At 33.6% G+C, this 144,179-nt stretch overlaps 1 protein-coding gene across 4 annotated transcripts; it reads left to right on the top strand.

The window, feature by feature from the left end:
- Positions 1 to 26,473: 26,473 nt before the first annotated feature.
- Positions 26,474 to 117,521, top strand: LOC129218050 (branched-chain-amino-acid aminotransferase, mitochondrial-like). Of its 4 annotated transcripts, none has more exons than XM_054852229.1 (11): positions 26,474 to 26,693; positions 27,017 to 27,076; positions 39,586 to 39,792; positions 62,459 to 62,569; positions 72,156 to 72,275; positions 78,821 to 78,984; positions 81,618 to 81,760; positions 84,029 to 84,114; positions 102,279 to 102,347; positions 107,319 to 107,465; positions 117,291 to 117,521. In XM_054852229.1, the coding sequence occupies exons 1-11, from the start codon at positions 26,634 to 26,636 to the stop codon at positions 117,330 to 117,332; spliced, it is 1,209 nt and encodes a 402-aa protein (XP_054708204.1). In that variant the 5' UTR covers positions 26,474 to 26,633; the 3' UTR covers positions 117,333 to 117,521. The 4 variants fall into 4 exon arrangements, with proteins under 4 accessions (XP_054708204.1, XP_054708208.1, XP_054708205.1 ...); XM_054852233.1 differs by having other exon boundaries at positions 39,675 to 39,792; XM_054852230.1 differs by lacking the exon at positions 107,319 to 107,465.
- Positions 117,522 to 144,179: the final 26,658 nt, after the last annotated feature.

The following is a 144,179-nucleotide window of genomic DNA, read 5'->3' on the forward strand; positions in this document are numbered from 1 at the left end:
TTGCTAGAAAAGTTCCCCTCCCAAATCCATAGTCTGGATCCGCCCCTGACAAGATGTGCAGAAACAACTTCTGCCGTAGCCTCTGATAGGATGGAAACAGCATTGTATCCTCAATGGCTATGTTTTTGCCCATTTACTTCAAAATTTGCACAGTTGGTGGCTGCAGCTGAGTTTTGCATCTATTTATATTACAACATGCTTCCTTCGCCCTGGATCCGGCACTTGATGTACGAGAGAATAACCTGCAATTGTGCCAGATAGTCCGTTTATCACATCCAAAGACTGCAGTTTGGTTCTTATTAGAACTCATCAGTCTGGAATAGTGTGAACAACCGAGCTGGAGGCAGATATCAACTCATTGGAGCTGAGAACGCCAACAAACTGGTAGACAAAGTAAATTTATCTCACCAGTGAGTGTCCGCAGCATGGTGCGGTTCGACTTGTGGCGTGTTGTACAGCATGTAGCTCTGTAATACTACATGAAGTACATGGCTGGTTTTAAGGCCAATGTATGCCTTTACGTGCGGCAGTGATGGGAAAATTGTATTACAGCAATGCATTTGAATTTTTAAATCTCAGGCTTGTTTACGCAGGGCCAACGAGAGACCATTGCAGCCTAGTCGAAAACTCGGGGTCACAGCTCAGAGTTTTATGAGGAGAGAGGGGGCTGGGGACCAAACTAACAACAGGTTCGCCTTGGCTCTCAGCTGCCCTGCTTTTACCCCAAAAGCAAACGAATTTCCACTATTACTCCGTATCCCTGAAACAGCTATAGTCTAGAGGGAAAAAGATTCCAAATTCCTAGAATTTCAAAGCTTCCAACTTGTATCTCTTAACCTGAAATTGGCCTGACACTGCAACCCCGGTTATAAGTAAACCTTCACCTCCATATAAAAAATTTCTTGTTATGCTACAATGCCCAAAAACACCCCTTTGTGTCCATTTCCAGGGCTAGCAGGCCCCTTGTGAGCCAGCTTCAAAGTTTTTGCCTGGCACATGGCTGTCCAAAGAGAAGGATGAACAGGGCATCCCCCGCCGGGCGGGAGTGAAGATATGACAGCGAGCTCTAAACTGAGCTTTAGCTGCATTAAAATGTATTCTTATTACTTTTATTCAGTACTAGTGGTGCCCACACGGCTTTGCCCATAGTAGAAAATTAAAAGGTCATTTGGTTCGCCTTTATATTTAAATAATGTATGGTGAATTTCTCGCCAATTCGCTTGCCGATGTTACAGTTCTGGGTTATGATGATTTCGTAATTTACTATTCCACATTGTGATAATTTGTTCGGAGAAATTTTCTGAAAAAAGAATAGAAAAAGAACAAAATTGAATTTTTAAGAATCGCTTCGAGGTGCACACCCTCATGCTACAAACTTTGCTAAATTTCATGAAAATTGGCCAAACGGTCTAGGTGCTATGCGAGTCACAGAGATCCAGACAGAGAGACTTTCAGCTTTATTATTAGTACAGATTCAATTTAAAATACTAACACATTCCTGTCTTTTTTAATAAAAGGAAAGATAACATGGTCAGTCTCTTCGGACGGCCCTGCCCCTGCTTTCCTACTCTCTGTGCGGCCTTGGTCAGGCCCGGATCTACATACTCGCAGACCCTGCAGTGTGTGTGGGGAGGGGGGCATGCCACTGAAAGTGCCCCCAGCCCTTAGTTACATAGAAATTTAGTAGGCAGTTAGCCACCGTGCTGATTTTTGACAGGGGGCCTCAAAATTGATAGATTCGGGCCCGGCCCTGGTCATACTGTGTTCTTTCATTATTCGTATTACAGTACATGTAGGTGTAATTAGTTTTATAATTTTGTATTTGAATAAAATTTCTTTTTTGAAGCTACACTTATTTCAGGGCAAAAAGAAATTAGTTTACATTTTACTGATGAAAAAACAACTGACTTCCCTTAATAACAAAGAAGATATACTGCAATCACACCTGTTTAAACGAAATCAAAGAGACCTATTATGATCTAGATGAACTAAAATAAGTAAAATACAGTAAAAATGTGTTTAGTTGAAGTAAAAAGAACTTATCTCTGCACAATGTGTATCAGCATTTCAAAACTGGATGTAACTTATCAATGTGATTATTTGTAACTATTCTAGAAATTGGCTCCAACGTTTGAATTTAAACTTGTACATAACCCAAACTATTAACAAAAACTCTCATTTTGCTTCATAAGTAAACATATTTTTACTTATTACTTGTGCAAATGTATTCAACGTAGGGAAAAAAAATATGTTCAAATCAAACAGATATTACAATAGGCAGTTTAAATTCAAAATTCTCTAAGTATTATTCAATTGTCGTTGTGAGAAAATTATTTGAAAATCTTTGATCCTCATTAGATTCATTCTCATCGGATGATTATCAAATCGTAATTTTCCTTTAAACATCATGCGTGTTATTCAAAACAAATACAATGTGCATGTGGAACATATAGAGCATTTCTTAAACGGCAACATTTTTTATCCAGTTTGCTTTCTTTTCCAACTGTAGAACTGAAAGTTGAAAAAAAAAAAATAGCACGGAATATATCCATTACGCGAGCGAACATGAATTCAACATCAAAACAAATATTGCATCACGATTTTAACCATCTCAAACCCAGGGAGCTCAAACCTAATTCTCTCATTGGTTGACATCAGTTAATCGCTCCAAGTACATGCGATTATCATCGACCAGTAGCTCCTACCCCGACTTCTCACTTGCGATTGTCCAAATTGTTTCACTTGAATTCGACTGCCAACAGCGATTGCAAATCTCGTCGATTGCGATTGTCTTTTTTGCGATTGTGTAGTGTTTCACTTGAATCCGGCCCTTTAATGGACCTGATAAATCAGAATGAATTAACTCGAGAATTCGTTTTGATTTATGATGTGTTTGCTTAGGGTAAGTTGCATCTGTTATTTTTGATTTGATGCAAGTTTCACATGAAAAATTGTGTGCACAATTTTCTAATTCTAATCCCTTTGCAAGTTTCTTCGATGCTAATTCTTTAATTGAATTGTAGTTTTTGTGTCCTAATCTCTTGTGCCAAAGTTCAATGCAATTTTTCTTATTGCACTGATGAGTTAGGTTAGCAAAACATTCATCTTTAGAATTATCTAAGATTACTTCATAAAGATTTTGCTTTAATTTTCCTTCCAGAAAAGTTTCCCCTTCATATGTAAATTTGCAACGATCCTTTTCAAACGTTACAGTGCAACCATTCAATGTTGATTTGCTTACTGACATTAAATTAGTTTTAAGATCTGGAACGTATAAAACATCTTTAAGTATTATGTTACAAGTGTTTCCATCCGAAAACCTCGTTTTAAGTTTGACGCTTCCATTTCCATAGGAGCTTAATGATTCACCATTCGCGACTGTTACCGAGCTGTGATCATTATTCATTTCAGTAAATAAACGCTTGTCATTAAATATATGCGAGCTGCAAGCTGAATCCAACAAAACATTGTACCTCTGGATCTTGTCTGAGGAGAGATAAGCCAGATCCCTACTTGAGGTTTTATGTTTTTCATCTTTCGAAAGTGGGTCATCGGAACTCGCTTCACTATATGCGTTTGATTTCGGAATTCTATTCGTCTCGAAACAGATCGATGAATTATTTTGAAATTTTTCATTGCTTTTGGTATTATTTGTATGATAGTTACTTTGTTTCTTTTTTAAATGCCAGCACTCAATTTCTCGTGATTTTTCTTGTGACAATATGTACAGAATTTTTTATTCTCACGTTTCGGGTAATTTTTCTTTTTATTTGTATTATTTGCTTTGTAAGCGCTTTCATTAATTGAAGCGGAATTTTCAATTCTTTTGTTATATTCGTCTGTTAATTTACCCTGTATAAAATTTGAGTTTAATTCTTCTTCTGGCCGTGCTTCCAATGCTGTAATTAATGTATCATAACTTGGGGGTAAGTAGCATAATAAGAGAGCAGATAAATGGGAATCTTTGATATCTTCACCAATAGCTTTGAGCTTATCAGTGATTTCAAGAATTTTAATAATATGGTTATTCATATTACCACCCTCTTCTAATTTTGTGCTGTATAATTTTCTCAGCAAATATAGTTTGCTTGATAAATTAGATCGTTCGTGGATCTTTTTTAATGCCTCCCAAGTACTTCGAGCAGTGACTTCATTTTTAACGTGAACTATTTGTTTATCATCAATGGATAAATTTATTAACACTCTTGCTTTTTGATCTTTTTTAGTCCAAGCTTCAGTTAGAGGGTTCGGTGGATTACCGAATATATGGTCATACAAATCTTCTTTAATGAGAAGCATTTCAGCTTTGAATTTCCACACGGCATAATTGTTTTGATTTAATTTATCAATTGTAAAGCTTTCTTTTGAAGAAGAAGCCATTTTAATTATACCGTTTTTCTGACCTTTATTAGATATGCTTGGATATTATAATAATTTAATTCAAATGTATTAATCAGCTTTTGCCCTTAAATGAGATCCGAGCGAAAGAGCGCGTCAGTCTCATAATCTGTTATGACTCGGTAGGCCATTCTAATAATAATTATCCATTTATATGAAATCAATTTAAATAAAACAAGATTGATAATAGATAAGCAAAGAGCTTACCTTCATTTGTTCATCTGTTGTTCACGTTGAGCCTTCTGTCTATATTCAATTAATATTTCTTTTAATTGTGTAGTATTGCCATTGTTACATGCTTTATGTAGTCACTGCTCAATAATTTAACTAATAAAGAAATTAAATATATTTATTAGCTAACGTTACATCACATATCTACACACTACGGTGGTTCGAGAGAGACTGACTGTTTTTCGATATGGACGCGAACGCGAAACAAAAATGAAAAAGTTTTGGTTTGGATTTGAAAGTTCGCGTTTCAGTTTACAATTTTGGTTTGCGTTTAGCAAGGTTCCTCTTCAGTTCACTTCAGAGATCACTATTGGAACGTCATTTCTAATACGAAGAACCGTCCCTCTCAAAACAGTACAAGAACTCAAATCCGCATTGAGAGAGGAGTGGGAAAACACCCCCCAAGCACTCCGCAATAATTAGTGGGGGGGGGGGGGGTATGGAAAACAGATGTAAATTGTGCATTAGTGTCCCTGGTAATTATACATCATATGAAGGTACTCATGTCTCCATCATTCTGACCTACATCATTTTTTTGTGGTTGTATGAAAATCATTTAAGTAGGATTATTTTTTCATTTTTAAGTTTTTACTTCATTGATGTAGTAATATCTGCATTATTTTATACTTATAATAAAGGCACGTCCTCCCTACTAACTATATACTTCGTTCTGTTTCTTTAATCATTATCTAATCTTAACTATTCCAAAAAACGTAATTGTTCCTTAGCAATTGTCAAGCAGTGTATGACGGTATATTGGTATATCGCCCAGCCCTAGTTAAGGCACAAAATTTTAACATTTGCTTTTGAAGAAATAACGTTAGAAAAGGAATTTTTACTCGAAACAGCTGAATTGCTACTACGTCAATACTTTATTTTAATTACTATTTAATGAACTTTAGAAAATCTATATTAAGTACGTAGTCGACTACTGTGTACATCAACCAAACAGTATAGAACCAGCGATCAATCTGCCATGGCCGACTATTGGAAATGCATAAGAATTCAGTACACAGTGGTCGGCCACCCCTCTAAAAATAGTTGAGTCTAAGAAGGAGTTTATTTTTTAATTGAAACGTTATGTTATACAATCCATTAAAACATAAGTAAAAGCAAATCTACAGTAGAACGAAAAAAAGAAGGGTACTTAACATTTAAATATGATATGTCTTCTTAAAAAAATAAGCAGAATCGTAAACTAGAATGATGTGCACACCATTTAAAATACAATGACTCATTACTACTTAATGAAAAGTAATTACAACTTCACTGTTATTGGATTATAATTGGGGACAAGTAAAGGAATGTGGGAATGCATCATATCCGATTTTGAGTAATATATATTCTATTTATAAGCAGTTTTATGTTCTTGTGGCCGACTACTGGAGCACTTACCCTATAGCTTCGTTCGATCATCCGAAGTTACACATTAAATAGTTTTTCTCTCAGTTAGAAAACAGTGGCAAGTAATGCCTCTATTTACCATAACGGCCGTTATTCCTTGTACTGTACTAACACAGAAATGCAGGATCTCTTTGAAAACATTTTCCTCTCACACATTTTGCTTTAAATTAATTTTTGGTTTAATTTTCATTTTGAAAGCAACAATTCGCTGTTTTATTATTCCTTTATGTACCTCTTGTTCAACAAGCTCTATTCATTAATAACATTGTTCATTATAATAGCCGCCCTCTCTTACTGAATTACAGTCCACTAAGAGTTCAAATTAAACTTTCAAATACTAAAAAGTTAATGAGAGTGCCCCGAGATACAGAGCTTAAATATTTTTAATGGGTATTAAAATGTTGTGAGCTTTATTCGTGTAAGAAAGGGATGAAAAGAGCTCTCGTTTAAAGATAGAACTTGAAATTTGAGTTCATTCCGTGAAACAGAAATTTTCCTCTGTGCCCACTGTTTCACGAAAACATAAGAATACTGTAACCCCCCCCCCCCCATAACATAAATGAATTACGTACTCAAGATGAATAAATGATAAAAGCTGGGTGTGTGAAGAATAAGTTGCTACCCATTTCAGTCTCATTTCAGCCGTCTGCACGTTACATTAAAATAATTTTGGTGCTTCGGAATATTAATCTCGAGTCTTTTTTTTTTTTTTTTTTGAGTTAATGGAGTGTACCGCAGGCCCGTCATTTAAATGGATCCTGGCTTTGAAAAATTTGTATTTACTAAAAGTGAGCGTGGTTTTTGTTGCTTTTTGATAAATTTTGTATTGAGTACCCTCCCCCTCTCCTCCTTCCATCACTGGAAAAAGGCGAAATGATAGGCCTGGGGTACGTGGTACCCCTGGTGCCCTCCGTGTGCACAAGCCTCTGGACTACAGACGCTAAAAATTCGCACCCAGTATTACACGGGCTAACTTGAATATTCCGTCTGTCTCCGGGGACAAAAAACTCATATCACGTAACACACGTTCAACACTCAATAGGTCAACATTCCCCGATCCCCATCATATTTCTGCGTGAGCTATCTCAAATGTTGTATCACTTTTTGGAGGTGAAAAGAACGGAGGTCAGATGCTGCATGACCCATTGGAATAAGTATGGAGAGATATAGCTAAAATTGTCACTTTAGGGAAAAGAGTACCCCCAAAAACAGCGTCACTGACTTTACACAGCTCCTAAAAAGTCCCGTTCAAGTTGGAAGAACAGTCCCTAAAAATCCCCATCAGAAGGAAGACAACAGCCCCGAAATAATGTCAAAGGTCCCGTTAAAAATACCCATCAAAGTAAAAACATCAGTCTCTAAAAATTCTCTTACATATGAGGATAGTACTCAAATTTCTACATTAGGGGAAAAAACATTTCCTGAAATCCCCATCAAAATAAGGGCATCATTGTCCAAAACCCCCAGAGATACAGTAAAGATAACCGTTTTCCAATAACGTTGGCTGTTTTCTAAAAATCCTCGTTTGTAATATTTCCGAAAATCTTCATCAGAATAGATCTAATAGCATTAAAAGGAAAATTAAAAAGGACATCGCATTAAAATAACAATAGCTATCCGAGCAGAGCCGAATTAACATCTATTTACGCCCCAGGCCAGACTTCAAGATTTCGCCCACCTTACATGTGCGAACTATATCGAAATCGTATCCTCCCCCCCCCCCAGCCAAGTGACAAGTGAAAATTTCGCCCTTCCCCCATGTTTGATAAAATTAGGTATGGGTTTCTTTCTGTTTTCCATCGATGACGTTCAGAAGTGGGGGGTTCGGGGGTGCTCCCCCGGGAATTTTTTTAAATTGAAGTCTTAAAAAAGTAATTTTTTACCAGCTAAGCAGGCACGTAGCTAGAACTTTGTTAAGGGGGGGGGGGTGGTCCAAAAGGTTGCACGAACTTCAAAAGAGGAGGCATGCTAAAGCACAATTAGTAGCTCATATTTACGTTAAAAAATAAATCCAATTAAAACTAATTATGAAAATATGATAATTAACTAAAATTAAGTAAAAAATTGAAATTGATGGAGAAAATAGTTAGAACTAGTTAACAAAAATTTTACATTAAGTGGCAAAGAAATTATTTCAGGTTATAAAATTAACGTTAAACTAAAAGTTATCCCACACTAAGTTTCCAAACATGGATAGAAAAATTCCATCACATAAGCTTCCTCTGTTCTGATGCTTTGAAAATGAGTGATATAATTCCTATTAATAAAAAGTTCACAATAAAAGAAAATCGGAAAACGAAAACTGTTCTAGGGATTACTTGGAAAATGCAGGTGATAGTTTAATAAAATATTAAAGCTTTGTAATATATTTCAACAAAATATGTACACGTCATTTTATTTGAAAAAATAAAGAAATCTATATCTATCGAGTCGAATGTATAACCAAGGAAGTTAGAGGGATGAAGAACGATCACTTCGTGACCGATTTTCTTGTTCGGCGGAGAAAGTTACCGTAGAAACGGAACCTTTAATACGTACAGAAGCCAACTTTTAGGAACAGCTGACATGCTTTCGTCGCCAATGTTGAACTAGAGTTTCTTGGAATTGGTGGAGGTTGCCATTGCCTTCGGCTCCTAATTCCAAGAAACGGAGGAGAATGAATTTGTTAGGGGGTATAAGAGACGATGGGAAAGTCATTTAACTTTGGCCCCCTGCGGTATTGGGAGTTTCAAAAGCCTTTTGTATCCAAAGCTTTGAACAAATCGCAAAATGGTTCCAGATGCAATCTTTCTTTTCCCCATTAGTAGCTACTGTTAAAAAATTCCAATTGATGCGTATCCACTTAGTTTAAATTTGTTGCCTTTTTAAAATCCCTTACTGATCACCCCCTTCTGAGTTTAACTAAACAAATATTAAGGGTGGGATTATAACACTCTTTATGTGTATGTCAGTGATTTTGTTTTTAAACACAATTGATATACGGTACCCTTTATCATACATTACTCCACGATAACGTCAATCTGTGTTTTAATAGCTGTTTATTTTGCTTAGGATTCTGCCAATAAAAAGTCTCTTTTTCATGTATGTTTTTTCATTCCATCTCAGCCAATATACATTTTCAATTACGCATTTATATTTTTTCTGGACTGGAAAACTAAAAGAAAAAAAGAAAAGTGAAAGTCGAGCAGTATCAGCAGGAAGAATTGGTGTCATATTCAAAACCATCAATTTCTCTGCTGGTACTTTTCGAGAAAAATAGAATCATCTTCACCATATCTATTTTCGCACTTCACCATACCCCCTCTTCCCATTGTCACATGTCAAGCTGTTTTTTTCTAAACGTTCCTATTTAAAAAAAGGCTTGTTGACACATATTCCCCATCTTATGTCCTTCCTGTCATTTCTTTCCTCTCCCTTGTCACAAACTGTTACTATTTTGTGAATCCCAAGCGGGACTTCATTCGCGGACAGCCAATGTTTTGTGGTAACCATATGCAAATATATATTTACCTACAGGGCCGTCCGAAGAGCTGACGGCGCCCGGGTCGAAAATTTCCTGCATACGCTAATACCTCCCTGCTATGCATAGTACAAATTAAAACGCAAGCAATAAATTTGTTTACCGGACGTCACAATAATAATGCAATTTCGTTTAAGAAAACCGTCTTTGTGATATGTTTACAGTTTAGGGAATAACTAACTAATGCACTTATCAAAATTTATGACCCCTCTTCCCTCTGTCGCAAAGTTTCACACTTCACCATAACCCCTTCCTTTTGACACAAAGTTTCACACTTCCCCATACCCCCTCTTTCCTTTGCCACATGTTACATCGTTTATCATAAACGTTCTTATTAAAAAAAATTTTTGAAAAAAAAATAGAACCGACTTCAAAATTGCTCTAAAAAGTGAAAAATAATTTTATTCTTTAAACACCATCGATAATGCTTTTAAACATAATTTTTGAAGTTGGCGCAAAAACAAAACGTAAAATCCAGTGTAACCATGCTTCGTTCATATTTTTTTTCAGAAAAGCATCCAAAGTTACGAACGAAACATTTATATCGCTATTCAAATATGCCGTCATCAATGCATAATGTATGTGATAGTGAAGAAGCTGGTCCTGGTTAAATTTATAGTTGTATTTGAGTTATGGCTGTGAATGATTTTATCTATCGTTTTTGCGCCAACTTCAAAAATTATGTTTAAAAGCATTATCGATGGTGTTTAAAGAATAAAATTATTTTTCACTTTTTAGAGCAATTTTGAAGTCGGTTCTATTTTTTTTTCAAAATTTTTTTATTTCATTCTTTTTAGTGTAAATGTAGGTATTTCAGAAATAAAAAGAAGTTACCATCACGAAACTTCACATTTTTTTCTTAAAAATGCTCCATACTAAAAAAAAAAATATTGACACGCGTTAAACTTTAAGCGATTGGCACTAAAAACTTATCTTTGTTCCTCTCTGGAAATCATGCGTAGTTAATTTAATTATAACCATTTAAGTATTACGTTTTTCCTAACTAATTTACATTCCACAGCATCTAAGTTGCTCATGATGCAATCCTGTATTTTCTTAGTCCCGATCATCTGTTATCGGTATAGATGATAATGATAAAAATACTACAGAGTAGTTGAGTCAAACCTAATGGTAGCATTGTGAAGGCTAAGCAGATCCTAATCACTGCATCACCTCGCTTCCAGGTTAGGTTTATCCTGCTATAGAGCAATAGCACTGAAGAAAGGAAGATTTTGATAATTCACATAGGGTTACTATAAATCAGCAGGGTTACTAAAATAAAATTATTTATACCAAAAATTAGACGACAGCGCCAGATTCCCCGATTGTCGAAATATCCCTCTGAAGAAATTTGATGCTTGCTTCAGAGAAGCCTTCATTCAAAATTATCACTACAATTACTATTAATGTTACTGTTATATGGCACCAAACTTTTATAACAATGAGTTTCCTATTGTCGCGTAGATGAAGATAGCGAAGACAATGTGAAAGCCAAATGAAGCGAATACTCGTTAGTCTCAACTCGAAATCTTTATTCAGAACCACGAATGAACGTTACATCTCCTTATATACAATTTGAGAAAGTGCTGGAACTTTCCAGACTTGGAAAGATACAGAAATTAATAGAAAATTCGAGAAAATACGGGAAACAATAGAAACGAAATTTTAGTAAAATTCACTTTTTCCTAGTCGGGATTTGAACTCGGGTCGCTCGTGTGGGAGGCGAGAATTCTACCACTGAGCCACCGTTATCCACGGATGAAAAGTGCGAACTTCGATACAAAATCATTTAATAGGGTAATTGCATAAAATTTACTGTTTTTTGCCCATAACTTTTTTTCTCAAGAACAAATATGGTCAAACAAAGTAATGGGACCTAAGTTGAGCCATCCCCAATCCATTAAAAAAAGAATCATCAAAATCGGTTCACTAGGTGAAACGCTATGAGTGGACAAACAAAAAAAAAAAAAACATACATACGGTATGAATTGATAACCGCCTCCTTTTTGAAGTCGGTTAAAAAAAAGGGCTGATGTCATCACATTCTCCCTATTGTTTGTCCCTCCTGTCATTTATTTCCTCTTCCTTGTCACGAACGGTAACAATTTAATGAACCCCACCTTAAAGAGGGATTTAATTCGTAGTCAGCTCCTTGCAAATTGACATTTCTCTACTCTTTTTTTCGAAAGCAAAATAAAAATATTTATCGCCCTGGCGTTGGTGCCAATAATTTGACACCAATGGCTATAGTTCGCCAATTTCACAATTATGGAAGTCTTCCTGATTGAAACGATACCACACAACTCTTTTAATACGTAAAACTTCTGCACAAACAATATTCTTTATGAAAGTAGGCATGCCCTCTGCAGTTAGAAATATAAAATTTCCAACTGTCAAATGAACGAACTCTACTCGAGGCTACTTATAATTGTCCATGCGAAAGCAAAATGTTTTATTAAAAGATAAAAATCGCTAAAACATAATCAAAATGAAAACATTTTAATTGCCCGTAGTTACCCGAAAAGCCTCAATAATAAAACCAAATGCAAAAATTTCATTTATTTACGATCAAGCGAGAAATGGCAACACCATAATATCAAAGACAATATTTTCCAGCAATTTCTTCACGCTAACTATGTCGCGTGAAAAAGTAAATAAAAATGAATTTTTATTTGCTTTTGATGAATTTTCGCTAACTTTTAATTGCTTCTAGCTCAAATTCTAGCCATCTTTTCGGGATCCCATTTGGTGTTTTAAAGCATTTTTCGCGATCTTTCCAACGATACCAAGCTCGAAGCATTAAAATGCATATTTCGTGTAGAAAAAGCGGTTTAAAAAATCAATTAGAACTTAATGTTTCATGCTTCCAACAATGAATTTCAACAATAAAAGAGATAAAATTAAAATTTTTGAGTTTCGCTTACTAAAAAACGCTTATAACTTTTTTTCTAGTGGATTTAGGTTATTGGACGTTGGGCGCCCTGACAATTTTTTCGTTAGGCGTATTTTTTAAAGACCTTTCCAGCCATATCAAATTCGAAAAAAATGGACCATCCGATCGCGTAGAAAGAGCCATTTAGAACGAAAATTCGTTTTTTATTAATATCTCCGTTAATTAACGTTCGATTTCAAAAAAAAATATTGATAACACTAAAACTCGGCAATAGCTACCGAACAAAAAAAGAATGAAGGAAATCGGTTCACAAACAGAGGAGGAATCGGTACCGAAAAAAAACGGCTTGCCTATTAATATATAAAGATAACATTGGAATCAAAAAATGTGGATTTTCTTTTCATCTTGTCTTGTTTTCGATCCGATTTCTTTTCTGTTAAGCATTTTATCACGCAAGTCACTGCAAAATGCTGTAAATTAACAAATTTAGTGATATTTTGAACCAATTTACAACTACTATGATAAAAAAAAAAAAAAAAAACAATTTCGAATGGTGTTTTTTATTTTTATTTTTAAAAAAATGAGGAAGCGCTGTGATCACTTGGATTGCGCAATCGAGTCTTGAAGCAGGCCCGGTAGAAAGAGAGAAACTAACTGCCTGCCCATAAGATCCCCCGCCCCTTAGAGGAGACAGCAATTTGCACGTGAATGCAGTGCCATCCGCATTGGCGATTTACTGCCTTTGCAATTACTCAAGCATGCTTTTCGCCAAAATTGCCTCGCCAAGCTATACCTATATGTTGGCTTCCCTGTAAAGAATAAGTTCTGACAGGCTTCTTATTAGGCGTTTAGCTTAGGATCCTACGGGAGTGATCGATCTATATGAGTTCTAATATCGCTGGTATAACTGTATGAATGCTATATAACGTAATTCCGTCACCCTGTTCGATTTGAACAACATTTCTGGCAATATTCAACTACCCTCTCGACGAAAATATTAGCAAGGTTTCAATTTTAAAAACTTGAACTAGTTTTTTATTTATTTACGTTTATAACATTCTTTTGGTAATACGAAATAGAATGAAATTTCTAATTTTATCAATTTTCTAATTATTATTTCTAACCATCATTTAAAAGTTTGAACAAACTATTAACTTTTTGAGGGACGGAGACTTCTTTTGCTGAAATCATTTTTTTAAAAAAGGCATATTGCCGTTTTTTTTTTATATCGTTATTATTTTTTTGCAACGAATTGGTAAAATAAGTTATCTTAGGATCCGTTATGGCATTTCTTTTCTTTCTAATGGGACTTCATTAGAGGCTTTATCCTTTTCGGGCCTAGTGCGAACCACCTATATGGCATCTAATCTTTCATATGCTACCATTAAGGCGCGGATGTGACTGGCACAGGAAATTTTGACGCCGAGTTTCCACCAGATGGAGACACTTGAGCTCTCTGCGATGCGAAACTGCACTAGGGTTTTAATTTTATCAAGCCAAACAAATACCTGAGAGATCTTTTACCTGGCGAGTAATGGAATGTATAATGAATGAAATTAAGCATCTATGTATTTTTATTTTAACAACATTTTGGGGAAAATGTAAATGCGAACCATCTATATGGCATCTAATCTTTCATATGCTACCATTAAGGCGCGGATGTGACTGGCACAGGAAATTTTGACGCCGAGTTTCCACCAGATGGAGACACTTGAGCTCTCTGCGATGCGAAACTGCACTAGGGTTTTAATTTTATCAAGCCAAACAAATACCTGAGAGATCTTTTACCTGGCGAGTAATGGAATGTATAATGAATGAAATTAAGCATCTATGCATTTTTATTTTAACAACATTTTGGAAAAAATGTAAATGATTGCTTTTTATAAATGTTTTTTTTTAATAAAGTCATGAATGATTTGAGCATTATTGGCAATTTTCCTCCGATGTTTTCAATTTGATGCTTCATTTAAAAGATCAAGAGGAGGCATTGCACCCACCTCTCACCACCAAACACGAGTTCCGTTTATTCCCTGTTCTACCGGGAAAACGGCAATATGCTCTGTTACGAATTATTGTGACAATATTTAATTATAACCTGGTTACTTTACTGCCTTTATTAGCAGTAAGCAAGTGTTAGACTCGAAAATTTCTTAATTTGGAGTCAAACGTCAAATTTTGATGATTAAAGTAGTCTTCGTCACATTTGCGATAATACGGCAGCACCAAATTAGATACATTTTCAACAATATGTATGCGTAATTTTTGGAATCCAATTTTTGGAAACAAAACTTATTGGTTTCTTATAGCCTCAGTTTGCAAATTTTTTGCTCCTCAGTCATCTGATGTTCCAAAGTCTAAAGACAATCTTTTGTAAAAGCTCTTAGAATTATTGTGGTTACAAATCCAGTAATGATTTAAATCAATCTTCCAAAATTAATACAACAATAATAACACTTTTGGTTCTTTCATTTTTAAATTGGTATAACTTCCATTCTAGGAGCAATTTTGTCATCATCCTGTATTCTCGAAAGCGTATCATATTTTATAACGTAGGTATTGGCTTTTTTTTTTTTTTTTTTTTCGTTTTTTTATGTGATGTTAGTGAAATATATTCTATTGCAAGAAATAGCAAGTAATTTTCACTTGAAGAAATTAAGAGTTAAAAAAAAAAAAAAATTAATATAGAAGTGAAAAACACAAGAAAATTTACCTCGCATTCACCTTTTTAAAAATTATTTGCTTGCAATGCAGTAAATGGCAGAAATTTTCACCTGGTAATTTATAGTTAAATGCACATGTCCGTTTTTGTTACGTTTAATGCTACCTTCGCAATTTACTAATGATGGATGCATAGATGCTTACTAAATAATTCCTCAGTACAAAGGCGGTAAATAACAATCAGAGAATTTATTCCAATGGAGCAAATACAAATATGTTTTACTTGAGAAACGGAACTACATCGAAGAAAGATTTTTTTCTTCACTTAAAAATGACTAACGGCTCTTCTCTTGGGACCATAGACTCACAATTCAGTAAGATTTAAAAGTACGAATTTCAAATAATTACTTTTAAATTACATGTGTTAATATGACTGAACTTGCAATTTCATAAACTGATCACAGTAAAATATTCGAGTAATTTTCAGTTTCATTCTTCCCTTTATAAAATTTTGATACAGCAAAAAGTAATTTCGTTGCATCAACTTCAAATTTTATTTATTCACTAATTTTACCTTCAAACACATTCTTTTTGGGCATTTAATATGTTTCATGGTCATGTTTAAATATTGGGTGGAAAAACATCCGTAAAAAATCTAGTTTGTTTCTCAGAAAGGAGAGAGAAGTTTCTCAATGTTATCTTGAGCTAAAAAAAAAAAAAAAAAAAAAAAAAAAAGAAAACAAAAGAAAAAAAGAAAAAACCGAACTTTTTTCAGGATTACAGTTTAAAAGTTTTAAGCTTCTGGGCACATAAGTAATCTATTATTGTTAAAAATAAACTAAAAGTTTAAACAAGATTGTTAATCAAAATATAAAATGAATCATCCCAAAAATATAAAGAGCAAAAATGAATTAATTAATAATTAATGTTCATTTTTTCTCATCCTCAAACGCACGAAATGTGCAGAATTTCTTTTTCGTTGCTGTCTGAACTTTATTTTTAAATAGGAAAACACATTAACACATAAAATTGCTCGTATTGTTAAGAAAACTTTAAAAAGGAAGTACAACTTACCTAGTTTGTGTAAACTTAATTTTCTTCTGATTACAAATTTGTTCTAGAAATGTTTCCTATAAGTGTGTGGTAGAAAAATACTGTGTGTTAAAACAGAAAATAATAGGAATTTCAATTACTGATTCACCAGAGATGCACTCCACTCTGGCTGTCCTTCGTGCAGCATGTGTCTAGAAAATCAAGTCCAAACGGGAAAGTAGTCAAAACAAATAGAAAGAAAGAAAACCACGCCAATGGCAGTCTGGTGGACCAAGGGAAAGGGGCCGAATTTCAAGTTCACAACCCAGCTGAGTTGAAAGAACAAACGGAAATTCGTCATTTTCAGACGGAGTACGCGACATAGCAAAAGACAGGAGGCAGTTGCACGAGGTTCTCGTGTTCTAAATTGACTCGGACGCGGGAAAATTGCCGATTAATGGGAATATTTAAGGGGAAAATACCAGATTTCATAAAGTTTTTCTCTTTTGAAAAATTTTTGTTGACGTGAGTTGCAACAACTGACAAAAAGCAGACAATGATCTTCCTGGAAGGGGGTGGGGTCCGGACCCCATGGATCCCCCCCCCCTTGACTACGTCCTTGAGCTAAGGCAATTTAGCGGGAAGTATTGTGCATTCAAGAGGAGAAGACACTTCGGAACGCCTTCCCGAAAGCAGAGCTAATTTTAGCGCGGGGGTGATCGCTACCGCTTGCAATTGAGACAACCCTAACTTTGGCGGGCATTTAAATTTGCGAAAATGTCTTTGTGTTCTTTCCTTTCGTTTCTAGCTTCGTATAATTGTCGTCTACGGGGAATCTTTACCTTTTAAACTGAAAATTTCAGAAATATAAACATTGTATTTATTAAAGAAAAAAGTGAGGTATTTTGTTTTCCGAATGAAACTTTCTGTTAAGGATAGACTTTCTGAATTTTGAACGATGTCCTTTTAAACACTCACGTCCTATATTCGAAATTGCAACTGCGCTGATGATAAAAAAGGAGGGAGGGGCAGGAAAATTTCATTGCCATACAGATTGTGGCATTGAAATGCTTAAGGGTTGCGTTCTTTTTGAAGACTTAGTTTCATTCTCTATCTCCCGCTCTCTTTTCTTGAGGGGGGGAGGTGACTCAGCAGCTCTTGGGGCTGGGTCTTTGATGCATCTGTATGGATTGTACAACATTTCAGATCATATAGAGTGGATATACAGTCAGTAGATCTACAGTAGCAGTTATTTTTATAAAATGCTGAAAACATTATTCGAACAAAAGTTCCCCCACCCCCCACACAAAAAAAACCTGGTTGAACCAAAGGTGGGGACTGGCCAATTGTTCCAGAAAGGATTTAAATGTGAGAAATAAAAGTAAATGAGAAAACAATAAAAAATCAATCTGAAATATATTAATGCAATTGACTATGAAAATCAAAATTATTTCTCTAAGTATTGCATGAATGTTAATGTTTAGAAATATGTAAGAATTTTCGGTGCGTTATAAAAAGTGACTTTGGTTGGAATACTGTTTTGAAATTATAGGTTCATCGGTCTTAAGAGATGACGACTACAACCAGGGCGAGTATTTGCCAGAGGGGGGGAGGGACTAACCAACTTCGTTTCTGTGAGGGCAGAAACGAAGTTAGTTGTAACATTTCAGTACACAGTAGCTTAACGTCCACACGGAGTGTCCGTAAAGGATGTTACACTTCATCTTACCCTCTCCCCTCGTCCCATCTCACGCAATGTTCGATGAACATATTGCTAACGAGCGCTTTTATTTGGACCAAAATGTGTGAAGTCACATTTCTTGTAATCCCTTCCTTCCCTCTTGAGACTAACTGTCAGAAGTTCATGAACCCTCCCTCCCTACCCCTTTCAAGCGTGACATCATTTGTGAACGGCTCCGTAGGTTTGCTCTAAGTCACCAAAATCGCACTAACAATTGTTTTAAGGGAAAAGACGGGCTTCCTCCCCTCCCCCTGCATAGCACTAGTCACAATTTTTTTATGATCATGTATGTTTTTGACAAAGAATCATATCGTACCCCGGCAAGGGAAATGACACAATTCAAAATTTGGGAAAACCCTACCGGCTATTGATTCAAAATCTAAATTTAATGCTCTTTCTCGACACAAAAATCGCAAAGTTAGCTCACCTAAATGGTGCGGCGGGGGGGGGAGGTAATGTGCGATATGTTGAACAACTGAATCAGTCGACTATAGCAACGTTTCTTGCTAAAATTTACGCCTTTTACATTCAGAGTCAAGGACGGATCCAGAGACTATTCAAGGAGGGGGCGATTGATTTCACACCCTTACCCTTTTATAAATTCGCAAACCTCCGCCTCCCCCCCCCCTGAAACACCATGAAAGATCGTCTCATTTCAGTTATTTTGGGAGGGGGGGACTTCCTTTTCAACAAAATTGCGGAGGAGTGTACAAAACTCCATCTCTTACCTTAAAGCCATAAGATGTCTCATAATAGTTTCTCTTTTTCAGGGGGGGGGGGACTTCAATTTTCGAAACTTTCCTGAGACCTCCCTTGAACCATAACTCTATTTTTCCAGACAGCAAGAGCTTCTTAAAAGTATTGAAGATAGGCTAAAACAATTTTCAACTTCAGTATCAAAAATCTGCCGTGGAAGAGTTCTGCATCTCGTCTCAAGGAAGGGGCGATCGCCCCCATCGCCCCTCCCCTGTATCCGTCCTTGTTCAGAGCTGTAATAGAATACGGGCAACAAACTTTTGCCTATTTTATGATCCCCACACGTAACGCTGTTCCGGAAAAGTACTGGAAGAACTGAATTACTTTTATAGTAATCGAAAAGACTTGAAAAAAAAAAAAAGCATATACATTTTTTCGTATTTACAAAAATAAATAGGTCAAAACAGTAACATGAAACGTTGTTTCAGGCACTTATTCAATTATTCTGTAGATAACCATATTGGCATGTGAAAAGCTTTCATTTTTGTTTTGTTCCTTTTTTCATTTCTGAAGAATAAGAGCCGTATTGAAAAAAAAAAAAAAAAAATAGTACTGAAGCATTGAAATGTGTCACACAGAGAGCAACTTACCTACTGTGACTTCCAAAATTGTTCGTACGCTTTAAATGTGTGTGGTTAAAAATGAAGTGCCTAGGAATTGAAATAGTAGTTCAATACTTTTTCATACTGTCTCTACATGATTACATCAACCCAACATTTTTTACAAGATATTGACTGTTTGAAATGGGCCAAAAATGAGGCGACAGATAAATATTTTCAGAAAAATTCGAAATTAAAGTTGTCGTCTGTCTTTTTTTTTTTTTTTTAATATTATTTTTTCAACACAGTGATAGTTAAAAAATTGTTTAGTATTAATTTTTGCTTGTTCACTTCACAAATTCTCCGTATTATTTTCAAAATGGCTCTCGAATTCGCAAAGTAACAACAAACGCAATTCGAAAATGTATTAATTCTTCATTATATTCGAAGTAAAACAGTTCGAAATATTGCAAAAGTAGTTCATTTGTCCCATACTATACAGTGTAATACTTAAAAAAACGCTTTAAAGAAGGAAATTGGATCGAAAATGAGGTGAGAAATGGTTGACCTGCAAAGTTAGCAAAATGCGATTAGAGATTTATAATTAGAAAATGCGTGAAAAACCCACGTTTGAGTTCTGTGAAATTTTCAGAATAACAGAATGAAACATTTTCGTTCCAATTTCACCTGAAACTGTTCACCATGTTTGCAGAAAATGTTTTGTTAGTGTGAAAAACAGAAAGTTTAGGATTTCCTTTGCAAAGCCAATGATAAATTAACCCGAAACGTATAGAAATACACTGCAAATCTTAAAATACTTTTAAGTCGAACAATTGTCTTTGTAGCACACCTTTTTTTCGAGAGAGAAGGGCTACTCCCCATCCATTTCCCGGACGTCATAAAAGATGTCCTAAAACTTTTTGTCTTCAATTTCCAAAAGTTTTCTTGCTAGAGTCACCAAATTGTACCCGCATCAAAAAAAGAAAAAAAAGTTGGTTTAAAGTTGCGCTTTAGGACCTCAATTTCAAAAAAAATTCCAGGGGAGTTCTTCCGATTCCCACCATTCATTAGTAAAGATCGTCAAAAATTTTGTTTTTGTAATTTTTACGGAGGGGGGGGAAGAATCCCCGAACTCATCCCTTTCTTTAACATCATCAAAGATAACATAAATACTTCAGTTTCAAAGACTTTCCGAGGCGAGTTCCGAATGCTAGTATTGTCCGTTTTTCAGCAGTTGAGAGAGAAGGTGGGAGGTGATTTCTTAGAAAATTACAGAACACTTATCTTCTTCCAGCGCGATAACGATGGCCAACTGGTAACCTTTCTCAGTGTTGGTCTGAAGCCTCATCCCCAAAAGACGCATATAGAATCTTCCGATACCACGTGTTGGGGGCGTGGCCAAGTCTCAACTGCTGAAAAACGGACAATATACAGGAAACCTGTGTAAGTTGACCACTTGCGGTGCAGTACTTTGGTGGTTAACTTAGACAGGTGGTCAACTTATAAAGGGGGTAATGTTTTTTTTTTGACATTTCTTGCACCATGTATTCATTTTTCGACTAATTGACACTTACTCTTTCTGTTCAACTCACTTTAATTGTTTAACATTACTTTGAAACAAAAATTTAAAATGTTATTCAAATATTTTTAGAAAATTTTCCCAGAATGACGTATAATGAGTCATGCAAATTTAAAATTTCGGTAAATTGATCAAAAAAAAAAAACTTATATCTTATTGTTTATGAAAAGTTACTTATTTGATATTAATAGTTCTTAAAAATTCATAGCTATTCAAAAATAAAAAAATTTTCGCTTTATTTTTTTCTCATATACATTTATAACCATGACGATCTATTTTTCAACAAAATAATTCTTTATTGAAGTTTGACGCACTTATTAGACACTAGTTTTAGAATTTCCATATGTGTCAGCTAATTTTCTCTTGATTTCTCCCATTTCAATTAATTTTAATATTTCATACTTTTTATCAATCTCAAGTTCAACTAACTTTCTTTTTGAAACTATTTTATGTAAAACTATAACACAAAGAACAACAAGATGGACTCTCATAATTCAAAAAGGCAATTGAAAATGAAAATGTCCTATGTCTTAATCCCTTGCACCAGAAATACTGCAATGCAATTAACTTTACTCTTCAGCATAATTCCAGTGTTGCCACAAAATATCACCAACGGGAAAAAAATACTTTGTACTTTTCTACTGACGCATGTTTTCATTGAACAGATAGTACAAAAGGCAATCTCAAACGGAACAACAAAAGAAAAACAAGTTTGGAGAAAATAAGTGTTCTTAGTAGTTTTCCCATGTGGTTAAATTCATAAGTTAGGTTTAGTTATGCTGCTGTTTTATTTAGTTGGTAAAATGCTTGTCTGGCATTGAAAATATTCTTGGAAAGCTAAAAAATAAATAATAATATAAAATAAAATAATTTGCTACATTATGTTTTAAAAAATAAAAAAAGTGGTCAACTTACAAAGGGTTTTTTACAATACTGCAAACCAAATTTGGTGTACATTAGTGGTCAAGATAGACAGGTGATCAAGATAGAGAGGTGGTCAAGTTACAGGGGTTTTCCTTCATTACATAAGATAGGGTAAATTCCGTTCCTGACAAAAGCGGTCAACATAGACAGGTGGTCAACTTACAAAGGTGGTCAACTTTACAGGTTTTTACTGTACTATAGCATTCGGAACTCGCCTCGGAAAGTCTTTGAAACTGAAGTACTTATGTTATCTTTGATGATGTTAAAGAAAGGGATGAGTTCGGGGATTCTTCCCCCCCCCCCTCCGTAAAAATTACAAAAACAAAATTTTTGAACTCCGGAATCGGAAGAACTCCCCTGGAATTTTTTTTGAAATTGAGGTCTAAAGCGCAACTTTAAACAAACTTTTTTTTTCTTTTTTTTTCTTTTTTTGATCCGGGTACAATTTGGTGACTCTAGCAAGAAAACTTTTCGAAATTAAAGACAAAAAGTTTTAGGACATCTTTTATGACGTCCGGGAAATGGATGGGGTGTAGCCCTTCTTCCCAGAAGGGTTACTAAATCGAAGACTTAAATACGCAATTGGAAACCATCTCTGATGACATTAGGCGAGGGGATAGGATTCGGTGACTCTCTTCCGTAGGTGTTCCGAAAATGAAGTCGTAACAACAAAATTTTCGACGATTATATGAATGTTGGAGAAGGACTGAAATCGGGGTGCCCTCTGGAAAAAGTTTCAGGATTTAGGTCCTAAAATCGAAATCTTAGATGATTTTCAATGAGGTGGGAGGAGTGCTGAAATTAGGGTCACTCCCCCCAGGAACGAAATTTTAGACGATCTGTTATGCTGTGAAGGTGGGGTGTGTTAAAGATCTTTTCCCTGAAAAAAAAATGAAAACTCTAAAAATTCATTTGCAGGACTTTTAAATGCATCTGATAGTGCTGGGTGACGGGATGGGGTTTGGGGACCCTCCTCCGGAATTTTTTTGAAGTTTTAGACCATCTTCAAAATTTAGAAAGGGGGAGGGGAGGCGAGGGACGCTCCTGCACAAATGTTTAAAAGATGAGGTCCCATAAACGAAATCATTTGCCACCTTCGATGATGTCAGGGAGAAAAATAGTGTTTTGGGACTCTCTTCATAAATTTTTCGATATTTATGTTCTAAATGCGCAATTAAAGATGATCTTTGATGACGTTATGGAAAGGAATGGCTAGATGGGTTTCGTTGAGTCTCACTCGAAAACTTTTTGAAATTGACGCTCCAAAAACATTTAACTGTTTTAGTTTTTCCATAATGGAATTTTCAAATTTCCATCTCAAATTTAAGTATGTTTGAAAAACCAACATTTTTGCTCCAAGAAAAAACTTTTGACTTTTGGGCTGAGGAGATACTTACCAGTGATTTCTTATGTAATATTGCTCCCTTTTGATTTAAACTTAAATATCATGGCTCTTGAGTTTCTTGATGCACTTTTGTTTTGCATTTTTTTTTTATCTTAGAAAGATTTAGAACTGCTGGTGTCTCTTTCTTACAATGTGCAAAAACTAAATCTTTCTTTCGGTCCCTATTTTAATTTTTCTTCTACTTAAAACATGTTTCGGGGCACCCCATGTATTTTTATCAATTTCGTTGTGATCTTCGTAATGAAATATTGAATAAAAATATTCAAAAAAGATAATACGTTGGAAGCAAACCCCGATAACCGACATAATTAAAAATAAAAATGCATAAAATTGTGTAGAATTAATTATTTATTAGGAACTTGCATGCAATGCATGTGTGTGTAGAGAATTAAAGCAGTCGATGTTGTATATTTTGTGCAAAGGTGATATGATTGGCAGAGGCACCCCGATGGGGGGGGGGATTATGAGAAGTCACTGTGACATCCCCAATCTTTCCTTATTTCCCAAGAAATATCTGATAGTTCGGAAAATTTGGAGACAACATTATAATAGTTTATTTGTAAGGATGTTTAATTTCTCTTTTCGTTAGATGTTGGTACGTGTGCATGCTTGTATTTTGTCATTCGGTAAGATTTGAAGTTTCATTCGGTCCCCTCCTCCCAAATTTTAACTTTGGGCACCCTTGTGGCAGTCATAAATAAGTATGAATTAATAAATCATTAATTGCAAAACAAATACTTACTGACGTAATTTAGAAACATCAGGAGAGAAAAATAGTTTCAATAACAAGTTTTATAACTGAACATTTTCTAGATCACGGTTTTTACTTATTTTCCTGTGTGTGACTTGCCTCTTAAAAGTTTTTTACTTTAGTAAAGCCAGGGGCAAACGGGATCATCGGCCCGCGGGGCGGTGCGCCTTCGAACCTGAGCGTCTTAGTTTTTTTTTTGAACTTGAACCTATGCGCTTCGTGCTCCCCCCCTCCCCCCGCCCTCAAATTTGTGTGACTCTGAGGGTTTTTTTTCTTTAAATGAAATCGAACCTGTGCGACTTCGTGGGATTTTTTTTCTTTTCTATTTCGCCCTCAAACCCGGGCAATTTCGTTTTTTTTTTTTTTTTTGTTCTGCGCCCTCAGAGTGCGCTCTTGAAGGTTATCGCCCTCTTGGAGGACCCAGTCCGCCCCTTGGCAAAGCTATATTTTGAACAAATGATTGTTTAAATCAAAGATATTGAAAAATGTCTGCTTTGTACCGGAAAAGTACCTAGACTGAAGCATTATGCCCCCTTCCCTCTCCTCCAATTGCTTTTCTTCTGCCTAGCGTGCTGGTTGCAATCGATTTCAAATTATTCTATTCTATTTTTATTATCATATTCGATTTTTTTTCAACAAACTGATAATTGTTTTTCCTCCGTGACGTGTACCCTTTTCGGCCTGTGCCCCTAGGCCAGGGCCTAGGTTGGCCTACTGGGTAATTCGGGCTTGTATCCGAGTCCCGAAAAATCTCAATCAACATCATGCGTCCTTAAAAATAACCTCCCAAATTTTCCGACATTTGAAAATTTGCATTTCAAGAAACTTATTTTAATTTTTTCGTAAGAAGTTTCGATTATACCATTTCTCAACAGAAAATTTATCTTCTAATTTTTTATTCACCAAATATCCTAAATAAACAAACAAACCACTGACGTAGACCGGAAGTAGCGAGTCTTATTTCCGGTTAAGCGCCCATCTCCATTGCTAGAGATAGGTGTTCATAGCGAAAGCGATTTTGTTGTGCTTCTTTAAAAAGCAGAATAATGTCTTCTGCGTATTTCAATGCATTAAATAAGAAAGACAAACTTAGTTATTGTTAAAAATTATCTTTCAATGGCTGTGACCTTACCGATCCTTTAGTAGATGGATGGCGAATCTATTGCTAACGATTGATGTTTACAGTGTTCAGGCAATTTTGTTTTCTTTCAGTTCTAGGTAGAATCATGTCTTTTGCGTATTTTAATGCAGGAAATGAGTATAATAGGCTTTGCTATTCTCAAAAAATGTCGATCAACGGATCTGATTTTCCTGATCCTTTAAATACAGAAATAAGAAAAAGAAAAAAAAGAGTTTTCGTTTGTCGATCATTACCGCGATTTCAATGATAAGCATTTATGAATACCTCCTAAACAGAAATAAAGTTGATACAAAGTCTGCTTTCAAGAATCACAAATCTACTGGATTGCAAGTACGTTGTGAATTGTAATTCCTATTCTTAAGTTGAAGCTATTTTTTCAAAGATGGAAGCTTTTCTGCACTGTGTTCACACAGAATGGCTATGACAGGGAGTTTTGGTGTCATATTCAATCAATTCTCCTGTTGTAGCTTTTCAGTTCACACACACTTATTACAGTTGCTACCTAATTTTCAGGTTTGATATTTAATATATTTTATTACATATTTGTTCATTACTTTTTTTTTTTGTTTAATCAACTTGCTTCTGTAGCAAGATTGATAGGCATAAAAAAAAAATTGAAAGATAACAAAATTTAAATTTAATCTCCGAGTGCTTTCTCCTGCGTTAAAATTGCTTTGAATGTAATACCAATAGCTGTACTATGATACTATACTATAACTTTAATTAATGTGTTTGTTTACCGATTGTCGAATATCTTAATTTGTTTACAATTAGAGCGCCTGATAACTCGTCAATAACTCGAAGTCCCAAGAGACGGGCTAAATGGTTCGAGTTATTGATAGTTCGAGCTATGGGAAGTTTTTTTCTCATGATGTAATGAATAGTGGTTCTTTATTTTAATCACACAAATCAAACAGTTTGAAACCCGTCAAAACACTGGAAACTTTCAGCTTTGCAGGAAGCAAATAAAAAATTGTTCAGGTTGAGTTTTTCTAATAATCAATTTAATATAGATCAATATAGATCTTCACACATTACAGTAAAAATACAAAGCTGATGAAATTAAGGTGAATGTTTCCAGCTCATAAATACCTCGCACAAAGTGTTTATACTACATAATATTCATTAAGATTCAATCCTTTCGCTTTAAAGCATTGGCTTTGATTCGACGATCAGGACCTTTAGAAATTTGAACATCTTTATTTCTGACATCTTATTTGCTGCTGTCCTAATGCTGTACCCGAAAGCAGAACAACATCCCCTCTTTTTACGAAAATTTTGCGCCTTTGAAATTCATGATTAATTTAAAAAATTCAATCAAATTACAGATACGTAAACAGAGCAATTCGTCGTAAGAAGCAATACAAATAAGACTTCCGCCGGAAGTTTTGAGTGACCCCGTGCAGCCCTGCCACCTAGTGTTCAAAAGAGTAAGCGTGGCTTGGAATTTGGTGAATAGTGGTGCATTTAAAAATCGCTGTAGTGACAGAGGCATCTGACAGGACGATGTTTTTAGCGTTTGGCGGTGGCAATTTTCCCATTTCATGTTTACATCGTACGATAATGATGATCACATGTGTTCATTGAAAAAACTCGGCGGAGTGCCTGTGGGTTAAGTGTCGAAGAAATTTTTCAATATCTCTACCGTATTTAGTATCAAAATGGTTTTTTCATTGATCTCTCGCTCACTTCGAATACGAATGGGATGTTCTGTTTATGCAGTAAGTAGAATCCCTTAGTGAACAGCAATTCTCTAATATTGCATGGAAAGGGTTTGTTTTTCTGATTCTCACGACATTTCACTGTTTATAGTTATCTGATGCGTGATTAATGTACGGTACCGAAGTGGTGCAATGATTTTATAATGTGGTTTGAATTTTATAAATTTGAATATCTGTAAACTTTCAACTTCAAGTATTATGCTATTTAAAGTTTCATTGTAATTTCTTTTTTTCATGCGATATATGTTGTTTCTGTGCGTGCTTAAATGTATTTAAAAAATGTTTGTTTAGTTTGATTTTTTTAATCTTTTTTCCTTCCTTAGGTGAATGTCACACAAAACTTTTCATCACAAAGTTGCCTGTCGAAAAATGATACTTTTAAGGTAAAACGTTATAAAATTTTGATTTTGAGTTGCCATATATATATTTTTTTCGCTTTTGTTTCATAATTAGTTAAATGTCCTGAATTAACTCTTTTAACTTCAAAGGGATGATTCAAAGATGCCAGGGGTCTGTCCAGGATTTTTTACAGAGTCCGTTTTTTTGAAAAATCAATTATTTTTGTGAAAAATAAATTAATTTTGTAAAAAATCAAATTTTGCAAAAAAAAAAAAAAATTGTAAAAACAAAATTTTTGAATTTTGAGATGGCACAAACTGCATCATTGACACTTAAAGTTGAGTGTTTTCCCTCTTTTCTGTTGAGAATATCATTCTTGAGTGTTTTTCGAGTATTGGGGTACGGGAGGCGGCATCGCTCTCTGGGAGATGGGCACCCCTCAAGTATCAATATTAACTTGAAAAAAGAATAAAATATGATTCTCATACTGAATGTAAAAAGATTGCGCCTTTCAAAATGTAGGCATCCTAAAGAAAAAAACGATAAATAAAAGAGTTTATTTAAAATTAATTATCCTTTTTAGCATCAAAAAATCAAACCCATATAACTTTCTCCCAAAATAACAAACATCACCCACCAAACACGCTAAGTGGCGATAAGTTTAAAGTTGGTAACCCTATCTGAAGCGATCACATTCCCGCCCCCCCTACTATCCTTTGCAGTTCTAAGTTCATTTCGCTGTATATTATTGTTTATTAAATCATGAGCAGGAGAAAAGTGCTTACCACTGACTTGACAACACTGCTGCATAAATCACTGACTTTCAGCTGTTAATTTCCCCCTTTTAAAGAAACCAACAACAAGCACTATATTTATTTCGCCTTAATAGTTATTTATTGCTTGTAGGAGCATCACAAGAGTGCTGATTTTTTTTTTCTTTTTTGCAAAATTAGCTGATTTTGTATAAGTTGATTCCTCTAATTTAACTTTAAAAAAGGATCCAAACATTATTGTTTGTATGCACGGAAATATGCTGCGTTATTTGGATTTGAGATTTGCTCTTCCAATAAACAATTTGAAAGATCCGTTTTTGTTTATCAGAATTTTGTGAAGGGTCCGTTTTGGTTGGTCGAGATTTTGTGAAAGGTCCGTTTTGGTTGATCCGGTTTTTGTGAAGGGTCCATTAACGGACCCAAATTTCCTCTGGCCAGACCCTGGATGCTAAATTATTTCTTGAAATTCAATGGCAGGCATCAGTGGTGTAGCTACGTACCACCGCAAGACCCTGCAATGCACGAGTTCCTCGAAGTCGGAAAGGGCCCAAAAAATTCTGAACTTTGTTTTCATTCAACTTTATTAAAAATTTTCCGTGAATCAAACTTGGTTTAGAAAAGCTTAAACATAAGAGCGTTGAAAAAATCATGGAATTCATTAATTTTATGAAGCATAGGAATGCAGTGGGGGCTCCTCTAGAACCCCAAAACCTATTTACTAGGGCCCCTGATTAAGATATCGGAGGCCCTTGACCAAACACTTTTTCGGGGACCTTATGTAGCCAAAAAGTAAATTTTTGCCAATTTGGGCCCCCAAATATCAGGGGCTCTAGGTCATGGCCTAGTTGGCCTATTCATTAAACAGGCCCTGAGTAGAGAGAAGGGGGCCCACTGTCCACAACTTCCGTATGCAAAAATCAAACCTTGACTCTGTGCAAAAAGGCTCTAGGCCATCACCTGCCATGGAAAGAAGGGAAAACTGACCATACAGGAGCTCGGTAAAAGACAGCCAAGGGTCATTCCATAGAAATGTCAACCTCAACCTCAGAAATTTTTTTTCAACAAAGCCCTAATTGTGACTTATTATTTCATTCAGCATACTTTCTAGCACATTAATCCAGTAACAGTTTGCAAAAATTTCATTCGGTATTTTTCTTCTGGCTCTAAACGTGCGAGGTTGTAGAAAAGGCTTAAAATACGCTAAAAACATGCGTCTAAGTTTTCGTGTGTAACGTAAAAGTTTTTGCAAATTTTTAAAATATCTATTTTTATTCTAAAAGATTAGATGTTGGCCCAATAAAATTGACTGTTCTTTTTGCATACATTATAATTTAAGTATTTTAATTAGTTTGGTTATTTCACTGAAAATATTTAGGTTACGTTAGTCACGAAAATGAACTATTTTCTGCATAAAAACTAAACCAGATGATTGAACCAAACATCACTTTTTATTTTCTTACATCTATGTCATATCTACTTAAAAAGTGCAAAATATTTATTTTTGTATCAGTAGATATAAAATAATTAGTGTGACTAACGTAACATTTGAGATGTGACTAACGTAACAGTTTGCATGTGACTAACGTAACATTTTAAAAATGACTGCTAATATTTAAAACTTATTTAACTTAATGTACATTTTCATGAAAAATTTTGAATAAGTAGGCATTCTATATTGATAAAAAATATAAAGGGTGAAAAATACCAGTAATATTACATTGTAGACCTTCTGTCTATTTAGAAAAATACTTTTTTAAAGGTCTTTAAAAATATGCTTTCAATTTAAAGAATTATTATTAAAAAAAAGGGGTGAGTAAAGCAAAATGAGTACTCTGCTAAATGTGCGTGCATTCAACGCAAGAATCCAAGCTAAATAATTAAGAAAATAGAAAGACAGTTTTAACAAAGAATACGGTCTATTTTTTAGAAAATACATCTCCACCTATTATTAAAATGAAGTAATGGCAGCTCGTTGGAAAACATTTGAAGATGTTACATGATACAGTGAGAATAAGCATGCTGCCATATATTTCAGAAAATGCAAGAATCATCATTTAGAAATTCAAACATTTGCGGTGATATCCGGAATTAAAATTCATTCTGCAAAAATGTTTGAAATTTTTTTTTCAATGTTACCTTTTGATTCAGGATGCACAACACTATTCGTTCGATGAATCAGTAAACCTTAAAAAAGAATATGCCATTGAAAAGGATTAGGAGTTTCTTATGACGATAACTAGTATATCTGCAGAATACTGGAATTCGGCGAAACTATCAACTTGAATAAAGTTATTTTTTTAAAAGAGAGATATATATAAGATTTAATTAGCCCAAAATAATGTTATTCAGTTTGTAAAAGCAGTTTTTATTTATTTATTTTTTTTTTCGCTCATTCAAATTGAGTTAATTGAACTGAATCCGTCTATGCAATTTTTTACACTAATGTAGAAAAAAAGTAAAGAAAGAACCATAATGCAACTCAAAGGAGGTTCCTAAAAAGTGTAAAAGTAATATAAGAGCAAAAGATTAATTACAAAAAGTTTTTTATATGCATTCATTGCTTGTTATCCGATGGTTACGTTAGTCACGTTACGTTAGTCACACACAGTTTTTCGTAAAAGCACCATTAAGGGCCAAAAAAGATTTATGTGTAATAAATCTGTAGTATATTTTAAAAAATAGGCTGTTTACCTCTTACAAATATACCGGCCAATGTTAAATGCCTGCGTAACTTTCAGAAAAATTTGCCTCGTAACATAAGCATTGTTTCTCAGGGTTGCAAAAATGTTACGTTAGTCACGATGCCTTTTTGGGCAAAAAAACACCTGCCAGCGCTTATTTTGCTTCAAATTCTTGGTAGAAATGAAAAATAGTAACGTTGTACATTTTAAATCTGCATATTAAATCAAAAAACATTTATTTTTACTTCCGGTGTAAGTAAAAAGAGTAAGAAAATCAGCTGCGAATGTTACGTTAGTCACTATGGAATGACCCCCAAGAGAAGTTTTTTGATTAGGATCTAGATTGACTGGGGGAGGGGGGATCATCGTTACTGCGATATGTGCATATTTTTAAAAAAATAATTTATTTAGGTTTCTTTTAGAGATTTAAGTTTAACTTTTATTTATTAAATAGCTATGGTAAATTCTTAACTATTTTGCTTATTAAAATAACAAATGATATTGTTAGTAAATATTTTTACAAATTTAAACTATTTATTAATACAAATAAGATATGTATAGAACTAAAGTTCATTTTTAAGCTGAACATATTTTTTGTATAGTGTTAAATTTTTTTTCCTAACCTCTATTTTTCCGGCATGCCGAAAAGGACTGGGTAAGTGTTATTGAAAATCTGGTGACCCCCCAATTTTGTGGCATGCAGGGTAATACAGTTAAGACTTTTAAGTATGGTATCATAATCTAATTCTGAAACTCCCCTCTCTAGCCTAGTAGCCCTGCTTTGAACACATTCCAATCAAGTATTATCTTTCTTGAGATTAGGAAAATAAAACTAAACTGCATAATCCCGAATGAGGTCTTACCAAACTTCTCTATAAAGGCAGAAGGACCTTATTAGATTGTTAACTTTGATACAAAGTTGACAGTTATTGAAAGGATGGTTCTTTTTTTTCAGTTTCAGATAATTCAAATAATTTGTGGCTGTTGGCTCAGAAAATTTTGAATAGCCTGTCATCAATTCAAAAGTACTCATTGAAGAAGGGGGTGACGGGAACCAGATTTATTTATTGTGAAAAAAAAATATCCTTAACAAACAGTTTCATATCTTAACCTTTTGGCCATGTGTGTCACATGCTTTAGTTTTTTTTTTTTTTTGTTGGTCTCATTATGTCCTTCAGAAAACTTATTGTGGAACTTAAGCTCCCCAGATTAGCAGTCGCAAATTGGCGACTATTTCATTATTCTAGTCCCAGTCTCTGAAAATGGCGACCATGTTTTTGTTTACTTGTAAAAAGCAATATAGCACTACAAAAATACGCTTTCTCGATTTTTACAGATTTTGTGAAGCGTTTAGTCATGTAATTTATTCCATTTTAATTCAGGGAGTGCCCAGCCTCCCTCCCCCCTAAGAAAAGAAAAATATATTGCCATAATACCCCAACTAAAAATTTCAATGCTGCAACCTTCCCTAGGTAGGCCCCCTGTATTAGCAGTAGTATTGTCTCTGGTGTGATATCAAAACAATACATACAATATATTATTTTTAATGTTACTTTAGTACTTTATAAAGAGTTTAAAAGCATTATAACAAAGTATCTGTTCTCATATTTAATTTATTCCACTGCCAGGTGTTCTCAGTTTTATTTTAGTCTAAAATCAAGACTTGCCGAGCCGCAAATTCTATAATGAACAAATTTTTGTTAAAAAAACAAACGGCGAGTAAGTTATTCACTTTTTCTCTACGGCCCAAAAGTGGCTACCACATTTTGTAACTCTGATCGCCAGTGGCTACCATTCAGAAATCCTAGTCTGGAGCTTTGATGGAACTCGGAGAATTTAATTTACAGAATCATTCTTGATTTTTGGAGCTCTAACCAGTGTTGACATCAGTGGCGTAGCTACACTTTCTGCCGCCCAGAGTGGTTCCTCAAATTGCCGCCCTTTTGATGGGAAATAGTTAATACATTAAGAAGTCAAAAGTATTTAATAAGATTTTAAAAAAGAAGAAAAGAAACTTATCTTTTTTCTTACGTATTTTTCCTGCAGAAAAAAAAAGGAATTCAGATCCCTAACGAAATATTCCAAAAGTTCAGTCAAAATTCGGAATTTTAAGCAATTTTAAGTAACGCTTATAGAAAAAGGGCTTGAAGCTCAATCCAGATTTTTTTTTTTTTTTTTTTAAATTAAAATCATTTTTATGCTTTCTTTCATGACGTTAGGGAGTCGGGACTTCTCAAGCAAATTTTCCGAAATTGAGATGTTAAAAAAAGCAATTTTAGGCTGTTAATAAATACTTGAAGATACTGGGGAAGGTTCGGGGGTGCTGTACGGAAAGCTTTTCAAGTAAACTGAAAAACACTTAACTGTAGGCTGTATCTAATGGTGTAAGGGCCTCCCCAAACTCCAACAAAGATTGGAGTTTACTCCCGAAATATTTTCGAACTTGAAATCAATTTTAGTCTATCTTTGATGGCGTTAAAGAGAATAGGGAACGTTCGGGAGCTCTCTGGAATTTTCCGTTGCCGAAGCTTTAAAAACGCAAAGGGTATCCTTGACAGCATAAGTTCCCAAATGTTGGGAAGTCCAATGGTTTTCCTGTCTCCCCTTGAAACTTTATTGAAAATGACGTCCTAAAAACACTATTTTAGCCGTTGTTTGGCGAACAACGTTATGAGAGAGAGTTGGGGGGGGGGAGGTTTCTGACCCAAAACCTTTTTCGAAACTTGCTGATTTTAAACTCTTCATAGCTGAGAAAAAAAACTTTGTGGTCTTCCCTCAGAAATTTCTAAAAAACGAAGTTTGGAGTTAACTATGATGATGTTAGGTGATTTCGTGCACATTTGGGGTCCCTACTTTAGAATTTTTCTGAAATTTAACTTTCAAAAACCCTACTTTAAGCTATTTTTGGAGACAATGGATGAGCTGGGGATTTTAAAGTTCGAAGTTGATGTCCTAAATACACATTTTAGACTATCTTTATTCACGTTACAGGAAGTGTCAAAGCTTGACCGCCCTCAGGAATTTGTTGGTATTGAAGTTTTAAAAACTCAATAATAGGCTAAAAGATGAGATGGGAAGGGATAGGGTGGGCATTATCCTTTGGAAATATTTCAGGACTCAAGACCTAAAACTGCACTTTTGGGCTGCTTGGTGACGTTAAGAGATAGGAAGGTTCGGTTGCTCTTCCCGAAAAATTTGAAATTTTTTGAGGGTTCAAGAAAACAATTTTAAACTGTTTTTGGTGGGTCAAAACTCTCTGGCCTTAAAACACATTTTAAAGCCTTTTTTGTCAACATTATACAGCGAAAAAGGGGGAGGATTGAAAATAGAGCCCCACAAAACGCTGTTTTAGGCTATGTTTGGCCAAGTTAAAGGAGAATGGGATGGTTAGTGGCTCTCCTCTGGAAATTTTTCAAAATTCAAGTCCTGAAAATACATTTTAAGTTTCGTGACAGTATAGGAAAGATCTTAAAGGTCGGGGAAATTTTCCTAATTTTAAGTTTTAGAAACGCTAATTTAGGGTCAATTTGGTTTCTCAGGGGGAGTTATAACTCCCTTTTGGGTCCGTGCTTTAGTAAATCACTTACTATTAACAAACTCAGAAGTTCCCATCCAGGGTACGAGCAAGACTCACCCCCTCCTCCTTCCCTAGATCCGGTACAGCTATATTGCCAAATTTGAATGATTCTATTTTTCACTGATTGAGGACGATAAGATAAAGCGACCCTTCTCATTGGATTCACCATACTGTGATTCATTAGAAGAAAAAGTTGAGCATCAAAAATTATTACTTTTGATGTAAATGTGAAAGCCTTTGCCTGGAGAAAATTTTACTAATTGAAAACCTTTCCTTAAAATGAATGACTAAATGAGTTTCTCACTGAAACTCATTTAACTCATTTGTTTAAATGGTTTTGCTGATATGAAACAGTAACACAAGCAATTATTATTCGAGTTGCGAATAAGTGTTTTTTTCTATTTTTTAATGAACATAAAATTCATTCTGTCTTAGTGAAAATTTTGTAATCAATGACCAATCAAAGCAATTGTTGAGACAGATAATGTTATATTCAAAATAAGCAAGAAATCGCCCACCTTTTGAGACCTCTCTTCTTTTACTCTTGTTGTCACTTTTCTTAAAAAAAGTGATTTAAAAAAGAAAATAAGGTGGTTTTTCCAAGAAACTTTCTTAAAATAAAGTGATAGCTTTATCATGTAACGGAACATTATGAAGTGTATTGTTTCTTTCGCAATAGGTGAACCTTAACAGTAAAAAGAAAAAATCATGGTCCCTTGACTTTACACTACCACCTCCCTCGGTCTGTAGCTTCAGATGAAGGAAGAGAAAAAAATAATAGTGCTGAGATGTCCACAAGAAAAACACATGTTTTGTGTAAGAGTAATTTAATTATCATAGTCGTACCAAAACCTTACAATTCAAAGACCTCTTTTTTTTTTCTTTTCTTTTTTTTGCCTCCAGTTATAGATCAAAGGCATGAATTCCTTACTGGGAAAACGCGTTAAATTTTTTCGCATCAAAAGTAAAATTGCCGCCCCTCCCTAGCTACGCCGCTGGTTGTCATAGGTGTATCCGGAGAGAAGGCAACGGAGTGAAGCTGCAAAGTGGCCTACAGGAAAGCTCTTTCGCTTATTAACTTTCTTTCCAAAATAAGCAGCTTCTTTTTCCCGCCTTATCATAGAACTGGAACTCTTTGGCCATTGAATTCAGTTTAAATGTAGTCAAGAATTTTATTTGTATCCAGGATCATGTGTCACTATATGTTTTTGTCATGTACTTATGTTTTCTAATTAAATAAACACGTACGTCGTTCAGGGCAAACCAAACCGAGAAGATCTTGCAATCATTCGCGCCCTGAAGGATGGCGCTCCCCCCCCCCCCTTCAAAAAAGAAAATGTTAAAAATAAAAAATAAGATACAAAAAGTTTGATCCATTGATGATTACTTCAATTTCTAAATTTATCTACGAATTCAGCTCTAGTAACTTTGCGCCTGATTTTAAAAGTGTTTATTTCTTTGGGAGCTCACCAAATAGGGAAAGTTACTGGTGTTTCACTGGGTTACCATTGAAATACAGTTATAAAAGTAAACGTAAGGTAATGCAGCAACAAAAAAACTTCACTTTTCCAAACTCCCCACGAAAAGTGTTCTTTCTTTTAAAAGTTTATTATTACACCTGACCCCCTTCCTATACACCGTGAAAAAGTTAAGCTTTAAAAAAATACCTCCCACAGGCCCGTCATTTCAGAACCTTTAAATATAAAGGAAAGTAGTTACATTATGTATTAAAATTAAAAAATATATAGGGTCTGGTGGGGTAAAGTGGTCATAAAATCGTAGGTTTTCAACTTTGGTGGATAATAAATACAATAAATTCTTTAAACACTTCAACTTTTTTTGTTGTTATTTTACATTGCATTATTAAAGAACACGTTATATTGAATTTCAGGAAAATAAATATTGATTTAAGCAGTTTTATAACACTTTCTTTTCCCTATGTATTTATGACCACTTTACCCCAAGGGGTGGGGGAAAGTGGTCATAGTTAAAAATAGATGTAAAACCGATGCAAATAACCGTAATATTTCTATATTTCGGTTATTTTTATAGTTACAAGTATATGCACGAATATATACGCACCGTGTAAACATATGAGTATACACCTTCATGTATAAGTAGATACATGTATACATCAGATACATGCATGCACGGGCCTATTCAAGTATATACGTGTACACACGTGTATACGTATATACTTGATTATACTACACGTGTACATGTGTGAGCATGTATACGTGATTACCTACAGTATACGTGTCTACACGAGTATATACGTGTCACGTGTATGTACGAGTATATACGCGTATACGAACATCATGCGTATATGCACTTGTATCTCCAGTATGTACATGCATACCTGAGTATATGCGTGTACAGTAGACGTATGTACGCATATAACAGTGTACATACATACATATACGGAAATACACAAGTTATTTCGTGGATATATCCAGTGCGTATTTGTACATGTCTACTCACGTACATACATATGAAAGCAGCGAGTATATAAGTATTTTTACGTGTAAACTCGATCACGTATCAGTATAGGCGCATATACGTACATTTAGTGTATATCTGTACATATATGTGTACGCGGGTATATCACCTAAAATACATGCATTCTTACAGAGTGAATCCAAGCTCTGGGGCAAAAATCAAAGGGGTGTGCGAGGGGAGGATAACAAGCAAAGAATCATAATGAACTTATGGTCACTGTCGCGCTACATGCACACTAAGTCTGAAACTGATGGATGCAAAACAGGTCACAAATTTGTTACAAAAGATGATTTTAACCAACATTTTAGTTTTTAAGAAATACTTAGAGCAGATGTTAAAAGTTACGGCCTTTTGTAGGTCTAATATGCGCATCACAACAAAGGCACAACGACTGATGAAAGTTTTTCAAAAGTCTCATTATTGCAACAGAGAGTGCTTTGTGATTGCGACGCATGTATTACAGCAGCCGGTTACAAGTTTCATCAATCACTTTAAAACATTTTTAAGACCTAAAGTGTTGTGTAAAATTATCTTTGTGTGATATAAATTTGTGACCTGTTTTGCATCCCTCAGTTTCTTTCTTTGCGTGCATGTAGCACGTCAGCGTTGTGTTTGTGACCATATGTTTCTTATGATTCTTGCTTCTTCTCCTCCCCTCTTACACCTTTTAAGAATCTGCCTAAGAGTTTAAACTCACCTGTATACATGTATATCACATGCTTGTGTGTAAGTGTCTACTCGAGTTTCGAGTACGTACGCGTTTGTACGTGTCTACCTGAGTATATAAGTGTTCGTATATATGCGAGTACAAGCGGGTATATACGTGTATAGTCGAATGCATATTTTTATAGATAAAAAATACATGCAGATACCCATATATTACGTGTTTATTGGTGCATTTATGTGAATATGTATATATACATGCCTACATGAGTATATACGTATACCAGGGTTGGGTTTTTTGCCGGCAAGAAGGTATTTTTGCCAGGATAAAAAAAAAACCATGGCAAAAATGGAAAAACCCGGCAAAAATGGAAAAAGCGGCAAAAACCTAATTGCAAATAAAGTAGCATTATATTGTTAATCAATAAATAGTGACAATATAATATAAATAATGCACTTTAATATTTTAATTATGTCGCTCCATGTTACTTCTAATTTATAAGGTGAAAAATAAATAAAAAAGAAATGTTGGGATTGCAAAACTTAAGATTTTAAATGTTTGCTAAAACAATTTTTTCAGAATGAGTCAATTCCTTCAATGTTAAAACAAAGAAAGTTTACATAAGCTTAGTAAATTAATAAAAAGATTGAATTCTAATTATATATATATATATATATATTATTAATCACTTTTTTTTATCCTACTAAGATTTTTGAGTTATTTAATTAATAACAGAATATTTACTTGAATATAGGAAAATATTAACTTTTCCTCACTAAACAAATAATGCATTTACATGCAGTACAGTATACCTAAAGATTTCTGCACACTAGTCGCAACTCTTCAAATATGTCCTGCAAGTTCTGCTGCAATAGAGATATATTTCTCAAATTTTTTTTTACAATCAAAAATACAAAACTAGTTTATTGTTATGCCATGCTTAAACAACAAATAGGTTTTGATGAAGATGGTATAAACTATGATAATTTAAGTGATATTTCAATCTAAAGAAATGTGTATTTTGCTTTTTAATTACTTTTATTTCTTTTATTTTATAGTTGTATCTTGATTAAGTATACTTTATATATATATATTTAGTATTCTGTAAAAAATGCTATAATAAACTGGCTAATTACATTTTCATTGTACGTTAATTATTTGTCTTAGATGTTACAAACTGAAATTTTACGTTAATGTTTAAAAATTTAGAAGTAAAAATGTTCCATAACTTTAAATGTAAGTTAAACCTTAAATTCTTTTTAAACTATAAGAATAATTAAATTAAAATTTTATCAAAATCTTTTCATGCTTTTACTTTTATATTAAAGGAAAAAAACTGTCCATAAGTTGTTAACACAAAATCTATTTTTGCCACTGTGGCAAAAAGTGGCAAAAACCCATTTTTGCCTGGCGGTAAAACCGTAGTTTTTTCCATGGTTTTTTCCGCCCCCGGCCAAAACTTGCCAACCCTGACGTATACATATGCATATACTCGTATATTTAACCCTGTTTAGTGTAAAAACAATACATATTAAGTTAAATTAATATTTCATTTATCTCTGCCTCATGCTTAAAGATTAAGCTTAAGCCTAATAGTATGACCACTTTACCCCATCTTACTTAAATTGTTCTAAAAAATTAGAAAAAATAGATTCAGCTAACTGCTGATGAGTAAGAGTTCTTGAGACATGTAGGAAGCTTCTTGTACAGTCAATCTGTTCATAATTATAACAAACAAAATTTCCCAAGAAAGTTAAAAGGGTTGTTTAGATTTTAAATGTTTTCATATTCGCACAAAATATTTTCTTTTCCTAAATAAAATTTTGCCAATTGTGAAATTTTGTATTCAAAATGTAGTTTGTAACTGCCCTATTTGAAAAAAATTTTTTCACATTCATTCGAACATTTATTTCCAAGTTATCGCCATTTATTTGACTTATGACCACTTTACCCCATTGACCACTTTCCCCCACCAGACCCTATTAACTTAAAAAAGTACAATTATGTTCTTTAAATATTCTAATACTTTCTGGTTTGATTAAGTATAGTTATAAAGCTAAAACACAATTTCCAAGTTAATGTTATTTTTCAGACCAAAGAGGGCTAACTTTCTCCTTGTTACAATAGAACTTTACAGTCAAAGATTTCTTAATGATTCCATATTTATTACTTTTCGGTGTAAAATATAAGTTAAGTTCTTACACCTATTGTAAGTTAACTATTACAACACATTTTTGTTTCATGGTTTACTTATGTAAATTTCAGACATTGCTTTCTAGATTAGAAATGTGTAATTCAGACTCTAATATATTTACAATTTTCAATTGATTTGAAAATGTGTTAAACAAATTCAAATCAGTTTTCAGATTTGGAGGTCAAGTTGAAAGATGCCTCTCAAAAAGAAGCCAAACCGAATATACAAGATGTAAAATTTGGTCATTCTTTCAGTGACCATATGTTGGAAATAGAGTGGTCAGATGAAAAAGGATGGAGCAGACCTCTTATTTCTCCTCTTCATAATTTTAGTCTTCATCCTGCTTCAAAAGTCTTTCATTATGCTCAAGAAGTAAGGATCGTAATATTTTAGTTAGAATCGTTAGTGTAATGCTTTGAAAAAAAAAATTATCTGAATAATAAACTATTTGGATTTAAAAAAATGCTATTTGAACCACTGGGAAATTTGAGCCGCAGTAGACAATTACTACAAAATTTTGTACAGACTTGTGTGGCTTCCAGTCCCCGTGGCAGAAATGTGGCCACACAGTGACATTGACACGGAATGAGAGAGAGTGTTTGAGATTTTTGCATTGAGAGGGGGGAGGCAAAACAAATGTATGTATATATATATACAACTACCAGCAGTAAAACCAATCTGCAGAACAGTACCGAAGGGTTTCTGATTCAGTTACTGATATCATTTTGCCCGCCTTTTGTGGTAACTAAAAAATTCTAGACTAAAAATGAAAGCAATAATAGATAAATGTATTGAATCTTCTCATCAAAGGAACATTTATGCATCACATTATCACACATTCAGTTATAAATACACAATGTTATATGAAATACTGATCAGTTTATTCAAAAGCTTTTTTTATGGTAGCAAGTTTAAAAAAACAGATCTTAACGTGTTTTATTGCATTTAGTAGTAATCATTAAAAATGTTTATAAGTATTAGCTGCCTTCCAAGCAGTTGACCCGGGTTTGCCCCCCGGCCGACGCAGTAACTTTTGTCATAAATCAGGCAGAAAATGTTATGGATCTGGGTGTCTTTATAAATCAGGACTTCAAGTTTAGTCAACAGTGCAGTATTGCTAGTAACAAAGCCAACAAAATGCTTGGGTTCATCAATAGATCTATTTCAAACAAATCTAAGAAAGTTCTTCTGCCTTTATATAGGAGTTTAGTAAGACCTCATTTGGAGTATGCTGTTCAGTTTTGGTCGCCTTATCTGAAGAAAGATATTTTTGTATTGGAAAGGGTTCAAAAAAGGGTAACTAAATTAGTAAGGGGACTCTCAGATTTAGATTATGATACCAGACTTAATAGGCTTAACATGTATAGCCTGGAGCAAAGGAGAGTCAGAGGGGACATGATTCAGTTATTTAAATTTATCAAAATGAAAGATGTAAATGGATTAAATTTTTGCGGGGAAAGGAGGACAAGGGGTCATTGTTTTAAGCTATTTAAATCTCAGGCTAACTTGGAAATCAGGAAAAACTACTACTTTAGCAGGGTCGTGGGCACTTGGAATAGCTTACCGGAAGAGGCGGTAATGAGCAAGGGAGTGGATAGCTTTAAGAGGGCCATTGATCTTCATTGGGGACTAATTAATTGACTAGGACCAGCCTAGCTGGTCCTAGTCAAGCCTGTTGCTGGTCGTCACATTTGTATTGTATAAAATATTGTAAAATATATGTGTCTGAAATAGGAAATTTCTATTAAAAAAGATTAAAATAAAATTCAGCTTGGTATGAGTTCAATATAAATTTAAAGCTGAGCTTATTTGCTTAGGTTCAAATTTTTGTTCACTATGTTTTCACTTTTAGTTTGTAATCTAATTGGACCTAAACCAAAACTTTTTGTGGTAGTGTTATACGTGTTTCTAAATATCTATGATATAATAAATATGTATGTATAATAAATATGTATATATGTTTGATATAAAAATTATAACAATTTTTATATCAAACAGATCATTGAATGCAATAATACAAATGCTTATTTTTTGCAAACTGTATCAAATTGCAGTTTGCTTCATAAAAAAAAAAAAAAAAACTTGCAGTAGCAAGCAGAAAGTGTTGCCCAGAAAAACGTTTGACCTGCAAATCTGAGATTTTAAAGTTGCCAGCTTAAGGCTCTTCTAAAGCGCTCCATAAAATCTGACACGGCGAAATCACGAAATCTGTGGCAACACAGAGGGTGTATCTGGGAGGGTCTAACTCGACTTTTTTTGCACTGCTAATTGGTCAGATTTCATGATGGACAGCGTCAATCACTGAGTATGTGAATGGACAGCCATAAATCTAAGCTGTGCCCGTCGGTACTGTCTTTGCGATCGGAGGAGGGCAGAGAATACTGCGAAGGATCCTGTTCCAAAACATGTTTCCCACCCGGCCCGTTTCCCCTCCATTAGTTAGTAAACATGTGTTTCCGTTTCAAAGTGTTTCTAGAGCTGACTGCTTACGATTTCCGAGAAATCGGTATTCAGCGAAAGGAATAGCAGGGAAAGCTGTCTGAGTTGTCCACTCAAGTTCTCCCGCCAAACGGTGACAGAAGAAAAGAAGAAAGAAGACCATGTGTCAGGAAATTAACTTATTCTGCAAACTAGAAAATTTGCAGAATGCGTAGAAAATCAAATTGAGAAATGAAGGCAGAAAAAAAAGAGAGAAAAGAAAAGTTATAAAATAAATTCAAGTGCTTTATTAATCATCTAAATTTCAATATTGAACATGGTGCGCACAAATGATGAACAAAATTTTTAAAAATCGAATTTTCGAAACTACTTCACATATCACAATAAGTGATACTTGAGAATAAATAGGAACATTCCTAGGTTTTTTTTTCCTTTTTAGTTACAAACAGGGGCAGAGGGCGGGAACAGAAATTAATGTTGCGAGGGGGGAGGGGGATGTATAATAATCATTGAGATAAAAGACGCAATTTCAAGAACTATCACTAACAGAAACAAAAACATTATTATTCCACTATAAATATGGATGTTATTCTGACATTAGTCATTCGCCCTGAATAAAATTTTTATCAATTCCACAATGCTACAAGTTAGAAATAAATTCCCGTTCCTTGAATTTATTTTTCCATATCAACTGAGGTATTTGACTGTACTCAGGTTTTCAACGCAACATTTCAGTCCGAAGAAAGGAGTAAGTAAAAACTACCTAATAACATAACATAAAATCAAGTTACATGATATAAAGTGGAAACAATAGATCGCAATTCGACGGAAAAGGTATTTCTACTTCTTTCATTTGATTTAAAACTGCTCAGGGTTTGAATTTTTTAATGCAGTAATGAAAATAATTGAGACCAATATCATTAAGTACAATGATGACACCTTGAGAACAAAAATTAACATTACCCAAAACCGGTGAACTATGCACTGGAAAATTGTTAAAAGCCATTTTATAACTGCCGAGCACAGACCAGGCATTTAAAAAAAAAGAAAAAAGGTTCGCGTACATTCAAGGGGGATATAATAAAAATTCTAATTTTATCAACCCAGTATGTCGAAGGGAAACATGTTAGGAAATATTTTTTTTAGCATTCCATTGAACAAAAGAACCTTTCAGTAATTCATGCATTAGAGACAAACAGAGTAGCACTTTGGTTGAGTATCGAGTTCCAAGTTCCAATTATGTTTTAAGAAGAATCACCGACACACGTGACGAATTTTGAACTCAGTGGTCAGTGGAAGAGTAGTATATACCTCCATGTCCACACACACACATACACAAATAATAGTTTTAAAAACAAAATTCCAGCCGAAATTTAATTGCACATTATTGAAAAGATTTGTTTCTGTCAGTAATTTGACAAATGCGTTATTTTTTAAATTAAAAATAAACAAATACATAAAAGGTAGGGTTAATCAAATTGGAATTAAAACAAATTATATCAATCCATACTTCTAGTCCGCCAAACGTAAATAATTTTTAAAAGCAAATGGAACAACGTTAAAAGCACAAATGTGCAGGAGCACTGCAGACACGTGTTTCTGCATCACAAGGAACATCTTTTTCAGTGCATAAAATGTGAGCTAATGAATGTTTAAAATATACGACTTTTGTCGGATGTCTACAAATACATAAGCTCACGCTTTGTGCATTGAAGAAAGCATTTCTTGTAATGCCAGAACACGTGTCTGCAGTGTTCCTGCACATTTGCTTTTAACGTTTTATTTTTAAAATCCCCCACCCTACGTTCCTTCTCGGGGGTGCCCAAGTACCTCCCTGCTAAATTTGGTCCAGATCCGACGAAAACTGTGGATTAGTATAGGGAACTATATACACACATACATTATATATATATATATATATATATATATATATATATATATATATATATATATATATATATATATATATATATATATATATGTGTGTGTATATATATATATATACACAAATATTTGTTTTATTTATATACGAGCTGCGTTGCCCTACTTTGCACGGTCTACCTCGAAAATAAAAGTAAGGTCAAGTGACGCATGCTCAACAATCAGGCTTCAATTACAGAAAAAAATACTACAAAATTTCCCGTCAAAATAATTATTTTCAAAGAAAGAAAACGGCAGATCAAAAGTTCCCGACAAAATTAAACGCAACCCTCCATAAATACAACTAAAATCCTGAAAAAAAAAGAAGAAAGATAAATTGCCAAATAATAATCAAAAGGGGAAAATTTTACCTCAAAACGAAAACAAAATTTTATTTAGTCACAATCAAGAAAAAAAAAACTGGCAACCTTCTAAACACTACTTTAAAATGAGATCGCGCAAACGATAATTTTCCGATTTAAAATTTCTGTTCCATTAGGCTTAGCAGTGATTTTTAATTTTTTCCTGGTGATTTTAAAGCCTTTTTACTTACAAAAAAGAAAGTATTGTATTCAAGAAAAAAAAAAAAAAAAAAATTCGGACTTAATTTCCATTTTGCTCACCCCCGAATGGATATTGAGTTTTTTTTCCAACCCGACCACACGCGGATAAGTGCCTAAACATCCGAAATATCCATTTTGACATTCCCCGAGTTAATTACAACGACTTTTCTCATGACGTCCGTATGTGCGTATGTATGTCACATAACTCAAGAACGGTATGTCCTAGAAAGTTTAAATTTGGTATGTAGACTCCTAGTGGGGTCTAGTTGTGCACCTCCCATTTTGGTTTCATTCGGATGTTCCAAAGGGGGTCTTTTACACCTTTTTCTGGGGGGGGGGGAATCAATGTTAATTCAATGCAAACTCAAGTAGTGTTATAATTTATGCAAACATTCGGCAATTTTTCGCCAAGCTTTTGGTCACCAGATTTTGTCGCAAACTTTGGGACAAATTTGGCGTTTTTTGAGCAATCACGATTGCTAATTGTTTTTATTTGACCGTCCTTGATGTCTGGTTCCTTTTTCAACCCCATCGTCTTCTGCAGGCGTGGCTCCGGCACGACTCCTCTGGTCCTGAGCACTGGTCCCCAGTAGCCGATGCTCGTGGTCAGTGGTGTCCATGTCCTAGACAGGCGCACGCCCACACACACACGTGCCTTTACACACATACACACACACCAACGTGCATACACACAGGTCTACACCCACATACAAACCTACACATACACACCTATACACACGTAACCACCCAAGAGAAGGGGCAGGCTTGGATGGACAAGAACAGTTTCTAGAAACAAGTGAGTGGGGGTAGTAACCAATGAGTAGCATCCTGTCGCAACTCGTGATTGCGAAAAACATAATTTAAATTCAAAATTTCAAAATTCAAATTAATTTTGAAAAAAAAATTGTTTTGTTTTTTCAAATCTGGTTTCAATCTGGCCATTGTTGGTGATATTTAGAGAGTTAATTATTGAATCAAATTAAAATTGCCAATAATGGGGAAATAACTTTAAATTGGTGTAAAAGGAAGTCATGTGATGCACACATCAGCTCGTTTCTTTTAGTGAAACTCGAAGGAAATAAATGAGCTCTATCGGTGTTTTTTGCGGGCTTTTGAATGGCACCAAAATCGAACTGATCGACTAATTATTTCGGTTAGAGAGAGCCATTTAATGCCATTTTCGGGTTTTAAAATTAAAATTCGAAAGGTTCGGTGCTTTTTGCATTCGAAAACCCTCCTACGTTCCTTCTCGGGTGCCCAAGTACCTCCCTGCCAAATTTGGTCGAGATCTGACGTAAACTGGATTTGTATAGGTAACATACACACACACATATAAATATATTCTCAGTTTTATTTATATAGACTAGCTGCATTGCCAGGCTTTGCACGGTCTACCTCGAAAGTAAAAGTTTTGTCAAATGACGCATGTTCAACAATCAGGCTTCAATTAGAGAGAAAACAAAAAAAAAATACAAAATTTCCCATCAAAACAATCATTCTCAAAGATAGAAAAATGAAAACATGACATCAACAGTTCCCGAAAAAATTAAACGCAACCCTCCAGAAATACAACTAAAATCCTTAAAAAAGAAAGAAAGAAAGAAGACTAATTGCCTAGTAATAATCAAAAGGGGAAATTTTTACCTCGAAACAAAAACAGAAAACAAAATTTTATTTAGTCACAACAGAGAAAAAAAAAGGGGGTAACATTCTGAACGCTAATTCAAAATGAGATCGCGCAAACGATAATTTTCCGATTTAAAATTTCTGTACCATATAGATTAGCAGTGCTTTTTAATGTTTTCCCGGTGATTTTACAGCCTTTTTTTTTCCTTCGAAATTCGAAGGAAATGAAGGAACTCTTTGGGTGTTTTTCGCGGACTTTCGAATGGGACTTGAATTAAAGAAATCGGTTAATTATTTCGGGTAGAAAGAGCCATTTAATGCCATTCTCAGGTTCTAAAATTGAAATTCGAACGGTTCGGTTATTTTTTTGGTGTTCGAAAAACCCCCTAGGTTCCTACTCAGGTGCCCAAGTACCTCCCTGCCAAATTTGGTCCAGATCCGACGCAAAGCATGGATTTGTATAGGGAACATATTCATTCATGTATGTATGTGTGTATGTGTAATGGAAACAAACTGTTGATTATATATAACTAGCGGCGATTATTCATAATTTTCAATAGACTTGGTAAATATGATACATTATGTAATGTTTATCAAATTTACTAGTTTATTCACATAATTTCCTCTTCTTCGTGGATAATGCAATAAATTAGGATTATTTGTGGAGTAATGAGATCTTAATTAACAAAATTGAACATTTTCAAGCAACACAAGAAAACTCAATCGTCTAAAAAAAGAAAAATGTCTCGGTTGCTGTTAAAATTTCTAATAATATTTCAATTAAAAAATTGAAATGTGCCTTTTATCGTACATTACTTTCATTTCTTACCTTGAATGTATATTAGATAATAGTATTAATTCTATAAAAAAAAAGTTTATATTATTAACTATTTAATTTTTACCTAAACAAAACGGAACTTCAAATTTAATTACATATTTAGAATTCTAGATAATATCAAAGTCTTGAGAAAATTAAAGATCTGAAAGTAAATGCAAACCACACAAAGCCTCCATATCAAAAAGCAAACTAAGCCAGTATTTTAATATAAAGCTAATATGGACTTTTATTATATTCACCACTACGAGGCAAGGAATATATTTGATAAATATTAAATACTAGTATATATATATATATATATATATATATATATATATATATATATATATATATATAAAATAATAATAAAAGTGAAATATATTGAAAAGACCACACCAAGAGCCCATAGATGCGCATCGCAGCAAAACTAAAAAGCCAAGTACATATAAAATTAAGCAAACAGAATTACAAATATAAAACAAATTATAAATACCAAATGATGATAAAAAGGAAAAATGCAAACAGCTATTAAGTAGGAATAGAAAAAGAGTGAATCCAGAGCTCATCAGCCGTGGAGGATTCATTAATTATGGTCAAAAGACCAAAATTTTAACTATAAACTAGAAGAGAATGCTTAAGCTCCAGTACATGCAATATAGAGTAACAATGGGCAAACGCACCATTTGTTAAGCTAAAAACAATAAACTAGAGCTCAAACCTAAAACTAAAAGCAGGGGGTTTCGCCTCGACTAATTAGGAAAACAAGTTCCGATAATTAGCCTTCCACGGGACAGTACCTGCCAATAACAAAATTGTCTTACCTTGAAATCCAAGTAAAAATATCCAGTCCGTTGTTCAGCATGATAAAAAGGCTATCCATTCGTCAACAAAACATTAAAAATATAAAAACCATGTCCAAAAAAACAATCCAAAGACGTACCAGGTCACCTGTTTCGCACGTGTAAAAGTTTTATCCACTACAGTGATTCATAAAAAAATGGTTTGTCACGGTTGTATCATACATTTACACAGTTAAACAGTTTCAAAAGAAGCGAAATGTTCATCGAAGGCTATACTTAAGCAGATGTTTTCAACAAGATTTTTAGGGAAGTTATTATGAAAAAGTAAGTTTTTGAGTACTGAAATTTCTTGCTTAAATGCAGAAATGGTGTTGCAAATTCTTTTAATTCTGATAGCTTGCGAAACAATAATGCCAATAAAAACCTTTTTACTAAGGCAGGAGGAGAAATTTTGTAAACTGTTAACTGCGAAATTGAATTCACGTCTTTTATCATAGATTGTAGTGGAACAATTTGAGTCAATTTGTATGTTGATATCCAAGAAATTAAAGCTATTATGATTAGAATTGGTCTTTTTGAGTGTTAATGAACTATGATAAATAGTTTTGCTGAGTTCAGAAAAATTAGGAAAATTTATACACAAAAGGTCATCAATGTATCTACAACAAAGAGGTGTAGAGGAAGGATTGTCAATTAAGTATTTTCGTTCATAATATAAAAGAAAAAGGTTGGCTAATGTAGAGCTAAAATTAGCTCCCATTGCTATGCCATTAATTTGAACTTTTTTCCTCTGTTTCAGAACTTTTTAATTCAGTCAAGGATTCCCTTGATTTTAATGAATTGTTTTTTATTGGTCTTTTTAAATTTTGTATTTTCAATAATTTTTTCAAAAATGGTAATTCTTGTTTTCTTCAAATTAATGGCATAGCAATGGGAGCTAATTTTAGCTCTACATTAGCCAACCTTTTTCTTTTATATTATGAACGAAAATACTTAATTGACAATCCTTCCTCTACACCTCTTTGTTGTAGATACATTGATGACCTTTTGTGTATAAATTTTCCTAATTTTTCTGAACTCAGCAAAACTATTTATCATAGTTCATTAACACTCAAAAAGACCAATTCTAATCATAATAGCTTTAATTTCTTGGATATCAACATACAAATTGACTCAAATTGTTCCACTACAATCTATGATAAAAGACGTGAATTCAATTTCGCAGTTAACAGTTTACAAAATTTCTCCTCCTGCCTTAGTAAAAAGGTTTTTATTGGCATTATTGTTTCGCAAGCTATCAGAATTAAAAGAATTTGCAACACCATTTCTGCATTTAAGCAAGAAATTTCAGTACTCAAAAACTTACTTTTTCATAATAACTTCCCTAAAAATCTTGTTGAAAACATCTGCTTAAGTATAGCCTTCGATGAACATTTCGCTTCTTTTGAAACTGTTTAACTGTGTAAATGTATGATACAACCGTGACAAACCATTTTTTTATGAATCACTGTAGTGGATAAAACTTTTACACGTGCGAAACAGGTGACCTGGTACGTCTTTGGATTGTTTTTTTGGACATGGTTTTTATATTTTTAATGTTTTGTTGACGAATGGATAGCCTTTTTATCATGCTGAACAACGGACTGGATATTTTTACTTGGATTTCAAGGTAAGACAATTTTGTTATTGGCAGGTACTGTCCCGTGGAAGGCTAATTATCGGAACTTGTTTTCCTAATTAGTCGAGGCGAAACCCCCTGCTTTTAGTTTTAGGTTTGAGCTCTAGTTTATTGTTTTTAGCTTAACAAATGGTGCGTTTGCCCATTGTTACTCTATATTGCATGTACTGGAGCTTAAGCATTCTCTTCTAGTTTATAGTTAAAATTTTGGTCTTTTGACCATAATTAATGAATCCTCAACGGCTGATGAGCTCTGGATTCACTCTTTTTCTATTCCTACTTAATAGCTGTTTGCATTTTTCCTTTTTATCATCATTTGGTATTTATAATTTGTTTTATATTTGTAATTCTGTTTGCTTAATTTTATATATATATATATATATATATATATATAGTACCCACACGACTTTGCCCGTAGTAGAAAATTAAAAGGTCTTATGGTTCGCCTGTATAATTACAAAAAATGTATGGTGAATTCTTCGCCAATTGGTTTACACCATGTTACGGTTCCACGTTATGAGAACTTGGAAATTTACTCGTCCATCGTATGATAATTTTGCTCGGGAAAATGTTCTTGAAATTGGAATAGAAAAAGAACAAAATCAAATTTTCGAAAAATTGCTTCGAGGTGCACACTACAAACTAACTTTGTGCCAAATTTCCTGAAAATCGGCCGAACGGTCTAGGCGCTATGCGCGTCACAGAGATCCAGACAACCAGACATCCAGACAGAGAGACTTTCAGCTTTATTATTAGTAAAGACGATTTCCCAACCTTAGTGGCAATGTATTTGTTTCCAAAATTAAAAGTATTTTTTTTCTGTATTTTTTTTCTGTTTTTAAACATGCACTGAAAGTGCATGCTTAAAAACATTCGCAACTCCAATAAACTATAGGGGGTGCTGCAATCACTGTCTAATGGCGGATAAAAAAGGTAAAACAAACAGATGCCGTAACTTATAACCTGCTTTGACGCTTAGTGAATGACAGTAATTTTTGATCGTGTTTGTGGGAAGCTTTCTTTTCTATTCTTCTAAAATTACATTACACCACAAACTGTCTGAAGCCTGTAATTTACCCCAAAGAAAACACGTGGAATGGAATGTTTTACCTTTTTCTTTAGTATTGTTAATCACCACAAGGTAGCGTATTCGAGCTCTGGAGTTGGCAATACGATCTGACCGTTTTTTAAATAATTTGACTAAGTTAAATAATTTTAAAAATTTATTTTAATCGGTGCGCTTTTATTATTTATGCTTCTGCCGATGACATCACAAATGATGAAATGCCATTCACTGTGGCTATTTGTAGAGCGTAATATTTAATTCGCATTTTTACTCAAGTGTCATGGCAACGATATGGTTGATAACAAGCGTAGAGCGCAATATTTAATTCGCTTCTTGATGACAATAACGTGAAAACGCAGTACACAGATGCGCCTAAGTACATCATTTGTGATGTCATAAAGACCACGTCTTATTTTCAAAATCGGACATGTTAAAAAATTCATTAAAAAATAAGCGTCTGGAAAATGAAAGTTTTTTCTCGCTTCATGTTATTTCTTTTTTTTTTGCTTAATCTATCAATTTCAGTGACTAAAAATAGTACTTTTGACTGAAGGAAACAACCCCATTTTGAATAATCTCTGCGGAATATGTATAATCGCCAGATTATACAAATACAAATACAAATGTGACGACCAGCAACAGGCTCTAGGCCCAGCTAGGCTGGTCCTAGTCAATTACTTAGTCCCCAATGAAGATCAATGGCCCTCTTAAAGCTATCCACTCCCTTGCTCATTACCGTCTCTTCCGGTAAGCTATTCCAAGTGCCCACGACCCTGCTAAAGTAGTAGTTTTTCCTGATTTCCAAGTTAGCCTGAGATTTAAATAGCTTAAAACAATGACCCCTTGTCCTGCTTTCCCCGCAAAAATTTAATCCATTTACATCTTTCATTTTGATAAATTTAAATAACTGAATCATGTCCCCTCTGACTCTCCTTTGCTCCAGGCTATACATGTTAAGCCTATTAAGTCTGGTATCATAATCTAAATCTGAGAGTCCCCTTACTAATTTAGTTACCCTTCTTTGAACCCTTTCCAATACAAAAATATCTTTCTTCAGATAAGGCGACCAAAACTGAACAGCATACTCCAAATGAGGTCTTACTAAACTCCTATATAAAGGCAGAAGAACTTTCTTAGATTTGTTTGAAATAGATCTATTGATGAACCCAAGCATTTTGTTGGCTTTGTTACTAGCAATACTGCACTGTTGACTAAACTTGAAGTCCTGATTTATAAAGACACCCAGATCCATAACATTTTCTGCCTGATTTATGATTGAACCCTGTAAACGATATCTCATACGCTTATTTCCATGACCTAAGTGTAGTACTTGACATTTCCCTACATTAACTGCCATACCCCATTTATCTGCCCACTTAGTAATATGATCTAAATCCTCTTGCAGCTGTTTTACTTGTTCTTCATTTTCGACAATCCCCATAACTTTTACATTGTCAGCAAAACAATTCATGCTTCCAGAAATAGTTTCATTGATGTCATTCATAAATATAATAAACAAAAGAGGCCCTAAAACTGATCCCTGAGGAACCCCACTTAAAACATCACTCCAATTAGAATGATTTCCTCTCACAACTACTCTTTGCTTCCTACCAGTAAGCCAATTTCTAACCCAAAGTAAAGCTTTTCCTCCTATTCCAATGTCAGCTAACTTGCTGAGAAGAGCAACATGCGGTACCTTGTCAAAAGCTTTTTGAAAATCAATATAAACAACATCCACACATTTTTTGTTATCTAAAGCTGAGGTAACCTTGTCGTAGAAATGCAATAAATTAGTAGTACAGGATTTACCTTTCCTGAAACCATACTGCAAACTAGTCAACAGACTATTAGTCTCTAAGAACATCATGATCTTAATTTTGATCAAAGTTTCGAAAATCTTACAAATCACCGAAGTCAAACTTACAGGTCTATAATTCCCAGCAATACCTTTAGATCCCTTCTTGAAGAGTGGCGTTATGTTAGCCAGCTTCCAGTCCTCTGGCACCGTCCCCGAGTTATAAGAAGCATTGAAAATATTCAAAATAACATCCACTAATTCTTCTGCACATTCAACTAAAATTTTTGGATAAATATTATCTGGTCCCGGAGCTTTAGTTGCTTTAATCTTTTTCAAATGAAATAAAACCTCCTCCCTGGAAAATACAAAATCCTCAAGCTGTATAATAGCTTGTGTCTTGTTAGTGTCAACTGTTGAGATACAGTTATCGTTAAACACACTGGAAAAAAAGTTATTTAGAACATTTGCAATATCCCTATCGTTATGGATTAAATTTCCATACTCATTAACCAAAGGCCAAATTTGACTGTTTCGAGCTTTCCCAGAATTAGCGTAAGCAAAAAACCTCTTAGGGTTCCCATCAATGTCATCTGCCAGCCTTTGCTCCAATTCCCTTTTCTGAATCCGTACCAAATACTTAAAATTTCGCCTTGCCTTACCATACTGGAGCCTCTCCGCACTCTGACCAGTTTCTTTAAACTTACGAAAAGTGGCTTGCTTATAATTAAGAGCTTCTTTAGTCTCCCTGGAGAACCACATGGGCCAAATTTTGGTACTAACACCTTTTCTCCTAAATGGAACATAGTCCCCAACGGTTTTAGCAAGTTTATCCTTAAATTCCGTCCACTGCTGATCTACGTCGCTATTTTCCAACCCTGACGAAAAAACCTCTTTCAAGCTCTGCCTAAGTGCAACAAAATCAGTGTTTCTGAAATTGGGCACAAACCTAAAATTATCATCTTTGCACACTTCAAATTTAACCCAGAACCTAATGCTGTTATGATCACTATCTCCAATATGCTCCCCTACACTCAACCCCTGAACAAAACTACCTATGTCACAAAAAACTAGATCCAAAATCGCCTCCTCTCGAGTTCCCTGAGTTACAACTTGATCTAAGAAACAGTCACCAATTACTTTTAAAAATTCCTCTTCTTTGCCATTACCAGGGTAAAAATTATTCCAATCAATACCAGGAAAATTGAAATCCCCCATTATGATAACGGATCCCTTACTGGACATGTTACTAATAATACGGTACATCTGTTCATCTTGTCCCTGGTTTGAATTAGGTGGCCTATAAATGTTTCCAAAGCGTAGCTTTTTGCCCTTACTGCTCATCAACTCCAGCCAAACCATATCAATATCAGTAGGCTTATCATTTATGACCAATTCATTGCAAATAAAATTGTCTGTAACATAAAATAAAACCCCACCACCTCTTTTACCTACTCTATCCTGTCTGAACAAATTAAACCCAGCAATATGTAATAACTCTGCATCAGATTCGGTAGCCCATGTCTCTGTAATTCCAATAACATCCAACTTCTCATCCATAACTATGCTTTTCAATTCATCCATCTTGTTCCTAATACTGCGAGCATTGGTATAGAAAACTTTAAGCATGCCTAAGTTGCTTTTATTTAACACCCTGAATTTTCCTAAATTACAATTGTTAACATTACTACTCTTGTTCGTCACTTTATTTCCATTTCTAGCAATACCCAAAAAAATTTCATTTTCTCGATACCTGATGCTTGAACCATGCCCCCCATCCCAACTTAGTTTTTTGTCTCCGAAGCCCTTAAAATTAATCCACTAACCATTTTGACCCCTGTAGAGCTCAGATGCAGGCCATCCCTAGCAATCCAATCCCGTTTACAATGACTCCATACATCAATGAACCTGATACTGCGCTTTTCGCAAATTGACTTCAGTAGCAAGTTCATACACCTTGCACGTTGATTTAGCCAGCTCCTATGCACTCCATACCTGGGAAGCAAACCAACCACTTGGACATTCGTCGAAAAGCTGGTTGCTTTATCCAACAGGGATTCCCATTCCCTAGAAAACTCCTCATTTTTACTGTGGCCTACATCATTTGTTCCCACCCACAAAATATAATCCTCCTCAAAAACAGACTCATTTTCCCCCTTATACAGGCAGAACATATGACATAAATCACAAGAGATCCACCTGTCACCCTTCCCACTCTTTACCTCTTTCATAATGCATATAACACCCATTTCTACTCAGTGAATATGTTCCAAAAGGCAAAACAGAAAGATAAAAATGCAAAAAAACACAGAATAAATACTAAAAACAGCAGTAAATAAACAGAGTTGCTACACCCAATAAAGCACACAAGATCAAAAACCAGGAGATCACCACATGTTAGGCTTAGCTCCAAAAAATGCAAAAACACTTCAAGAATATAATAACAGCAAAAATAAGCCCCCAAAACACAATAAAACTAAATTACATGATAAAGTGAAGTAAAAAAACCTAAAACTAGACAGTAATAATGAAAAATTATAGTAAGAAAACACTTATCAAATTAGCAGCAATAACACTCCCTGCATCACAGGCGCCCTCTAGATTAATCTCATTCTACTGCACATACACTCAGGAGCGGGAAATTTCATGATTTACTTGCCACTTCCCCTAATGTGACTAGTGTATTTTAAGTGAATTGGTTTATATTTTTGCAAATTTCACATCAAGATATAACTTGCAATCACTGTACTTGGCAATATTTTTTTTTAATTAATAATTTAATAAAGAAATACGTATATAAAAATGGCATTTCGATTTTTTTCCCCCATTATAAAATGCGGTAATTTTCACCGATTTTTCAAACAAAATAACTTCTACATTTAAACGGGGGGTGGTACTTATATTAAAACAGCATTGAAAAATATATCACCTAAATAATTTCAAAAACTTATTGAATAGAACTCGAAAGAAGAAAAAAACTGTTCTTTTTAGAACGAATTTTTTAGATGTCACAGAGATGCAAGACCAACACACAAAACGACAAAGAATGAATGGTCATTAGTAGGGATTCAGTAATTTATTGCCTGTCATTGAGGCAGAGCGGAGGAACGGAGAAGCAGCAGACAAGACCCTGAAGACCCTGGGGGGAGAAGAGAAAGTGGTCCCTCAAAGTGGGAGGAAATGGGTGTGGTCTGGTGAAAGGCGTGTTTTTCGCAGTTTTTCACAATTTTTCGAAAACAAGGCTTTACTACGTGGAGAGTATCAATCGAACAAATTGTCTCAGAAATAAACTTAAAATATGTTTTTAAAGAGAAATGTTCAATCTCTTGCGCTCTTTTTTCAGTTTTTCCATATCATTTTTCAAACGTGTGAAAATAGTCGTTTAAAGTTTTAAAATGTTATTAAAAAAATTTCAAAATAACCACAGAAAAAATAAAGAAGCGCATTTCTAGTTCTGTGTCATAGCCATCGTTTAAAACAAACCGCATGAAAATATTCCAGTAATTTCTCGAGTTATGCTTTGAATAGGTAGCAGATTTTCCCGTAGAGAAAGCATTAGCATCGAAAACCAAGATGGACGGTATAGAAGAGCCTTAACTCAGCAGAACCTTTTTTTTAAATTATGGACTATGAATTTCAACTTTGGTTTTCAAAAAAGGAGAATGTTTAGATTATTTTATCTGTACATTGTTTCGTTTTTTTCAATGCAAGATATTTTTTACAGTATTCATTAAATTTACCTTCCTAACTTGGTGTTATCCTTCATTGCTAATTAATGACCGAGTTTTTAAAAAAATTAATATGTTATTGCATTTATTTAAAAATATTTTTACCTACTCTTTCTTTTTAAATTAAATTATGTTGAACTGCTTTTTCGTTTTGTTCAATTTCATTAATTTTACAGTAAGTTGCCAACAAATTATTGCACAAAAGAGAATAACTTTTTGTGGAAAAAACATGAAGATTAAAATACAATTGCAACAATTCTACTAAATGATTAATTTAAAAGAATTTCTTTAATAAATAATGTGATCAAATTATATAATAATTCATTTACATAAACATAATAATTGTATATGTTAAACTTATAGAAAATATGGATTTTCATTTTGTTTAATTTACTTCATTTTCTCCAATTTGTGATCAAAATATCAACCCTGACAGATGCGTGTATTTTACAATTTTTCATATTTTAAAACAAATGTGAATGTGTTCTTTTCTTTATAGTTGCTACAAAATGCAGAAAATTTAACTCTAATATTAATTTGTTTTATAAACGTGCAATCGTAAACAAAAAGGGTCTATAACTGTAATATCTCACATAATATTGGGTATGTACAACTGTATAAGATGATAATTTGATGTAAAAATGTTCCTTCAAGGAGAAGCATTGGTATATTTATTTGTTATTGCTAAATTGTTAATTTTTAGTCTAGAATTTTTCATTTACTGAAAAAACGTGGATGAAATGGGCAAACGGATAATTTGTCAAGGGTAGTTCTTTTCTAAGGTGGAATAAACCGGACAACACAGTTTCTATTTAACGATCACCATTTAGGGTTCAGGTCCAATTTAGACAACAGCACGATGTATGAAAGCACCATCTATCAACATTTTGATACTTTTGATCCAGGCCAGTAGCTAAACAAACCCTGATCCAAAATAAAATGAAATTTCAATTTTTGTAAATTGAAAATATCTGTATTACTTGTGATTTAATTAAAAATGCTATTGGGTCATTCACAGAAACTCATTTTCTGGTCCCTGTAATAATTTACAAATGTTTTATGACTCATAGATATTTTTAAGGGTTCAAATACTTTTCAAGACATAGTTCAACCAGATCAATGAAATTAAAATTTCTATATTTTATTTTGAATTTCTTTAATGTAAATCAAAAGTACTCAAATGTCATTTCCTCACTTGTCCCCACTGTTAGTAAAAATTAAGCAAAAAATATGGGACTGTCATTTACCCCACCCTTGGTGATTTTTTCCTGTTGGCGCCAAGAAAGAGTCGCCAAGAAAACGATTTATGACCACATGTGTCATACATCGTCCTTAGCAATGCTTTTTTAGTGCCAACAGGAAACATTCAGATAAAAAAACATGATCAAAGCACTTCAGAACACAATATACAGGGTGATTATAATTAAAGTTCCACTTTCAAAACGCTGTAAAAATAAAACCACAGGTCAGAATAACGTCAAACTTCAACGGAAGATTATCGAAGAAGGGGAGGAACTTGATGGCAGAAGAAAAATTAATAGTTGGAATTTTTAGCAATAGATGGCGCTGTAAGCATAATTTAATAGTGGTCGACTACAAATGACAAATAAATCATAAAATATTACCTCAGGTGTAAACTATACGTTAAAACACCGTACTACTCAGCGTGCACTAGGGTACAGGTGTGATACTGTTAGTTAAGTAAGCCCATCCAACACGGCACGGTCATATCACATCGGATGGGAAAAATCGGTTTTTAATTGTCCTGAGGCCGAAAACCGCATAAAAAGCATCAGTAAAAAATCAAATTGGTCTTTAATTTTCTTGAGACTGGCTCAAAAGATGTTCAATGTGATGTACCCCGTTTTCTGTAACAAGTTGAAATCGAGAAACAGCATGTTCCATGTCTGATTGAAGTGTTTCCGGGGTCACGTTTAGAATGTGTTGCGCAATGCTTGCCTTCAGCTCAGCAAAGTTTGCAATTGGAGCACTGAACACAATAGCTCCATATCCAGAAGTCACACGGGTTAAGATCAGGTGATCAGGACGGCCAGGTCTTTCATTGAGACAGTCATAGTGAACTTCTCAGATGAGAAATGAGGAAAAAAACGTGTATTTGGCGTTTTTGTAACAACTTCAATGAGTCGTGCGCATGACAGGTGTTTTGATTTACATATTCTGATACTTGCAGCGCCATCTATTGCTAAAAATTCCAACAATGTATTTTTTTTCTGCCGTACGTTTTCCCCTTTCTTCGATAATATTCCGTTGAAATTTGAGGTCATTCTGACCAGTGGTTTTATTTTTACAGCATTTTGAAAGTGGAACTTTAATTATAATCACCCTGTATATAAAAACTACATAAAACCACAACAAAGAACATCGGGACTATACGTTTCAAAAATATCAGAAACTAGAAAGTTTTTGTACACAAAAGAACAATTACCTGGAAGTATTTAAAATGCTTAAATTAACAAATTACTATAACAGCTCACCAATGAAATATGTACCAATAGAAATAAAAGCTTTTTTCCAACATGCATTTCATCGAACAAAAACTTTTCTGATACTCTGCTAAAAAAGAGCAAAGCGATTCAAATTGAGATGTTTAAAGCAGAAAACATCCTCAAATCAATAACTATTTCAGCCAAAAAAAAAAAAAAAACGCTTAGTTACTCGAATTTCGATGTATGAAAAGTAGTAATGTCTCAACAGAACATCCCAAACATAAACAATACTAAAATACCATACATTAATTTGCTATTCAGACATGCTTTCAAAGTATCTATTATATTTTACATAAAATAACACCTTCATATTTTTATAAAAAGCTAGAGTCAACTTATTTTCAGAAATTCAGTACCTAAAGCAGGCACATTTATAGAATATGTCTAAATAATTCGTGGCATCTATAAGAATTAACTTTTACAATATAATACCGTACTATTTTTGTAAAATTAATTTACATACAGCAAAAATAAAGTTAAAACTACGAAAAACCCTCAAGATTTCGTAAAAACAAACAATTTCGAAAGTGAGAGTTTTTTTTTTTTTTTTGAATTCTAAAAAAAGAACTTACTTTTTTATCGTATAAATCCTCACACTCAGTCTGAAACAAAACAACATATGACAATGGCACCTTACAGATACACACCAAGTTGGAGTTAACTTTCAATTAACGTTCAAGTTTGAAGAAACTGGCATTTTCTAATATTTATTCATCAAAACACAACTACTGAACTTAAACTAACACAAAATAAGCTTTCCTGTAAGGTGTATTGCACGAAAAAACAAGAATCTCTCCTGCGTGAAACCGATACAAGTAAACAAGTTTGAACAGATCTAAGATTGCCTTTGGGTTGCCAAACACAAGTTAATTTCGCGAGGGATGCCATGCTTAAAAAATTATCGCCTCATTGGCGAGAAAAATATTTCAATTTTGTGCAAAAAATCGGATGTCGCAAAATAGGGGGGGTATATCACATCTGTACCAAAAATATTTATCAAATAAACAATGAGTTCATATTTTTGTGGTTATGTTTTCAAAATATTGAAGCATTTCAGTAATCAAATATTAAAATTAAATTTTTATTAAAAATTAATTTACGTAATTATTTTAAAGTTTGTCCCCAGTGGTTGATGTCATTTCCTCCACAACAGTGAATTTCCTTCCCAGAATCACAGCAAAATAAATTCTTTTCAACTAAAAGTGTAGTAATTTTGAGCTGGAAACCCAGAGAAATATTGCTATGTGTTTTGCATGTTTAATTTGTCAGAAATTATTACTCCAGAATCTATGTGAAAGCATAAAATAAGAACAGGATTTTTGCATCTGTCATTCACTCATATCTGTTTTTACAGAAAAATGAATTAAAACTGCCTGAAAACTGCTTGATCATAAGTTGCTTCCATTGAGAATGCCAAATAAGTTGCTTCCCAGTATGCAAATAAACTCAAATATCAGTTAGGCATAACAACTTTAATCTAATTTTAATGAATTTGTTATTCCCTCACTGCTTAAATGAGTTTGTAATGCTTAGGGTATAATGCTATTCAAAGAATATTTTTACTTAACAGGACCAAAACTTTTTCATAAAGCCCTTACATATATCCATCTTTAAAAAAGGTTTCATCTGACTCCACCCACTTTAATTTTTATGAACTTAATAAGCTCAAAATGACTTTTTATGAGAATGATCCTATTATATCACTGCCAAAAGTTAAGTATGGAAAGAAAAGATAAGTTTTGTCTCTCTTTTCTCATACCAGGCCCCTTTTTTGGCCAGCCTCTATTGCTATTTTACCCCCTAGCTACCGCCTCATGGGAGGACCATGAGGCCCTAAAAATTCATTGCAACGTGTCCCAAAACTTGAAAATCTGCCACTGATAGAGTAGCTAAAAAAATGACTATTGCAAAAGCAAAACCTTTATACAGGCGGACCCCGGTTTAACAAATTCATCAGGACCGAAACTTTTATACATTAAATCGGCTTCATTCGTAATATCGGGGTGTGAAAAAAATTTAAAAAACTGCACTTACCTTATCTGAAACCCCTAATAAGCAACAGTGCAAAAATATCCATAATTAGAAGGTGCACTTTTTATTCAGCATTTCACGACTTACTACACACTAGATAATTTTAAATTACCAAGTAATAGATGTTTGACAATTTCCTGGATACTTGACTTGAAATAGTTCTCTTTCGACTTTATGGAGGGAAGAAAATACTGTATTATTTGCAGCCTCTGATCACTGAATAGATTAGAAAAAACTAATATGACTGCATAATGCAAAGAACTTTTTACTATGCAAGGGTTATTCTATATATATTTTGCTTTTAAGCTTCATTCATTGTTTGATAATGTATTTTAAAATATTTTTGAACTTTTCAGTTTTTAATTAAATGAAAATATTTTGTGTCTTTTTATTTCCTTTAAATATTATATAACACTAAATTATTGACTGAATTAAAAATTTAATTTATTTTTGGAACAAAAATTTTAATAATAATAGAAATAATAAACATAAAGAAATGTTTAATAATATTAATAACAATTAACAATAAATTTACAAGCTTATTATAGGAAATGATAATTATAAATATTTACACATTTTTTAACACTTACAATATCCTGCACCAATAATGATATTACGGAGAGCAGCTATGAGAACTGTTCACTTGTACCCCTAGATGTTTTGTTCACAAGTACACCGTCATCCACTTTAGAGCTTACTCGCCAAAGTCAAGAATTTGTAATTTAATAAAAAATTTAAACATTGTCATAAATTGACTTGAATGTTCATACAATGGTTCGTAATACTTAGGTTTAACATTGCAGTTAGTTTTGAAAATGTTTTCACGTGAAGAAAATAGTGAAAAAAAATCTTGACACCGACTAATGCAAAGAAGTTGCCACCACAGTCACATAAAATGGCTCATTGCTCTAAATGTTTGTCCAAGAAGTACAACTGGTGCTGTCCATGTTTTAGAATTTTTCCAGATTTTTTGCTTAAAGCGATCCAAGTAAAACACACCATGTTCACATGTGCCCCGTATTTACATGAGTTTCCCCTATTGTTCTCATTCACCAACATTTTCTGATTTTCGTCTGAACAAGGAGCTAAGTTACCATCTGTTGTCTGTATAAACTATGTGTACACAAAATTTAATAAGTTATTAATTTCAAATTTAATTTAGCGGCCAGTTAAGTTCAGAAAGTTGTCAATTTTGAAGAAAACAGATTAAGTGACTTTCTGTATACAGATGTAGTACATCAAATATCTCTCAAACAGTGGTTGATTTACTGGTGGGATACAAGTAGTGGTTAGATAGAGACCCCTAATCAAATTATTATAAGTTTATCTTTTAGTTTCTTACATTAAAAACCTAGATTTTATGAATTTTCTAACACACATTTTTCTATATATTCTGCATCTCCTTCTCATACTTTAGAAACCTAAAAATAATCTGCTTCATATCTCCTTGTGTTTTAATGTTTTAGAATTGAAAATCAATGTATATTTTGTGTCAGTAGTTAAATTCAAATATCAAGAATGTAATGAATCTTGAATTTCAGCAGCTAAGCAGTTGTTGTCCATCTATAATGCCCGAAATACATACTCACACATAGCCTTAGGGGCTTTGGTAAGAACTGAAAGATATTTGCATATACATGCACTAATTATTTAATGGGTTGAAAGGAATTTTGAATAACCTTAGTGTAGTTCCCTCAAGTAGCTCACAATGTTATTTTGATGCAGTGCAAATCAATAAGTTAGACTTCTAAATTTTTATTTATTTAAAAAAATATAAAAAAATCTTGAAAAAAAAGGGATAAGGAACAAATAATGTTTAAAAATTATGGATGAACTTCAAACTATAACTCATGAATTTTATTTGTTGTGCCATTATAGCATGATAATATAAGTTCATTGAAAAGGTATATATGTAGGTTTCAATTTTGTTTACATGTTGCAATGTTTTACTTATTTTTTCTCGATATTAGTTCATTCATACTGTTTAAAAATACTAAAATTCATTAATATTCTTTTTCTCTTTGTAAATTACGACAATGATTTTAGAACAACTATTTTCTCTTCCTAGCTATTTGAAGGATTAAAAGCTTTCAGAAGTAAATCTGGTAAAGTTTTGCTGTTTAGACCTGAGTTGAATGTTGAAAGGTTGTTGAACACAGCAGAAAGAACTGCATTACCAGTAAGAATAATTTCCTTAAACAATCTCAACTTATTGTCAATTTTTTTCTTCTTACTTTTTAAACAAGTTTTTGTAGCTTTAATTGATACATGTTAAGTAAAATTATTAACACCTTTAAAATTTCAGTTTCATGCAATTTTGCTATGTTTTAAAGATGTAAAAAAGAACTTTTATTCTCATTTGTTAACTTGATTAATAGCTATTGAATAAAAAAGATGAACTTTATCCTAAATATGCCAATCATAGCCGGACTGGTCTGCCGGGAAACGGGCTGCACGTCCGGTGCGCCCCTGAGCTGAAAAATATTTTTTTTTTATAAGAAGGCTTCGAAGATCCGAAAATCGGGCTATGAAATTAGAAAAGAAAAAGCTCAGCAAAGAAGGGAAGTGGCTCAATCATGCTCAAAAATTACGAGTTTTCGTTTTGCAACAAATTCTAAGCAAGCAGATTTGTCATTTAACGAGAAACCGGATAATGTAGTTGCAGTTGATAAAAATTGCATTGATGAAAATTTGGAAACGGATTCCTCTCAGCAATATGAAGAACATGAGAATTTGGAAACGGATTCCCCTCAACAATATGCAGAAAATGAAAATTTGGAAACGGATTCCCCTCAGCAATGTGCAGAAAATTAAAATTTGGAAATGGATTCAACTCGGCAATATGCAGAAAATGAAAATTTGGAAATGGATTCCCCTCAGTAATATGCAGAATATGAAAATGTCCAGTATAGTAATATTATGAAAAACAGAAATAATGAGCGTTCAGAAAGGGGAAGACCAGGTAGATTTGTTTAGGATGCCAAATAATCAAAACTTAAATAGTTATTTTTCATTTCATCCAGTTCAAGCCGAACAATTGGAGAAAAGTGCATTCCACCTTTTGATGCAAAGGTGTTTCATTTAAAGCATAATGATGGCCCCTTATTTAAAAGAAATTAGCTTACTTACAATCCTAATAATAAAAGACTGTATTGTAGCATCTGTCTTGCTTTCAGTGATGGGTCATCTGTATTTTGCCAAGTGTTCAATGGGTTCCAACATTTGAATCAAACAGTAGGACAACACGAAAAATCAAACTGTCATATTGAATCTGTTGAAACATATATGAAATTTTTACAAGGAAAAACAATAGAAGCAATGCTTTTCACAAACCAACCTGAGAACAAAAAGAAAGAAGTTTTGGGAAAAAGAATAATATTATCTAGTGTAATAGATGTAGTAAAATTTTCATTGGTAAGCAGGGACTTGCTTTTCGAGGAACAGTTGCAGGAGCTCACAGTCTTGATAATACATTGATAAATCATGGAAATTTTTTGGAACTCTTTCTTTTACTTTCGAAATATGATAGCGGTATTGCCAAACATGTGGATAATGTAATTAAAAGAAGCAAATCTACACTAGAGGAAAGAAGCAGTTCAAACCGAAGAGGAAGCGACTTGACATTTCTGAGTAAAACAACTGTGACGAAAATTATCAATATAATTAAAACTGAAATCCAGGCAGAAATTTCTAAAGAAGTTAAGCAGGCAAAGATATTTTCTGTTATGATGGACACGACGATGGACGTGACTAGCAATGATCAGTGTGTAATAGTACTTCGTTATGTGTTCGAAAAGGACATGAAAAAGTATTAGGGTTGAAATGTCTTGAGTCTTCCACGGGAGGATCCCTATTCAACACCCTAAAAAAATTGTTGGAAGATACAAGTTTAGAACTTAAAAGCTGCATAGCAAATGCATTTGATGGTGCCTCAAATATGTGCAGTCCTTACAAGGGAGTTTTGACGAGACTTTAAGAAGAAATTCCGAATCATATCCACACATGGTGCTATGCTCACGTGTTAAATTTGGTATTGTCAGACACTGCCCAATGTTTGCCATCTATAATTTCCTTTTTTGGCTTACTGCAGAAAGCTCAAGTGTTTTAAAAAGGATTCATATAAACGAATGGCAGTATACCTGAAAACAAAAACCTGCTTTGAAGTTATCCGCAATAGGAATCACCAGATGGAGGTCGAGGAGCAATGCCACAATAAAAATATTTGACTCTTGTGCATTATGGTTTAAAGGGAACAATCATGCGGACATAAACTCACACCCACTTGTATTTGTGGAGTTGGTTGTTTCTTTAAGTGTTATTGGCAATTTGGAGCAATTTAACGTAAAAGTGCGAAATGCAGCAATTTCTCTATTGAAACAATTTTTATCATTTGAAACCATTTTAATTGCTATAATCTTTTTAAAGGTGTTTAAAATCACAACTCCTTTATCAGATTACCTCCAAACCATTAATTTAGATTACGCTCAAGCATGGAGTCTAATTTCCATTGCATAGAAGTCTTTACTTGAAGCAAGGAACAGCTTTGATTGCATCCATAAGGCAGCAAAACGCTTCGTACCTGTAGCTGCCAAAAAAATAGAGGAAAAAAATGAGGTGATTCTTCCCTCAATTCTACAGAGCTAAGACTAGAAGAAGAATCAGTTGTGTATTGTTAACCAATACTACTTTAATTCATTCAAAAGAAGCAGGAAAGTCAGTAAGATGTAATCAGTTGAAGCGATAATGTCGTAAGTGCTTTACGGATAGTTGGATTCAAATACACAAAATTAAATTCCTTTCAATTACAAGTATGACAAAAAAATCATTTAAATTTTTAATAAGCATTTCTTACATCAAAGCGTTCATCAAACTATTTCAAAATAATATTATCATATCAATGAACTGATGTTTGATTTTCTTCCAAAGTATACTTTTCATTTGCATCTTTCCCAAAAGTACCGTTCTTTGTTAGAGTGAGAGCTAAAGGCTATAGTACCAATTTAAAAGGGAAAAACACGTGATATTGGTTCGTCTCGTCATAGGCTTTTTCCTCTATGAATTTGATCTTAGTTGTATTCAAATTTTAACTATAAAAAAATTCTTACGAATAATTTTGTTAACATTTTTAGCTTTTTACATATGCATGATATGCTGTAATCTTGATAGTTATGAATAGGCTTGCCAGATTTCTAAAATGTTCAACCGGGACACCGGAAGACCCTTCCCCCCTTCCCCCTAGTGTCGCGATTTGTAGAGTATTTTAGACGGTAGTTAATTCTTAAAATGCTATGAATAAATGGTTACTATATTATGAACCAAAGGCAGACATGATTGCTAGCATATAAATTTAAATATTTTATTTCCTACATGTCAATATTTTCAAGTTACTTAAGAAAGGAAAAAAATGAACAATATTTACACGTACTTTTCATTAGCTAGAACTATTTTGGTTTTAATATTGTTGTATAAACCTTCACAAGCTAATTCAATATTAATTTTACATATTAATGATGCAAAGGACAAAGTAATTATCCTAAATAATCCTTCACAGTTTGTTATTTTTCGACTTTTTTGGTCATCTAAAGTCAAATTTAGCATTTTCCGGGACGTGAAGTAAACTGGCCGGGACAGTGGAATTTTGTCTGAAATCCAGGATGTCTTTCAAGCCTAGTTATGACAGTTTCTTTCTTTTTTTTTTTTGAGGATTTTCGCACTTTCAAGGGTTGCTACTTCGATCTATGAATAATGTTGAAAATTTTTAACGTTTCCTGAAGTATTGCAAATGTAATTTCATTGCTTCAGGGGTCTGTCCAGGATTTTTCACAGGGTCCGTTTTTTGTGAAAAATCAAATAATTTTGTGAAAAATGAATTAATTTTGTGAAAAAATCAAAAAATTTCGCAAAAAAATAAATAAATAAAAAAATAAAAATAATAAAATTTTTTGTTAAAACGAAATTTTAGAATGTAGAGAAGGCACAAAACTACATCAATTAAACTTAAAGTTGAGTGTTTTCCTCTTCTATGTCGAGAAAATCATACTGGATTTTTTTTCTGACATTTGGTGGGGGGGGGGGTCATCGCTCTTTCAAGTATCAATATTTATCTAACATTCTACATTATGTTAAATTATACTAGATATATTTCTGTATAGTATTTAAAATAATTGTAACAAAAATATAAATAAATAAAATAAAATTCAGAATAGGGTTCTGCATTCAACTTTTTGACCCAAGACACTGTTAAAAAGAACAGAATTTCGTTTAAAACTTATAAATTCCCTGATTTTAACAAAAATAAAAAGATATTTCAATTGTTTACCTCTTAAAAAAGCGTAATAATCATCAAAAATTCGAAAAATCGGAATCCCATATCGGATGCAAAGAGATCGCAATTCTCAAAGTGAAGGCATCAAAAGTATAAAAACGGCTTGTAAAAGAAATGTTTTTGATAAAATTATTTTAAAATTGCATTTTAGAGTCCTATGATAACCATTTCATTAATATCTGTGGACACAGTTGACCCAAAAAATAAAATAAAACAAACCATCTCAGCATTTTCATTTTTGACTCATAACAGAAAATGGAATTTTGCTTTAAAAACTTGAAATGAGAGTTCTAACAGAGATAAAGAGACTTTTCATTTATTTGACTCCTAATAAAGCGAAGTTAGCTTGAAAAAAGAACAAAATATGATTCTCATATCGGATGTTAAAAGATTGCATATTTCAAAATGTAGACATCTAAAGAAAAAAAACTGTAATTAAAAGAGTTTATTTAAAGTTAATCATCCTTGTTAGCATCGAAAAATCAAAACCCATATAATTTTCTCCCAAAATAACAATTAAACATCGCACCGCACCGTAAAAACGCAAATATTGACAAGCTGGCAAAATGATGAGAATATTTTCTAATCAAGTCATTATAAAGGTTCAACGCCAGACGTTAAGTGGTGATAATTTTGAATTTGGTAACCCTATCTGAAGCGATCATATTTTTTCCTCACCCTTACTATCCCTTTGCAGTTCTAAGTTCATTTCGCAGATACATATTATTATTGTTTGTTAAATCATGAGCGGAGAAAAGTGCTTACCAATGCCTTTTCAGAAAAGTTTACAACACCGCTGCTAATTAGCTGTGATAAAACAAACAACCATTATAAACTACACCGCCAGCTCAGTTATTCCATCCGGAGCTTTAGGGCGGTAACTTACTACAAAACAACCATTATATTTATTTGGCAGTAGCAATTATTTATCGCTTGCAGGAGAATCGCAAGAGTGCCGATTTTTTTTTTTTTTTTAAATTAGCCGATTTTGTATAAGCTGATCCCTCTAATTTGACTTAAAAAAAGGTTCCAAAAATTATCGGTTTATACACAGAAATATGCGTTATTTTGCTTTCAGATTTGCTCTTTCAATAAACAATTTGTGACAGATCCGATCTTGTTTATCAGAATTTTGTGAAGGGTCCGTTTTGTTTGATCCGGATTTTGTGAAAGGTCCGTTTTGTTTGATCGGGATTTTGTGAAAGGTCCGTTTTGTTTGATCGGTATTTTGTGAAAGGTCCGTTTTGGTTGATCGGATTTTTGTGAAGGGTCCGTTAACGGACCCAAATATCCTCTGGCCAGATCCCTGTGCTTATTATTTATTTTTAATGTAAAACAGCATTGAATGCATATGTTTAGTAAATAGCCTACTGCTACTTGATGTCAGGATTTTAGTTTTCAGAAATCTCAACTTATGTCATGCTATGAATATTAATACTGAATTAATAAAAAATATTAGTGCTGAATGCATTGATGTTTGACCCAATTAAAGCTGCAGTATTTTGGATTATATCTGTCTAAGATTCTATGAGTTATTATTGAATGCATTTATACTGCTATAAAAATCAAGTTCAGTCTTGAATTTAGAATATTCTCTTCTTATGAAACATACTAACTACTTAAGATAAATTACTAACATATTTCTGAATGTTTTAATGGTATCACAATAAACTGAAATGAAATTTTTCTCATTACTCCATTTTCCATTGATAGTTTTCTGCTGTTTGTGAGATATGGCTGTCCATCCCCAAAGGGCAATGGCAACATCTCCCTAACATTACTGAGTCTCCTCCTACAAGCAAGGACCCACTCCTCCAAAAAATATGCATAAAAACTCACGAAAAATTTCATTGACCTCCCCCCCCCCCTCCGCTGCTCTCAAGGGAGCCAGTGTGCGAGACTTTATAATTAGCAATAAACAATAACACATCAGAATATATTATCCCCCCACACACATTGTATACATCTACAATGGGTTCATGAATCTCGATATTTTGTGCCCCCCTCTGATGATCCAAGGTCTGCTCCCTTTTAAGGGTCCAGTCCGGCCCTGATGCCAATGCAGCAATAAATTAAGTAAAGTGAAAACAAAAAGAAATAGAAAACACAAACCAAATATTTTTTTCAAATACTTAAAATACAGTCGGACCTCCACTTATCGAAGTAGCAAATTGCCGAAAAAAATTCGATACATAGAAACGATTTTAGTTTATCAATCTCCTAAAGCATTAAAGTTAAAGTGAATGTACAACTTTAACTGTACATACAGTTTAACTTAACTTTAACCCAATTTGTAATGTATATGGTCATTGGATTAAATGAAAATTAATAATTAAAAAAATAAATGTGAAACAGTTACTGTGAGCACCTGCATTTTTTCTAAAAAACCAACTGTAATGTTGTTTCATGTTTTTGAGTGATAGTTTTCTGTAAGCTTCAGTACTTTTATTATGGCTTTTCAATTTCTCATAGCAGCAAGCACTCTTGATTGCAGAAATACTAAATTTACCAGAAATGACACTTTTGCGCCTTCAGACCTCTTCATTCTTTGGCAATTCAACTTCATCGACTACTTTAGGAGATTTTCGTTTTGACAATGGTAATCAAGAGAAAAGTAAGAAATCAATCTACTTAACTTGAATGAGTTTCACTGAAGCTAAAAAGACTGGGAATGATAATCAAGAGACAAAAGAGATAACTTGAAACCAATTTTACTGTATTACTGGTTACAACTTAGATTTTAAATAAACTGGAGCGAATTTAAGAAGTCCAGAACGGAACAACCACCTATCTACACACCCCTCAACACAAGATTCCTTTTTAGTTTGGTAGCAACCTCTAGTGATCATAATTTTCTCCCCTAATCTTCATTTTTCATGCAACAAACAGTCTAAAATGGAAAAAAAATCTATGAATGTCTCGAAAAAATCTGAATGTATAGATATTTTTTCAATATATAGAAACAGTTTTTCTATGTAATGGACCCGGAAGTTCGCTGGGATTTCGATATATAGAAAATTTTGATATATGGAAGTTCGATATATGGAGGTTCGACTGTAACTGCCTTGGACTGGTCTCATCAGCAGGTGTCAAGTACCAGATCAACATTGCACTCATAAGTTCATAACTGGTCAAAAATAATCCAAAATCATTTAGATAATGAAGAGGGGTACCATCTAATAAAATTAAATGAATTCAGTAATAGTATTAAATAAATTTAATCTCATATGCAAACATAGTTTTAGATAAACACACTAAATAATGAATTGCAAACTGACATTGTGCAACATTTAATACTTTTTACTTGGATGAAATTCTTCCTTGGATCCGCGACTTTCCGCTTTTTTGACCAACTTCCTCTTTCCCCCTGAAATCTTTACAGTGTATCCACATGCCTGGAAAGTCCAAGAAGATCACTAAAAGTCATGGATTTCCATCCTGATGAAAAATGGTCATGGAAAGTTTTCAGCCAAAAATGCTAAAAAATCATGGGTCCTAGAATATAAGTACTTACCGAATTTAAATAGGTGTATAATTTACGCATCTTTATCCTATAATGACGCTTTTTCACATCAGTCCCCGAATTTTTCATTTTGAAATCCGATTGCATCCACTTTTATAAAACTCTTTCGTTTTTCTTAACTATGTGATTCTGCTGCTTGGACATTGTTTTGTTTGTAGAATTAATTTTAACCCTTCTTATGTGTCTTATTACCTACTTGAGCTCTTCTACACTCCTAATAAAAAGGTAACAAAAATATTTTTTAGATTTCAATTTTTAAAAAAAAAACCCTGCTGCATTGTCAGTTCTTATTTAAAAAAAAACTCCTTTCATCAATGTGATCAATATTATTCAAGTGTATTATATTCATTATACATAAGGTGTTTTATACATATTAAACTTGATTCTTTTCAAATTTTGAGTATGCCGATAAATGTCTCAAGAAAAGTATACTTTGTGTAATGATTACAATTTTTAGTGCTGTTTAATTATTCAATTGATATCATTGCTCTTTAAAAAAATTGTTTTTATATCAGTTAATGGGAAAAATAAGATTTTTACACTGCACGATTTTTACACGACCATTACACTGCACTTGCATGCTATGGCCCCACATTTTTTTTTACGTCAAATTTTCTAAAAATTATTGTATCAAAATTTTCCTACTCTCTGTACAAGACAGCTAAAAAAATTAGACATTTAGTATTGAGACAATGACTCTTGCAATAATAGCTTTTTAGTTTTATTATTTATCTGCTTCCTGTGCGTAGCTCCTTGTAATGCTACGCTTATACAGTCGACTCCCGCTACAATGCGATCCGACTTACGCGAAATGGCTATAACGCGATTTTTTCCCCCGGTAAAGAATTTTATTCCTAACGCAATTTCTTTACCCACAACACACAAATTTTCAGAAGGGAATTGCGGTTTTTTCGTGAATCGACCTTCATCCCTTTGGCATCACTGCGAGCGGAAGTTTCCGCACCGTACTAGTCTGAAGATCGCTTATACAAATAAGTCTACTCCTCATTTTTCATTTATTTTTTTCATTCTAAATGGGAAAGTTGATGAAATAGTATAATAACACCTAAGAGTGCTATTTCATTTAAAGTTTGTGAAGATAGAAGGAAAAAGAGAAAGTTTCTCTCTCTGACAATTAAAGAAAAGCTAAAGATTATGCGCTTGAACAACTATAAAATGCGTCGAAGGTAGCATGACAATTAAGTATGATTGAATTTTCCATATCTACAATTAAAAAGCAAGAAAAGGAAATCCGTAAAAGTTCACCGAGTAGTTTCTAAGCAAAATGCAAAAATTATGAAAATGGAAGCTCCTCTTGCATTATGAATTTAAGAAATCAGGAAGAGGGGTGTTGCCATACATGGAAACGTTATAAAAGAACTAGTGAAGCAACTCTATTGTGTATTTAAAATTATATAAGAATAACGGTTTGATCACGCAGCATAAATCATCACCATCTGCGATTTTTTAAGTTACAAATATCATTACTGGATCTACTGTACAGTATATGTTCTTTGGTACAACTAGTGCATTTGTTTTTCTTACTACATAATGTATCTACCGTAGTGGTTTATTTTACGTCTTTCTTTCCCATTGATCATTGATTTTGTGCATCGTAACAGTTTTTCATATTAAATGAAACTGTTTTTTTTTTAAATACAATAAATAAAAATTCAATTTTTTATTTAGGAAACAGTAATGTATAGTTAAGTAATGGTTTTTAACAGTTTGAGGTGGCGTTTACAAGTGTCTTTAATCGTATGGGTATGTTTATAAAAGTTTTTACACATACCCTTTTCCACAACGCGAAATTTCAACTTACGCGAAGGGTCTTGGAACGCATCCCTCGCATAAGTCGGGACTCGACTGTATATGTTTTGAGCTCTTGTGTTATGTGGTCATATTCTTTTCTTTTAGAAATTCGACAAAGAAGAGTTTCTGAAGTGCTTGAAAAAGCTTGTAAGCATTGATAAAGACTGGGTGCCAAGTTCTGATGGCAGTTCATTGTACATAAGGCCAACATTTATTGGAGTTGAGGTACATTTTCCATATCTTTTGATCAAAGGCAATATTAACTCTAATTTTATATTTACACTAATGTTGATCAAAGCTACATGCTAGTAATTTTTCTCAGCATATTACATGTAACACAATGACTGTAATAATGAGAAAAATATTGCTAACATATTTTTTCTATATACAATACAATCTCGAATCTCTCGGGAGGGGAAAAAATTCGAGATATTTAAGTTTTCAAGGGTTTGTAAAAATTCTACTAGTAAGTTCACAATTGCACTCACATGCGATATATATTTATACATGTACTGTGCGACCACTTTGCATAACAATTAACAAGTTATTTTGAAATTAGCAATTTTGACTTCTTCCATCTACAAACTTTAAATTTCTAATTTCATCTTCAAGCACATACAATTTAAGCTTTCCATTTGTCATTTTATGGAGTTAAAAAAGTGGAATGATGAGAAACAATTTTTTCCATTTTCACATGAGTTACAAAAAATTCACCCCCTGTCTTCAAAGGGGGCACGTGTTTCAAGAAAAAGTAGCAAGAGTCTAATCTTTGAGGAAAACAAAGACTACAGCACCTCCTTCATACCCACATTCCCCTATTATCCCGCCTGAATTCCCTATTCTTATACAGTCCATGAAAAAGGAAGAAAACCGGCAGATGCCTTCAAAACTGACTCTACAACAAAACTTGCTGAGGAATAACAGCAGTTAAAGTTGCTTATGTGCAAAAATTTCAACTTATCAAGGGTTTCAAGAAATAAATTTCGAGATAACTAGGGAAAATACATAAGAACTTTTGGTAAAATGCAGGGGAAACTTAATTTCGAGATATCAAGGGTTTCAAGATAAGGGAGGTTCTAGATATCAAGGTTTGACTTTTATACATTTTCAACATATTTCCACACTTAAACTTTACCGGCTTACGGATAAACTCCCAATTTATACGGTATTTAGCTAGGGTTCACTTTGGAACACTGTTTTTTCAATCAAATCATAACTGTTTGTTCAAAATTAACCTCCAAAAATTAAAAAAAAAACTGATTCGCTTGAAAAGTAGCCAAATAAAGCATTCCATTTCCCCCAAGCTACCTCCTGAACACAACTGGTCATTTTGCCTCGTCTTTTCTTCAAAGCATTTATGCGGCTGCGGTGTTGCCAGATTGTGTCAAAATCGTCCAATAGATAGTTTTTTCCTCCTAGCTGGCGGCAGAAGAAAGCTGTTTCGTTTCAATCCGCTTGCTTTCTGGAAAGATCTGGCAAACCCCTGCTTCGTTTCTGCAAGTTCATTAGTCGACTCCAGAGCTTTTTTCGATCCGTGGGTAAAGAACGAGGCGCTGAGGAACAAGTTCTGAAACACAACGTGTGTGTTTATTTTGTATCGGGTTGTACGAATGGAATCGGGGGAAAAAAGAAGAAAAGTTATTTTCAAATGGACAATGAGTCATATACTCTTAAATTTCTGCGATAAAAAAAGGGGGGAAATATGTGCATTGCGAGTTTTTTGAGTGGCTTAATGATTTCTCATAGCAGTCAAAACGATGTAGAATGCCATGTGACTGGAGAGGTCCATTTCAGAAATGTAGAAGAGTCCAAAAAGAGTTTTTAATAAATTCAAAATAAAAAAAAAGGCCACCGCTAAAAAAAGGCCATTGCTGCTTCATTAAATTCAGCTGCATTTTCTTCACATGCTGAAGTTGCTGAGTTTGAAAAATCTTTTCAAATATAAATGCATCTTTTTACGTGAAAATAGTAGCATACCTTACAAATACAAATACAAATACAAATACAAATGTGACGACCAGCAACAGGCACTGGGCCCAGCTAGGCTGGTCCTAGTCAATTAATTAGTCCCCAATGAAGATCAATGGCCCTCTTAAAGCTATCCACTCCCTTGCTCATTACCGCCTCTTCCGGTAAGCTATTCCAAGTGCCCACGACCCTGCTAAAGTAGTAGTTTTTCCTGATTTCCAAGTTAGCCTGAGATTTAAATAGCTTAAAACAATGACCCCTTGTCCTGCTTTCCCCGCAAAAATTTAATCCATTTACATCTTTCATTTTGATAAATTTAAACAACTGAATCATGTCCCCTCTGACTCTCCTTTGCTCCAGGCTATACATGTTAAGCCTATTAAGTCTGGTATCATAATCTAAATCTGAGAGTCCCCTTACTAATTTAGTTACCCTTCTTTGAACCCTTTCCAATACAAAAATATCTTTCTTCAGATAAGGCGACCAAAACTGAACAGCATATTCCAAATGAGGTCTTACTAAACTCCTATATAAAGGCAGAAGAACTTTCTTAGATTTGTTTGAAATAGATCTATTGATGAACCCAAGCATTTTGTTGGCTTTGTTACTAGCAATACTGCACTGTTGACTAAACTTGAAGTCCTGATTTATAAAGACACCCAGATCCATAACATTTTCTGCCTGATTTATGACTGAACCCTGTAAACGATATCTCATACGCTTATTTCCATGACCTAAGTGTAGCACTTGACATTTCCCTACATTAACTGCCATACCCCATTTATCTGCCCACTTAGTAATATGATCTAAATCCTCTTGCAGCTGTTTTACTTGTTCTTCATTTTCGACAATCCCCATAACTTTTACATCGTCAGCAAAACAATTCATGCTTCCAGAAATATTTTCATTGATGTCATTCATAAATATAATAAACAAAAGAGGCCCTAAAACTGATCCCTGAGGAACCCCACTTAAAACATCACTCCAATTAGAATGATTTCCTCTCACAACTACTCTTTGCTTCCTACCAGTAAGCCAATTTCTAACCCAAAGTAAAGTTTTTCCTCCTATTCCAATGTCAGCTAACTTGCTGAGAAGAGCAACATGCGGTACCTTGTCAAAAGCTTTTTGAAAATCAATATAAACAACATCCACACATTTTTTGTTATCTAAAGCTGAGGTAACCTTGTCGTAGAAATGCAATAAATTAGTAGTACAGGATTTACCTTTCCTGAAACCATACTGCAAACTAGTCAACAGACTATTAGTCTCTAAGAACATCATGATCTTAATTTTGATCAAAGTTTCGAAAATCTTACAAATCACCGAAGTCAAACTTACAGGTCTATAATTCCCAGCAATACCTTTAGACCCCTTCTTGAAGAGTGGCGTTATGTTAGCCAGCTTCCAGTCCTCTGGCACCGTCCCCGAGTTATAAGAAGCATTGAAAATATTCAAAATAACATCCACTAATTCCTCTGCACATTCAACTAAAATTTTTGGATAAATATTATCTGGTCCCGGAGCTTTAGTTGCTTTAATCTTTTTCAAATGAAATAAAACCTCCTTCCTGGAAAATACAAAATCCTCAAGCTGTATAATAGCTTGTGTCTTGTTAGTGTCAACTGTTGAGATACAGTTATCGTTAAACACACTGGAAAAAAAGTTATTTAGAACATTTGCAATATCCCTATCGTTTTGGATTAAATTTCCATGCTCATCAACCAAAGGCCCAATTTGACTGTTTCGAGCTTTCCCAGAATTAGCGTAAGCAAAAAACCTCTTAGGGTTCCCATCAATGTCATCTGCCAGCCTTTGCTCCAATTCCCTTTTCTGAATCCGTACCAAATACTTAAAATTTCGCCTTGCCTTACCATACTGGAGCCTCTCCGCACTCTGACCAGTTTCTTTAAACTTACGAAAAGTGGCTTGCTTATAATTAAGAGCTTCTTTAGTCTCCCTGGAGAACCACATGGGCCAAATTTTGGTACTAACACCTTTTCTCCTAAATGGAACATAGTCCCCAACGGTTTTAGCAAGTTTATCCTTAAATTCCGTCCACTGCTGATCTACGTCGCTATTTTCCAACCCTGACGAAAAAACCTCTTTCAAGCTCTGCCTAAGTGCAACAAAATCGGTGTTTCTGAAATTGGGCACAAACCTAAAATTATCATCTTTGCACACTTCAAATTTAACCCGGAACCTAATGCTGTTATGATCACTATCTCCAATATGCTCCCCTACACTCAACCCCTGAACAAAACTACCTATGTCACAAAAAACTAGATCCAAAATGGCCTCCTCTCGAGTTCCCTGAGTTACAACTTGATCTAAGAAACAGTCACCAATTACTTTTAAAAATTCCTCTTCTTTGCCATTACCAGGATAAAAATTATTCCAATCAATACCCGGAAAATTGAAATCCCCCATTATGATAACGGATCCCTTACTAGACATGTCACTAATAATACGGTACATCTGTTCATCTTGTCCCTGGTTTGAATTAGGTGGCCTATAAATGTTTCCAAAGCGTAGCTTTATGCCCTTACTGCTCATCAACTCCAGCCAAACCATATCAATATCAGTAGGCTTATCATTTATGACCAATTCATTGCAAATAAAATTGTCTCTAACATAAAATAAAACCCCACCACCTCTTTTACCTACTCTATCCTGTCTGAATAAATTATACCCAGCAATATGTAATAACTCTGCATCAGATTCGGTAGCCCATGTCTCTGTAATTCCGATAACATCCAACTTCTCATCCATAACTATGCTTTTCAATTCATCCATCTTGTTCCTAATACTGCGAGCATTGGTATAGAAAACTTTAAGCATGCCTAAGTTGCTTTTATTTAACACCCTGAAATTTCCTAAATTACAATTGTTAACATTACTACTCTTGTTTGTCACTTTATTTCCATTTCTAGCAATACCCAAAAACATTTCATTCTCTCGATACCTGGTGCTTGAACCATGCCCCCCATTCCAACTTAGTTTTTTGACTCCGAAGCCCTTAAAATTAATCCACTAACCATTTTGACCCCTGTAGAGCTCAGATGCAGGCCATCCCTAGCAATCCAATCCCGTTTACAGTGACTCCATACATCAATGAACCTGATACTGCGCTTTTCGCAAATTGACTTCAGTAGCAAGTTCATACACCTCGCACGTTGATTTAGCCAGCTCCTATGCACTTCATACCTGGGAAGCAAACCAACCACTTGGACATTCGTCGAAAAGCTGGTTGCTTTATCCAACAGGGATTCCCATTCCCTAGAAAACTCCTCATTTTTACTGTGGCCTACATCATTTGTTCCCACCCACAAAGTAACCATGTCCTCCTTATTCAATACTCCCTTCTTTTCAGCAACCATATTAACGTCTTTTACCCGAGCCCCTGGTAAACAACACCTAGCCACCTTACGCTTTACTCTCCCAACTGTGTTACCCACCTCCCTTACCATAGAGTCCCCCAAAATTACACCCTTAGTTTCCCAATCTAACTCCTCATTTGAAACTTCCCCCTGAATCTCTGGAACATTTATACCCTCTACAACTGGCTTACACCCTAATGCTAACTGGGCTTCCAAAACTAGCATCTTAAGTCTTAAGTCTGAGAGTTCAGCACATTTAGTGCAAATATAATCCTCTTCAAAAACAGACTCATTTTCCCCCTTAAATAGTTTTTTTTTTTTTTTAATTTGAAGCATCATCTAACATTAGCATTTGATTCATAAAAGGTTAGCACAATACAGTAAATCAATATGTGATTTCAATGACTAGAGCTTCTAAAAAAATTTTTACTCCTAGCTTGACTTTTGAGAGGTTGAAAAAGTAAATATCTTTTCAAGGACGGGAAACTTTAAGGCAATTACTATACACTTCTAAAAGATGGCAAAATTATATGAATATTCATTTTCACATTAGTTAGATTTTGTATATTTTCCATAAACTATAATTCAATTTAATGTTAAAATTGCATTAACTAGTTTTATTTAAATATTGCAATTACATAATAAATTTTATATTAGTATTACACATGCATAATCTAATGTTATATTAGGTCAATTACTTTGTCTTGGTTTTATTAAATGATTTGCGAAAAGTTTTACTGGTGCCAGTTTTGAAAAGTTGACAAGTCTGCATGTTCATCTTGTTGATTCACGTGAATAATAATTGCAAATATGTGCTATAGAAAGATTTGTTTTCTATGAGTGACTGTTAACTTCAGAATTTACAAAAAAAAAAATGGCCTTTAGCTCCACGTCATTAAGTTATGGTATCAAGCAATATTTTTAAAGGAATTCTTCCAAAGACAACTAGGGATAAAGAAATAGACAACTGCATGACCACATGCAGTTTGTTGTCATGTACGAAGTATTCTTTTTTTTCATGACAATAAACTGCATGTAGTTTGACTTGTGAAATATATTTTACACATACTAAACTAAAACATTCTACCCCAACAACCATATTCACTGGAAACTGCTCCACCAGATTTCCATTTTAACCAGTTGTTACAGATTGATTGTTTTGAAAAACTTTTCGTTTGGAGGAATCAAATATTGACTGCATAATGGAATCAGTTCAAGGGAACCTGACTTTCTCTTGGGAAGCTTGTCAACTAGCAGAAAAATTTAGAAAGTACATTCTTCAAAAAATGAAAATATTGTTTTATTTTCTCAATCCACATATGATATGCAAAACCTTACCTTCATTTTCAATTGTAAAACAAAAATGTTCTCAAAGTTATCTCAAGTCCTTATTTAAACTATTAAATGTCAATCATTTAACAGCCTTCACTTGGAGTGGCTGCTTCTAAAACTGCTTTGCTTTATGTTATTACTGGACCTGTTGGATCATATTTTCCAACTGGTAAGGAACAACCTGTCTCATTGTATGCTGCTACACATGCTGTTCGCTCTTGGCCTGGTGGTGTTGGAGATAAAAAGATGGGCTGGTAAGTAAAATATATATATATATATATATAAATATATATATATATATGTGTGAACTTTAGGACCAATCCCCCCCTTGAGAAAGTGTTGGTCCTGGGTTCACCTTTTTCATTTTCCATTTTGATGTTCTCGCTTTTTTCATTTGCTTTTTCATTTGTATTTTGACTGTTTGTGTGCATATATATATATATATATATATATATATATATATATATATATATCAGGGGTCTGGCCAGGGGATATTTGGGTCCGTTAACGGACCCTTCACAAAAATCCGATCAACCAAAACGGACCTTTCACAAAATCCCGATCAAACAAAACGGACCTTTCACAAAATCCCGATCAAACAAAGCGGACCCTTCACAAAATTCTGATAAACAAGATCGGATCTGTCACAAATTGTTTATTGAAAGAGCAAATCTGAAAGCAAAAAAACGCATATTTCTGTGTATAAACCGATAATTTTTGGAACCTTTTTTTAAGTCAAATTAGAGGGATCAGCTTATACAAAATCGGCTAATTTTGAAAAAAAGAAAAAATCGGCACTCTTGCGATGCTCCTGCAAGCGATAAATAATTGCTACTGCCAAATAAATATAATGGTTGTTTGTTTTATCACAGCTAATTAGCAGCGGTGTTGTTGTAAACTTTTTTGAAAAGGCATTGGTAAGCACTTTTCTCCGCTCATGATATAATAAACAATAATAATATATATATCTGCGAAATGAACTTAGAACTGCAAAGGGATAGTAAGGGTGAGGAAAAAATATGATCGCTTCAGATAGGGTTACCAACTTCAAAACTATCACCACTTAGTGTCTGGCGTTGCACCTTTATAATGACTTGATTAGAAAATATTCTCATCATTTTGTCGGCTTGTCAATATTTGCGTTTTTACGGTGCGGTGCGATGTTTGATTGTTACTTTGGGAGAAAATTATATGGTTTTTGATTTTTCGATGCTAACAAGGATGATTAACTTTAAATAAACTCTTTTAATTACCGTTTTTTTTCTTTAGATGTCTACATTTTGAAAAATGCAATCTTTTAACATCCGATATGAGAATCATATTTTGTTCTTTTTTCAAGCTAACTTCGCTTTATTAGGATTCAAATAAATGGAAAGTCTCTTTATTTAACTCTCATTTCAAGTTTTTAAAGCAAAATTCCATTTTCTGTAATGAGTCAAAAATAAAAATGCTGAATAGATGTTTTATTTTATTTTATTATTATTTTTTGGGGGGGGGAGGGGGGTCAACTGTGTCCACAGATATTAATGATATGTTATCATAGGACTCTAAAATAAAATTTTAAAATAATTTTATCGAAAATATTTCTTTTACAAGCCGTTTTTATACTTTTGATACCTTCACTTTGAGAATTGCGATCTCTTTGCATCCGCTATGGGAATCCGATTTTTCGAACTTTTGATGATTATTACGCTTTGTTAAGAGGTAAACAATTGAAATATCTTTTTATTTTTGTTAAAATCACGGAATTTATAAGTTTTAAACGAAATTCTGTGCTTTTTAAGAGTGTCTTGGGTCAAAAAGTTGAATGCCGAACTCTATTCTGAATTTTGTTTTATTTATTTATATTTTTGTTACTATTATTTTAAATACTGTACAGAAATATATCTAGTATAATTTAACATAATGCAGAATTGTAGATAAATATTGATACTTGAATGAGCGATGCCCCCCCCCCCCCCCGCCAAATATCAGAAAAAAAATCCAGAATGATTTTCTCGTGATAGAAGAGGAAAACACTCAGCTCTAAGTTTAATTGATGCAGTTTGTGCCATCTCTAAATTCTAAAATTTCGTTTTAACTTTTTTTTTTGCGAAATTTTTTGATTTTTCACAAAATTAATTCATTTTTCACAAAATTATTTGATTTTTCACAAAAAACGGACCCTGTGAAAAATCCTGGACAGACCCCTGTATATATATATATATATATATATATATATATTAAACACATAAGGCAAAGCTAAAAGCAGTGTAGCAGCATTCATATCTGCTACACTGTTTTTAGCTCGAATTTTTGTAGCTAGTTGCATATGTATTTTTCAGTTAAAGCAATTAGTCTTGTTCTGTTATACTAATATATTCTTTAAAATATGATTACTGAACTGTTGCAATTGAAGAAAGAAAATAATACTAAAAATCTATTGTATTCTCTGTCCTAGAAGTTCTGCTATTGTACTTGCCAAACTAAGCTACTCTTTCCAAGTTATTTAAAAAATGTTCTAAAACATGTATGGAACACATTTTTTTATTTATTGTTTTCAATATTGCTTTCGGTCTGTTTCATGCCGTTTCTGTGGAACTGGTGAAAAATGTTTTCTGCAAATTATTACTTGCCCAACAAATAAATTACTTGAGCACTTGTAGTTGTTTTGTAGTACTCTTCTGTATTGAGGGACTTGCACAGGGAGGGGGGGGGGAGATGGGACACCTGTTGACCCGAGCCCGAGCATAAAGGGGGCAGGAGAGTTTTAAAAGTAGGGAGGAACTTCGGGGACACAATATGGAAGGTGACCGGTAAAAGTAATTTGTGACGGGCCCCAAAATTTTTGTGCACGCCCCTGTCTGTATTTACAAAAGCAATGACCTTTTCTTCTTTTTATTTGTAGCAACTATGGACCAACAATACAAGTTCAACAGCTAGCAGAGAAACAAAATTTCCAGCAAATTCTTTGGCTGTTTGGAGAAGATCATCAATTGGTTGAAGTTGGCACTATGAATATCTTTGTTCACTTGATGAATTCAAGTGGAGGTTGGCATCATTTTTGTTAATCACTGAAATTATGCAAAGTTCAATTTGAAAATTCAAGATTTTGTATATATGGTGATCCAAAAGTCAGCAGAGTCTGTCGGAGTAAAGTGGTCATAAAATCATAGGTTTTCAACTTAGGTAGATAATAAATACAATTAATTCTTTAAACATTCAACTTTTTTGCTGTTATGTTATTTTACATTGCATTATTAAAGAACTTGGTACATTGAATTCAAGGAAAAAAATATCGATTTAAGTAGTTTTATAACACTTTCATTTCCCTATGTATTTATGACCACTTTAACCCATGGGGTAAGGGAAAGTGATCATAGCATGGAGTAAATGGTCGTAGTTAAAAATAGATGCAAAACCGTTACAAAAAAACCCTAATATTTGTTTATTTCGGTTATTTTTATAGTTACAAGCATATACATGAATATACAGGAGAATATACGTGTAATGTAAACATGAGTAAAAACTATCATATGAGTAGATGCATGTATACATCAGATGCATACACGTGCCTACTCAAGTATATACGTGTATACATGAGTAGATAACCATGTATACGTGGTTAAATACAGGAGTGTATGCGAGTTTACACAAGTATATACGTGTCATGTGTATATATGAGTATATGTGCATCAGTATATACGCGAATCATATGCATGTATGCACTTGTATCTCGAGTAGTTATGTACATACTTGAGTTGGTGTCAATGCGGCATGACCGTTTACCATACAGTATCGGTGCAATCGGGGAAAAGGTGCCATATTAACCAGTGCATAATTAGGGATCTATAAATGTTACGATTACATCCCAATTGTTGGAGAGCCTTAATGACTGTAGGATGCCAGGTCGATTACTTAGAAAGCGTTTCTAACACTTAAGTGAGTTTGAGAGAGGTTTGTTCATTGGCATGAAAATTTCAGGCTGGTCGACGAGCCATGTTGCTGCTCAGGTGGATTGTTAGGAGTGTTCCGTTAGAAACTTGTAGGCAGTGGACACGAGATGGTACCCATGTGCAAAAAAACGGGTCTGGAGCGACCAGGAAGTCGACGAGGAGGGATAATCGAAGGATCATGCGGCAAGCACTTGTGGATCCTGCAGTGACTTGTTCCACCATACAAGCAGAAGTAGGGGGTAGCAGTTCCTCGAACCATTTCTAAACATCTTGCAGCACTGAATCTGCAGTCCAGGTGCCCTTTTCGCAAACTCCCTTTTCCACCAAAGCATAGGCAACTCTGTCGACAATGGTGCGGAGCCAGAGTGATGTAGGATTTTTCTGACTGGCAAAAGGTGGTGTTCAGTGATGAATCCCGGTTCGTTTTGAGGTCAGATGATAACCGCAAACGAATGTAGAGGTGCCCTGGAGAAAGGTACCATTCAACCCATTTTATTGCACTACACACTGCCCGAACAGTGAGCATAATGGTCTGGGGGGCCATAGCCTATGATAGCCGATCCACTCTAGCTGTGGTACGTAGAACCTTAACAGGCCAACGTTATTTTAATGACATTCTGCATCCACATGTAGGACCATTCCTAAATGGTCTCCCAGGGGCACTTTTCCAGCAAAATAATGCTCGCCTGCATACAGGTAGAATTGTTCAAGACTTCTTACGTCCATTTGAGACTCTCCTTTGGTCATCCCGCTTTCCCAACTTGTTCCCTATAGAGCATTTATGTGATCAACTGAAACACCAGATGTCGCCGTGCTACTCGGTGCAAGATTTAGAAGTGGCTGTTAAAAATTTGGGGGTCCATCGGCCTCAGAAAACATCAGACATTTAATTAGCTCAATGTCGGACTGTATTGCGGCATGTATTGCAGCAAAAGGGGGTCCAACGCGCTATTGGAGTAGCACTGTACTTACCTCATTTCTTAGCCTTTATTTGTTTAATTGTCTAGATTTTGGGATCAAGTGTATCTCTCATCTGTATTATTATGTACATTAAATTTCACTTCAATCCGATGCTTCCATCTTGGGGCACTATTTTCAATGTTCCTGAGTGTCTTTCAAAATTCAAGATTAAAAATATTATTATTTTACTATGGGTGGTTTTAAACTTATTTTGGTAGATTTTGTGGGTATTTACCTTAAATACGCCCTTGGTTTCAAGCCGTATATAATATTAAATTGATTTGTGTTTGTAGTTTTGAAATTTGTTTTACTTGTCAGCACTTTTATATGATTATTAATAAATATATATACTTGAATATGCTGTAAAATCTCATACCCTTTTATGTTTTTTACTTATTTTTAGTGCAAGAACTTGTAACTCCTCCATTGGATGGACTGATTTTACCTGGAATTGTCCGACGAAGTCTTCTTGAATTGGCTCAAACTTGGGTAAAGAAATATTAATATGCAATGATGCAGTGCAAAGAAATTTAAATATAGTGTTATTCAGTGACAACTGATCTGAAGTTTTCTCCCTCACCTCTTTGTATTTCTTTCAAATTTAGCTCTTTAATTGTACCCTTTGAGTTAATCAAAAATCCAAATTTTTAGATTTTTATCTCTTTTATTTTTTTATTTATGAGACTGATTTTTCGAAAAACCCTCTTTTTTTCTTGGATGCTTGAACATAAAATGGACAATAACTCAGCACCAAATGTAGATAGAAAGATTTGGTAAAGAGTATTTTAAAGTACATTAGTTGCTGTTTAATAGGATATGCAATATGACTAATTTCAAAAAAGTTTTCATTTTTAAAAAATGAAACTTAAAATTTAAATTTCTCACAAAATGTATAATGAATAATTTTTTTAAAAAATTCTCAAAAATATGTGTGTATTTTATCTTTATTTCAAGTTGGGATCTCAATGGGATCATACAGTAGACCCTCGTTTTACGCGGGTTTATTTTACGCAGTTTCGATTATGTGCGGTTTAAGATTTGACACCTTGATTTTATTTTATGCAAATGAGTTTTGGTTTTACATGGATGCAGCACAATGCAAACAGATAAAATTTTCCCCTCTTTCAAAATCCAAACTCCTAAAGATTGCAGATTACGCATAATCAACTGCATTTTGGTGTGCTAATAATCGAATTTGGGCCACCGGAGACGTTTTATGCGATTGGTTCCAGAATTATTTCCAGAAGTAAAGTTATTAAACTCACACAGTTCAGAACGCACTGGAAGAAGAGCTTTTATTAGTGGCAAAGGAGGCCAAAACCATTGAGGATACCGATGTCAGTGACACACTACCAAAAGCATTCACATTGAAAATTTTGAGCCATTCCTAGACAATAGAAATAATTTTTCTGATTTGTTAGTGAAGGAAGATTCTATCACAGAAATGATGCAAGTGATCACGGATGCATTAATTCTCTGCAAAGAATTACAGAGAAAAATTCTTAATGACTGCCAAAAGACTATCATAGCCAGCTCCTCCTTATAAACAGAACACGAAATTAAATTGTTTTCTTTATGCATGTTGTGCATAAAAGTTGATATAAGTACACATTAAACTTATTACAAAATTAGTCATCACTAGAATAAAATATTTTGTTATGTACAGAAGCAAACCCCTATTTCAACACTAGTATTAGGTCTCAATTTACCTGGTTTCGATTTACGCGGCATTTCCGTGGAACATAACCCCCGCGTAAAACGAGGGTCTACTGTATTTTTATAAATTTTTGAATAAAATTTGACTTATGAAATAATGACATTTTTCAGTTTCTAACTAGTTAAATATGGGGTGCTCTTACTGGGGTTGGTCTAGTAAGTAATTGATCATGGCTATGCTTGAAATGAGCTGACATGAATTTGTAGATTGGTACCCGCCCCCCTCTTCCTCTACCACACAACCACTTTTTATCTCTTGTTTTTTCCCGAACTGTATTCAAAAAAAAAAAGCTGGCACGCAAAAGTAATAATCATAATAAACTGGGATGCACATTGCCAAACATCAGTAGTGACTAAGGCTTATAAATGGGGGATGGGGTCATAAAAACTAAAAGTCAGAAAAACCTTAACAAACAAATAGAACTACACTCATTTGCAGCTTTTTTTTTCTTTCAGAAAGTGGAACGGTAGGGTGAGGGGGAGGGAGGAATCCGGAATGTAGTTTAACAACATGGAAGGTTATGCTCAATCTAGCAAAATGTGTTTGATCTGTAACTGCTTTTAATATATGAGTAAATAGATCTTCTTGCATTACTCTCCTTTACAACTGAAATTAAGAAGAAAACTAGCAATAAAGAAAAAAAAACAGCTGCACTCCAAATGTTGTAGACATGGGCGGATCCAGGGAGGGGACCATGGCCCCCTCCGAGAAAATTTCAAGAATAGTTAAAATTTCCTTCTTTTGAGCAAAAATGATGCAAAAAATTTCCCATATAATACGAGTACATACAATGTCTAACAGTAAGGAAAACAATGAGAGGGGGCCATGGCCACCCTGAGAAAGTTTAAAAAATAGTTTTTTAGAGCCAGATATAAAAAAAATTCTTATTGTTCCTCAAAGTCTAATAGGATTTAAAAAAAGGCCAGGGAGCCATAAAACCACACTTCAAGTATAGTTTTTTAAACCCTCTTTCCTAGCTTAAATTGAAAAAAAAAAAAAAAAGAAAAACTTTACTGTAATTCACGTGAAGTCTAACAAGAATGGAAACAATGCCAGAGGGAGGGCATGGCCACCCCACAAAATTTTCAAAAATATCAAGTGTATACCAAATTCTTGGGTTCATTTAGCATAATGAGCTCATCTTGTTTGAAATGTATATGGGAAAGAAAAGGGATACGTGTTAGTAAGTGTCCTATAAAAAGTTATACATTTAATGATTGCGCATTAAGTTGAAGTTAGATTTAAGTTTTGACTTGGCTTTATGCAGTGCTATGTAACTATTAAACAGTAATTTTAAAACAGTTTAAAAAAAAATAAAAAAGGAAGATTAAAAGTGGTGGTGTGTGTGGGGGGGGGGCTACCAATCTACAAGTTCATGCCAGCTCATTTAAAGCATAGCTATGTGTACTTACAACTCACTAGACCAGACCATCACTCGTAAGAGAACCCCATATTTAACTTATTAGAATCTGAAAAATTCATTATTTTTTAAATTGTATTCAAAAATTCATTAAAAAAATGATCCCATTGAGATCCCAACTTGATTTTTTGCACAAAGACAAAATACACACACAATTTTGAGAATTTTTTTAAAAAAAATCATTATACCTTTTCTGAGAATTTTGAATTTTAATTTTAAAAAATGACTGATTTTATAAAAGTTTTCATGTCACATATCGTATTAAACAGAAACTAATGTTCTTTAAAATGCTTTGTACCAAATCTTTCTATCTATATTTGGTGCTGAGTTATCATCCATTTTATGTTCAAGCATAAATGAAAAAAAAGAGGGTTTTTCGAAAAATCTCTCATAGATAAGTGTCATAGTCTCATAGATAAAAATATAAAAAGAGATAAAAATCTAAAATCTTGGACTTTTAATTACCTCGAAGGGTACAATCGATGATCCAAATTTCAAAGAAATACGAAAAGGTGAGGGGAAAAATTTCTCAAGTTTTTGATCTCTAGACATGGAATGACCCTATACAGTTTGATTTTCAGGTTTTGTAAAAGTTTTATTAAAACTATTATATGTCAACTCTCAAATCTGCATTGCTTGAGGCCAAGTATTTTGCAGATTTAGAATTTTGCTGATTTCAGTTTATTGATTATTTACACGTTTTCAATGTTACATTGTAAAATGTTTTCCTCATTTTTAAAGAAACTCTTACACATAAGACAAAGATATTATAATACCCAAAGGGGGGGGGGCAGTAGGGAGTTGCAATTACCCCACCTTAAAGGCAAACTGTCCTACTGCTCTGTCCTAATGTCACCAAAGCTAATTTTCAAACTATTTTTAAGACTTCATTACAAAAAATTTCTGCAGAGTCGCTTAACTACGTCTTTCTGTCTTACTTGAGAAATATAACCTAAAATGGTGTTTCTTGAGACTTGAACTGCAAACCAATTCCGGGGTCGTAGCACATCCTCTGCTTCCCTTGTGTGCAGGGTTGCCACGCACCGGGAAAACCTGGAATTGTCAGGGAAAATGAAAATGGCCAAAAATCAGGGAAATGTCAGGGAAAATGAAAAATTGCATATTTCCGATCGTTCTTAGCGCGGCCCGCGGTCTATGACGTTCAAAAAAAAAAAAAACTTTCAGCCTTGTTTTTTTCGCCGCCATTCCCTTTCCATTCGTCATTTTGTCATTCCCCTCTTTCTTCTTCCCCCTGCAGTTCTTTTTATCAACTCTCTGCCTTTGGCGCGTGCGCCATAGGCAGTCGGCGGCGGACATGCGCAGAAGCGACTGAAGTTTTTAATGAGCTGCAATAATCTTTTCATATTCTATATTTCTTTAAATTAATTAATGAAATCGTATTATTCTAAACAATTTTGTTCTGTAAATTTAGTTCATTAGACAATTTTAAACTTAGAAAGTTTCTTTTTTACAGAAGTATCGCTAATCTTTTAGTATTTTGGTAGTGATCTTTAAAGACTTCCAATGCGCTTCTTTCTTTCAAAATAAAAGTAATCCGATTAAAAAAAAATCTGCACATCAGAGAAGTTTCTGATCAATGCTCAAACTTTAACTTTATGACAGGGTGCCCACAGGAGTGATTATGGCGCAAGTTGCGCCATCAATTTTTTTTTTTTGGGGGGGGGGGGATTTTTTAATTATTTATTTTACTTTATTTTTATTCAAATTATTTACTCATATTATTTTACTTAATTGTTTTCATCTGTGTGTGTGTATTTTATTGGGGAGCGAGCACACTTTTCTTTCAAAACAATAATAATTAAAAATAAATAAATAGGTAAAAAATATAAATAAAAAAAGAGGGTTAAAAATAAAAAAAAGTGCTAAGGCGTTCAGAAATATTGGGGGGGGGGTGCCATTGAACTTGGGGAGGAACACCCCTGTTTTATGAGCAACAAACAGGGGAAATATGTGAAGCTAAAAGATGCATGATTTTTTTACAGGCCAAAGTCTAAAAGTGCTTTGAGTTCAATGGATTGGAGGGGTAGAAAGCAATAATTGAAAAAGTTTAGGTTTCATAAGTTTTTAGTTCAGATTATTTTAGCAATTAACTTTATTTTTGTGATACAGATGTCACAATTGTTAATTTTGCAGTTCTTTCACTTGATGTAAGGCAGTGGCTCCTCGTTATTGAAAATTAGATATGCTACATTTACATTAATTGTTTATTACAGTGATTTGCTTGACTTGTGTTAGTACATTAGGGTAGTTCAAAAATACACTTAAAAAAAAGGTTTCTCCTAGAAAACAGGACACCACTCAATGTTTTTAGACTTGTGGATTGTAAAATACTGGAAGAATTTTAACTTCTATTTCAACTGAAAGAGGGTGCTCGACCCCCTCCCTCAAACTTCATAAGCATGAGGAGGGGGTTAAAAAAATACATTGAACTGAAAAAACAATGTTACATACTATAATCTACACGAGTTATATGCACATTCATTGCAATAAAATAATTACTTACATAAAAAAAAACTGCTGGGGAAATTAAATGTTTCTAAATTTGTGACTTTTTCTATGCTAGAGCTAATGTTAAATTAAGGGGTCATTGAGCACCCTCTTAAAATTTGAGTAAGAAGCTAAAGCTTTTACAGCACAATACTATTAGTAAGTCTCAAAAAAATAAGGGGTGTCTTGGACTCGAGCTGAGAGAAAAAAAAAAATTGAACCACCCTTAGTACATATTTTTGATTATTTCAGCTTGAGTAAATTAAATTTGGTAACCATTGTTTGTAAAGTTTGAAAATGATATAAGTTTTATCAAAATTTGAGATATATATATTAATGTTGCAAAATGAAGGTGGAGATCGATAACCTGGAATTTTTCTCAAAACCACCTGGAAAACCTGGAAATGTCAGGGAATTTCATTCTTGAACTTCCGTGGCAACCCTGTGTGTGATATCACCGTATATAACTTCAAAATAATAATTCAGCTTTAAGAGAACTCCAAATCTCCTACCTCTTCTACTAGCATCATCAAAGATAGCATGAAATTGTGATTTTAGAGTTTCAATTTCAACAAATTTCTAGGGAGAGCTCTTGAGCCTTCTCTCTTCTCCTAATGTCACCGAACAGAGGTATTTTTAGTCTTTCTGTTTGCAAGGGAGAACCTCCCAACCCCAACCACTTTACAAACCTTTCAACATACAGCTTAAAATTTAGTCACTAAAACTTCACTATTAAAAAAAAATGGTAATGCTCTGGTACTCTAACCATTCTAATGTCATCAAAGCTAAAAACAAAGAGGAGATTTCAATTTAGGATTTCAATTCCGAAAAATATCCAGTGAGAGCCCTTGAATCTTTCCTATTCCCTTAACTTCACCAAACATCAAAGATAGTCTAAAGTTGTTTTCAGTACTTCAGTTTTGGAAAATTTCCTGGGAGAAGTGTCAAATCTTTGACCTTACCTAAGAAAACCGAAATTGACTTCAATTTAAACGAAATATTCGGAAGGGAACCCTAACACTCCTTTCCCTTAACTACACTATAATTGCCAAAAACTGAATTTTAACAGGAGCTTTAAATATTTGTTTTTTGTTTTTTTTTAATTGCACCCTGAAACCTCTCTCCCGACCATCTCTAACTCTAACAAAGATTGACTGAAACTGTAAGATTTCTTAGTTGGAAAATTTTCAGGGAAGGTCTCTCCACTGCTTTACGTTCATCCTTTCTCTGATGTTAAAAAAGACAGCTAAAAACTTTTTGGGACTTATAATTTTTGGTATCTATATTTCCTTCAAAGCAATAAATTGCACAGAAAGAATTTCCCTGTACTGAACTCGTATTTGGTTTTGTAAATTTTCCCTCTTTAAAAAAATTAAAGTTTTATGTAAGAATTTGAAGGAAGATGGAATGTGGCAGTTCGAAGTTTTTGCCTCACCTTGGGAAAAATCTTAAGACCCAGCATTGAAGGGGGAGGGTGGGAGGTGAAAAACTACCATCTTTGCTTGTCGTTCCCTAGCAGAAACCTGGCTATGTCCATGCCCAAAGAAGTTATTCTAAAATTGTTTTTGGGGAGGGGGTATGTATTTTAGTTCATGCCTTTTATTTATTTTAGTAATTTTCAGGCAATTCTTATTTGCTTGAGGTTTATGCTATTGATTCTTGTTTTTATTTTTATCACCACTGTATAATTATATAGCCCTAACCTATTAATATACACAATATGAGATCAATTGTAATTAAATAACATTATTACAAGGTATACCAAAAAGTGAGTATGATGCTGAAACCTATCATCTGGCTACAATAAATACTAGCATGAATGTAAAAATTAAGGTGAGGTAATGATCCTTTAAATACAAACTGTATTAACATGAGTTGAACCACAAAATAAAAATTTATTCCTCCTTTTAAACACTTTTAATGGTATTTTCATGTCAAATCTTGTGTGGTTTTAACACAATTGAATCGATTATTTCAGAAAGGGCATAAGTCCAACTAATGTAATTTTCCAGGAATCAATAAAAAAAAATTTATGAGTAATCTAGCCACAAGTAGGATCATTACCTCACTTTAAATTATGTTTCATTTTGTCACTGAAATCAATTAAATTTTTTTTTAATTTGGACTTATACCCTTTCTACAATAAATACAGGCCAAGGGTGTGTGGGGGAAGGGGTGCTACATCCTCCCAGTTTTTCAGAAATGGGGCCGCCAATTGCATTTTAGCAATGCAAAAAATGAAGAAAAGGGGAAACTCTTCATTGTTTTAAAAAATATATAATAATTATAACTGAGCAATTAAAATAGTGACAAAAAGCATTTTATCTGAAAATTTGATTAGAAAATGCCATCTTAAAATACAATTTAGGAAGATCCATGAAACTCTTTTATTAAGATTATCTAAGTAAGGGCTGCAGAAATGTACACTTCAAACATTTTTTAACACAAAAAAAGTATTCAGTGCACTATTCACTAGGCCGCGGCCGCAGAGTGGGTATGTCTGGCTAGTCGGAAACTATGGGCCCAGCTCAAATTCAAGTATAGTGCATAGAGAAAAATTAGCATAATGAGAGGGAGGACCGGCGCCAAAACTGATGTGGTTCACGCTTTGTCTCTCGGCGACTCTAGATATACAAAACCAAGGTTCTTCAATTTTCATTGAAAAAAGGATAAATAAATATGATAGTTTCATTGGGGCAGTGGAAACATTCCCATATGTAATTTTTTTTATCAAAAATATGTCCTGTAAATCATTGTTAAGGGGAGAAAAATGCATGGGTTACCAAAATATATTTCAAATAGAAAAAAAAAAAAGTTAGTGCAGAGAGAGTTTCAAAGTATTGCAATGAATACTCACACTAGAAGTTCTAAATGCTTGAATGTAAAAGTAAGCAAATCAAAGCTTGATCAAGACATGCAAGAGGCATATTTAAAACAAAATGAAGTGGAATAAAGACCTAAGGTATCACAGAAAATTACCACATCCATTCAAAATGTTAAAAGTTCTTTTTCTGGGGCCGCAGACTCATGTATTTCAAGGAAACCAAAATATTAGGCTGGAAATTGAAAATCCACTATGGAAAATCCAAGCAAAAAATTGTTTTCAACAAAGGAAAATTGAAGTCTTGATACAATATTTTTATCAATAAATAAAATTTAAAATGAAGATAGGGATATAGCCAAACTGAGGGAAGAGCAGGTAACTCCAAACCCTTCTTTTTACGTCCCCAAAGCCCAAAGGATGTGAGTTTTTAAAACTTAGATTTTTAAAAAATTCCCGGAAAGCGTTGTCAAACACCACCCTGGCCTAACGTCATTAAAGATGGCCTATTACACGTGAGTATTTAGGACTGCAATATCGAAAAACCTTGAGAGTGCTCCCAACGTAACCCCCAATAAAAGCCCTCTCAATTACTCGTTCATCATTATTCAAGATGGAATAAATTTCGTCTTTTGGACTTTAAGTTTTAAAAAACTTCCTGAGGTCTCGCCAACCTGTCCTCCTCCTAATATTACCAAAGTTCCTCAAAAATTTCATTGTTAAGGCTTTAATTCAGAAAATTTTTCGGAGGAGATCTCTTAAACCCCTTACTCCTCTAACAGAACTGTATATTGCCTACGATTGCATTAATTGAATTTCAATTTTTGAAAATTTGAAAGGGGAAAACTCCGAATCTCTCCACCCATTAGCATTACCAAAAATATTCTAAAACTGCGTTTTCTACAGATCGAAAATTTTTCGAGAGAATGCTCTTCTCTCTCTCTCTCTAGCCAACACCATCAATAAAAGTCTTAAATCCCGCTTTTAGTGCTTCAATTACAAAACGTTTCTGTGCGCAAGCCCTTCACAACTCCTCCCCCCTCCCTTTCAACGAAGGTTGGCTTAAATTTCGTTTTTGGAGCTTTAATTTCAAGTACAGTAAACTCTCGTTAGTACGCCCCCGCTTAGAACGACTTCCCGCATATATCGACGTTTTTTTCCGGTCCCTGGGACCAATATGCTTTTAATATTAAAATCTATCCGCTTATAGCGCCCCCGCTTATAACGACTTCCCGCTTATTTCGACGTTTTTCTAGAGTCCCCACAGGAAAAATCCCGTATATTGCGTCCGTATATTGCGTCGCTAGTAAACTTTTGTATCTTCGCGTTAAAACATGAGTTCTGTTACCGGAAGGCAACCAGTTCGACTACTTTATTCCGACCCGTGAAGTACACCTCTTTGTCCCTGTTCGCATTCGTTATCTCGGAATTCCAAGAATTTCTCACCCCCTCCCCCTCACCTAAGGAAAAGGTCCACCTTGTAAAAAGTCAAAAAATCATTGATGGGGAGCTCTCAGATCAAGTAAGTATGCTCTGCGAAAATACTCAATTTTATCTTAAATCGCCTCCAATGTTGACCATTTTTAAATGAGGCCTTCTAGTAGTATGGTTAAATAATTTTTCACATCAGTTGAAAGATTAAAAGAAATTCAGAAAAAATACAAGCTGGGAAAGTTTGACAAATTCTCGTAGAAAAGCATTGCGCGCCCCATTTGCCTGTGCCGATACGAAAGAGCGAGGAATGGCAGGAAAAGGCAACCCGGATTCGTTTGATCTTCGCCGCCGCGTCATCTCCCCTCGATTCTAGCTCCATGACAGGAAACAGGCTGGCGCATCAGCCATTCTGGTTCCAAAGGGTTGTAAGGAAATTTGAATTCGCCAAAAGAGCGGTGCTTTTATTGGTGCCAAGAGAGCGATAACTACGCCATCTACGCTACGTGCTGTGAGGGTCCATTCGGTTACTTGTTCACACGTTAAGAAATGGCTAAAAGAAAAGCTCTTAGTTTCGATGAGAAATTAAAAATTATACAGCAGTATGATGAGAAAAAAGGAGATATGATTGACATGGCGAAAGGTAAGTAAGTTAACTTATTAAATTTTTTCCTTTTTAAAGTTCACCCTTACTTCAGTTTAGTATTTATTTTACTTTCTCATTTAAAGATGGAGAATTCGAGGTTGATAATGAGGAAGAGGAAGAAGATGAACCTCCCCAACTTCCCTCTTTTATTAGCGCCTGCGATTCCGTAAGCGTTTTGCGGCAGGCGCTCTCTTCTACCGAAAACTCGGAAGCGATGCTGAGAGAACTTAACAGGATTGAAAGTTTTATAATAAGAAATTTTAGGAAACCAACTTCTTATGATGGAGGAAAGCAACTCCTTATGGAGAATTTTCTTACAAAAAAATAATAGCATAGATGTAACTAAGATGTAATAAAGTTGTAGAGGTTAAAATGCATACGCGTTTCTTTTGCTTTTAGACTGTTATTTTTATTTCAGCGATTAAAAACGAGTCATCAGATTTTTGTAAGGTATGTTTTTTTTTTCCTGTTATCTTCCAAAACGGCATTTTAAAGAGTTCTGCTTATAACGTCGTCCCGCTTAATACGACGTTTTTCAGAATCCCCGTCAACGGCGTACTAACGAGAGTTTACTGTAACTCGCTGTGCACATTTTAACCAAAAAAAAAAGCCTACAACCGCGTTTTTATGGCTTCAATTTCAAACAATTTCGGCGGGATACACCCCCCCCCCCCGCCGCATCTGTCTTTCCCTTAATATTACCATACTTCCTCTAAAACTGCATTTTTCAAACTATAATTTTCAAATTTTTACGGGGGGGGGGGGAGGAGCCCCGGACCCCCTCCCCCATACCTGTCATAATCAGAACTAATTCACAATTGCATGCTTGAAGTTTGAAATTTTGGAAAAATATCGGGTGATAACCCTGAGTCTCTTCCTCCCCTAACATCACCATAGAGCGTCTAAATTACAATCTTGAAAAATTCTCGGGGGAGAACCCCCGGACCCTCTCTCTTTCTCCTGACCATAATCAATCATTAAGTACAGTTCTGTTTTGGGAACTTAAATTTGGAAAAATTATCGGGAGAGGCTTTCCTGGACCACCTCTCCTATTCCTCCCCAACTTAAAATATAGTCTAAAACTATTTTTATATCTTCAATTTGGAAAAAATTCTAGGAGGTAGCCCTCCGACACCCCCTATCTCTGATTGAATATTATCCTTTAATATGACCAGGGGTATGTCCAGGATTTTTCACAGAGTTCGTTTTTTGTGAAAAATCAAATAATTTTGTGAAAAAGGAATCAATTTTGTGAAAAATGAAATAATTTTGCAAAAAAAAAAAAAATTGTTAAAGCGAAATTTTAGAATTTATAGGTGACACAAACTGCATCATTTTAAACTTAAAGTTGAGTTTTCCCTCTTCTATGTTGAGAATATTATTCTGGGTTGTTTTTTTTTGGAATTTGGCATGAAGAAGGGTGGCATCGCTCTCTCAAGTATCAATATTTATCTACCATTCTACATTATGTTAAATTATACTAGAAATATTTCTGTACAGTATTTAAAATAATTGTAACAAAAAATATAAAATAAAATTCATGGGTCAGCATTTAACTTTTTAACCCAAGACACTCTCAAAACACACAGAATTTCATTTAAAACTTATAAACTCCATGATTTTAATAAAAAGAGATTTTATTTGTTTACCCGTTAACAAAGGGTACTAAACATCAAAAATTCAAAAAATTGGATTTCCATAGCGGATGCAAAGAGATCGCAATTCTCAAAGTGAAGGCATCAAAAGTATAAAAATGGCTTGTAAAAGAAATATTTTTGATAAAATTATTTTTAAATTGCATTTTAGAGTCCTATGATAAACATATCATTTATATCTGTGGATACAGTTGGAAAAAAAAAACTAAACCATTGATTCGGCATTTTAATTTTTGACTCATACAAGAAAATGCAATTTTGCTTTAAAATTTGAAATGAGCGTTCTAACAAAAATAAAGAGACTTTTCACTTATTTGCATCCTAATAAAGCAAAATTAGCTTGAAAAAAGAACAAAATATGATTCTCATATCGGATGTTAAAAGATTGCATTTTTTAAAATGTAGACATCTAAAGAAAAAAAAACGGTAAGTAAAAGAGCTTATTTAAAGTTAATCATCTTTGTTAGCATCGAAAAATCCAACCCATATAATTTTCTCCCAAAATAACAATTAACCCGGGAGAACTCGTGGTATTTTTCGTCACACGAACGCTCGCGGGGGGCTCCGTTGGCCTGGAGTGGTTATTTCAGTAAATTAAGTTTGCAAAATAGAAAAAAAAATGTTTTCAACACTGAATTATAAATAGATAAACAGCCTCTAAAATATGTTTTAAAAAGTAAGGTTTAAGAAAGTTTTAAGGTACACGAATCTAAATCTTCTCCTAAGCATTACTGATGATCACTTTACTGTTCTGTGTCAACTTCTTCATCATCTTCATTAAGGGAGTTCTAATCAGTTGAAACCTCAACTAACAAGGTCTGCAACCTCTTCATTTCATCTTTGCAGCTTAAATAGCGATGCATTTCACAATCTCTTCCTTTACATTCACAATCTGAAATGAAAAGCGTGAGTGCTCGCTCTGGGCCTCTGAGGCCCGAACCTGAATTTTCTGGGGAAAAGGGGAAATGTACATTCCTGAAAAGCATGTAGTCAGTATGTAGGTCACCTCCAACGCAGCTACTGTTGACCTCATTCATTTCCGTTGAAAGGGTGATTTTTGGCAGCGTAGTTTTGTAATGACCGGGCCCGATGCGAGTTCTCCTGGGTTAAAGCAAATATTGACAAGCTGGTAAAATAATGGGAATATTTTCTAATCAAGTCACTATAAAGTTTAAACGCCAGACACTAAGTGGTGATAATTTTTGAAGTTGGTAACCCGATCATATTTTTTCCCCACTCTTACTATCCCTTTGCAGTTCTAAGTTCATTTTGCTGATATATATTATTATTATTGTTTATTAAATCATGAGTGGGGAGAAAAGTGCTTACCAACACCTTTTCAGAAAAGTTTACGACACCACTAAAAGTGCTTACCAACGCCTTTTCAGTAAAGTTTACAACAACACCGCTGCCAATTAGCTTGATAAAACAAATAAACAAAATTATTTAAAACCAAACTTATTTTCAGCTGTTAATTTCTTTCCAAGATACAAACAACAAGCATAATATTTATTTGGCATAAGCAATTATTTATCCCCTGAGGAGCATCACAAGAGTGCAGACATTTTTTTTCTTTGCAAAATTAGCAGATTTTGTATAAGCTGATCCATCTAATTTGACTTTTAAAAAGGTTCCAAAAATTATCAGTTTTATACACAAAAATATGCATTATTTTGCTTTCAGATTTGCTCTTTCAATAAACAATTTGTGAAAGATCCGTTCTTGTTTATCAGAATTATGTGAAGGGTCCGTTTTGGTTGATCGGGATTTTGTGAAAGGTCCGTTTTGGTTGACCAGATTTTTGTGAAGGGTCCGTTAACAGACCCAAATATCCTCTGGCCAGACCCCTGCTAAACCAGAAGCTGAATCTTCTATCTCTCTGCATATTGGAACATGTGTTTGAAACAATTAAGGGGCTGCCAAATGCGTACACCCCCTCAGATTTTTGACCAAGCGACAGCCCTGAATAAATATCCTGAAAGACTAATTTAGAGTGATGAAAATGTAAAAACAAATGAAACAGACTTGTTTCTAACTGATTTATGATAATAAATAATATAACAAAGTGACAAAATAATTAGTGAAGTCCATATTCATAAATTCATTATCTTAAGAAAATACATTGTGTATTTTCCTCTTTCTCTCGTCTGGTTTTAGTGAAATAATAAAGTCTGGTATAAAAATTTTTTTAAAAAGACAAAAACTAACAAACTGAGATAAAAAGCAAAAGTTTTACATGTGTAATAAAACTATACTCATATTTATATTCACCAAATACATCCTCCTTGGAAATATTTTTTTCTATCCTTCTCTTGTCTAGTTTTGTGTACCAAGTATGATGTACATATTAGTATTTCTATGACAATGTTCAAATTTGCACTGAATAATCATCTTAATATTTGTTATTTCTTCCAACAACATGAAAATTTTCCCTTTATACTCGATATTGGCAAAGGTAGTTCAGCCGACAAACATTACTTTGCAATATTTTCTTGAAAAACGTCTATAAAATAGCTAGCCTGAAACGGTTCCTTTGATGTTCTATCGAATATTAAAACATCATGAATGTTGATAATTGAAAACATTTGTCACCCCGTAGAATATTTTTCTAAAATCTCAATTTGGGAGATAAGTCCTTTTAAAAAATGAAAGGCACCTGTTTTAGCAGTTACAGAATTCATTGTTTTCAGCAAAATTGATGGTGAATCTTGATGTAATTTCAGAATTTCACTTATAAGAGATTGGATTTCACATGGTAATAATCTGTCATATTTGTTTAACAAGTTTTACTGTCCCTAAATCTCGGTTGCAAAGGACAAACGAACGTCCTATCAGAGGAAAGTCAACAGCACTCTTGTTAAATTTCTTCAGTGTTATTTCTAGAAAAAGTCTCCTGCAGTGTTGTTCTTATTTTGACCAGCGTATATCTCACTGAAAGCATACAGTTTTTTCGCAGTTTCTAGAGTGTTGTTAATAAAACCCCTGAGAAATTAGCGAATTTCATTCTGATTTCAAACCCCAACCCCCGAACTGACGAACCTACCATCACCAAAATTATACTAGATCAAAGGAGTTATTTGTTTTTACTTTATTATGCCAAAAAATCTAGTTCTTCTATGATCTTGCCATTGTGTCTTACTATTTCTTCCTTCGCATTTAGTGCAGAAAGGGCATAAGTCTGAGACTTTCACTGGGACTTTTCTGCACTAAACAAAAAATGTGACCCCTAAATAAAGTGCTTTGTTGTGCAAGGGTTGACTTCCCTGCTGCACTAGTCAATGTCTCTGCACACGAATATGGGAAAAACACAGCTAACTCAATTTTGAAAAAATGTGACTTATGCCCTTTCTAAAATAATCGATTGAATTATGGATTTGGGTTGTCAGATTTAAGAGAGTTAGCGATGCATAGACATATATCATTCAAAATGCACATTTCTAGAAGCTAATAACTGTCAAGAAAATGGAATGATCAAAGAAAATAATTCATTTAAATTTTATATTGAATTATGCTATGGATTATTATGCCATTTTAATTGGAACTAACAAGTAGAATTCTTATGACTTTAAGTCAATTAAGTGTGGAAGGTGTGACAACCAATACCCTAATTTCGGGTAGATAAGCTGCCCCATAGTATATGCTGCACATGCAATAATTTACTAACTAAAAACAAAAGTTCATGGGATAATCCGCCCCATGGTATACGCCGCAGAAGAGCATATCAAAACATGACACCCCACCCCTTCTATATATATGTCTCTCTATATATACATATGTATGGATGTGATTATTTATTAGAGTTAGAAAGAAACTTTAACAAGCAACTGCACTTGTTGATGAATAGAAATGGAATATTAATTTTGTGTAAAAAAAAAGTCGGGAAATGCTACGGTTACGAAAAAAAAACTAGTGTTGCCAGATGACATCTACATTTCGTTGGATGAGAAGTTTTCAAATCATTGTGTTATACTTAGCAGTTCATCAAAAAATTGTTTACTTTTATCAATTTATTCTTTTTACTTCCTTTTACAAAAAAGGAAGTATTGTATTCGCGAAAAAATTTTCACTCAAAAATCGGCCTTACTTTCCATTTTGCTCACCCCCGAATGAATGTTGAGTTTTTTTTCAACCCGAGCACATATGGATATATTCCTAGGAACGTACAGACACCCGAAATATCCATTTTGACGATCCCCAAGTTAGTTACAATGAGTTTTCTCGTGACGTCTGTATGTACGTATGTGTGTATGTATGTCACATAACTCAAGAACGGAATGTCCTAGAAAGTTGAAATTTGGTACGTAGACTCCTAGTGGGGTCTAGTTGTGCACCTTCCATTTTGGCATTCAGATGCTCCAAAGGGGGTCTTTTGCCTCTTCTTGGGGGGAAATTGTTAATTTCAATCTAAATGCAAGTGGTGTTATAATTTGGCTGACACTTGGTGTTATATCGCCAGTCTTTTGGTCGCCAAGTTTTGTCGCCAACTTGGCGACAAATTTGGCGATTTTTTTTTTCTTTTTTTAATTTGGTTTCAATTTGGCCACTGTCGGTGATATTTAGAGAGTTAAATATTGAATCACATTAAAATTGCCAACAATGGGGAAATAACATTAAGTTGGTGTAAAAGGAAGTCATGTGATGCTCATCAGCTCGTTTTTTGAGCAATCAAGATTGCTTATTGTTCTCATTTGACTGTTTTTGGCGTTACGCTGATTTTATTTTCCCGCCAGCACCCTCTGCAGCACACTGTCGGCCGGCCACCTCACGATGCTGCTCCTCTTGCGAAAACAGTGTCCAGGTTGCGTCCATATCCTATACACACACACCTACACACACACACACACCCTACACATACACACACTCCTACACACGCACATACACACACTCATGCCTGCACACAGACACCCCCCTACACATACACACACTCCTACACACGCACATACACACTCATGCCTGCACACAGACACAAACACACATGCCTACATACACACACAAACGCCTACCCACACAAGAACGCATACGCGCATATACGCACAGCACTGCATACACAACACTCACACACACATGCACCGATGCACCTACACAAACACATACGCGCATACATACACACACACACTCGTGATTGCGAAAAGCATAATTTGAATTCAAGATGGTAAAAATTCAAATTAATATTTTTTATTTATCATCATTGAGACATTTTAAAACATTACACAGACTATAGGTACTCTAACTCAGACAAGCTAGCGATTCCTCCAATTTTCAGCCTTGTGAAACGTATGTTACCATCACGAATCTGGCAACACTGGAAAGAACAACAACTTTGGTAAAATCGGCGCAATCTAACGCAGGTTTAAGGGCATGAGAAATTAAATTTAATGAGAAACCTGTTTCATGGTGCAATTTGAGAGCTCTACTAGCGTTTATTAATGAATTTTAACATTCGCTTGATTGGGCGAACATGAGAAATGCTAAGAAAAAGGGGTGGGGGAGGAAATTTCTTCAGATACACCGCCCCGGAAGATACGCCGCAGATGTTAAATTTCAACTTTAAAACATGTATAAGCCGCGGGTTATCTACCCGAAATTACGGTACTATCTTTTTATTTCTGTGACTGCTCAATCTGCATTTAATTACTTTTTGTCAATATTATACATTGTTTCATCGAAAACATTTTGAAAAATGATGCATAAACATTGCAGTTAGGCACTGTATTTTGTGCCTTGATCCACATCAAGGCATTGCATTAAATAAAACAAAGGATTGCATTAAATAAAATAAAGGATTGCATTAAACAAAACAGTAACATATTGATTTAAAAAAAAATACTAACTTCACTGACAAAATATAAGATTTTAAGAGAAAATATTAAAATGGCAGTACAATGTTATGCTATGTAACATTGTGCTGTTTATATTTCCTTCCCAGTAGCTTAAGTCAATTTTTATTTGAACATGGTTAAAATCTACTTTTGTTTTTAATTTTTTAAGATTTCATAGCCTGCTCGGCAAAGTTGCTGCCATCCTTCTCAATTACTGCTTGTAATCGCTCTTAATTGAAGTGATTTTGTAGATAAGTAGATAACAGAGAAAATAACAAGCATTTCAGTTAAGTGTGTTATGCGAATATTGTTGTACCATCTTGCATCGCTATCTTATGGTAAAGGTATGAAAATTTGGCTTTGATTGGAAAGGAATTGTCATTTTGTGCATGTCTCATGGTTCAGTATCTATTGACAAAAAAAAAATGCTTAAATATTGTGAACAAAAATATTGAAATCAATATTTATATTTTGTGAAAACTGATTAACTTGTATATTTATTTAGAACATGTATATATGTTCATATATGATGTGAGCATAGAATGCAAACTCACTATATTATTTAAACTTGTTAGCAAAATCTGTCTTTTATTTTGTTTAAGAAATGCGTTTTGAGATTGTAAGTCTTTCTTGCAGAACGAGTTTAAAGTGTCTGAGAGAAAAATTACGATGCAAGAAGTTATTCAAGCAAGAAATGAAAACAGGGTATTTATTTTTAATTTTAAAATATTTTATCAATGTTTTTGGCATTTTTTTCTGTAAATTGTAACTTGATGACTCTTGATTTTACCAAATGTTTGTTCCAGCCGTGCAAAAGAAACACACTAACAAAGAAATTTATGTGTATCCAACACATTGCATGTATATTCTACTCTTCTTATTGGAACAGATTAACTGATTTGTTCCAAGAATTAGATATTACATTTTGCTTTTTGAAGTTTTATCTTTTCTATTATTTTACTTTTAAATATTGCTCTATGTTTCTTGTGTCTGATATAGAGCTTTCACTAATACAAGTATGTTAAGATTTAATTTGTGTGGGAAACCAAAGGTCACATTAAATATTTTTTGAAAAAAAAAAATCTTATATTTTAACAAGTATGGATTTCAGTCAAACGCGAAATATACCAGTGTCAATGTAAAAATGTTCCTAAATGGATTTTGCGTTACTGTATCCTCAATAGTTAATACAATATTTTTAAGTTTGTAACAGTCACAAAATTGTTTTGTCGTTGTTTCTAGAAAACTATGTTTAATATTTGTGTGCACTATCATTCTTCTGTATGAAGTAATAAAATGTGTAATAAGTATCTTTCTTACTTCTTGTTTGTTCCAGTTTATTTTTATAGTTATTCTCATCATTTCCTAAATGGTAGAGTAATTTATTTGATTTCCAACCATTGAACTTTATATTTTGTATAATTTGTCATAAAAAAATCAGTTCCTCTGTGATTTTTCAAATTATAGTGGAACCTCACAAATCAGAGCCAATTGGAACTGAGCCCTAATCATATTTAGTCCAGTCAATACATACATTTTACCTTGCAAAAAATGGGGTCAAAGATTTTTTTTTTAATTTCTACATATTGGTGCCAACATGGAAAAACCAAGTTATGCAACATGAAAGACCCTTGGAGAACTTTCGGGGGGCCGAAAAACCACAACAATTTATGACTTTTTTCGTTTTTTCCAAAATATCTGAAATAGTTTAACTTAGAAAGAAGTATTACATGTAAAGTTTAAAGAACGTTAAATTTCCTCCAACTTTCGTACTTACAACTTTTTTGTAGGACAAATAGCAAGCTTGCTATAGCTCTTTGAAAATAGGCAGTTTTCCTCCACTCCGAAAAAAAAAAGCTTTCACACCGAAAGCAAGGCATCACAATTATTAGAACTTGAATAGAAGCTTTAGTTTCAGAGAGTTTATCGGCAGTTTGAGTTTCTTGCTCCACCCTCCCCCCCCCCCTCTCGCCAGACACAGAGTAGCAATTCTGGCTGACGTTCCCACTAGACTGCAGAAACAGACGATGTATTATGAAACTGAAATACATATATACACATTCATTTAAAGCACATACAACGATGCAATAATAAAAAAAACCTTTCCCACTGCTCACGGACTAACATTTCTGTTCTGACAGAGGTAGTCTTCATCAGACTCCAATAACAGATGATATACTGCAGTTTGTAACTGGATTACACAATATATACATTCATTTTAGGCATATAATTCGTACATTCTAGTCTAATAATTGCAAACAAAGATGCGATTTTTAAATATTAATGTGAAGGAATGAATATTAGGCAGCTAATAAGCAAACACAATCATGCATCCGATGCTGATACAATAATAATAAACCCTCCCCCACAGCTCACGAACTAATATTTCTGGTCTGACAGAGGTAGTCTTCATCAGACTCCAATAACATATGATTTATATTGCAGTTTGTAATTGAAATACATAATATTCACATTCATCTAAAGCACATAATTCGGACCATCTATTCTATTACAAGCGAAAATGGGATATTTGAATATAAATGTGAATGAATATATATTAGGGTGCTAATAAGCAAACAATGGACATAATAATGCATAAATGAAGGTACAATAGTAATACTTAATGAACACTTTGAAAAAATTCTGCAGAAACTGACTTTTTGAGGCATGAAAAACCCAAAAGAATTACTTTCAAAATGAAAATCCAACTGTAGAAGCTTAATACATACATCCAAATTACAGGGAGATTTATTCGACCTTAAAGCAAATAGAGAAAGGACAACAAAATATGTTGTTTATCTTCCTCGATGCCGTTTTAAAGGCCCAGGATTTCCCGGTTCAGAATCTGTAGGGTGTAGAAAGAAGCTGTGGTCCTTTAATTGTTCATTTCCTTATTGTGGTGATTCCAAAAGCTCCTGGAACAAATCATCTTCTTCCGCAGTCTCATCCAAAGATGAAATTTCTGCAATATTTTCACAATTTGTGCCACTGCAGTGTTTGCACATGCTGGAGCATTTTAAACCTGCCTTGCGACAAGAACAGGCCCCAGTACAATTTTTCTTGCAGGTACAAGATACAATCTTTAAAACAGTCTCAGGAGCTGAATCTCTTTTTGTGTCAATAGGCATTTGACTTTGCATTCTGCGTTCCCAACCGCATTTCTCTGGATCAATTATGTCGCCCAACCAACTTTGAATTTGGTGGTAGCACCGATATATTTGATAACGTTCAGCACCGCACGTTAGAGGTAGCAATGCAAGATTTATTTTGGCCCTCTATACTAGTTTTATAAAAAGATTAAATTGCAAAGTATCCAAAGGTAGGTTCAAATACTTTACGTCACCTGTGTATAATATTTTCAAAATGTTTTCTCCAGCTGCAGCTAGGGCATCATGATGACTGATTGGGTCCATAAATACTTCAATAGCTTCCTTAATTTCAAGATTTTTCGACTATGTTGCACAGCTTAATTTTGCCTTGGCCAAAGATTACTGATGTCGTATCACATCCACTAAACGCATAGATGAAAATAATACTGCTGGAGTCAAACTTAAAGGATTTAGTAGGGAAAAAACAAATCACAAGCATTCCCTCTTCCAGGTTTTAAAAAGAACAAGTTGCTGAAAGGCTGTCCTAAAGCTGTCATCAGTACCAACAGATCTGTATCATCACCCACTATAATAACCTTTTCAATTCCCTTCGCCTTTGAAAGAGCAGTAAGTAAGTGGGCATCTTCTTGAGTCTGCCTGACTTCAATGCCACACTCTTCGAAATATGTCTCAAGAAGTTGGATAAGACAATTCTTGTTGTTATAATTTGCCAGAAATCTTTCTTGAGGAATTTAGTTAACATGTTAGGTTCAACCATTACTTCAAGGGAAGGAATTGATTGCTCATTGATATAGCATTTGTGACAGGCAGTGTGAATTGTCACTTCTTTAAACTATTCAAAAAACGCTGATGTTCTTCATTTTGACGTTTTGCACTGCATCTTTGAAGATTTTCTATTCCCTTCTCCTTCACAATCTTCATTTCGCATTCATTCAAACTGATTTCTCAAAAAAAAAAAAAAAAAAACACCTTGGTCAGGCGTAATCATTTCTAGAAAAATGTAATACAGAACACACAGATTGATAAAACATATTCTCACTCGAACTCTAAAGTGACCAACATGCGTAGCTATTGAGTCGATACATCACATTTGGAGAAAAAAAAAGGGGGCATAATGGGGATGTTTTGTTTAAGTTAAAGGGAATGAAGGCATTTACCCTCAGCTGCGAAAAACAAATCATTTCCCAGGTCAGACTGCCGGCATTTCTCCTTTTTTCCTCCGTTATCCGATGCGCCTTCACACACTTTGCTGAGGGGTTTAGAAAAAGTGTGACTTTCAAGAAGTTGTAACTCGCTAGCTTTTCATGCTACAAAAATGTTGTAATGACAGAAGTTAAAGGATATTTAATCCTCTTTAACATTTGCATTGGACGTTTTTTTCTAATTTTAACCATTTTTGAGATATTTTGAAAATACCACAAAAAGTCACAAATTTTTAGGGGGTTTCGGCCCTAAAAACTTCTCCCGAGGTCTTGAGTGTTGGATAACTTGGTTTTCTCATATTGGCACTAGTATATACAAATTTGGGAACCATGGCACACCAACGAGGTACGGGGAGACATACCGTATCTCATGGTGAGCAAGGTTCAAACATTAAGGGGTAAACTCCCAGCTGGGTTGACGCCCAGCACGGGGACCTTCCCCGGCGCAATAAGCATCAAGCACGTCCGTAGCATGATACGACTTATCGTCCGCCGCACCCAGCCGTGCGGGGGGCCCGCTACGCGGACCCCCGGGCGGTGGAACCTAAGGCCTACGGCTAAGAGGTGGGGTGTGTGCGGAGAAAAGTATATACAAATTTAAAAAAAAAATCTTTGACCCCAATTTTTATAAGGCAAGCCCGTTTTTTTCTACCTATTGACTGGACTAATTCCATATTGTTCAGGTTTACCAAGTGCTCTATTTGAACTCTTATTATTAGTAAAATGGTGACCTGAAATTCTTTGTTTCAAGTTAATAATAAGCAAGTTTTCCCCTGTTACTGCATGGAGTGCTTAGTATGTCATCTATGTTGTAGTAGAAGAAATATCATTTTTAGTTTGTACAGAGTAGTATGAAGAACTATGAAGTCAGCAGAATATGAGTGCAACTCCAGCTGATGTTATGTTCATGCATCACTGGTGCAACATTGTATCATCAACGTATCATCATTGTATCATCAATGTCATTTAGTTACGTCTACAAGGCTGTTTAATACAATGTATTCAAACGTTTGCTAAACGTAGCAGTTATTAAAAAACTAACATAACTTTCAATTTGTTTATTATTTTTCTTTTTTTCAAATCTAATTTTAGACCTTCATTTCACAAGCTGTTCGGATTATCTAGATTTTTGGATTTCCAGGATTCGGATATCTGAGGTTCCACCATAGATACAAAACTTTTATACTTTTAAAAGTTACATTATTGCATTTTGTACTTGGTAGCTTATATTTTTTACTTTTGATTTATTAATGTGTTCATTAGTTATTGATGTAAAAATAAATATTTAAAAGGATTGGGAATATATAAATGTTTTTAAATCCATACTTAATTTCAATTGATATTTTCCAATTGTAAATTTCTAGTTGCTTGAAATTTTTGGTGCTGGAACGGCTTGTGTTGTATGTCCTGTTGGCTCTATTTCATTTAATGATCAGCTTATAACTATACCAAACATGCAGTCGACAAAATCACTGTACCATCGCTTTCTAAATGAGCTTCAAAACATTCAAGTGAGTTCATTCTTTTTCCAAATTTTTATGCTGGCATTTAATTTGGCAGGATTTGTACTGTCCTTGAGAAGTGCTTAGGTTTTTTTTTTTTTTTTTGTCATTTAAGGGGCCGCTGGAGAGAGCCTCGGAAGTTTCGAAGTCAATGTTAAGTCTACGGGGAAGTTTCCTCCCGATTGCTAATTCGCATTTCAATATTTTGAGATAATTTTTTCTGCATAACATTCTTCACAGCAGTACAAATAACGCGTCTTTTTTAATTTTTCATTTTCTGTTAAAATTTAATATTAAATGGCTGTTAAATTTATGAGTTGACAAAAGAAGAGGTGCTTTCTGTTTAAACGCTTCATAAATGCTCAAGATCTAACATTTGCTCAAATTGAAAAACTATGCGTTATTCTTGAAAGTTTGGGCTTTTCAGGGATATCTTTCTTTTAATCATGCTCAAATTAGGATAAGAGTAATTGGGAGGGGAAAACTGGAAAATTTTGCAAAAATTGACGAATTTCCGTGTTAACCACGCCTCTCGCCGGTGACAATAGAGAAAGAGGGGACAGCTTCTTTATCCCCTGTTGGGGTGGGGCAAGGAGATCGTTTTCAGGCAGTCTTCAGGGTAATAAAAAACATGTGTTTAGGGGGAGGGGATGACAGCAATTAAGGGTTGAATGAGCGAGAGCATTTATTTCCTTCGGGTCTAAACTTGGAGTAGACTATATTTTGAGCTTCGCTACGCAACTTTTTCCTTGCTTACATACAGATTTGGAAATACATATCCTAGCAGGGGGAACCCCCCACGTAATTCAAATAAATTTGAAACCTTTTTTTAGCGAAAATATTACACTATCTAACAATAGGTTTGCATTTTAACTTCGCGTAATTGCCATATTATCAACTATATTTTAATGCAAAACAAAAACTTTCTTTCAGAAAAAATGTATCAGAAGTGTAATATGCAAATAAAATAAAAGATGTCATAATTATGTGCCCATTGAAAGTGATTACAATGAACTTTGAAGAAAAGCATCAACAATCTTTTGTGCAAATAAACAGTTGCATTAACTAGGATGAAATACTGTGAAAGCACTTATTCTTACAAGCCTAAATTTTAGCGAAATTGAAAAAATCTACGAATTTCTGAGTTCCAAATTTTACTAATTTTATATGAACAGAATTATTCTATAAAAAATTATTTCGCGAGGTTTAAATTTTCGTGATTACGACGAGCTCTGGAAAATTGCGAAAATGAAAGCCTCGCGAAAATAAGTGCTCTTACTCAAAGCCATCACATAAATACGTTATCCTGAATCACTATTGATCAAATGAACTAATTTTCACATGCTGAAAATCTAACTTCATGGTTCGAAAAGAGCCTTATGTTGTTTAAAAAGTTCTATTCGGGAATTAATGTACCACTAAGTGCTTATAGTCATAGTTTTTTTTTTTCTCCTAGTTTGAGTCTCTCACTACTGAATTATGGCTAAGGGGGGACAGCAATTAGGAAACTGAGGTGCCCCGCGTGGGAACACAGAGCGATTTGGAATGAGGTACAATGAGACATTGAGAAGGCTCATAATCAGTTATATTATGACACTATATTATGAATATTGAATACAGGTTAATATATAGTAAATGTTACACAAAACATTACAAGACTAAAAGTTAGTTATAATGATAAATTATTTATAAAGTAACGTTTGATGCATCACAAATTGAAAAAAAAAATCCAATAAAACATTAGATAAGAAAATAGGAATTATGGAACGTAAGAGACATTCAAATCTTCATTGTCGAGAAATTATTCCATCGTTGGCCATCGCAATTGGCCATACCTTTTCAGTGCTGTTACCAGTAGCCAGCTTGAACACGAAATAAGACTTTTTGAAAGTGAACCAAAAAACTCTTTGTGCTTGAAAAACTATTTTTTTAAATTTATAAATAATTTGCTTTTAAAATATTTTTTAAAACTTTTTACAAAATTTATTGGTTTTAAAAACGTAATGGGGTTTTTTCTCTCAGTCAAAAGTATGTACTACTTTTAGTTACTGAAATTGATAGAAGCAAAAAAAAAAAAAAATAATAAATAATAATAACAATAATAATAACATGGAGCAAGGAAAAACTTTCATTACCCAATGCTTAATTTTTATTTAATTATTTTAAATGTCCAATTTTAAAAATAATGCGTGGTCTTTATGGCGTCACAAATGATGTGCTTTGGCGCATCTGTCTACCGCATTTCCACGTTATGATAATCAATAAACGAATTAAATATTGCGCTCTACGCTTACTCTCAGCCATATCGTTGCCAGTACACGTGAGTAAAGATGCGAATTAAATATTTCGCTCTGTGAATGGCAACAGTGAATGGCATTTCATCATTTGTGATATCATCAGCAGAAGCATAAACAATGAAAGCTTCCGATTAAAATATCTTTTTAAAAATATTAAACTTAGTCAAATTATGTAAAAAATGGTCAACTCCCATGTTTTTAAATATGCTCTTTTGGGAAAAAATACTTTTAAAATTTTGGAAACGACCCCATTTGAGGAAATTAATATTTTTAATTTAAATGTAGTTTTCATAGTAAGAATGATTGTGTACAATTTTCCTACTCCATCTTTTTAATACATATTGTTTATTTGTAATTTTGCTGTAAGCTATTCAATTGTTTTCGAGGTACCTATTGCGTTTTAAATTTAAAACTTTCGTAGATTCATTCATTCTGAATGACCCTGTGATCTGAATGACGAATGAATCTACATCTGAACGATTTAGTCTGATTAATAATCAGATACAGACAATGCTTAAACCCATCATCAAGCCTGCAGTTTCAGCATAGGCGAATGTAACACTTTTTTTTCTAAAATTAGCAGGTATTCCGGGAGGATATTTTAATGCGCCGTAATTGTTCTAAAGTATATCCTAAAAACTTTACCAATACGTGCGCCATGAAGTGTTAAAAAAGTGCGTTAAAATGTATGCTGAACAAAATACATGTTCCGAAAAGCGTTATCCGAAGTGTTCTCAAAATTATTCAAAAACGTTCTAAAAAGGGCAACAAGAGTCCATGCTTAAAAAGGTATTTTGAAAAGTGTTCTCACTAGGGTTGAAATACCTATTTCAAAAAATGTGTTCTCAAAAAGGGGACAAGTGTCCATGCGCAAAAAGTGTTCAAAAAGAGTTTGATTATTTGTAGTGCACTTAGGAATCAGCAAGAGGTCCAAGGCTAGAAATATTGCTTAGGAGAGCACTTGATTTCTTGCATAAAACTCTGCTAAATTACAGCTCCATAAGGCGAATGGTTCTGCCAATGTCCACAGTTCTGTAAAGGCCTCTTTTTTTTTATCGCGTCGCGATTGAAATGACAAAATCACCAAGTTTTTGCTTTCTTTGCTTACAACCTGAGATGTTTGCAATGCTGATATTTGGATGCCTCACTTACCGAATTGTTCAACTCCATAAAACAAAAGGTAGGGAATAGTTATGAGGAAGATGGTATCATACATAGGAGTAATTAGGCCCTCATGGTACATTTTCTGCCATCACTCGGTCAGAAATGTACTGAACCAAAACTTTTATATAAATTCAAATGCTAAGCATTGATAAAGCACTTCTAAATCAGAAATGAGGATTTTTTTTAAAAATGGAGAGAATCGATTTGGCAATTGTGACATCCATTTGGTGATCCTGATCAACTTTTGGGATAGAAGAACCCAGTTGTATAGAAAAAGCTCTAAGCATGGTAGATTTTTCACAATTTGCTGCCAAAGTAGGTTAAAAATCGCATTTTTACAAATTTTAACCATACATCATCGGCTTGTATCTGCTGAGAGAATAGTTTTCTGAAGTTAATTTTTTCATCGTTTGTTGCCTGTTGCTATGTCCGAAAGGTATGCAAGTGTCATTTTGATAGCTCAAATAATTGCTGTATTATCCTAGCTGAAAAATGAGCCAAAAATCAATTTCATCAATTTTATCTCAATTTCAAAAATCAATATCTCAAAAGGGTCCGCTATAATTTGGTTTTCCTTCACATCATTAAAAAGAGAGCACATTTTTATCAAATAAAAAATGTTCGTTTCATTTTCGAAAATAATGTACGTAGTAAAAAAAAAAAAACTTTTAAATAATTTAGACCGTTAGTTTTTGTGTGAGCGTCACTCCAACAGTCCGAGAAATGGTAAAAAGTGACATTCTGGTTCCTGGAAACGAAGTAAAATAAGACTTTTAATTTGAAAGTAGTAACTTCAGGTTAAAAAAAAACCCTTGATAACAGGACGAAGCCATTTCCTCCAAGCTTTTCCATGGCTTTGCAAATCACATGAGGGGAGGGGGACATGGCCACAGCCCTCTTATCCTGGAAATGGAGTAAATATGTATGACTGGTTCAATTTGAAAGTAATGAATTTTAAGAATAAAAAACCCCCGATTGCAGAAAGAAACTATTTCTTTCAAACCTTTCCATACCATTGCAGAGCACAATTTAATCTGCTTTTAAGTTTTGACCAAATGTGAGAATGGATTACAGTCTCCTACCAAATATTCCCATTAATACGCTACTGCCAGTGGCGCATACAAGGGAAGGTCTTGCTTTATTTTCCCTTATTGATTACGATTCTATGTATTTTGTACGTAAAATAATTTCAGTTGTAATAAGGTGAAAAAAAATCCTCATGTTAAAAGATTTTTTTAAATGTTGTGCGCTTTTCCTACAACGGATTGCCTATAACAAGTAGACTGGTGATTATAAATGAATACAATAAAAATCCATGTTTTTAGTTTTGTAGTTACAGATTACATCAAATGAGATGTTATGTACTTCTGTAATCATATGGTGCTTCTGCAACGATGAATTTGCTTTGCTGAATAGATTTTTTACTTATGAGAAAAGTTAATGCGTATATTATTTTGCTTTTTGGTAATTTATTTAAGTTTATTTCGTTAAATAATGCTAATTATTTATTCAATAGTTTACTTTTTACTGTTTTTCGTTCTCAAGAATCGACAAAATCAAGTCAATATGTTTGGCATATTGGGAGTATGGTATGAGAATGGGGCTTTCGATCTTGCACCTTCCCCTTGCAAAATTCCTATGTGCGTTCAGTATCATTTCATTTATTTTCAACCTTTTATTTACTGATTCATTTGATCAAAAATTCAAATATTGGCTTTCCCCTTATTTTTGATGTAACATAACACTTATCAGCTGAATTGTGACTTCATCCTTATCAAATAGTCTAACTGATGATAAAGCGCTATCAACTAGCAGTTTTTGTCCCCAGGTAACAGTGTAGCGATGTGTATGACAGAAGAGATAAGATAGTGGTTCGCCTTATTAGTATTCCTGTCACCAGGTTTTGGGTGGAGAATATGATCCATTGCTGCATATCCTGCTCATTTGCACGAACTGTGAGCAGGAGCGAAAAAGAGAAAATAACGAATTACACTGTGCGGCCAAATGAATAAATAAATAAGTAGGGGCGATTGGAGAAAACAGCGGTTATATTTGGATCAGAGGGAGGGTCGTGTTTTACATAAGAATCAGAAAGAATGGTGTTCCCCTATTTTTTAAAAAAATATATTGAAAACGCTGTATTTTTTATACTAGGGTTTGTTTTCTTTTTTTTTTCCCCGAAGTAAAACCAGGGTTTTGGACACCTGTAAGCCCCGTGTCCAAAAAATGTTTTCCGTTGCAAAAAATGTTTTAAATAGGGCATGAAAACACTACTATGTTGCATTCGAGCCGCACCACAGATTTTCAATAAAGGGATGCACCGCCCCCATCCCTATATCAAGAAGTGTTAGAAGGCGGTGATTATTAGTGACGGCGATCCGTGAGCTATGGAAAAGCAGCAATGTTACATTGCAAAAAAAACTTAATTTCATTTTTAATCTTAATTATTTGATTAGAATAATTTGAATAAAACATATTTTTTGAACATGGGGCTCATAGGAGTGAGTCCGATACTCAGGTTTTACACCAAAGAATTACTAAGTGAAAAAATTGTAGAACAAACCTCTAGGAAAAAGATATTTTTCATGATCGTTTGAATATTTTAGGGGGAATGCCTATACGAGACTCTCACCTTGCTCCAAATACACGTGCTTTTGAACGTTGCACCTCTCTAAACCCTCATGGAAATGTTAATGGTTATTATAATACTCCCTTCTTGTCCAAATAAAAATTATGACCATGAAACTGTCCAAAACTGAAAGAAAAGGGGGATGGAGATGGGGCGTTAAAACTAATCCCCCTTCCAAAACCTTACCCTTTTCCAACCTACAATAGTCTAATACTGTACGGAGCTGTAGATTGCGTAGAATGTAAGAATAAAGAAAATGTAAAAATGTATTATTCATGCGTGTGTTACTTTAAAATAATACATGTGTGTATGTAGTTTTAATACGTTTTTTCAATTTCAAAAAAATCTCCTAACTTTCTCAAAATGTCTTTTAGCAAAAAAAAAATCTTGCATTTAAATACTTTTTCCCATCGTTCAAAAATGGTTGAAAACAGTAAAGACAAACTCATTGCAAAACTAAAGTTTCTTTTTGTTTCAAATCGTAATTTTTCTCTCTCTCTGAAAAAAAACTCTTTCCTAACTCAACGAGCCGATTCTGAAAGTCTCCTGTCTTATAGCGAAGCAGAGGGTTTTCCTAAAAGCCCTGGGGTGACCGCAGGCATAGTAAATAGTAAACAAGTCAAAGCAACAAGGGGAAACCTCAACCCCTGAAGGTTGTCCATTATTGGGATGGCAGCTAATAAATAACATGTGAGGGGGTCCTAGATGCAGTGTCAATTCCTTTTCTGATTGGATGCTCGCCTGTCAATCATGTGAGCTTAGCACATGCCTTCTCGCTGTGTCGAAAAAGGATCTGAAGTGAAGCGGTGGGCAAGATTCAAATTAGATCTCTATCCCGCGGCACCTTAAGTACCTTTAGAGATCCTTAATTTTACTTGTAAGTGCTTAGTTTGTATTTTGTATGTACAAAAAATATAAAATTAGTTTTTGGTTTCAATACTTTATTTGAGGTGAAAGTATTTGTGTTGTATGAATATACTAAAGAACTACTTTTCATTACCTAATGAAAAAAAGCTGTTCTTGAATAAAATGGGATAATTAATTATTATCCCCTTTTTTGCACATTAATTTTAATTCTTAAGCAATCATCAAAGTTCTTCAGTGTATTTATTTCTATTTTCGATTTTGGAACATTTTTCACAGAAAATGTTTTTCATTTGTAAGTATATCGCTCTTTATTCAATCCTTTTATTTACTTGAAAAGTAAGTTTCACTTATGCCCCCTCCCCCTTTTGTTTCAAAAATTTTCATCTTGAGAATTTTTCCCAACTTTCACCCCTGTACTTGGTTTTTCAGGTCAGAAATGCTGCATGCACAGTGAATTAAAATTTGTATGTTGAGATAATTTTTATTGTTTGAAAAGAAGGAAGAATGTGCCAAGTTTTTAAAAGCAAAAACAAACCCTTAGTTGCTGGCTTTGCAGGCAATTGTCCTCCCTGCTTTATAGTTTGTTTCCTGATTTTTTAGTAATCTTAACAAATTTCTCTTTTTTACTTGCTTTTACGAAAAAGGAAGTATTGTATTAGTGAAAAACTTTTCACTCAAAAATCGACCTTAATTTCCATTTTACTCACCCCCGATTGAATGTTGAGGGGTTGTTTTTTTCCCGACTCGACCACACGTGGATAAGTGCCTAAGAACATATAGACACACAAAATATCCATTTTGACAATTCCCGAGTTAATTACAACAAGTTTTCTCGTGACGGTCTGAATGTGCGTATGTATGTTGTATAACTCAAGAACGGTATGTCCTAGATAGTTGAAATTTGGTACATAGACTCCTAGTGGGGTCTAGTTGTGCACCTCCCCTTTTGGTTTCATCTGGGTGTTTCTAAAGGGGTCTTTTGCCGCTTTTTGCCGGGAAATCATTGTTAATTTCAATGTAAACTCAAGTGGTGTTATATTTTTGAGGACACTTGGCAATATTTTGCCAGTGTTTTGTTCGCCAACTTGGCGACAAATTTGGCGTTTTTTTTTTTTTTTTTAAATCTGGTTTCAATTTGGCCACTGTTGGTGATATTTAGAGAGTTAACTATTGAATCACATTAAAAATGCCAACAATGGGGAAATGACATTAAATTGGAGTAAAAAGAAGTCATGTGATGCCCATATCAGCTCGTTTCATATTACTTTGTGACTGTTCGTTACAGTATTTTATAATGTGAGCTTTTGAGATTTAAGGCTCATTATTGCATTAATCAAAATTTGTATCTCTTGAGGTATCTCTTCAATTTGTACCATGAAATCGTTATTAATTTCAGTGTTAAAAAAAAATTGGCAGTCAATTTTTAAACCGCCAAACTTTTTTTTTGTAATTTATTATTGTCAGTCCTCCCAGCTTTGGAATAAATCTAAAAAGGAAGTACAAATACATTGGAAAGAAAATTTCAATGAATTTAAGTTGTATTTTCTTTTATTAACATTTTTTAATACGTTTTTGATCTATTTTGAAGATTAAAACTATTTTCATGTGTTTTTGAGGAAGGTCCTCCACTACTTGTATTTCATTTTCTTAATTTCTATCTTGTATAAACAAAAACGTATGTGTTAGTTACATACCAACTGCAAACTCATGTTTCACCAAAAATTGCATACCATGCTTATAGTTTCAATCCTTTTGCATCCTGTTAAGTTTTATATCCTTTTGAAAAATGAAAATGTGTTTGGTTTTTTATAATTTTATTTAATAAACCTAGCTATGTGCTTTCCACTGAATTCTATTGTTTTTCATAGTATAAGCCAAATAGAAAATTTGAATAAATGAATGAATGTTATTTATATCGTATGCATAAAATCCATGCTTCAGATCTCTTGGTACCAATTTTTTGAGGCAAACACCACTAGTGAAGCTTATGAGCAGTTTGTACATGGCAGTAAAGAGTCATTCCACGAAAAAGTCAATCCTGCACGTAACGGTTCATATATTTCATTAAAAAGTAATAATTTTAAGGGGAATGACAAAAGTTTTTGCTTAAAAAATCATTTATGAGTTTGTAACTTGTCAAGCAGAAAAAATATTTTAAAGTATTATTTTGATGAAATATATGGGGGGTTACATGCAGGACAAGATGATCGTTTTCCGTGGAATGGCTGTAGAAAGTTTCTTGATGCTGTTTGTAAAATATCTTCTGTTTAGATTTGAACAAATGAAAAGATTATTTTTTCATTTTGAAAGAACCGATATATTTCATAGAATTTTATATACAGGTAAATGTTAATTATTTCATTAAAATTATTTTTAAAGTATTTGAGAGCAGCATAAAATGCTGCTGGGACAGAATAAAATCTAAAATTTGATTAAGTTTTTTGCTTTTATTTGGTTTGTAACACTCACATGTATGGTGTTTTGTGGCATTTTTAATCACTTGTATTTGAACTGGCAGTAGTTTAAGTGTATTTTGTGTAAGATTATGCAGTTTAAAATAAATTTCTAGCTTGCAATTTGTTTTGTATTTGGGTGCTTAATTGTTTTTGAAAATATGCCAAAAAGTGCTTTTTCGTAACATTTGCGTATGGATTATATTTTCCAGAATGCTTTGCTTTATTTTAAACTGCTATATCTTGAACTCTTTTCTTACTTCAAAGTAAATATATATACTTATTTTAAGTAAATAAATAGCTAGAAATTTTATGTAATTTATGTACATATGGAAACAGAATCTTGATTTTGAATTTTAACATTTCTAGTTTTAAATGCATTTGGTATATTTACTAATTACTTATTTTACATTGTATCTTGCAGTATGGAGTAACAGCTTCACCATGGTCTGTTCCTGTAGATTGAGCTATTAAATTTCAAAAATTGCATATTATAAATGTTTTATGTAAATGTTGTAGCCTGAGTGATGCAGACATATACATGTCTTCATAAATATATCAATTGTTTTTTAAATGTGCTGTAAATTTATGAAAATATCTTGAACTTCTGTGTAAAAACCGAGTCAACACATGCAATAAATATTTGTTTTCTTAATTTTTTTCTTCTAAACTTTCATTGAATGTACAGCTGCCCACCTTGTCTAGTAGTCAGAGGAGTCTGACTACGATGGGGTAGTTCTTGACTCGAATCCTGGCTTGGGCATGGATGTGCTTTCTCTCTCTCCTGTCCTTCTCCTTCCTTTGTGTGAATGTGTTACTATGCTGTGAGTGGTTGCCTACCCTATAAACAGGTCCTTATGGCATGTGTGTACTGTGGAAGTCTGACTTCACACCAAATTACGGTACAGTTAGAAAAGTGAAGCAGCGCACCCCAAATTGTCAGCTTAACTAGCACAAGACAACAACGTTTAACATACAGTGTTGGCTTAAAACTGTGCATCACTTGTAAAAAATGGTGGAAAAGTGCAAATATAGCTTTTCATGAGTGTTTTATACAACGATAATTTTGTTTCAAAAAAAAAAGTTGTAGGATTAATCTCAATTACACTTTTTCGGGATTAATAAATTATATACTCGTAATCATTCCATGAAGGAAAAAAAAGAAGTATTTAAGAAAATGTGAAACAAAATATTTGATGCTCAAATTATATCTTTAATTTGAAATTTGCGTAGCTGCAATCATATTGCATGCACTTGGAAATTTGTTTACTCTTGAGAAACATTTTGTTTGGAAGATTATCCACGAGCGGCAAGGAAAGCTTTGCAGTGGTTCCAGACAGAAGATATCAACTTCTATTATGTATGTATTCTATTATGTTATGTTGTATTACTGACTTAATTTCATAGAACCAGACCAGAGAGAACTCAAGACTGCAGAGAAATCCCATATGAACTTCCCAAATTTCCTTAACGTCAATAAAAGATAGCTAAAATTGTGTTTTTATAGATTCAATTTTGGGAAATCTTTGGTTTTGTTAGGAGGTCGAAAGCTTCTCAAAGATAAGCTTAAATAGACTTCAAATTTGAGAAATATTCTGAAAAAAAACCCCCAACTTTCCTTTCCACTTACGTTAATCAATAGCACCAAAAATAGAAAATTTTTAGTTCAATTTAAGTAGAATTACAAGAGGGTCCTTATTTTGATTCACCAAAGATTGTCTACTTTAATTAGACTGCAATTTAAAAAAACATTTTAGAGATATCCCCAGATCCCTACCTCTGTCCTTTTTCTGACGTCGCCAAAAGCAGCTTGGAACTTGCAACTTTTAGTATCAATCTTCTGAAAGCAATGAATATTCCGGTATTGAACTTAGTAATAAAGAATTTTCACAAATTCACTGTTTATATTTCCTTCTTTCCTTTTTAAGGATAGTTTATATTTCCTTCTTTCCTTTAAAGGAAAATGGCTGTAGTTCCAACTCTCTGCCTCAGGTCAGAAAAATTCCAGCACATCTATATGTGCTGTACATGTATAAGTATGTCTAAAAGGGAATCCCCCCCCCCACACACACCACCAGACTCTTGGCCAAGCAAAAAAGCCAGATACCCTATTACAACTTCAGCATGGTGTGAATACACTTATGACAGGGTGACAGCAAACAAAAACGGTTAAAATTATTGTGATTGAAAATCAGTCCTAGCTGACTATGTTTGTTGTGTTTCCTTTTGTTATATGTAATTTGATTTTTAAAAATGTGTTTGTAATTATTCAAAGTGAAAAATTGTTTTGACAATTCACATCAGTTAGGGGTTTTTTTTCAAACACAAAATCGGACTTTAACTTTTGTTCAAGAAAATTCAGCAGAATACCCAAGAAACAACATTACTAAAATAAAGACACTGTGTCTCATGCTGTAGAATAGGCATTTTTAAGTTACCGAGAAGCTAAAAAATATGCTACAGTGACTTCAAAGTAACTAACAACGAAAAATATATGTAGTATATAGGCTGGAGCAAAAGTGGCTTATTAGATTCTTTTGAAAATGGAGGTCTGGGTGGCAGTCAAAGGCAGCTAGTAATGCATTGAATGTTAATGCCAGACCATTTTTGTAAATAAAATACACACCCACTCACACACTTTGATCTACACACACATATATAAATTAGGGTGCGTCTTATTTTTACAGGTGTTATTTTTTCATGAGGCACCCACTCATTTTGTTTCTTTGGATAAAAAAAAAATTCCCATAGCTGAAAAATAAAAATTGAATCATATTTAGAGGGTGCTACCACTGCTGCAATTTTTGTCAACTCTCTCTTTTTTTAATTTTTTTTTAAATTTATTGATTTTTTTAGTATTGATTATTATTATATTTATTTATGTGACTTGTTTGTCATTAATTTTCATTAGTGATAATTTAGATTATCTTGAGACTTTGTATTTTACATTTTACTAAATCAGGTTAATTACTTGTAGCTACAGTCAACTCTCAACTGTAAGTTAACAACTCAAATATCAATGTTTCTTTTTTTAGACAAATGCTTTCATTTTTTCCTTTCTGATAAAAATAGATGTTCCTTTTAATTGCCAATAGAATGGAAAAAATTTGAATAACAATTCAAAATTTAAGCTTTGTTAATTTTGCTATTGTAAAAATTTCTGCAGCTACAACTTTTTCAAAATCATTAAGGAAACATCCTCGTCAATTATCATAATTATGGATAAGAGATCAAATGTCCTACTGATTAAGTGATAGGAGACTTTCATCAGAAATGAAATATCTGACCTTAGCCGGGAGGAGGGAGGGGAGAGAAAGAAAAACAAAACATTCTGTTTTAATTATTCAAAAAGAAAATTAATGGAAACAATCGTTCTCTCTTCACATTGCTCTAGCTGGTGATACTTTCCGCAAAATCTTAGTTCCAAACGATAAATCATTTCTGACAAAACAAAAACCTGCATGACAAGGCTAAATTGGTAACTGATATATCTCTAATTAAAAAGGAAACATAATTTGTACGAAAAGAAGACATTTAAAAAGACAGAAAATCGTGAAGAATCTCATTAAACTCTTTTGAAAGTAGTTTTTAGCCTCTGCTGTAATTGAATGTTCTTCAACTAATCCTGAAGAACATAAATTTACATTAAAATTTATATCTCGATTTGGTCTTATGTTGTTAAAAATCAATTTCACTTACAAGAAGGAAAATGCTGAAATTTTAATTGTTGCTGCAAGCAATCTTATTTCGACATCTACTTGTTAGAAATTGATGGTGTTCTTATTTGTTTTGAAGGCGCCTGGGTGGCTAAATTTCTGAGACGCCATTTCTGAAAATAGAAACTCCAGAATGGTTTCTTCCTAAACAAACAATGTTTCTGGCGAAACGCTGCCCAGCAGATTATGTAGAATTAAAATCCAAGGAAACATCAAGTTTTAGAAGAGACTATCAAATAGTCTGGATAATAAGTAGCAATCAGTGAAAAGTTTGTATTGTCACATGGAAGTAACAAAGAGAAAAATTACAATATTGCTGAATGTAAAAGACCGAAAGTGTAAACCTGTGATATAAATGGCATTACCGAACTTTTGGATGCCTTTTTAACATTATTACATAACATGACAACCATGAAATGCTTATTATTTTTTGCATATATAAGAAATAGGTATTTGTGTTATGTTAAACCCGAGCAACCTAATTTCATGTTGATTAAAAATATGACAAGATATATTGGGGAGTTGATTTTTACACTATTTTTTTCATAATGAATGTGATATTAATCACTGGTAGCACCTCCTAAATTTTGTTCAAATTCTATAAAACGTTTATGTGTGCATTTTTTCATCAAAAGGAAGCAATTAAAGGGGTGCCCCATAAGAAATTCAAAACTTTTTTTAAAAGTGCAGTATAAGACACACCCTTATGTATATATATATATATGTGTGTGTGTGTGATTTTTGAAACAATTTGAAAATGGCACTGGACCCCCTCAATACATTTTAGCTTATGACACCAATGTGCGCAACATTTGCACAAGCCAACACTCATTTTGATTATTAAATTTTATGACGTGAATGATCTGCTGAACAGTGTTACTCGCCATGTTGATTTGGCATCAATGTCTAAGTAATAAAGATACAGTCCACCAAAACAACATAGCCACCAATGGCTAGGGGATCTTAGTACCTAGCTGTTCAAAACTAAGTTTGAGGTTTTCCAGAATCGCGAATTGCTGAGAAAACATATTAATAAATGCAAAGGTGAAGGAGATGCATTTTCGGCATTAAAATGTTGCATATTTATTGCAAAAGATCGCTTTACACCCTGAAATGTTTTTTTTTTTTTTTTGCTGTGAGATTTTTTTTATTTTAAATTATTATATGTATAGAAGAGAAAAATATGTTAATGGAACTAATAGAGAGTTGTACTTAATGTGTCAGGGAAATAGATAAACACTATTGAAACTGCATAAATCCAACTGCCCGAGTGCTGTAATTAATAAAGTGAGGAACATATGAAATTTTATTGTATTAAATAATTTAAATATGCTCTATAAATGCTTTTAGCAAAAGAATTTGAACTTTTTTAATGTATGGAAGAAAATCAACAAAATATAAGATGGAAATTTAAGTTATTTTTTAACACCACTCAATTAAAAATAAATTTGATCTGATGAGAATTTAAAGTTTTATTGAATTTTTGGACCTTTGTCTTTGAAAGAACAATGTTGTACAATGTTTTAAAGAAATAATAAGAGAAGAAATGTATTGTTGTATATTATCCTTTCCCTGCTTCTTTAGTCCCTTGTGAAACTTAGTATGTGGGTGATTTTCTCAACACGATAACTTTTACTAATGACAAATATGAGATATTCAACTCTTTATTAGCTGAGAGTTGTTAATTTTTATATGAAATCAAGATACTTAAGTACACAAATCAATGATCAGCAACGGAAAAAAAAGCAAAATTTAAATTCAAATTATAAATTAAAAATAATTTTTTTTTGCAAACATCTTGAGGTTGCACAAATAAATAAATTGACGTTAAATAACAAATAAATAAATTAAAAGGGAAAATTTTGATGTCCCCCTTTATCGGAGAAGCCTAAAACAGTTGAAGAATTTTAATGCAAAATAATTTGGGTAATTTCATTTCAATTGCAGTATTGTTTCTTGATTGTGTTAATGTTTTTTGGAGAAGGCATATTAGGCCAAAAATTATTGTCATTTACAGCAATGGTTAGAAAAAAGCTGGTCGTTTTTCTGCACACTACAAAGCCATTGAATGTTGCGAGGGTTTCAGCTTGAAATTCTTCGTAATCATTCATTAACTTTATTACTTTTTTCATCTGCTTTTTTCTTAAATTTCAGCTACGCAACTATAATACTTCAAGAGTAGTACATTCCACAAAATTTAAAAAATAAAATAAAAAATCGCTATCAAACGTTCACAGGATTTATGGGTTGAGGTGTCTATACTTTTCCTCAAAATGGGACATTTTGCAATTTTCAGCACCTGTGTTTTTTTTAAGACTCATATTTTTTAATAGTTTATAATTATTACAGAAAATTCAGAAATGATCTCTTGGAAATGAAGAATTAGTGTATTATTATGTTTCTTAATGGACAAGTTGCGGACAAGACGACTAGAGCTGATTTTAAAGGAGAATAGAATTGTTGGCAGGACTTCAACATGCACACATAACAATTTACTTTTGCATCAACATTGCTGTAAGCACCGCTATTGGACAACTGTGCATTTTGCTAGTACACAAATCATTTATAATCGAAAATACCCTTTCATAGGGCTGGGCAAACAAAATTCTATAATTATGCAAGATTTAATTTATTTGCAAGGAAATGCTTAAGAGTCATTTTTTTTAAGCTGTACACATTTGATAGTTGATGTCTTCAATTTTCGTAAAAATTTCAGGATTTGTTAGTGGTACTATGAAAAGAAAAAGTGAAGTTTCTTTTTTTTTTAAACTCATTTGTTTGTCCTTGAGTAGGGGTCAAAGTTTATGGTCGTGAAAAAAAAGAGCTAAATATATAATTGCTTTGCTTCAAAAGCAATGAGTGCACCAAGCCAATTCTTTTAAATAAGGATACTACTTGATACTAGGTACATTCTAGTATAAATATTTTGGTGACTCACTCATGGCTTTGAAGGCAAAGTTCAATTGAAAATGCAATTTTTTACACTTTTTTGCCTTGTTTGGGCCCGGATATCTGCTAAAGCAGTGAGTAACCCTCGGAAATAAGTATATGATTAACTACTCATCACAGTATACTACTAAGAAAAACATAAATCAGCTTTCGTTTCTCTAGGCTTGAGTAGTTAAACGGTCTCAAAGTCGATGATTTTTTTAAAATGGCCAAATTTAGAGATTAATAACTTTGATCGCGACGGGTCAACAACTTTGAGACACAGCTGTAGTAATAGTCCGAGTGGTGTAGTTTAAGGTCCAGGTTAGAAACCCATGGCAACTAAACTTTTTTAATTACACGGTCTCAAAGTTAATAATTTGAAACAACAAGACTGAAAGTGTTAGGTCAATTACTGTATAACGCCTGAGTCAATAACTTTGAGCAAGAGCTGTAATTATGCTCTACGTGGTGTAGTTTTAGACTCATGTCAGAAAACCATGAGATCTAATCATCTAACTTAATTAAACGGTCTCAAAAATGATGATTTCAACATAAAAGAGCGTGTTTTCACGAGTTTATATGCGTGCTACTCAAAATCTTATGAGCTCAAACTCACATAAATACTAGAACGAATTAGCAGCCAAATGTACAGGGTGTTTCAAAAAGAATGACTCGATTTGAAATGCGTATACTATGAAAACTGTTGAAAATAGACACTTCAGATTAAATATATATTACATGGATAATAATAAAAGTTTTATTGCATTCAAAATTAAAGGTGCTCAATATGCCCATCTTAGGATGCACGGCATAAGTCTACACGGTAGCAAAATTCGTCTCAAACATTTGCAAGCATGTCTGCATCGACTACTTTCACTGCTTACACAAACAACCCGTGTCTTTGAATTGTTTATACCATCTTCTAATGCTATTCAGGGCAGGAGGTTCAACACAGGGGTATTCTCGACGAAAATCACGCTGAGCAGTTGTTACGGACAGGCACTTCGTGAAGCGTTAGAACACAATACGATTTTTGTCGTACAGCCGCCATTTTCACGGAAATTAAATGGCGGGCAAAGGGGCAAAGAAAGACAGTTACCGCTACCTGTCGGCAACTCCATGAAACTAGTGATTTTTCTCTTTCTAATGATACCTTTATTTAATCAAACTGATTAAAATCTGAACAGTTATAGTTTTTTGAAATCGGGTCATTCTTTTTGAAACACTCTGTACTTTAAGCTCCCAAAATTTCATGCTCCCAGTGTAATAAAATTTTCTGTAATCTCGACCACAACATCGCAATTCTTCTCACAATGCTGATCCGCCATTTTGGAGCACTATATTTTGGAGATCCTAGATCCTCCCTCAGGATTCGGAACTCGGAAGCTGAAAATTTGCATAGGTTAGCTTCTAATTAAGACATCTCTGCTCCTCTATGAAATTTCATTCCATTCGGGGATGATTGAGCAAGGACAATTTGAAAAATCAAGTCAGTTGACGTGGAATCACTCTGATGTAAACATTATGCACATTTCACCCCCTTTTTTTTTTTTTTCTTTTCTTCTTTTTTTGACTTTATTTATGTTTTCACTTTTGAGCCAAATTTAATAAATTTGTTTATTTTTAAAAGTTTATTACTAAGTAGTGTACGTGCAAATTCTACTGTAATTATGAAATCAATCTCTTACCCAATTGCAATCCTCTTCCTAAAATATAGCATTGACTTATGATCATTATAAAGTCAAAAATAACCAAATAGGCATGTGAATTGTCACAATGTTATATCAGAGTGATTCCACGTCAACTGACTTAAATTTTTTAAATTGTCCCTGCTCGATCATCCCCGAATGGGATGAAATTTTATAGAGGTGTAGAGATGTCTTTGAAACTAACCTATGCAAGTTTTCAGCTTCCGAGATCCGAATCTTGAGGATCTAGGATCTCCAAAATGGCGGATCAGCTTTGTGAGAAGAACTGCTATGTTGTGGTCAAGGTTACAGAAAATTTTATTACACTGGAAGCATGAAATTTTGCTAGCTTATAAGATTTTGAGTAGCACGCATATAAACTCGTGAAAAAACTTTCTTTTATACTGAAATCATCATTTTTGAGACCGTTTAATCAAGTAAGATGATTAGATCTCATGATTTTCTTACATAAGTCTAAAACTGCACCACGTAGAGCATAACTACAGCTCTTGCTCAAAGTTGTTGACTGAGGCGTTAAAGAGTAATTGACCTAAAACTGTGATTCTTTTTGTTTCAAATTATCAACTTTGAGACCGCGTAACTGAAAAAGTTGATTAGTTGCCATGGGTTTCTCTGAACCTTGAACTACACCACTCGGTATATAACCACAGCTGTGTCCCAAAGTTATTGACATCTAAACTTGGCCATTAAAAAAAAAAAATCATCGACTTTGAGGCCGTTTAAATCTAAAGCCAAGAGAAACGAAAGCTATTTTATACTCTTCTTAGTACTGTACTGTGGTGCGTAGTTAATCATATACACTCACTCCTTTTTGTGAAAAATGCAACACCACGAAGGACTTACGCAAGTGAGCGGAAAATTGCAGGAAATGTAAAGTAGGGCATGATATGCAAATGATTAGAATTGCAAACCGTTAGCGCCTGCGTATGCTGAGCAGCGCCCTCTGAACGGCGGATCGAACCGCCCCAGTAGCACAACAATTTTGGCCAATATCGGTCGAGTATTGGCCAAACCTGGCGTGCGTCGTCGTATGTTGGACGATTTTACCCGATTTTGGCCAATACTGGGCAGTATTGGCATCCCGATACTGAAAAAGTGAAAAGGCTTTATAAAACGTTTTTTAAAAGGAAATTTTGTGTTTAACATAAAAGTAGAACTGTTATAAGACTTTTTCCAGTAGATTTGGTATTTGAAACTCCTGATTAAAGAAACTGACAGACCTCGCTATTGGCCGATCTAGTCCAATACTGTATAGGCTTGGCCAACTGATACTGGTCAAATTAGAAAAACTTAATCAACGGTTACTTTTCAGAACATTTCGCAATTTCCTCCCAAAGGAATAACATGAATAACAGACATTTTGAGGAAATTTAGCACTGCAAAAATATATTTGGAAATTTACGCTTCCTGTCTAATGTCCAATGCTGTCCGATACTCCGCAACATTGGGCACCTCAATTATTAAAGTGCATTCAAAACAGTTTTCTTGCAAAGCATTTTGAAATTTAATGCGTGAGTACAATTGGGAGAAGTTATTTTCCAATAACTTCAGAACCTATCATCCACGATAAAGTAATCTACGGTTTTCCCTTCATCCAACATTTGCCGATCTTATCCGATTCTATGCAGTACTGGCATTCTGAATTAAAATATTGCTTTTAAAATAGTTTTTTTAGTGAATATTTTGTTCTGTAATGTGTTGATAATACTGTGAAAAATTATACTGAAATAATTTAGGAATCTATTATCTACAAAAACGAAACATATTTAGGTTCGGTTCTGCCGACATTGGCCGATCGCATCCGATGCTGCGCTGTATTGGTATTCTGAATTAGAAAATTACTTTTAAAACAGATTTTTTGCAAGACATTATAAATTTTTATACGTAGGTACAATGAAAAATAGTCATTTTACAATAATTTATCGATCTATAATACACGATACCGAAATGTACAGCGTTTATCTTCTGCCGACATTAGCCGATCGCATCCGATACTGTGCTGTATTGACAGTCTGAATTAGAAAATTACTTTTAAAACATATTTGTTGAAAGGCATTTTGAATTTTAATGTGTAGGTTCAATCAAAAAAAGTCATTTTACAATAATTTATCGACTTATATAATCCACGATACAATGTACGGCGTTCCACTTCTGTCGACATTGGCCGATCGCATCCAATACTATGCTGTATTGACATTCTGAATTAGAAAATTACTTTTAAAACAGACTTTTTGCAAGACATTTTGAATTTTAATACGTAGGTACGATAAAAAAAAGTCATTTTACAATAATTTATCGATCTATAATACACGATACTGAAATGTACGGCGTTTTTATCTTCTGCCGACATTAGCCGATCGCATCCGATACTGTGCTGTATTGGTATTCTGAATTAGAGAATTACATTCAAAATAGTTTTCCTATTGGATGTTTGCTGCTTCTAATAAGTGGATAAAATTGAGAAAAATTATTCTGAAATAATTTAGGAATCTATTGTCCCCGATAAAGAAATGTATGGAGTTTCGCTTTTGCCGACATTAGCCGATTCCATTCGATATTGTGCTGTACATCCAGCCCTCTCTGATGACGCATGCGCAGAGCCGGGAGTTCTCTCGCTCCGCTCCGTCGAAGGACGCCATTGCTGTTATTTGCTTCATTAACCCGCTCTGTGGGTAAGTTTGAAATCGTTTTGTATATTGAATAGAATTGCAAATTTCTTTAAACTAGAATTTGAAATGTGTTATACTTTTTGCATTCACTCTTTGTTCAATACACATAGTGTTCTGAATACCCGAAAAACCTTCCAAATTTGCTTGTGCTGTCTTTGTAATTGTTTTATGATGTCAATAGCGTGGGGGGAAGCATTTCAATTAAAACTTTTTAGCATGTGTTATCCTTTATTATAAATCGTTCCTTTTCACGGTTTGAGAATCGGGCTATATTAACGTTATCGCTAACACTTAAAAAAAAAAAAACGCCGAACTGTTTAGTTCTATATGTTACAGCTATTTTGCTTTGTTTTATATTTTCTTATCTTGCAGAGATTTCATATAGTACAGGGAAATTGCATTTTAGCTGTTTTCAGGCATCGAGCAAGATAAAAACATATAAAATATTCTTTTTTCTCCCTTAAATTCTCCCCGCGCTCTTGAAAAAATAAGTTAGAATATCTTAACAGTAGTTGGCACTTGACATCAGTTTAAGAAAGTAAAGGTATTAAGTTATTAAAGTAAGCATAAATAGTATCTTTATCTCTGTTGTGCTGTGTATTTTCTCTGTATTGCGATTCCAGCGGTTGTATACTAAATTGTTCAAAGTTGTATGTAATATTAAATATTTATTTGCAATTAGATATATTTGTGATTTGTGCTTATCCAAGTTATTTGAGATAATTGCAATATAATGGCTGGAAGTGAAAAGATACTTAATTCTATAATAATTGCTTAAAAGTGTATCTAAAAATCTGTAAACCACAAAAGATTACATATTCTAAAAGGTTACTTATTACATCATCCTACTTGCTGGAGTAGTAATTGCTTGTTAGTATTTTAAATAAAAAGCATATATGCCTTCAAGATTTTGATGCATAGAAAAATGCTCAAATAACTACATAGATTTGAGGAAAAAAAGAAATCTCTTCAACTAACAAAATCCCTATAATAGCATATTATAGTGTATGTTGTTATTACATTTTCTTATTTTCAAAAACAAAATTTGAAATGTTTTAATATTTGCTATTTTATATCTAAATGTGAAAAAGAGTTTAATGTAAACTTCTCATTAATATCTTTCAGTAATTTGATTTGTTTGCATCTGTTTAAAAAATTGACTTTTTCGATTACATAATTTTTATTTTTGTCTCAAGAATTATAGTTCAAGGTTAGGAACTTAACTTTAATATAAGTTTAAATAGTTGTACAAGACTTTCAGTTGTATGTTGCCATGGTTTGCTGATATAGATATATCTATATATGATATTTTTCAAATTTATTTTTGGAACTAGGATAGAATGCACTGTAATTTGGTAAAAAATAAAATGCCTACTTGAAACATAATAGTACTGTTTATTATTTAGGTTTGTTTAATTACTGCCTTTTTTAATATCTATGCCTGCCAGAGGTTCAAGTTGTGCCGCCCGTATGACCTCTTGATCTGTTCAGCAGGAAATCCTCTCTCAGGCTCTAGAGATGAATGATACCGGTTTGTCCACACAACAGAAGATCTTCGACCGTCTGGCTTCGAACCCGCAACCCTTTAGTCCACTTCACTGATCCATGATTTGGTAAGTTTGCTCAATAATAAAGCCAATTATAAAAAGTTTTTGTACCACGATTTTTTTAGTTTTCTGTCGGACCAGTGATAAAAACCTTCCAATTGGGAAAACATAAAATTAGAGCAATGGCTAAAATGTACGCATATTGTTAAAAAATAGACTCTTGTCCAATATTGAGAAAAATGTTTAGTCTTTACTATTTTTTTTTTTTTTTTTGGTTTTTGGATACAATTTCACTTATAGCAGAATTTGTGCTAACATTTTTTTAAAAATTTACTTCTTGGTTGGCAATAATAAATTAAAATAGCTTTCTAGTTTTTTAAAATAGAAAACATTTATCTGTTTTTGGAAATGTTAAAGCATTTCCATGTAACATAGTAAATTTATCTATGTTTAGAAAAATTATTAAGCTGAAACAAATCATCTAAATTGATAATTTCTTTCCTGATACATGATTTGATAGGTGATCAATCATAGATCAAGAATCTTGTATTTGGGTCATTCCAAATTTAATGTAACATTTAATGTCCAAGACTTTAAGTTGTAGGGTAGTTCTCAAAAGGTGGGAACAAAAACGTTGCTTTTGAGCCATTTTTAAAATTTTGGAATTTGAAATCAATTTTGCTTTTATTGCATAGCATGTATACCTAGAACATCATACACAAACATAAAAAGACAGCAGGTATTTATGCAATTTAATAAATAGCAAATTTAATGATCGGTCTGTAGGTAACAGATTTTGGACATCATAATGCAAGTTTCAGTTTTTGAACTTTTTCAATGAAAATTTTATTTATTTTTAAATTCTGCAATGAAAAATAGAGGATTTATGAAGTACGTGACTGACCTTATATACTGGTCTTAAAATAATAAAATTTTGTTATGGTTTTGTAGAATCGGGGAAAAAAAAACATACATTTTGCCAGCGCAGGTGATCAAGTCGCCAAAACCGACGCTGTTGGCGAAAACCTGAATTCCTGTCTGGTAACCCTTTGCATATCGTACGCTGTGAGTTGTCGCCAATCGGGGTTTGCTTGGCAATTTTTGCCGCCTTTGTTTACTATTCGTTACATCATAACTTGAGTTTCTACTGTTATTTATGTAATGTTTAATGCATAACGTATTAATTGTGCAAAATTGCAATGGATTAAAGAAATTAACATTATAATAGCCTTTTTTTTTATTAAGGTTAAGACATATAATATTGAATCAATGGACAGAATTATCGGCATCTAGATCATAACGCAATTTGGACATCTCACATGTATGTTTTAAGAAAAGTGATTTTGCTTCAAAGATACTGCATAAAAACATATGAAAACACTTTAAAATGATTAACAATTGATTTTGAGGATCGAAAAATACCTTTAAAACATATAAATCATATATTTAGTACTCAAATAATAGCATTGTCAAGATTGTAACTTTTGGACATACATGAAACTTCCAACTTCCTTCTTTTTTTTAAATTTTTTACACAATAAATAATCTGTCTTTAATTTTTTAATTTGTAGAAAATATTATCAAAAAAATATTCAGTTTGAGATTCATACCCTTAATTTTGTTTTGAAACGGTTGGAAATAATTAAAAAAAAATTTTTTTGATGGTACATTTGCTCAGTTAACATTTGAAAGTCTAAAATTGTGCCTTTTAGCAAAGAAAATATATTTTTAAGGGTATTTGAAGAGCATTTTTTCCATAATTTTTAATATATTTAACAATTATTTCCATTTATCATTAATATTCCATAATTTCATTTTTCCATAGTTCTTGCCTCTATACAGTTTTATTATTTAACTCAAAAATTTTTGAGTCAATTAAAATGAAAGTTATTTTGTGCTGAAGCTTCAAAGTTGAGGTCTGTGTTTGCTCCCACCTTTTGAGAACTGCCATATAACTTTTTCCCAAATTTTACTCCAAAGTTAAATGTAAATATTAAAAATGATAGGTCTGACATATTTTTCATTGATACATTACTAAAATTAAGTATATTTTTTACTTTTTGAATGGGGTTATTGAAATTGTGTCTTATAAAAAAAACCATGTCCCAACAGCACTTTATTTTTAAACCCTTTTTTTTTTCATGTTATTAATTTTTTTTAAATATGTTTCTTTTTCTTTTCAACTCATTATTAACATATTATACTAACATGTTTTTAAAATAAAATTTCAAATTTATTTTTATTTTCTGGAAGAAAATCTTTTGTCTCCTGATATTTGTCTCCTGTGATACTGCCTCCTTACTTCTTTAATTATTATAATAAGAATGTGTTACTTAAATATTGTCAACGATAGCTATGTACTTCTACACGTTATTAATGTAAAGTAGTCATTTTTTCACATGTGCTATTTTGAAGAGTTCCAGGTGAAGAAAAAAGAACTTTAGACATAGGTGTCTTTTTTATGTGTCCCCTGTGTTACTATTAAATTATAGAAAGGTTTAATTATTTTATTGTTTAACCCATGTTAAAACTTTCAGGTTGAGTGTAAAGGAAAAAAATCATATTCTTTTGCATTGTCTCCATTAATACAAGGGGAATTTTTAATACTATTTTGTCCCCTGTGTTACCTTGATCATGGTAACACAGGAGACAACAAAGTAACATAGGGAACTTAATTGTTTCTAAGCTTGCTATGTAGTTAAATTTTAAAAGAAAAAACATATTTAGGTTGAAAGAATATGTAGTATTTTAAATTATATGAAAAATATGTCTGTTTAATATAATTAAGTTAAGAAATTGCAAATGTTTCTTTGGTTACAACCAAATTTTATCACAGACAGATAAACAAAACAAAGGAGGACTAAAAGGCACATTTTTCTTCTCTTGAATTCTATTTAGATTTCTGTTGTAAGAATTTTTATCTCTTTTGGAGTTATCATTATATAAGTTCAGTTTTGGTACCTAGAAAATATTTTTAATAAAAAAAGAGCACTCGTTTTTTTTTTTTTTTTTAATTTCAAGAAGGGTGTAGTGTTTAAAATAAGAAACAGGTTTTTACCTTAATGTTACTTTCTTAAAGACCTGCTTAACCTACAACAATGAGATTTTTAGTAAATTTGCCATCTCTTTGTTGAAGAGTGCCAAGTATTTCTTTTTTTCAAATCTGCATATTTTATATTATATATATATATATATATATATATATATATATATATATATATATATATATATATATATATATATATATATATATTATTTTTTTTTTCCTAGTTCATATTTTTTTTTCTTGGTTATTGTCAATTTTAAATGAGTTTGTAATCGTAAGGCTGATGCATATGGTCACAAGAATTATGAATTAAAAACAATAAATTTTAAATTTAACATCTGAATATTTTCCTTTACATTAAAATTACTTTGACAGTCTGAATTAATTTTGTACTGTGTACAAATTATAACTTTCTATATGTTTAAAAAAGTATGTTTATCAATTATTGAACATTTAAATTTGTTTTCTATTTCGAAATTATTTTCTAAATCTGATGACTTTTTCAAAAATTATTTTCCGCATCTATTTATTTCTGCATCTGGCAACTATTTTGAAGGCTTTTATATCATAGATTACTAGAAGTAATTATTTTAATAGCTGAAGTCAGTAGTAGCCCTGAGGAGATTTTGTTTTCATGAAAAATAGTGTTTATAGTAAAACTAGTACCAGATTGTCTTAGTAAATAGGGCACGGTTAAGAACTTTTGATTGTGAAGTATCTTTATTTGAATGACAAAGAAAATAGATGACTTGCTTTAATACTCATTGTATTTTGAACTTATTCAAGCCTAGAAATATCTCTTTATATTCTAAATATTATTTAGAATATAAAAAAATATTCCTATAAAATAATAATACAATTATTTTTAAATATTAGAAGAATTAGCATCTAAAGCCTCTAGGATTTCTTTTCCTTTTTGCTTGCAAAATACAACAATTAGAATTGTGAGCAAAAATTAGAAGTTTTATGGAATCTGATCTTAATTTAAGAAATGTATTGATCCTCAAAAATCCATACTCTGAACAGTAGTTTGATAGATCATTTTTGAAAGTAATAAAATTAACAATTTATGCAGAATAAACTACTTAATGATAAAATAGATTTTTTCTATTTAATTCAATCTAAATTTAATGGTGGTAAGCTAAATCTAAAATAAAAATTTCTTCAAAGTGATTTTCTTATACATTTAATCTGTATTGAATTTCTATCACCTGTAAATATTCTGCTGTAACTACCTAGCTTAGGATTGTACTACATAAATTTGTTTGATATTGAACTTATAAGTCTTCTCTCTTTCTGTTTACAACAACAGATGTACACAACCATTCAAAGAAAATCATTTATATCCGCAAATCAAGTTATGCATAATTTTTTCATTTTGTAATATAAAAATGCTTGCTAAAATAATATGAGGGACAATGTATTTGTATATGAGTTATTTTACAGTGTCTAATAATTGCAAGGGTAAATGGGGGCTACCACTAAAAGCCCACAATGGTCCACGAGCAATCTTCATGTGATCTGCAAACATTTTAGTTGATGGTGAACAGCATCATTTTTGTAGCTGAAATTAAATTTATCAAAGAAAACTTTTGGAATCATATGATTTCATCACTCATAATTGTTGTAAAAAAAATATCTCCATTGTATGTGGTGTCATTTATCGGTTTAGGGAAAGAGTATAAGTTGAGAACTTTTCCCTCCCCCCAAGCCATAAAGAAAGAAAAAAAAATGTAGGAATCTGCGACAAATTTTTTGAAAGTATAAATTTGCCAAAGTAAAGAGTCTTATCAAAGAGTAAGACATGATTTGGAAAATGTTTCGTTACTGCTATAATCAACAGTGAAATAATTTTATAGTCGTTAAGCACCTCCACTGGAGCAGCAAGAATTTTTACCTGAATGGGAGGGAAGGTCTATAGTCTTGATGTGTTTAATTTTATCTAATTGGTAGCAAATTGCTAACTCTACGGTTTCTACAGTAATAGAATTAGCAGTATATGTTGAAGCTAAGAACTCTGGGGAGAGTTTGACCTTCAAACCATTCTTGTTGCACCACTACTTATGTCAGATTAACTACCAATTAATTTGCAATACCCTCATTTTACACGGATTTCATTACACACAGTTTAAGATTTGACCCCGTTATTTCATTATATATGGATGAGTTTTGATTTATGCAGATGCAGCATTAAAATGCATAAAGTTTTTCAAAATTTTCATATTTCAAACTTCTAAGATTGTAGATAACAAATGAAAACTGCATTTTGGCATGCTTATAAGGGAGCTTGAGCCATTGAAGACATTTTTAGAGCTCTTTTCAGAAGTAATATTATTAAACTCACACAATTCATAGCTCACTTGAAAAAAAGCTTTTAGAAGTGACAAATAAGAACAAAACCAACAACAATACCAACATTGATGATACTCGACCGAAAGCTTCTACATTTAAATTTTGAGCCATATTTTAACAGTGGATCTTTCTGATTTGTGTGTTTGTAAAGGAAGATCCCATCATGGAAATGATGCAAGTGACCATGGATGTGCTCATGCCCCACAAAGTAAAAGCCCTGCATAGAAAGATGACTGCCAAAGGAATATCATAAACAGCTCTTATTCATATTCCCTAAGTTAATTCATGTTTCCTTCATGTCCATTGTGTATTTGTATTGGAATTGGTACATATTTTTTATCAATGGAACATAACCTAACCTATTTTAACATTACTGTTAAGTCTTCATTTACACAGCATTTCTGTGGAACGTAACCCCTGCAAAAAACGAGAGTCCATTGTATGTAGTTTACAATTTGCATGTTGGTTATAAGTAGTAATCCTTACTATGTGTTTGCTTTGCACATTGCAGAGTTAAAAAAAAAGTGTAATTATATTTTAAGTGACTGCTTTTTTTCTCTTTAGCAAGTGTAAAAATTAAGTGAGATGCTGCGAATACAAATGCTATCAGCCGCAGAATCGGCAGATACTTGCTGGAGCTGTAGATTGGGATCATCGGTCTCACAGTATCAAATAAAGGACACTGAATGGTCGAAATGAAGACAAAAAAGCTCATAATATGTAAACACAATATATATGTATGTTTTAATGAAACATATTTATGTTATAAATAATATGTATGTTTTTTACATATTACCTAGCTGATAATGTGTAAAAAAATGAATAAAAAATTTTTCCCAATGAACTTGTAAATATATAAATTGTTCCAAAATATTAATTTAAGAAAAAAATAAGGATTTTGATTATATCATTTATATGATCGAATGAACGAACAAAACATTTATGATGGAAATACTGTCAATGGGAAGAACTATCATGCTTAAATCTGATCCTTACTCTTAATAATAATGAATCTTAATTTCCCACAATCTTAACATTTGGCGTAAAAAAAGTAATTTGTGCTCATTAAAAATCATAAAAAATGAAAGATATTACTGTCAGTAATCTAATAAAATAAATGATAAACCGTCAATTTTCCTCTAGTCTAGTTATTGTAGCCGTAAATTATATCGTTTTAAGACAGAAAGGTCGAGGGACCTTTGACCAGTGCGCTAGGAATAAAACACAAACGCACAGTTTTGGGTTTTATACCTTTAGTGCAGTGTCAAAGCTTCATAGCTATGGGTGCCACTTCTCAGTAAAGACGAATTCCGTTTTTTGAAGAAAAAATAGTCACACAGATTTCCGTCCTTCAATTAAAAGGGATAAAAACCCTAAAACTGAAGGATGGAAGCCTCTATGCCGATTTTTTTTTAAAGACTGAATTCTTTTTTAGCAGTATTACCCAACACTGGCTAATAGCTACGTATATAATCGGCCAGTGTCACCTGGTCCCATTGGCCAGTACTGGCTCGAGTATCGGCCAATGCGGCAAAAGAGATTGCTACCCGGTATTGGCCAATTTAGTTCTGCCGGTACTGGCCAATGCTGGCATCAAGTATTGCCCAATATTGTTAAAAAGTCAACCTTTCGACGCTGGCCAACGCAACTTTAACCGATATTGGCCAAAACTCGCTCCGAGTATCTGCCAATACTGGGGAAAAATTACAGGCCAACATTAGCCGATTTTGATTTGCCAGTATTGGCCAATCCTGGCAACGAGTATTGCCCAATATTGTAAAAAAGTTAGCCGTTTTACGCTGGCCGACCCAACTTTACCCGATATTGGCCAATCTACCAAACACCGTGGTTATGACATTGGCCGATACTGCTGTGGTGCTGGGGCGAATATAAATAGACGGCTGTAGCGAGGCGTGTATGATTATCGGTGGTTACATGCTAGACTAAACGTTAACTGAATCTTGACTATGCCTCTTCGACGAAAGAAAGCGAAATTTGAGCAAATTTCGGAGTTTGAACGGGGCAGAATCGTCGGCCTTTGTAAAACTGGATTGCCTTATCGTGCAGTAGCCGCTTGTGTACAGCGTAACAGTAGCACAATCATGCGTTTTTGGAAGCAGTGGACGAACGAGGGTCGGAAATCCGGGAGTGGACCCCGAAATGTGACGTCAGCTCGCGATGACAGACACCTGGTGCGTATTGCGTATGGAGCTGACGGACCACACAGCTTCTTCTAGACAATGGGCAGCACAGTGGTCAACAGCTACTGGTGTTTCATTGTGTGCTTCATCAATTCGGAGACGTCTGCTGCAACCATAGATCTTAAAATAGAATAGATGTGCCTTCTCCCCACTTTTCTCCTCAGAGCGCGCGTCAACATCACCCGTTGGACATCACGTGATCAAGGGACACCTCACAAGAAACTGTTTCCCCTATCGAAGAGAATCACTTTGCGCCGCGATCATTTGCACAATTAAGGGAAAATAAAGCATTTAACCCATGGGTTAAATGCTTTAAGCATGGGTTAAACTCCCCTTTAAGCATGGGTTAAATTAAAGCATTCAACCCATTATTAAAGAAAAGGGGAACACTCTGTCCCTCACGTAACACCTCATATTTTTCACTAAAAGTAATAATTAAAAAAGGTAACAATTTTGTTTTCATTAAGAAATTGCAAATGTATTTGTTGTACTTTTGCAAAAAATGTCCTTTGTTACTTTTTAAGTTATTATATTTTAATGAAATGTGGGACAAAATGACAGCTTTTTCATGGAATGGTCCATTAGATATTTTCCCAATCATAACTTTTGAAGCAGGCGCACAAGCTATTTAAACTTTTTTTCAAGTGCTTTAAATACTGAGTAGAAATAGACGTCTTCAAAAATCTTAAACAAAAATTGACCTTATAAATTTCCTTTTATTTCAATCAAATTTTTCAAATACAGATAAATGGTTTCAATGCGTGCTTTTTCCCACAACTTTTGAAGCCAATGCAACAATTTAACATAAAACTCTATATAAAACCATAAACCAATTAGAAATACAAATGTAAATAGTATCGAATGTCAATTAACTCAATTAAATAATATTCTAAGATTCGCATGCGTTTCGCACCAACACTCTATTAGCCAAACAAATAACTTTGGTTTGATCCTGATTTTTAAGCAACTTCAGTGTTTTTTTTTTTTTTTTTTAAAGTACTCAGAAAATAAATTCATTTGCAATTATAAACTACATGAATGGTCATTTGACTTCCGCCCCCTCCCCCAATTTTTCTTTTCTTTTTTTTTCGTCCTACAGGATATGACAATTTTGACAATTTAAACTCGAGGGTGAAGAAAACTAGTGATGATTGTCCCTCAACAATATTAATTTTGTCACTTTCCTACTTGTTGGTCTTTGAATTATTTTCATTGTTTGAATTGACTGCGCGATACATTCCAACGCTTCAATATTTAGTAACGACTAATTTTATAAACTTGTTAACGAGAAAATCTGCTGCTTCTGTTTCCAACATATGCATATTTAAACTTAGAAAAACGGAATTAGAAATTTTTCTCATAACTCTTGTGGCTTCATGAGTAACATTATATTTTTGTGTTTTACTCCCAAAACTTTTTCACATTCTCGCTCAGTTGTTCTTCACAAATGTACATATTTCAATGGTTGCAATCTTGCAATAAGTTATCATACTTGAATGTGTCTCAAAATTATTAAATTTTATTATGCCTATTTTTTAGTTTATTGTAGTTAAGACTGCGTTGCCGTCGTCGCAGTTCACAACAGAGTGCACTTGCCGGACAAAAAATCCAGCGTAGTCAGAAACATCACTAATATACTGCGTCATGTTAACTGAGATGATTTCTGAATTTTCCAAATCGTCGTCAAAGGAATCGGGAAAAAAGGCTTTCTTTCAAATCATTTTTGCTACGCTTCAAATTTAATCTTAGCATTTGAAGGTTGTCAAAATCAGCGCAATTTAAAGAACTGAACTCCTTAAATTTCCGTATGAATGAATAATCTTTTTTTCGCACTTCGAAATTGTCCGACGATTATTGTTGAATCCCCCCTCACAACCTGATCGCACTGAAAAAAGTTTCAAGGTGATCCTGAGTAAGCTTATAAGTCCTTATGCAGTTTAGAACTGGAATTCGGGCACCTACATACTTTTCATATGTTCCCAGCACACTTTTCATTGAAATTAGGAAACTTAAAAATTCAGTTTTTCGAGGACATACTATAACTAATTTTCCATCACTTGTTTTTAGTGATTTAATATAATGTTCGGCATCTACAATAAATTGCTGAAAATATTCTTAATTTCGACTCTGCAGGGGACTTTTTTTGCCTTTATCAGAAAGAAAGATTTCTGTTACTCAGAAAGTCCACTATGTCTTTATTTTTTAATAAAATTGGCACCAGCATCGCATTTATCAAACCCTCTTTCGCTAGAAAATCTCAGATTCACACATATAGAGATTTCTCCTATAAGTATAATGAAAATCTTCAGATAATCCTAGACTTTTAACGACGCTTCGCATTGTTAGATCACTGCTGCCCGAGAAGAGGGAGACACGATGTCCCTTGATCACGTGATTCTCGGCAGAATCATGATGACCCCCACTTTCTCTGGGCGAAATACGCTGCGTTGTAGGAGAAAGGCCTATCTATCCCTTTTAAAGATCTATGGCTGCAACGTGGGCTGCGCGCAAGGATTCCTTTATACAGGATTCCTCTCATGCAAAACCATCGCCGCCTGCGGCTACAATGGGCCAATGTGCATTGGAGCTGGCGTGCTGATTGTCAGCAGGTCGTCTTTTCTGTCGAATCCTGCTTCAATTTGTGGCACCATGATGGCCGAATTCGTGTCAGGCGCTATGCCGGTGAACGGCGTATTCCGGAGTGCTTTATCGAACGCCACAGTGGACGAACACCCGTAATTATGGTCTGGGGTGCCATAGCACATTATGAACGATCTCAATTGCTACGAATTGTGGGCAATTTGAACAGTACCCGATACATAAACGAAGTTTTACAGCCCCAAGCTATTCCTTTCCTGCAAGGATTGCCAGGGGCTGTATTCCAGCAGGATAATGCCCGTCCACATGTCGCCAGGACTGTCAAATCCTACCTTGATTCGCAGCAGGTACAGCTTCTTCCTTGGCCTGCATATTCCCCGGATATGTCACCGATTGAACATGTGTGGGATTTCGTTGGGCGGCGCACAGTGGGGCGACCTTATAGTAATTTTGGACATTGGGTGAAAAATTAAACCATTTAGTATTGCCTTTTTACTGTTGTATTGATAAACTAAGAACATATTCCCACTAAACTTACTAGTTTTTAACATTATTATTCGTAGATAATGCCTTGAATTCGAAGAATTTACTTGCTACTTCAATAGTAGACAATTTAGTAAACAGTAGGCAATTTGTTTAAGAACTTAACAAGTTTAAAGCTGTGATGTGCTGTGCTTTATGTGCCCCCAATAAATAACAAAAACACTGAAAAAAAGTATCTTAGAAAATAAGAAAATTTTGGGGATAAATTTCAAAGTGTTTTGAATACATTTTTGAATTACGAAAATCGCTAACAAACGCTAACAAAACTATTACATCCCATACATTGTAGAGAGTTTAAGCTTTTATAATCCAGTTTCAGTTCTTGCCAAAACCTGCCTATTCAAAAGATATTGGCAATTAAACATGTTTACATTTTTCAGTTTGTTTACTTTTTATTGCAAGTCCTTTCAATTTAATCCCTCGGAGAATCAGTTTAAAAATAATTGAGATAGCATTGGGGATGTATTTAATAATTTATTAATCAATTCCGATCCTCAGATTTCAAATTTGCGACCGAAGACTTATAATTTACTACAAGAAATGCCACAAGTAGTGATGAGTTTGCTTAAAGATGATGTAATGGAAATTAGATAAATTAATGCTTCATATTTGTATGAAATTTGATTTTAATTGTTAATTACTTATTTCATTTTGCATTAATTACGAAGTATTTGATTATTTTTACATTTTAAATAACAAAATATGATCAAGCTATTAAATCGAAATTGGTTTTACTGAAATGTCCAAGCTCTCCATACACTTGCCCCAGTGTGCGGCGTCTCGCTCGTGATCCTCGTCCAGTTGCTTCGACTGACGAACTTTGGTTCGCATACAAACAATATGGAATACTCTTCGCAGGCACATATTCAAACTTTGTTTCACTCCATGCCTTCCGCAGGCACATATTCAAACTTTGTTTCACTTCATGCCGAACTTTTCAACTTCTTCTCGCCAGACATTACCGTTAATGCGCTGACATAGTGTTTTTTGTGAAAGTTGTACGCATTAACGAAGATGGAATTGAATTCTACCATGCACGGGCATAGGTTCTTTGAAAGTTCTATGCATTTTCGGAAGAATAACAAGTACCATGATTGAAAAAGCTGAGCTTGTCGATTGATGACATTTATTGGCTGGTTTACCAAGCTAAGACCGTCGGATGAAGATAAAAAGTAAGTACAATATTTAAGCATTTTTTTTTTATTTACTAATGTAACATAAATGAATAATATACATAAGTCGTGGATTTTAAAAACTGAAAAATTTCATTGAAATAAAAAAAAGTCTTATAATTTATTTTAAAACGCCAAAAAAAAAAAAAGAAGTTTATTACATTAATTTTGATAATATTCAGATTTTTTCAAAATAAATAAATAATTAAATTTTTTAATTTTAATTTTCCCCCGAAAATATTTAAGTTACATATCAAATTGCAGAGCATTTATAGCTGCATTCTTTAAAGATTTATTATTAGTATTTTACTTAATCCTACTCAACTAAAAACTAAAAAGTCTTAAAGCAAAAGCTATTAAATGACTAAAAACAAACTATTTATCAAATTATTGAGACTGCTCAAATGGAAAGATTTAGACAAAATATTGAATTGAATATTTAAAACTTTTTGTTGCGAAGCACTTTTGTCATGCACTGAACTATACCATTGAGCACTCCCTCCTCCCCCCTCCAGGAAAGTTTTGAATTAGAGAAATAATATTATATTTGGAAATGTTTTTTGTTGTTTTTCGATCCTTTGCACCCCTCCCCAAGAATATATCGAAAATATCAATATTTGGAGAGCGATATATCGCGGTATTAAAATTCTGTTATCGCCCAGTCCTATACCCTACTAGCAAAATTTCTTGCATCAATCTTGACAGATCTTTATATTATACTGACGGCGTCAATATTGACGTGTTTCATACTGAATAAAGCTTGCATAAAGATTAAAAAGCAATATTACAATAACAACACGTATGCAACATTGCATTCATCTTAAAATATCAATATTGATATTACCTTACAATAACAACATTGCATACATGTTGACGCCGTCAAGATGTATTGATTTCATGCTGTCGCCGTCAAGGTAATTAGTACACAATAGAACAGGTGGACCTTCGTTGATACTTGCGCATGCGCACAGTTCTTTCTACCCAGCGTCCCTCGCATTGCTAGCACATCTTCCTCCTTCGACCTACGATTCAGTCGGTTCAGAGTAGCTGAACGTGGCGTTGGCGTTGCGTTCTTTAGGCTTCGTTAAGTTGGTTGCTTAGTTATTAGTGTGGAATAGTATTGTTTTAGGAATAACTTATGAATGACTGATAACTGCATTTGTTTATTAATGTAGTACTAAACAAGTCATATCGCAGACGATGTGCGATTAATGTTAGAAATGGCCGAAAATAACTTTTTTCGTCCCTAGACTTTGAAACAAAGGACATGAAGCCCAGAATTTCGTATTATCACTTCAGTCTCATGAGTAAGATTAATTTTATTCAATGGTTATTTATGTTATTCTTTAAGATAAATTCATGTGTTTTGTCCATGGGATATTTTCAATGCTGACATCCATTTGGAAATGTACTTTATTGTATTTATTTACTTATTTATTATTTTGCTTTCTTTACTCTTAAATGTGTTATAAAAACTTCCGCAATTATTCCTAACCAGGCATTTTATGTCTTTATAATACAATTAGAAGCATGAATTTAAAAAACAAGTCAAGTATTACGCAAAACGAAGAAACTTTCATTTTTTAAATTAAATTGAGTACTATTAATACCTTTATATGAATTTCCGATCAGATGTCAGCTGTAAGGAAATATTCTTAGGCTAGAAAACTATCTTGAAGAATAACAGAAATAATTAAAGAATGAAATTTATTTCTCGAGTTTAAAGTGAAAATACAACAAATAAATAAATAGATAAGACACCTTGCAAACGTGCTGATTTCATACTGTCATGTCTATGTATCCTGACATTTTCCTGTCATATCAATACGTATGCAATATTACAAAAGCAAGATCATCTTGCCTAGACCTTGATTTTATGCTGTCATGACAACATCTTGATATTATCCTGTCATCAGGGCCGTCCGAAGAGGGGGGCGAGCGGGGCAACCGCCACGAAATGAGGGGGCGCCGCAAAGTGCCCCTCGTTTCAACGAAACACGACGACATTCACACTAAATGAGGGGCGCAGCAAAGCGCCCCTCATTTAAAAAAATGCCCCGATTGCAAATTAGGATTGCCCGATTTGAAATTAGGGGCGCCTTGCGACGCCCCCACATTTTATGTATCATAGATACACAGTCAAAAACACAAAATACAGAATCATTGCAAATGATTCTCTATTTTTTTTCCTAGGGCACGAAAAGATTCCTGTCTACAAAACATTAGTTTCCTTTGTATCATTGAAGCAGATACAATTTCTGAGCATATAACTGTTTAGATTCAAACAAAAGGCACTTCTCCTTTGTCTAGTTCTCACCAAATTTGCTTGAATTCTGCCCCTGCGTGCAGTGACGTAACCAGAAAAAGTTTTAAGATGGGCACATTGAAAAAACGAAAAATAGATTTTCTTTTTTTATATCTGATAGAAAAAAAGGTTAAAAGGTGTCCAGTCAAAAGTTTGAAACTTCTAGTTTTGAAAACGCAATTTTATTCTTAAAAACGCGACTATAGGCCATGTTTATTGACGTTAGGGAGGGAGCTCAGAAACTGTTTCCGATCGATTATTTTTTTTAAATAGATTGAAATCAATTCCTTCTCCCTCCGCAAGTTTTCGAAATTGAAGTTTCAAAAACGCAACTTAAGACGAACTTTGAAGATTTTATGATGGATGGGAGAATCTGGAGCATTTCCCAAGAAAATAGTTTAAAATTATGGTTCAAAAACTTTAAGCCATGTTTTACATTCAGGGGCAATTCCACTTAAAATTTTTGTAAGTGTTGTTTAAAAAACCCATTTTTTTGTGATATTAAAGAAAAGCGTCACGGGGAC

This window comes from Uloborus diversus, chromosome 3, assembly GCF_026930045.1.
Source record: "Uloborus diversus isolate 005 chromosome 3, Udiv.v.3.1, whole genome shotgun sequence".
Lineage (NCBI taxonomy): Eukaryota > Metazoa > Arthropoda > Arachnida > Araneae > Uloboridae > Uloborus > Uloborus diversus.

Bases quoted from the DNA above. Each gene is read 5' to 3' on its own strand.
- LOC129218050 (XM_054852229.1), top strand. From the start codon at position 26,634: ATGGTTTTTTCATTGATCTCTCGCTCACTTCGAATACGAATGGGATGT. The intron at 62,570-72,155 runs GTAAGAATAATT...CTTTTCTTTTAG, and splicing joins CAGAAAGAACTGCATTACCA to AAATTCGACAAAGAAGAGTT. The intron at 81,761-84,028 runs GTTGGCATCATT...ACTTATTTTTAG, and splicing joins CTTGATGAATTCAAGTGGAG to TGCAAGAACTTGTAACTCCT.